The sequence below is a fragment of the Pipra filicauda genome, unplaced genomic scaffold (assembly GCF_003945595.2).
Source record: "Pipra filicauda isolate LSUMZ 115617 unplaced genomic scaffold, ASM394559v2 scaffold102_size2360937_pilon, whole genome shotgun sequence".
Classification (NCBI taxonomy): Eukaryota; Metazoa; Chordata; class Aves; order Passeriformes; family Pipridae; genus Pipra; species Pipra filicauda.
Genome location: NW_024103463.1, coordinates 2,199,394 through 2,338,479, shown reverse-complemented (window position 1 = coordinate 2,338,479; position 139,086 = coordinate 2,199,394). Strand labels below are relative to the sequence as shown.

At 47.3% G+C, this 139,086-nt stretch overlaps 8 protein-coding genes and 1 long non-coding RNA gene across 14 annotated transcripts in view; 2 read left to right on the top strand and 7 right to left on the bottom strand.

Annotated features, from left to right (window-relative positions):
- BICD2 (BICD cargo adaptor 2) overlaps positions 1 to 50,509 on the bottom strand; it is a 62,418-nt gene extending 11,909 nt beyond the window's left edge. The window contains exons 1-2 of the mRNA XM_039390732.1: positions 50,117 to 50,509; positions 12,395 to 12,607 (exon numbers count right to left, since the gene is read on the bottom strand). Of these exons, the coding sequence (XP_039246666.1) occupies positions 12,395 to 12,607; positions 50,117 to 50,356 (453 nt within the window). The 5' untranslated portion in view covers positions 50,357 to 50,509. The remainder of the gene's footprint in view (positions 1 to 12,394; positions 12,608 to 50,116) is intronic.
- Positions 50,510 to 58,063: 7,554 nt separating this feature from the next.
- On the top strand, positions 58,064 to 62,941 carry LOC120322640. The gene is made up of 2 exons (XR_005562452.1): positions 58,064 to 59,060; positions 59,426 to 62,941. It is a non-coding gene; the product is annotated as an uncharacterized LOC120322640 (long non-coding RNA).
- An 11,958-nt stretch (positions 62,942 to 74,899) lies between these two features.
- LOC113993310 (T-cell surface glycoprotein CD1b-3-like) lies at positions 74,900 to 78,279 on the bottom strand. 2 transcript variants are annotated; one of them, XM_027731313.2, is made up of 6 exons: positions 78,192 to 78,279; positions 76,756 to 77,016; positions 75,902 to 76,183; positions 75,520 to 75,804; positions 75,305 to 75,401; positions 74,900 to 75,172 (listed from the first exon to the last, which is right to left on the bottom strand). In XM_027731313.2, the coding sequence occupies exons 1-6, from the start codon at positions 78,256 to 78,258 to the stop codon at positions 75,127 to 75,129; spliced, it is 1,038 nt and encodes a 345-aa protein (XP_027587114.1). In that variant the 5' UTR covers positions 78,259 to 78,279; the 3' UTR covers positions 74,900 to 75,126. The 2 variants fall into 2 exon arrangements, with proteins under 2 accessions (XP_027587114.1, XP_027587116.1); XM_027731315.2 differs by having other exon boundaries at positions 75,123 to 75,172; positions 75,262 to 75,401.
- Positions 78,280 to 82,383: 4,104 nt separating this feature from the next.
- Positions 82,384 to 84,269, bottom strand: LOC113994204 (T-cell surface glycoprotein CD1b-3-like). The gene is made up of 6 exons (XM_039378481.1): positions 84,191 to 84,269; positions 83,634 to 83,884; positions 83,200 to 83,533; positions 82,818 to 83,102; positions 82,617 to 82,713; positions 82,384 to 82,444 (listed from the first exon to the last, which is right to left on the bottom strand). Exons 1-6 carry the CDS (start codon positions 84,267 to 84,269, stop codon positions 82,384 to 82,386), a joined length of 1,107 nt encoding a protein of 368 aa, XP_039234415.1.
- A 3,831-nt stretch (positions 84,270 to 88,100) lies between these two features.
- Positions 88,101 to 89,987, bottom strand: LOC113994205 (T-cell surface glycoprotein CD1b-3-like). Its single transcript, XM_027732956.2, has 6 exons — positions 89,909 to 89,987; positions 89,344 to 89,601; positions 88,917 to 89,198; positions 88,535 to 88,819; positions 88,334 to 88,430; positions 88,101 to 88,161 (listed from the first exon to the last, which is right to left on the bottom strand). Exons 1-6 carry the CDS (start codon positions 89,985 to 89,987, stop codon positions 88,101 to 88,103), a joined length of 1,062 nt encoding a protein of 353 aa, XP_027588757.2.
- Positions 89,988 to 94,593: 4,606 nt separating this feature from the next.
- On the bottom strand, positions 94,594 to 96,481 carry LOC113993311 (antigen-presenting glycoprotein CD1d-like). The gene is made up of 6 exons (XM_027731317.2): positions 96,403 to 96,481; positions 95,837 to 96,094; positions 95,410 to 95,691; positions 95,028 to 95,312; positions 94,827 to 94,923; positions 94,594 to 94,654 (listed from the first exon to the last, which is right to left on the bottom strand). The coding sequence occupies exons 1-6, from the start codon at positions 96,479 to 96,481 to the stop codon at positions 94,594 to 94,596; spliced, it is 1,062 nt and encodes a 353-aa protein (XP_027587118.1).
- Positions 96,482 to 96,870: 389 nt separating this feature from the next.
- Positions 96,871 to 123,069, top strand: MAJIN (membrane anchored junction protein). 5 transcript variants are annotated; one of them, XM_039378451.1, is made up of 13 exons: positions 96,871 to 96,955; positions 103,324 to 103,448; positions 108,887 to 109,011; positions 111,738 to 111,867; positions 113,513 to 113,558; positions 114,646 to 114,721; positions 116,228 to 116,353; positions 117,247 to 117,278; positions 117,917 to 118,026; positions 120,469 to 120,523; positions 121,840 to 121,894; positions 121,993 to 122,137; positions 122,717 to 123,069. In XM_039378451.1, the coding sequence occupies exons 3-13, from the start codon at positions 108,891 to 108,893 to the stop codon at positions 122,760 to 122,762; spliced, it is 942 nt and encodes a 313-aa protein (XP_039234385.1). In that variant the 5' UTR covers positions 96,871 to 96,955; positions 103,324 to 103,448; positions 108,887 to 108,890; the 3' UTR covers positions 122,763 to 123,069. The 5 variants fall into 5 exon arrangements, with proteins under 5 accessions (XP_039234385.1, XP_039234378.1, XP_039234389.1 ...); XM_039378444.1 differs by lacking the exon at positions 96,871 to 96,955 and adding an exon at positions 101,918 to 102,040; XM_039378455.1 differs by lacking the exons at positions 96,871 to 96,955; positions 103,324 to 103,448 and adding an exon at positions 107,574 to 107,604.
- On the bottom strand, positions 101,089 to 103,185 carry LOC113994203 (antigen-presenting glycoprotein CD1d-like). Its single transcript, XM_027732954.2, has 6 exons — positions 102,897 to 103,185; positions 102,332 to 102,589; positions 101,905 to 102,186; positions 101,523 to 101,807; positions 101,322 to 101,418; positions 101,089 to 101,149 (listed from the first exon to the last, which is right to left on the bottom strand). Exons 1-6 carry the CDS (start codon positions 102,973 to 102,975, stop codon positions 101,089 to 101,091), a joined length of 1,062 nt encoding a protein of 353 aa, XP_027588755.2. The 5' UTR covers positions 102,976 to 103,185.
- Positions 106,464 to 108,539, bottom strand: LOC113993309 (antigen-presenting glycoprotein CD1d-like). The gene is made up of 6 exons (XM_027731312.2): positions 108,461 to 108,539; positions 107,896 to 108,153; positions 107,469 to 107,750; positions 107,087 to 107,371; positions 106,886 to 106,982; positions 106,464 to 106,713 (listed from the first exon to the last, which is right to left on the bottom strand). Exons 1-6 carry the CDS (start codon positions 108,537 to 108,539, stop codon positions 106,653 to 106,655), a joined length of 1,062 nt encoding a protein of 353 aa, XP_027587113.2. The 3' UTR covers positions 106,464 to 106,652.
- Positions 123,070 to 139,086: the final 16,017 nt, after the last annotated feature.

Genomic DNA, 139,086 nt, shown 5'->3' with positions numbered 1-139,086 from the left:
TGTCACTGCCTCCTCTGTGGGCTTGTCTACAGCCCACACGCACAGGAAGAAAAGACACACCAAAGAGGTATTTCAATTAGTAGCTCTAAGTCACATTTAATTTTAAAAAAAGCATAGTTACATCAAACAGATTTATTTATACTTCAGATTGAGGCTGCTTATTAAAAAGTTAATAACCAGAATCATTCACCCCTGTGTCTGCACTTCTTAACAGCAAACAGCAACGAAACTCACCCCAGTGAAGTGGTGAGGCTCTGCCCAGGGAAGCCGTGGTGACTCAGAGGAGTTACAGAAAGAGAGATCACAAAGCAAACTTTGAACCAGTAATGTGCTGCAATTCATTTCAGACCCTTGAAAGCTCTTGGGGTTTCATTTCCTGAACCAAAATTAGATTCTTCTGATGCACTAGGTGTCCTACACATGCAGTCCACTGCGACACTTTGGTAGCGAACTCAGAACTGACCCACTTCCCTTTCTGGAAAATGGGTGAGCCTGGTGAAGGAGCAGCAGGGAATCAAATTCCAAAGGACCTGCCCTTGTCATCATAGCAGTCAATGTCCTGAACAGTCTCACTTTTTCCTAATCAAGCTAAACCTGGGCTAACATTATAGTGTTTCCATAAATCACTTGTCTAACAGACTGATAACTTCTCAGTGCTTCTCTCCCCACTCTTTTTGCTGCTACTTCTGCTTTGTTTTGTTTTTATTTTAACATCCTTCTGTTAATCTGTGAAAATTACTGTTCAAAAAACTCCCACTTCAGTGATTCTAGAGAACAACTGCTCCACACTGTGCTCCATGCCTCCTGCCTGCAGTCCAAAACCGCTGAAGAATTCAAGTCTGTTCTGTCCCCTGTCAAATCCCTGCTCAGCCTGCGTCATCAGAAACGTCCACAAACCACCTATTTTCAATAATCATAAATACAAGTTTGTCTTGTAAATTAAAGCCTGCCCTTCTCTGTTACAAGGGCTGTTGAAGGCTCCTTTATTTTATTACTCTAATATTAAAGGCCTATTTTAAAGCTTCCATTAACTGTTTCCAGTGGTGACAGTTTTTCTTGGCCAGACTTAACACTAGCTGCAAGTTCATGGGACTTCAGCACTAGATACCACAAAGCTGTCAGACTTAAAAGAATTTACAATTAAAATAATATTGACAAAAAGCCGAAATTAGTACAGCTATCAAAGATTAGAAGTCTCCTACTGACTTAATTTGGCCAGAACTAATTTACATATAAAAGCATGAGATGAAAGCTTTGGCTGGATTTATCTTCCCAGCATTAGTGTCCTATTTTCACAAGGTGCCACACCTCCAGAATGTGGAATGTGCCTATCTTACACTTCCCAATCCTACTGAGATACAATCACCTCAAAGCCACTGCCTTACAGTTCCACTACTACTTCAGATAATCTTAATGAACTGACTTCCAAAGGAGTTCTCTATCTAAATTAATGACACCTATGATACCACTTTATATGTAACAGAGGCTTATGAAACATTTTGCTTACATTTAGACTACGGAAGAGCTACTTCTTTCTAGAAAAATCCATGGAATAAAGGAAAATACTCTAATACTAAAGAGTATATGGAAGCTGGTTAAAAAAAAAAAAAAGGTATTTTCCCTGTACAGGCATAGCATTCCTGGTGGAGCACAGCAGGGGTGAAGAAGATGCCTGGCAGCTCCAAAGAATGAGAGGTACTTGGTACAAATCACAACGTGACACCCATCCCCAGTACAACTCACAGGAACAGCCACTTGGGTACAAATCACAACGGGACACCCATCCCCAGTACAACTCACAGGAACAGCCACTTGGGTACAAATCACAAAGGGACACCCATCCCCAGTACAACTCACAGGAACAGCCACTTGCCCTCTGCTGCCTGGGGCGCTCACAAACACCGAGCACTCATCATCTAAGAGAAACCACACAAGTGAGGGATGCAGTGAGCTCTGTCCTGTGATCCTGGATAAAAACCATCATCTTAACTCTCTGTCTGAGCAGGATCTGCTAATGGTACAGTTCTATCAGTCTCTGCTCACACCAACAGCCAACTTCAGCCAGGGTCATCTTCTGACTGGCTGAAGGACCAGCTACAAACACCACTGCTGTCAGGTTCATGCTGCCCAACTGGGACCACTCAGCATTCCTAATCCAAAATTGTGTTTTTCTAATCCAGCAGCAATGTTTTCTACTAACTCTTCACACACAACAACCCAACTTGCACACTGTTGGACTGTGCAAATTGCAATGTCTCTGGTGCAAACTATTTTAAAGCAGTTGCTGTGTATAACTTACACTGAGCTGGAGGCAGAACCCCCAGTGAGAGTAAAAGATCAAGTGAGAAGGGACAGAAAGGGAGATCAGTGTGGGTGTAACCCCAGCACTTCTGTTCCACAGCCTGCAGTTCTGTTCTCCAGCAGACAAACTGTAGGTTACAAAAGGAGCAGGACCTAGACTTTCTTTCAGCAGCCTTGTTTACCACTCAGCATGACAGACTGTAATAAAACTTTCTGATGACTTAATACAATTACTTCATATGTACTATGACTAAATGCTGGAAGCTCCTTCCCTTTTTGCAGCTGTACTTCAGCCAGGGTGTTACGTCCAGCCTGTATTCTACAGAAACAAGATGATGTGGGGACACAGCAATTGGATCTTCATCAAATAATGACTAAACATTGTTTCCAGAGATTTCCTTTGCCTCTCGACTGTTATCTTACAGCTACCAGAGGTTTCGAAAAGCCCAAACCACCCCAGGGTCAGTTGTGCTGAATATAATTAAGCCACAGCATCCCCTTCCTTGCAGGGAGCAGCCAAGCTCTGCATGCAGAATACAGCACAGTGAAGCTGCATACCAGGCATTAGTAAGATACTGGTTTGTCACTCACAAAGTGCCAGTCTGTGCCTGTTATGTGCCCCAAAACACACACACACACAAAAAGTCTTTGTCCATATAAGAGTAACACACTGCCCTCTTTCTTATAGAACGGATTATCTTCCTAAGAACTGTTTTGATTAATGACGTTGAAATTACACTGTATAAAAACCTGCATGTAGGCAAAACTGGCAGCAGCAGAAAGGGAAGAGTCCCTTTGCCATGAGAAAGGCCATGTTCACTGACCCCACACTGGCTTTTCCTGCCAGGAGAGCTTTTGCTCCTCTGAACTCAAATGCCTGGGACATTGTGAGCATCAAACAGCTCTTCTAGAATAACCACGGGAACATACACTGCCATCATTAAGACACAAAAAGGGCAAGTTCCAGATTTTATCACAACAGCAGAAGTGGTGGCATTCTGCTGTTGGAAGCAGTTGTGCTGACATGGCTACCTATATATTGCTAGTTAGCCATAAGTTGTCCCAACAAACATTGCTCCTGGAGCTGCTCACGATTTTCACACAGTGGCCACACAACTGTAACACCACGAACCTCCTCAGATAGTCTCAAACTCCAGATCGAAACGAGTTACTTATGAGGTTGCAATCAGTTGTCTTTTCAATCTCCACAACAATGGAGGGTCAGGATAATGCTGGTAAGAAAAACCAAGGTCATGTCTCTGGCTCCCTAACCTGAGTTACCCCACGCAGCAGTTTGGATCGCGTTATTCAGCTCAGCATTTCCCTTCAGTTCTGGCTACATTAGGAACAGCTCAGAGCAGAGTCAGGCTGACACACAGGTAGCTCTGGTCCACTCAGCACCAATTTCTCTGGGCTGCTCCCGTCTGCTCAACTTTAGAGCAGCAGACACCTCCCTCTGAGCAATCAAATGCTAACAAGTAGCAGGGGTTAATGAGGAGCTCCACTGACTAATGAAACAAAGGGAGATCATTCTAAGCAGTGCCAATTAAAAAATCTGGACCCCCTCCATCTGCAGGCATTTATGGGGAGCTATGGAGGGAGAGTTGATCTTGTTACCAACCCAAATTTATTTCACCTAAAAAGCAAACAAACAAAAAAGGCTAAAGAGTATTATCAAATCAAAACCAAACTTGAAAACCAAACCATAAGGTTAAAAAAAAAACGAATGGATTTTGATAGAGTCACAAGGGCAGCAACAGCAGAACATTGCTATTTGTGACACTATAGGCACGTCCCCGGGCTGGCTCTTTGTGCTTCTGCCCAAGAGGTGTTTTGTCACCAGCCACATTCTTAAAACCTTCCAAATGTTACCTGAAAATAAATCTTGGGGCAGCTCTGAACTAGTCCATCTGCACAGCACTACAAGATGAAACAAAGGACGGATTTTGCCGAGCACAGCACAGCTCTGAGGCACACTGTGGTACATGCTCTTTCCTATTTTCAAAAAATGCCAATCTGACCCAAACAAACCCTTCCTGGATGGATTGCCAAGGATCGCCTCCTTGAGTGGCAGCAGTGCCAAGCACAGGAGAAACAAAGCAACCTCCCGCTTCTGCATCCTAAAATCCCACTGCCAGCAGAGAGGAACTTTTCAGTCAGTGGGGGGGGGGAGAACCACACACACAACAAACACGACACAAACCTCTTTAATTAACACTTTGCACAGCGACTTTAAGCCATTGTTTCACTGATTAGCGTGTCTCCAGCTCCCCTCAACTGCGCAGATTGATTTTACATCTGTTAGAAGATTACAAGAGGCTTTCTCTCTCCACTGCTCATACTCTCAGAAACCCTGGGCAGACCAAAGGTCACCATGAAGGTCACCAGGAGCTGTGACTGAAGAGACAGACTCATCCTGCCATCACTGTGGCACCCACAGATGCCCAGTGACTTTGTTATAACACAGCTATGAAAAGCTCCCCCAGCAAGTGTGCTGCCAGGTCCATTCCCAAACAATGGAGAACTGGGAATCTTAACTGCTAATTGAAACTTGGAGGATCATATTTAGAGTGTTATAATGTCGGAAGAGCAAGAGTTTATTTTAATATTTCTTTAAAATCTGAAAATGCGCAGTGTTCAAATGGTGACTTTCAATGTCCCCGTTGTCAGCATTGGTTCATTTTGGACACTGAGTTTCCAGGCAGCAGCCACCACATCAAGGGAAACGCTGCTGTTAACATCTTTCCTTGGAATATATCACTGCACAACAACAATAGAGAAATCATGAACAGATGCCTCCTTCAGTACGTGCAGAGCACATCAACTCAGGTTTCTACGACAATTTGTCTTCTTCAGAATGGGTTTCTATTATGCTTCAAATGGCTACAAACTACATAGAGTACTGCCTTTTCATGGACATACTATGCTCTTGCTAAAGGAAAAAAAAAATTAAAAAATGAACCACTACCAAAAAGGAATAAAACCCAACTTCACTGCAAATAAAGGGAGTGAGAGAGCAGCAGCTGCCACCCGCAGCCATCACCAGTGTGCTGAGCCAGCACTCAGCTATCACACCATGAGCAACTGCCTTTGAACTTCTGGCACTGCACAGAGGGCAGGTTTTTGCAAAAAAGAAAAACCAAACCAAACCCCACCTATTCACACTGTGACCCTTCTATCTCAACACATCAGGGGACAAGAAATCCAACCCTGCACACTAACTGTGATGGGCTCAGCACCTTCAAGAACCAGGGTCATTGCTGTCCAGCTTTTAGAGACAGAACCACTTTTACATTTGGAGCACGTCCAGTAGCTGACTTCCAGCCATGCTGCTCAGTTCAGATATAACTTCCAGTGTATTTTAGCATTATTATTTTTATTATATGCTTCTGTACACGTAGTTAAAAATAACCAGCAATGAACTAAGAAATATCTTCCACACTGCTGTGCATTACATGTGGGCCCAGAAGGCCCAAAAGGTAACAAAAACCCCACAGGTAATCGGTTCTGCAAGAGCCTGTGTGCTCAGAGGCTTTTCCATTAGAAGATAAGGGCTGCCGTGGGATCCCTGAACAAGGAGAAATGGGGGAGAACCATTTTTATCCGCTGGGTGTTACACTGAAAGCTGTGTCACACTGCTGCTTTACTCTCAAATTCAGGGCTGCTAAATACATCGATTCCTGTGACATTTCAGGGCAAAAAGGACAATGTGTAAATGCACCTGCCTCCTGCAGCCTGTCCCCTCCAGCCCCAGGGACTGGCAGGAGACTCCCACAGCCAGCCAACATGACCTGGCAGTGTGACCCTCTTGGCATACTTTTTTTCTTTTAAACAAAATGCCCTTTTCTCCATGCCTCACCAGCCCACAACCTGGTTTATTTATAAAAGTTTATTTAAAGCAGTCAGCTCTCTTACAAGTTCATCTTGCTTGTATTTTTTCCCAACAACTTGATTCACCTGCCTCTACATCCAACCTCTCCCACTCTACTGCCTCCAGACTGCACCCGAGTCCCAGCCCTCAGGCAGCTTCCTCTGGTACCCCAGGTTGAAGCATAAAGCCACCCACAAAGTTCTGCTACAGGGGTGTTCTAGCAAAGCTCACCATATTCTGCAACAAAGACATTACTATTTTTGTTTTAGCTCCTTAGACAGGAGCTCCTTGCTCTTTGCCAACATCTCACCCCGACCCTCCACTTTCTTCTCGCCTCTTTCTCTAGGTCAACAACCCTGCTCCTGTTTCTTTGGTGACCATGATGAGTTTCTCTCACAACTCATTCTGCCTCCATGGGGATCCTACACCTCCAGAGACAAGGTTTCTAGAAAAGCTTTTATTCACACCTCCCTTCAGCACAATCAAAACTCTCACACTGCCAAAACTCCAAGCTCCATCACTCCACAGCAGCCAATTCTACCATCAACTTTCAGAGCTTTTCAGCCTCCTTCACTACTAATTCAAATATTACCACTAAAGTCATCTTTCTTCCCCTTACTCCAAGTCATATTCTCCGTGAAAAACATGTCTTTTCCTCACTTCATGCATCTGACACCATTTTAATGCCATTCACATCTCTGACCTCTTTTTCCAGTCTTCCCACTTCAGCTTCCAAAAGCTGCTCTGCTACTATCTTTTTTTTTTTGCTTGGAAGGAACATCTCCAGAGATCAAGTAATTTTTTCTTCCTTTCTTCTGTAAGATTCTTATCATGAACGACAATAAATCTTTCAACAGTTCCCTTTCTCTAAGCTATTCACCTTTATATGTAGCATTACAGATTAGACACTATTCAGAATGGGAACAGTGGTTTACTCCACACCATGTGAACGTGTACAGAAGTACTCTCCATGCATATTTCTGCTGGATGATTAACATTACCTCAAGTTTCTTTGACGTTTGCAATGTATCCAGAAATATCACAGAAATAACACTGAGAATTTAATATGATTTTTGTTCAATCGAAAATGTATCCTCCCTTTCCTCCATTTATTTAAAAAGGGAAGAGTCCTCCTAATTTGATACAGAACTACAGGTCAGACTTCCTGAACCAGAGGGCTTCAAATCTAGAATATACTAAACTATTTGAAAACACTTTTGGCCACTTACCTGTAGTGCACAGTGTGCAATTTACAGCACAATAAAGTGTTGCTTTCATATATTCTCTGCTGGAACAAACCCCATGCCTTCTTTAAGCATGGCTCCTGATAGCACTTTTAGGGAATGCAGAACACGGAGGCTTTTCCCAACTGGGTTGCAGGGGAGAGCTGCTGGGCGTGTTCCTGGATGGGTTATCAGTGTGTTCAAGGGGGAGGAACAGAAAGCAACACAAAGGACTATTCAGTATCTTAGCTATAAATCCTCGTGGGAGAGAGACCTGTAATCGTAACTTTAGGAACACTCTTCCTTCCCTGATGAAGTTGAGGAAACCTAGAGAACTTTAGCAATTGGGTTACCAGTTTATAGAAGAACTCTCAGCCCTCAGCACTCTGAGAAGGGTAGGTCTAACAAACAACTTAATGGCCTATCATGGAGAAAACACTGGCTCCAAAAAATAAATACTTGTTAGCAATTAAACAATCAGATATTGTGGACAGACTGTGTCCCAGGCCCCCCAGCAATACCCCTCCCACCTCTGTTTGCAGTATTTTAACTGCAAGGCCCAGAAAGCTGATACAAGGACCTGCAGATTCCATGTCCAAGGATGTGGAGAGATGACTACTAGCAATTATTGTGTGGAAGGCATGTGGAAGGCAGCCATGGTCCAGTGGCCTGACTTAAGACAGCACATCTCATGCTTCCAGTGACTGATGATCTGCTTCCACTTGAAACTTGTGTTCAGCTTGGGCTCCTCATGACAATAAAGACTTTGAGGAGCTGGAGTGTGTCCAGACAAGGGAAGGGAGGGTCTGGAGCACAGGTCTGATCAGGAGCGGCTGAGGGAGCTGGGGGGGCTCTGCCTGGCAAAAAGGAGGCTCGGGGGACCTCACTCTCTACAACTCCCTGACAGGAGGTCATAGCTGTGTAGGGGTCAGGCTCCTCTCCCAGATAACAAGCATCAGGACATGATGAAATGGTGTCAAGTTGTGCCAGGAGAGGTCTAGATTGGATACTGTGAAAATTTGCTTCATTGAAAGGCTGGTCAGACATTGGAACAGGCTGCCCAGGGCAGTGGTGAAATCACAGCCTCTGGAAGTGTTCAAAAAACATGTGGGTGTGGTGCTTAGAGACATGGTTTAGAGAATAGGATGGAGGGGTAAAACTGATAGATCTTTACAGAGGTCTGTGTGCCGGGTATCCATTTTTCTACAGTTAAAAACAAAGAAAGAACCCCCCATGATAAACAATTGTATGTCTGTGTTCAGAAAAAAAAAAGGGAGAGAGTCCCCTGCACACAGCAGGCCAGGTAACTGCATGGTGCCTGTTATCCTTCAGGTCTAGACTCTCTTGATAAAGCTTGTTAAATGTTAGTGAAGAACAAGAAAGTTTCTTTGGAACAAACCTCAGAAAAACAGCTTCCATCTTACAACTTTGGAGGGAGAAAATTGTGCATATGTGGCTGATAACTTGAGGGGGTTTAAAACGTGCCGTTTAATATTATATTGTACCATGTCACGTCAGCTATTTCTCTTGACATATATAAAAGCACACACATTAGAGTATATTTCCTTCCTTAGTTTACATAATCAGAGCACCTTTTCCTTTCCTGGTAAAGAATCCCTCCTTTATTTTTCAGCTTCTCTGTTTTGGCCACAGACACCTCACGACTTCACAGCCCGATCACCCTGTGACATCTGTTTTGGTGCCACTAAAACACAGTGGAGACAAAAGCAGGCTAAAAAGGAATAGCAATTAACAATTTCTCCTTCCAGCGACTCTTCTAGGACACAGGAGCTGCTGAGCTGGTTAATAACAGCACTGAAACTCGTCCTGGGTAACCACCCCGTGGGCCTGCCTTGACAGGCCACAGTTGGATAATTCAACAGAAGGCATCAAAATCACTTGTGTCTGCTACAGCAACCCCAGGTGTGCCAAATATCACTCTTCTCCTTCCAGAAACAACACCTTGCTTCTGTGCAAGTGTCCTGAGAGGTCACAAAAGGAATGATGTGCTTCAGTGTGCTTCCAACTGATGTAGGCCAACATCTTGTTTCAACCCACCACTGCTGCCAGGAGCATCTCAAGGGGAGCTGGTGAACTCAACCACCCTCCTTGTGCCACTGCTAAGGACTGAACAGATTCTTTCAAAAAAGTCCTAGCAACAGTAAAGCTATCCTGTCAGACAGCTACAAAACAGCAGATAAAAATGTTTGCAGCCAGCCCTGACAAGTAAATCTTCCTTGAAAATAAAGCGGAGATTCAGCCTCAATTGATTTCCTGTAGGGGATTTCCTGTGGGGTTCTGTTTTGCTTTCTTCTGAACTTCCTTCAGGTTTTGACAGGAAGAGCCCTCTGTCTGGTCAGAGGACACACAGACAAGCACTTTCCACATCCTCCCTCTTACTTGGATCAAATCCAGAACAGTTGCAATGGAAGTAAAGTCTCCTGTTCCCCCAGACATCCTGCAAGTCAGTGCTCTTGATAGGCACTAACACAGGGCTTCCAAAACACACACAATAAAGACTAGGTCTGTCCACAAACATTCTCTACAAGAAGATGGAGAAGAGCTACAGTAATTTTTCTTTCACCAGCAGTCAGAAAAAAATGAAGGAAGGAATTTCCACTCTGCAGTATAAAACAGCAGATCATATTCCACCTTCATCCCCAACACTTTCAGACTGCAGCAGCCTTTTTTCCAGCACAGTGTCTCCTTGGACTAGTATCAACATAAAACTTTCACCAGGAGACAGGCTGAAGCTAAGCATGGCACCAGGGACTGAGGAAAACCACACTGCTCTTCTTGCTAACTAGCTTATTACAGCCACATGTTCTCCTTGACTTCTCTCACACAAAGCTTTCCAATTAAATTCACTTTTTGGCCTATACATTATCACAAGAGGCCTGTGTATACCCTCCTGCTTCCACTTACAGGACAGCAATGGTGAAACAGTGACTGTTTGAACCACTTTCTGATGCACCATATGAGAAAAGCCAAGTCCCTCAAGTTGCTCCTGTTGGCTTGGCTGTTTTGTGGGCCATGAGGAGGCCAGTACAGGTTCTGTTCACATACCCTGCCTCACTGTTCCCTACCAGTAATTATAAAAGGCAAATCAAAACAGAATGCAACACTCAAATGGGGCATCTTCAGAGGAAAAGAATCCCAAACCACACACGGTCAACTGGTCCAGATGTTTTCATTTTAACTCTAAAGCTTTCATGCCACTCCTTTTTTCCTTCTCGCCCCTTTGCCCCACCCCAGTTTACTGGCAGGAGCAGAAACAGTGAGGCTAAAAAGGAGCATGAATACATGTAGCACCATGACACAACGCAACAGGCAGAGGAACCCCTAACTGCATGGTTCCAGTTGTTCATCACATTATATTTTGATTTTTATTTTTCTTTAACTGAGCTCAGTTTCCATTCAAAGTTTGGAATCAGTCACAGCCAGTTAAATTATCATCAGCCTTTATTTCTAGTCAAGTGACTAAATGCCTCTTCCCCCCTTCAACAGAGAGAAGCTTAAAAAAAAAATCAGAATCTTCTCAGGAAACCTGCCATCACCCACTTCTCCTCTTCCTGCACTCTTCCATCCTCACTGGGGTCTTTGTGCAAAAGGCTGTATGGGGGAGGTGGAAGGACAAAGCACAAGACAAAACCTACTTTAAAACCTTGCAAACAGCTCATCTCAGGGCTGCATAAAGCAAGATGTAGCACCCAGCAAAGGTGACTGGAATGTGGCAGTATCTGGAAGGAAACATCACCTCCAGCTGCAGTGACACTGGGAGCAGACTGGAACTCTGCTGCTCAGCACTCTGAGCAGGGTCTGGAATCCCTCAGAGACACCAGGCTGCCTCTGGGGGGGGGAAGGTTTTCTGTTAAGCTAGTCTTAAAGGTCAGGAAATATAGACAAGAGTTGTGTGTGTTTGCAGGAACTGGTTCCCTGTCTAATGACAAAGCCTGATTCCAGTTCTCTTATCCCACAGCCAGGACCCAGGAAGTTAAAGGAGAAGTTGACTGGCCTGTTTGATCACCTGTGACAGTTTGCACCAGGAATCTTCTCTGTCATACCCCAACAAGAGGTACTAGGGAACCACCACATCTCCACAGAAGTAGCCCACATTTCCTCTTTTGTTTTATCACCAAATATTATCCATGTATTTGTTACTATACAAAGAAGAAATTCCAGCTGTGCTCACGTGGAGTAAGTTGAGATTCAGGCTCTTGGATAACCTCCCCTCAGGGCAGGGGAGCCCAGTCAATTAGCTCAGGACTAGACCAGACTAGTCCCCAGTGCTTCAAAGGAAGGTGCAAGAAAGCTCAGGAGTAATAATTGCTGACTGTTTAATCCATCCATCTGTGGTTTACAGTCTCTGTAGCTTTTACCACTCTGAACTGAAGCAATGGTTTGAGCTCTCAAAACAATCTTTTCTGCACCAGTGTCACAGCAACTTGTGCTGAGCTACAGATTTTTTAAGTCATTAAATTTTATAAGTCAACTTCTTAGCGATTATTTCCCCTTAAAAATATGAGGTTTCAATAGGAAAACAAAAAAAAAGGTCAAAGCTACTTTGAGGTAGTAAGTTAAGCAACCTATGTAAAAGTAAAAGCTGTCACTTCATGAGAGAAAACACAAGACTATAAACTTTACTATCAGTCTCTTTATGCAATTCAGTGTTTTGCTATGATCCCACACTCTCAGAAGTTAGGGTGGAAAAACTGATATAAAGGGAAATTATGCCACAAATATTCTGCAGCAAGAAAATCTGCACTGGGAGTGAGGCAGAAAAAGTACCTCCAAGGATCCCTGTGCTTGGCCTAAACAGGTTCCTCTGCTTTTTAAGGCAGCAGTTGTGGGACTGAGGGAACTGATGTGCAGTATCCACAGTACCAGCATTGCTAAAACAAGCAGCCACGTGTCTGTCAAATCACCTTTCAGCTCAAGAATTTTCCTTTTTCTGTGTAACAATGCAAGCTGTGGTGCAGCCCTTCACACCTTCACTCACCTCCTTCAGCTCCTGCGAGACGGAATTAAGGCGTTCATTTTCAGACTGTGTGTTGGCAAGGACATTTCTGATCTGCTTCAGCTCTGTCTGCAACTCCATAACCTTCTTCATGTAGTATTCTTCTTTGGTAGCTGATTCCTGGATCAAGGTCTCCTCTCTGCTCTCTCCATCTGCTGCTACCTTCTTGTGGTTGGTATGGGCCTGTCCAAAAGCCTAGAGGACAGTCAGAGAGAACACATCTTTTATTAGTAAACCTAGAAGTTTGCATAAGTAACTTCAGTTTTTAATAGTTGAAAATATTTACCCTCATACATTTCTTTGATACAAAGGAATGTAACCTTTTCCTACACTCTCCTCTTCTGGGATCAGACCTCCAAATGCTATTAAGTGGCCAACACTGGGCTCGTGAAAATAAACCGCAGCACCTGAATTATCCGTTATCCAAAATCCAAGGTGTTTTGTGATGCACAGAATGCTCACATAGAACCTTTGTGGGAGGGAACAACGATGTACTGACTGTTAAAACAAGACTGGTTTTCAACCAGATGACTGCAAGATGACCAGACACTGCTGCACGCTCGTGTTCTCTATGGCAGGGTCAGACTCGCTTCTGCAAAACCGGAATCCCTGCGAACACATTCGGTATTAGCAGCCTGTCCCACGCTTGCTCGCCCTGACACAGCTCCCTGCAGCTGCTCATGGCTGAGGATTACAGCCCCCTCCCACCCGGGGTCAGCAGGGCTGCTGCAGAACCAGGCTAAGCCCGCGGGGTCACGCTGGCTGAAGTAGGTCAGCGGACGCTCCCGCAGCCGGCTGCACTCCCTGCTCCGAGATGTCATCCCCAGCAGCGTGCCAGCAAAGGCACTTAGAGGCAGGTCACAGATCCAACACCTTCAGCACAGTCTGGCTCTGCCTAGACCTGACATTGGCATTATTTTGCCTTCTCCTGGCTTCTTTTTTGGGGGGTTTATTTTGCTGGAAACACTTCCAGGTGACGGTCCCTGCAGCAGCCCACACGTGGGGAACCCTGCTGTGGGGACAGCCATGGGCGAGCTCCTTCCCGCAGCCCCTGGCAGATGGAGAGCAGAGCTGACCACTTTCAGCAGTTTTATTTGTAACACACTGCCTGGCAGATGGGCCAAAATCAATGAGATTACAAATGACATCTTTTAAGTGCTGCACATGCATTCGTCACAATCCAGCCCAAGGCCTATTTGGAGCTTTCAGGTGCCACGAGATCTTTTGGGATGCCACTGTCCATGTGGCAAGTTTTCATGGGCAACATTAATATCAGGCCAGGTCAAGGACAGAGCTGCATCTCAAACTCCTTGTCTAATCATGCATTTTCAATTGATCATCTTTTGACAGCTCTTCAGAAAAAATACTGTCAGTGCAGGAAAAAAAAATCTGCTTTGAAGAGAAACAGATTTCAGTATTTTATTACTTCTGTATATTAGAGCAGGCATATTAATAGCACAGAAACTACTGTCAATACCAAGGTTGAAACATGCTAGCTCTGTCTATGATTAAAGACACCCAGATATTGCTCCTATCAGACTAAATTTTATTTCAGATAAGCAAATGTCCATTGAAGAAATTCTAGCCAGATTCACCAAGATGACACAAGGGAAATAAAAAGCAACACATTTCCGACAGAAAGTAAAGCACCATCTGTGCAAGTCCTTGTCAAATGAGTTTCAACAAAGCAGCTTAAAAGCCTAATACCCAAGATCTCCACAAATGTTAAAGGGATAACAAAAATCATGCCAGCTTCTCAAATACACTATCTTTTTTTCCCCATAACAAACCAAGATCCACCCTTTACAGACCAGCATGTATGACAAATTGCTGGCACAGAGGAAGGGACTCTGGGCACCTCTTTGCCCAGTGCAGTGGCACCCTGTGCTTGGCTGCAGGATGCCAACAGGCACATGGAAGCCCAGCACACTCGAAGCCACAGCTGATCAGCCAGACCACAGGGTCCGGGCATGATTCCACCAAGGAGCTCAGGAACGCCACCAAGGGAAGGATTCTTGGGAATAATGACTCATTTGCTCTTAAAACTTCTGATGCAGAGGCTGGGCCTCAGGTTCCTTTAACAGCTGAAAAAGAGAGTGTCATCATTTTGCCCAAGTCACAATTGACAGGGAGTATTTTAACACAGAAACTGCCACAGCAGATGAGACTGGGCGCTTTTTTAAATCCAATATCCTGTCTCCTACACAGTCTAATGCCAGATGCTTCAGAGAAAGGTGCAAGAAACCACTTAATCTCCCAGAGTCGGGGATTGCCTTAAGCCTTGATGTGGAATGCTTAATGTAAATTTGGAAGAGTTATTAACATTGAGTTACCCATGTAAAATATCTCTTTATTTTTCACAGGTTTATGCATTTTTTGCCTCAACAAAATCCTACAACAATAAATTCTGTATTTAAAATCCTACCCTTACCTGATAGGTTTTTGTCAGTTTACAAGTTTTCATAAAAGAGAACATATTTTTGTTCAGAGGCTTGAAGGTATGTTGTTAATTCCACGGTCTGCTGTCAACCATTCACTGTTTTTGAGACTTCCATCACAACAGACTACGTAGAACAGGAAACTTTTACCAAAATTGTGCAAAATTACAGGGCAATGCAATTACTTGCCATGGCTACAGCTCAGACCTGTTTTAAATCAAGCTATTAAAAGGAAAACTGACTTTTTACTGCTATGCACGAAACTCCTAAACCTTCACACATCCCCAAGTCCAGCATCTACCCATCCACTTTTGCTTTAACATTACCTAAAAACACAGAAAGAGAAGTCAAAGTTACTCTGCTCTTCCTCTCTTCCCATACTCCATTTCCACCTGCTAGGGAAGCAAACTGTTCACAGTTACGTTGGAATGATATGCTTTAGAGGATCTCTTCCCAAAATAAAAGTTTCTGACCTGAGGGCTGCAAAGCACCACGTTCTGCTGAATAGCTGCCTCAAGGAAATTACAGCAGGACACCAATATCTAGGGACTATCAACGTTCTTATCTTCCAGATTTCCCAAGGTCAGGGCAAAAGCAGTATCAAGCTGCCATCCCCTACCAGCCACACCAGTCCATGGGGTCCTTGTCCTCTCCTCCCCAAAACCTCTAGGGAATGCTGCCCAAAAGCCAATTATAACATGGGAAATCTACCATAATGAGCTGATAAAGGTTTACCAAAACTGGTGTCATTCACCAAAATGCCATTAAATCAACTTTTGTGTTTGCACCATTTCTTACATCAGCAGACTCAAAGCATGTAGAAAACACTGTGCTATCACAGCTCAGAAAATCTCATTGCTAAAAAATCAAACAATTTCTACAATTTTAATCTTCAGTCAATGGGGTCTTAAAATAAATCTCAAGTTCTCTCCCTGACAGCTGCAGAAACAACAACTGACCATAACCCCCATTCCCTGTCTCCCTGCACCACTGGAAGGAGGAGGTAGAACTTGGAAGGAAGGAGGGGTGGGGGGAAGGTGTTTTTAAGATTATTTTACTTCTCAGTCTCCTGCTCTGATCCTGTTAGTAATAAATTTAATTAACATCCCCATTTTGAGGCTGTTTTGCCCGTGATGGTGATATAAAAATCACAAGTCCTTTGCAGATGTTTCTTGCTATTGATATTGAATTTTGAGAATGTTTCTCTGCTTATTCCACAAACGTGGTATGACAACAAAAAGCAAAGAGAGACTTAAAAAAAAAAAGTTTAAGATCAGTATGTCAATCCTGCCAGTTATCTGTAACTGAAAATGAATTGTGGACACTAGAACTATAACTGTAATGGAACAGAAATGTTAGCTTCAGGTGAATGTTTAACCACAAATCCTTCAACTGAAGAAGAGTCAAGATGTCAGTTATGGATTTGCAGTAAAGCAATTAACATTTTATATCCAGCTTGGAATTAAAGTTATGAACATTTCTGGAGCGACAACAAATTTGCTTTTCTCAAATGCCTAGCAGATTAAAAAAACAAAAAAAAAAAAGGAAGATACAAGTATTTCAATAAAAATATAAAGAATAAACCATAGTATATTGCTACAAGGAAGGCATTTTGGAAAAGTTAAAGTTCAGGCTGGTCTCTAGTCTGGAAGGATTGCTACCATGTGCTGGTAGCTTAATCCTGCACCTTCCCAATGCCTTTTTTCAGATACTGGTCACTGGTGGAAACTGCTGGACTGCAGAGATGACAGATCTGATTCAACATGGCAATTTATTCGTATTCCTTTACCGCCTTCCACACTCAGCAGCAACCTTGGCTTCTTCTGGCAGTGACCAGCTGCTCTTTAAATCTCATACCCAAATGACACGCAGGGAAAAAAATAGGCAGAAGAGAGCATGAGACAAGAAATGCTTTAACCAAGTGACCCATCCTACAGACAGGTCCACAGAGACAACAGAATCAGCTGCATGAGAAGTCTCCTGCTCAGCCCCCACCTCTGCTCAGCCTCCAGCCCCAATCCTCATTCCTCCTTCCCCTTCCCCTCCCTCATTTTGTGATTTGGGGGAGTTTAATCTGTACAGGACAGCAGTTTTACCTTTAGAAGTGCAGGCTGCAGCTTCTCTGAAGAGCTGTGTGAAACTTAATTTGCTACAGGAGTTTAAATATGCCTCCTAATTTTTTTGGAAAAGCATTCCTCATCGGGAGAGCTGGCCAGGTCACTGACAAGCTCCAAGTACCTTTGCAAGCAGTTTTCAGATGGCACCATGGAACACTGGGATTTTCCTGCCCCTATGTGAAAATTCCACGTTTTCATATTTTGTTCCTAGCAATTTCCTTTTAATTATCAATATCTCTCATCAACATTAAGCTAATCAGGATATGTTAATATGCATCAGAAGATTAATTAGCACTAAAAGTCAATCGCATTTTTGTTCATGTTTCTGCACTGTCAATCTGAATTTAATTACAAAGCTTTAGCACCAGTTCAGCTCCTAGTTCCTTCTGCTTATCTGATTCAAAATATGAGATGTTTTCCGTGGCTTCACCAAGCATTGCACATTTTCCAAAATAACAAATTCATCTCGACCAAAATGACCTAACAAAGTAATACCAACATGCACAAAAACGCTGCTCTGAAGAGACTGGCACATCTTTACAGGGAGCAAGGAATTTAATATAGGAAAGTATATTCCTCTTGTGCATTGCACTCATATATTTTCGTTTTAAATTGTCTTGTAAAGTGGCCGTTCTTGCATTCTTCAGTTAGCAGACCAGCGCTGTGACTAAACAGTTTCTCAGCAAAGTCCTTAAATGAACGCGCCAGGCTTGGATTGCAGTGAGACACAGGCATTTTCATGTGCTCCCCTAAACATCCTAATCCTTTGAGCATGACCTAACCTTCCTCTCCCACTGACTCAGTCCTCCTTGGCTCTCTCCTGGGTGCCAGGGCTGCTGACAGCATCAGTGGGGCGGGGGGTGGAGGGGCACGAACCAGGGCCAGCAGAGCTCATCCCTCCTTTCCTGACAGCTGAGACTGAAGTCCTGGACATCAGCAAGGCCTCTGAGCTCAGCCACACTGCTTCTAAATCACTCTCTCAACTTTCACTGAAGCACTGCTTCACCTCACACACCTCACTGCTGCCAAACTGTCCTCAGCAGCACTGGGGAAGCTGCAGCTAAAACACAACAGGCATTTTTGTGCCATTATAATGCTAGGACAAAGTGCTCATGCTTTGAAGAGACTGCCATTTGAGAGGAAAAAGAAAACAAAACCTCCCAAAGCCAAACAAGAGGTTTTTGATACCACAATACAAGGTTCAGATGACTTCAGAATCTTGTGTTGCTTGAATTAATGCCAGGCTCCTATGTGTTCTCAGAGATCCGAGGGCAGCCCAGCAGAGGAGAAATTGGCTGTAGAGTTCCCTTGTCCCAAGCCACCAGCCATAGCAAACCAGCAGGGATGCTCTGGCAGTGCTAGGAGGGACAGGATGGCAGCAGTGTGGTCTAGCTCTTGATGCTCCTTTCCTTCCATTCGAGCTAAGCCAGTGTGATCATCAGACTAACACGAGATTTAACAAGGTTTCAGGTTCAGCAGGAAGAAATGCAAATGCCTTATAAGATCACAATATCCTCCTCACAGATTAGAGAGACATTCCGCTGATGGCATTTTTAGATGGTAAAAACACACTGGAGCCTATATTTAGAATATATTGCTTCGGTGCACTGCCTCTGGGATAAAAAGATTTGATGATAAAAGTCTAATTTAGCCTGTCAGTTTAGTTAGACACTAGACACTTAAACTGCATTAACTTGCACTGGAGGGCTAAAAGCAATTGTGCCTCCATCAGTGGCTAAGCAGCAACTCCACATACTGTTACAAGAACTAGTGGCCAGATGTTGGCCATACCAGACACAGCTGGCAAGTGGCTGTAGCCCCTCTCCTCAGTCAGCATTCCTTTGATATGAGCCCTCAAAAAAAAAAAAAAGTTGAGGGATAAAACACAGTCAAAATCAAGACAGTGGAAATGGCTCAGAGCAATGCAGGAGACACTTCACTTAAAAACACCAGCACTTGACTTCTTTGTTTGCAGGCACAACTGCTCCATTTCCACTGCTTTTGTGATTTGGTATGTAGGGTCCTCTTATAGGCGTGACCCAAGGGATTACTGAAGCTGAGAGCTTGGCTTCAGGTGTGGAAATTGCTGAAGCAGCTAAGAAGCAGTTTGCTTCCAAAGTGAATTATGAGAAAAGGTGTTAACATGACAGCTCTTGAGTCTTAGAGGCACACACAAGACCCAGCATGAGGAGCAGCCACAGCATTAGTCTCTCCCTACACCTTCCCAGACCTGCCCTTGCAGGTCCCAGCTTGGGTGTGACAGAGCTACTCCTCTGCCCACTCTCTCCTGGACAAGGCGAGCAGCTCTGCTTCTTTGGCACTCCCTCACTAGTCTCAGACATTCAAACTGCTTTCAGAATCTCAAAGCTGTCATTATATGGACACCTGCCCATGGCAAAACCATCCTTTGGTTTCACAAAGGCCACTCAACAGGTATGAAGTAGCAATTATTTCTGGACACTCCTGAAATGTCTTAGGCTGAAATGTCTCAGGCTGTCCCAGCCCATCACCCCATTGTTGAGTTAAAATTTGAGGCAGCTCCTCCATGGTATACAGATAAAACATGCTAAGGAGGTGAAAAGGTTACTCTCTTTTCATTTAAAATATTGAACGTGTCCTCCCACAAAATGGCCCCACAGGCATCACAGAGAGCAACACTTTGCTCATGCAGAAGGAGAAGCACAGGTCTCAGCTATCTTAAACTACCCCTTGGTTCACCACATCCTGCTGAAACCGTACCTTCATACCAGCAGGGATGATGCAACCTGGAAAGGCCTCTGTCGTGCCCCACCATTCCCTTGAGGGGGACACAAAGGCAGGAGGTGAGGGAACCATGTGGAAGCACTCACTGTAATCCACAGGCAGAACACCTGGTAGGAATTTACTGCCATGCCCTGGAATGCTGCTGCTCTCAGAAGATGCTGGAGCAAGCGAAGTGACAAGCTGTTTACTGTGGCTTTGGAAGTTACCTGCAACATTTTCATGCTCTTTCTAATCCTGGAAATTCACCTCTCATAGAAAGGAGTTACAGCCCATGTTCCATGAAGGAACCAGAGACAGAAAGAGATTTAAGGCCTTACCCAAGATCAAACATCGACGTGAGAGAAGGAATAAAGCAAAAGCCTGCAGAGTTTCCTGACCTGGCAACCTTCAACTTCATTACTCTGCCTCTCTACAAGCAAATACCTCCATCAGGAACTGATTCTTGCTTCCACACTGTCCTGCACAGCAGGATCCAGCTATCCTGCCCATGCCTGGGCACCACAGCGCTGAAGAGACTGCGTGACACGCAGAAGAGGGGAGGAGAAAAGGCTGGTCAACAGTGTCACAACACCAACTTGCACAAAGCCAGATCACCAATTCACATCTAACCCCAAATTAGCACAGGTACAAAGATCTACACTAGAAAGGGAAAGAGTGGAACAAAACGAAGAGTGGGGAAAAAAGTCATCCTACACTGGTCATGCAGTCTTTTCTCAGCCAGGTCTGGTGCAGACACAGAGGAAACCCACAAGCTTCATCCATCCTGCCTGAAAAGATCAGAATTTTCCTGTTCTCATTCCAAATTCTTCCCTCCCAAAGATTAAAGAAAATATGCCGGGCACAGGGGGAACAAACAACAAACTAAACTACCCTTACTCATAAACTGCTTGCTAATATTAAATGTGGAATCTAATTTTTTGCAATTTCTTCCCTTCAGGCAGTCTCTGTTAAATAAGTTAAGTATTAGCAGCCATAAATCTCCAGAGGTTGGTTTTATTCCCAGCTCTCCAGTAAATTTCTTGTATGTCTGTTTGGAAAGCCATTCCATCACTTTCTGCTTCACTTTCCTGACCTACAGTAGGGACATGAGAGTCCCAATGTCCCGTGAAATACAGAACAGTAGGAAATCTAAAAAACCCCAAACAACTAGTCAGGAACACAATAAGCAAGTTTTGCTTTTATACTTCACCTTTTCCACTCTCCCATTATATGAAGAAGCAGGTGAAATCAACCTAAGCACTAGTCCAAAAATGTCCTTATCCTGAGCAGAGATTTATCCAGCCAATACAGGAGGAAGGACAAACTTCACAGCGACAACACTCCAGCACTTTTATGCTCTGCAGCAGTTTTCAAGGCAATCCCTGCATTAGTAAATTTTTCTTCATCTGACATTGTCATAAACCCAATTTGCCAGGAAGAACACTTACTTTTGGACTTCATAATGAACGTGAGAAGGTTGTGCACACTCCTGACCTGCACTCTGAGCCATGACTAGTATTTCCCACATATTTTCACACAATCACACCACCGGCAAGGGCTGTCTCTTCAGAAGTGTGATCAACAGAAGGAGCATGTTTACATCATTATATACCCAGAGTCAGAGGACTGAGTGAGAAGCACTTATACAAGGGAGTATTTTTTTCATTTCAATTGGATCTTCTGTCCTGCAAACAGCACCATAATGCTCATGGGAACCAACGCATATTCCCCAGCAGTAATTCCTCAGGCAATTACTTCAATAACCAATTTTCTGAGATTAAAAGGTAATCTTCAAAAGTATATGAGGGGGGTTGAAAAACCACAACGAAAACAGGATCAATCCAACACCATAAAGTATGTTGGCAGCAAACTCCACAAGTCCTGCCCAACCACAAATGCCTCAGAGTCAGAAGGGCTCATCCCAGCAGGCTCTAATTAAGCACTGTCACTGGGAAGTGAGAGGCAGGGCATCACTGGTGGATTGCCTGCAGCCTACACACCCAAGTGTGCATGTTTTTCTTCTTTAACCTTTCCATAAAGGAATCATGAGTGAAAATAGGACACCATTGTCCCTCATGCTCATTTCTTCTCCAGTGAAGCTCCCTTGCCTGTGAGTGTCCTCCAGCAGCATTAACCCAGCCAGGAACTGTGTTCCTCCCCATCCCCAGGCTGTGCATCCAGCCACACGTGATGCTGAAATGTCAAGCAGTGAGGGGCAGTCTTTAATAAATGCCATGCTGCCCTTTCCTCTGCAGTGAAACACTGCTATATGATGCTAATTGTACTCAGCAGATGAAGCAGCATGAGGCATTAACCCTTGCCTTCACTCACCCAGTGATGTTTAAGGGCTGCCTCAGCCCTTCTTGTTATCATAGTCACGGAATGTGCACAACATGTTCCTCCATGAGGCATGTTAGGAAAAAGAGGAATTAGTTTCAAACTTATTGACTAGAAAAGCTGGCATAAATACAGGAGAAAGGCAATATAGGAGAGCTTGTCTGAAAAGAATCCCTTGCCTTGCTCAATCAAGTCTGAAAAGCAGAGTGATGTCCATTGTTTCACCAGAGGAAACACACACAGAGGTGCCTGCTTATTCATTCCTGAAAATCAAGAATGATTTGCAGAAATTTCCCCATTTAGAAGGCTATCATTAGCTACTCTTGCAGCGAAAAAGTGGTTTATCCATCAAAAATTAAACAGAACCCAATGCCCCAATAAGAAAAGGTGTCATTAATCAAGATGTCCTTTTTTAAAAAAAGTAAGGATGAAAGTCATAAGACTAAGGCATTTTATTTCAGTTGTTCTTTACAACTCAAGAGAGATTCTAGCCTTTTTTCCCTTCACAAGGCTTTGTGCTGATTAGCAGAGATCAGCACACATCCTACCCTCCAGCTGCAGGCAGTACACACTCTCCCTTCGGTGTCACTGAGCAAAGCCAGCCCTGCCAGGACTCATTACTGTCCACCCTGACTTCCAACGGGAGGTTTTTGGAGAGCTTGGAGTTAAAAGCCAAAGGACATTAGTCACAAGGTATTTCATTCATCTGCCATGAAGATGTGAACCCTAGTTTTGTTTCACAGCTAGAGCTATAAATCAGCTAAATACACATCCTCCCAAAATGTGGTCACTGTCACTCACAACCATATGTGACTACTGATGTCAAGAATATGTTTGCTGACAGTGTGGAGCATTTCCTCACCCCCAGTGTCCTGTGCTGGAGACAGTGGGCAGGGTGGTGTCCCCATGGCCACCTCAGAACCTGCTGCTGCCTTCACCAGCCTGTCCTGGAGTTAGTGCTAACCAGCAGCTGCTCCAGCAGTTCTCAGTGACTGCAATGGGCACTCAGCCAAGGCTTGGGGTTTCTTTTTTTCTCTCTTTTTTTCTTTTCTTTTCTTTTTTTTTTTGGTAAGAAAAATGGCTGCAACTGCAGCAGGGAAGGAAAATTAAAAGGCCCCAGGTGCATTCTACTGAGCTTAAATTAGAGAGGAATGGGGGTTTTGGTGAGCATACATTTGTGCTTTCTTATAAATAAAGAAAAGGAGCATGTGGGGGCAGGAAGGTGAAAGGAAGCAACACAGAAGTCAACAGAAAGAAAGTACTCCTTTCAGGATAATTTCAGGTCTGATGGGTTAAGGAAAAACATAAACCAAGCTATCCTGAGGCATCTTTCTCTCCTGTACATCATAACAGATCAATGAACTAATGGTCCTGTGTGCTGCCAGCAAACACTCCGGACCAGGCCTCAAAAGAAAGATGGAGATGTGTGGGAGGAAGAGTTAATGCTGCTGAATATCAGCACTTTTTAGGAGCTTGACAGCAGAGGAGACAAGATACTTCTACTTCAAAGTGCAAAGAGTGCCCTTACCTGCCCACTGCAGCATGGAAGCACAGCTCAAACTCACTCTTTCCAGAAATCACACTACAGAAATTTTGATCATCGACTGCTGGTTTTTAAACCCTTCTGCTAAATTTGATGGAATGATTTATTTGTACAGGGCAGTACACAACATCAGTCTGACCCTGTTAAGCAGGTCACTGTTGTCTTCATCTTCCTCTGCACATGAATTAAGAAGTGACTGCAAACGGATTGTGAACGCTGGTGTCCCGTTGGACTGACTCCACTCTGCAGGCACTCGAGCTGAACAACTGCCAGGACGGGCATTACAAATGACAGTGCAGAAATCTGATGTATGTATTATCTACAAGGAAATAATTCTTAGAAACTGAAAACCAGGAGCAGTGATCTGTAAACATTACACCAGATCTCTGGCAGCTGGCCTCAAAGAGTAAGTCATTAAAGCCCACCAACAGTCCTGAGAAGGTATGTGATGAACCTTCAAACTCAACAAGATCACCCTGAAATTACACACTTCATAAAGGACAATGCAGAGTTATCTTAAGCACTTGCCTCACACAGCCTTGCTACAATAATTCATAGAAGAAAAAAAACTTTGATCTAGTGTTATTAATCACTGTTATTCAGCATGATCAATATATCACTGGAAAAAGAGCAAATGCATCATGGAGGTACCTCTGCTGACATCACTGCCTTCCTTCTTACCCTCACCTTCATCCTGTGCACATAACTGTTGGATTCCAAAATGTGGATATGAGAAAAAGAAAACTGCTAGGTTTAAACAAAAGCCTTGGGCTAACAGAGACTGGGGAAAAACCTCCACCTAGAGTCTGGACAAGGATCCATTGATGCCACAGGTTTGGAATGTCCTGCCCAAGCCCGGAGAAACCATGCCCTGATTTCATCAAGTCAGTGCAGAAGACTTATTGTGTTTTATCTCTCCCTTTGTGTTCCCTGGTTCCTGTGCATTCTGCAAGCCTGAATACCTCTTTCCCCCATGTAATCCCCCTAAAATAAGATGGGTTTTCCCCTACGATGATTTGTTAACCTGGGGTTTTCCCTTATGTCATCCCCCGAAACCCCCTTTGTAATAACTGTAATAGTGACAACCCCCTGTTGAATATGTAGATCCTAAACCCTTTAAATATGAACTTGTGAGTCCAATAAAGCATTCCAGTTTTCTGCCTCTGCTGGGATCGTGGTAGTTATTGACTCGCTACACAGAACTTGACAGTGAGGTAATTACTAATATTCAATAACACCAGCATTTCCCCTCCTGTGCAGGTGCTAATTTGCTGTTTTACTCTGAGCCTTGTGTAGGGTACCATGATGCTACTCCAGAGTCAGCTGGGCTTTTGTTACCACTAAAAGCTTCTGCAAGGGGATGAAAGAAAAATCAAATGAGATCTCGATCCTCTAAACACGTGTGTGACTGTATTTAAAGTTAGGAGGAGTTATACTTAAGGAAGACAACTTATAAACTTACAAAAAACAACTTATAAACTTATAAAAACCAACTTATACTTAACAAAGCTCCTCACCATCACAAAAGCTCTTACATTTCCACAAGTTTGGGAGCAGGCCCTTTCTCCCACACTCAAATATCCCCAAGGGCCAAATGCAATCCTTAGCTAAGCAGCAGGAGCAGATTCACAACCACCACAGCTCACAGTACATGTGATACCTTCAGAGAAATTGTGAGGCTTTTCAAAACATTACATCACTTCCTACCATGTCAGCCCACCCCATAAGGTCACCAAACCTCTTCCAAGAGGTGATGCAACAGTGAAGATTTGTGCCCGCTCCAGGAAAGAGTCCAGCCCTTGACCTGGTTTTGATTTTGTTAAAAATAATGGTTTACACTTTCTTTGGTGAAAGCCCAATTAACACACGACATAATTCTAGACTGCCTTTCTATAAAATGTGGTTTCAGTTGGAGATGAATTAGTCCTTCCAGAGCATCACTGCAGCACAACCCTACAGCAGAGCTCATTTATCCTTAGGTGCCTGTAAAGTAGCAGACTGCAAGGAAACAAAGTGACACTGCAGAAATCTGGAGTATCAGGCTGCCCATCTACTCCGGGAAAAGCTGAACATCGATCAAGGTTAGGCCTTAACTTCAGAACTGAGAGAAGTTGCTGCACTAGTATGGACTATAAAAAGTTTTTTCTACAAAATTAGCATAAAAATAAAGCACAAAATCTAACATCCTTGTTCCCACACAAGAAAGATTACTTATTAAATATGAACACAATCCACTTGTGCAACCAGTGTTTAATTGCAGGTTTCTAAGAGGTCGACCAAGAGTTTAAGCCGGCGCCAAGGGAACTGCTCCCTGGCTCAGCAGCCAGCCTCAAGAAATTGGTTTTAACCTCTCTGTCACCTCCTCTGCCCCAACCCAGCATTTGCAATTAGAGAACTGAGAAGATGATTGTTTTAACTGGGAGCAAGTTTGAGCATATAGGGATGAGAAGACACAGCTTCCACTCACTCTTTAATTATTGGTAACCAAAGGGCCACCCACGCACACGGAGCAGGGACAAAAGTCTCCTTCCACTCTCTTCATGCAAGGGTTTGCTTCCTAGCCAAGGGCCTTTTATCTGTGTGGCTGACAGTGAGCATGAAATCCTCCAGTGACACTCAAGTAAATGTTTTCCTTTTTCTTTTTTTTTTTTTTTTAATACAATAGCAAACAGGATTAGCACCTCATTGCATGAGGGATTCTCCTGACTAAGAACAACACTTGCCTGCTGTGTGGGCACACCCACTCCGGAAAAAAACGTAGGGAAGTAACTTGCATCCTGCAAAACATATTTAATGTAAAGCTCATTACCCTGCTTGTCGACCAGCACAGTGGCTTCCTCTGGTGTGGCAACAACAGAGGCTTTAATGAACAAACCCTGCTCTAGGAGGGGTCACAAATACGGCTGCGTAAACACAGCCCAATACATGTAAACACCTGTGTGTCGTTTGTACAGAATGAACCAAGACATGAGGCACTTTGGGGGGAAATAAAACAAATTTTAAAAAATCTCAGACTAATTAATTAAAAAACCTAAGCAGAGTTTTTATCACTGAAGGAGACAGAATGGTGAGGAATCGCTTCCTGCGTATGTCAGTCACCTGTGAGCTTGGCTGCTCGTGTGCCTTGTACACAAAGAGCTTTACAAAAACCAAACTTCTTAGTCAGCCTTTCTGGTCTTAGTGGTCTTCAGTCATTCTGAGACACACAGCTGCATAAGGCATATCATCGAAAGTCCCATCAGTACTTATTTCTGCACTGCTAAAGAAGACTTTTTCTTGTTATCTAATTGCCCGTCCAGTATGAACTCCTTACACCTGAATAGCAAATTTACTTTCCCCTTAGAGCCCAAGCAAAGGTCCAGAGAGTTTCATCCAACTACACCTGAGTAATCTTTCTTTTGTGTCCAGCTAACACAGTATTTACAATAAACTCCAGAGGGGTCTCTCAATTCCATTTCAGGTGTTCTGCTTGCAGCCTACACCCAGGCTTCACACTGAACTGCAGCATGGCCCCTTACCATCGCCTGCTATGGTTGTGTATTGCCTAAAAAAAATAAGCATTAGACATTGTAGGGCCTCTATTTTAAGGTTTGAGTTAAAAAGCAAGAGAGACAAAATCCAGCCTTCTCCTCGTAATCCAGTTTCTACAGACTGTAGAGAGCAAGTGCAGGGAGCTGCAGCAGCCACATGGGCAAGTCACTGGTGTGCCCCAGTTAATCTGGAGCACACAGCTCAACCCATGCTTGATGTGGCCACCAAGGTGCTGCCCATCCCCTCAGCTGTCTGGCTGCCAGCAGTGTGAGCGTCAGAAAAACTGCAAGGACAGGATTCTACCACCACTTAAAAAAGGGAAAACAAATGCGTTTCCATCTGCTCAACTCTATGAGACACTTTCTGGAGGAAAGGGGAGGGTTAGGGAAGAGAGAATTACAAAACACAGGAGGAAAGAAGCCCTGGTGCATGACTTGAATGCTGGCAAACAGGAAGTGAAGCCCCACCAGGACCAGGAGGAAGTCCCCAGATTATGACAGCACAACCACGCTGGCAGCTATTTTTACACAGCCCTGCCAGGATTACAGCAGTCACTATTTTGACAAGCATTCTGCTCCAAAATAAGCAGAGAAATAACAGGCACTGTCCTCGCTTGCTAAAATGGACAGCACAGCAGACAGACCTGCACACCATCACACACGTGCTGAGGGTGCTGCAGGTCCTGGGATGTGTTACTGCTCTGGGGCCATCCCAGGGGGCCTAAATCACCACGTTCTCATGACACTATCAGCTGCAAAGCAAGTGCCTCTTCTCTCCAAACATTCAAAACTTCTCATACTTCTCATGATTTAAGTTGCATTCAAATACTTCTCATACTTCTCGTGATCAAAGTTTGGTTTTGTTTTCCAGCTTATGAGCAAAGCCAGAGTCTCCAAAGCCCAGACCTGATGGTACCATGGGCTTCTTTAGCACCTCTTATGTAGATTCTTTTAGGTGCTATATTGTTTTAATAATTAAAGAATGTTAGCAATTATTATCATCAGAAAGATTCCTGCTTGCTTTTTATGCTCCTGGGCCATTCTTGAACTGGATAGAAAGTAAATTCTTATTCTATACTATAAATTAAAAAAAATTCTTATATCAGTTATACATGCATTTACTTCCATTTTATAGATCCGTGACCACTGTATTTCCAACTACCTGAGAAGTCATAATCAGGTACTCACCCACCTCATATCCAGACCTCTGACTTCATCACAGACTCCACTCAAATCAAAAATATGTCCACATTTGGCACCAAGCAACAAGGAGAAGCTGGTTTTCTGTTATCACTCAGGCAACCACAAACAATCCAACCTTCCAGCACTGGGCTTTGCTCATTAATATTGAGGAAACATTCAATTACGACAAACAAATGCAATTCTGTAGAACTTTAAAGAATTGTTTAGGAACACCATGATACTTTAACACAAGCCCCTTCTTTTATTTCCTTGACATCGAAGCTTCAGTGCCCCAACATGCAAAAAGGAGCCACAAAATTCCACGTGAAGCCAGAACAAAAGGCATACCTAACATTAACCACCTTGGCATTCCCAAACAAGGCCTGAGGTCTGTCTTTAAAGCATGGATAAGCTGCCTTCCTTCTTTGTGAACTCCTAAGGGCTGTCAGAGCTGTCATGAGGAGAGGGAAAGGCATTCCTTCTCAGTCTACTCAGTAACTCCACAGCCTCACAGGAGCAAAGAGCAGGAGCCTTGGAGTTAACTACTGACAAATACCATTTTTGCCATTTCCAGCCATATCTGCTGGCTCAAAAATGCAACTTTAGAACAAATTTTTTCCTGTTCCCACTATCTGCCCTAAATTTTACACCAAGGGCTCAAGTTCTTCTTTCATTTACAGGAATGTAAGTGGAAGATAGTCAAGATTTTGACTGATAAACACAAGTACAGAAAATGGACCATATCAGAACAGACACCTAAGCCATCACACGTGCTACAGTTAGATTCTGTTTGTATCACAGAAAAAAACCAAGCAATTAGTACATTTGAAATCTTTCCCAGATGTGCAAGTATGGCACCCTGATGGGGATTTCTTTACACTTTTTTCTACCATTGCTGCTTTTAGTAAAACAACTCAAACACAACAAAAAAACCCCACTCATTCAATACAGATACTAATTTTTTTTCCCCATGGTCAGTGCTAAAGAAAAAAAAAATTCAAAACAAAGTCTTCATTCTTCAGCTCTTAATGATTTTAATAAGCATCACGTGTTGTTCAGAATTACAAAAGGTTCCAGGCAGTGACTGCAAAGGTCCTGCTGCTATGAATTACAGATCCCCATTAAGAGCACTGATCCTTTAGTGCTTGCCCCTCTTGCACTGTGCCAAGGCCCTTGTGTTTAAAGGTCAAGCATTCCCTAAATTAGAACTCTCTGAACAACCAAAACCATGTTGTTTTATAGAATCTTGCAGCCCCTTTGGCCAGTTCATGTTTCTTCAGTCAGATCTATATTTAACCCAGAGCCTTATGAATTTCCAGTTTATCCATTACCCCAGGTGCAGAGCTCTCCCCACAAGGCTTTAGCCTAACTCACACACAAAAACTGCCATTGTTAACACAAGAGAATCTCCACCAGCACAGAGCTACTGCAAAAGCAAAGCTGGAGCAATGGGAAGTCCCCAGCTGCAGGCAATGTCCAGCCTGTGACAGGAGCCCACCCTGGCACACTGAGATCAGCAGCTAAACCCAGCCCAAAGGCAGTGCCCTCCTCCCTGACAACACAGCAGCACGGCATTGATCCCAGTGGACTGCACTAAGACATCAAAGCTCACGTTATTTTATGTATCCTGCCTGAAATGCAAGGGAATGAGGTTGCTGGAAAGACAAATAGGTCAGGGTAAGAAGACTACAGGTGAACAGCTGAGGAAGCTGCAAGCTGGAATGCAAACCAGACCAAACCCATGCAGCCAGGTGCAGGGTGCACTACAGAGGAAAAGAGCTCATCAGCAGTTCTAAATTTCTCGTTATGAAACGCAGCTACACCAGGAATAATCTTGTGTAACAGCCATCAGCTGGCAATCAAAGCACCACGCCCCTCAACATCAGTCTTAGGCCCCCATTAAGCAGAAAAATGGTGGCAAACAAGTGAGCATGGAAACAAGGAAAAGGTGAATTAAAAAATCAGCACACTCATAGTAATTCCATGACAAAGGCTGATTTCAGAGCTGCTCTTCTCTGTGTTTATGAAGGAGGACATGTCTTCCTGGAGTTCAGCCCCATAAATACAAACAGCAAGTAAGAGAAGTGACTTCTGCCACTTCAGCTGATCTGTGTGCAAACTGTATAAATACCATAATTAAAACTGATGAGAAAAAAAAAAAATCAGATGCCATTTCTCAAAAATGGCCAATTTCTTAGTCAAATACGAGTTAGAATGTGTCCTCATGAGCTGCATGGCAAAATTAATCCATTTAGATGCTTCCCCCTTCCACCAAGAGATGCCAGTGGAAATAAAACTCATCTTCTCAATGGCTTTCCAAATTCCTTTTATTTATTTATTTTTTTAAAATAAAAGACAGACCGGTCAGCATGGTCCATGCATTGAAAGTTGGAGTCCCAGAGTTTAGTCAGCACACGTTTATACAGATGGAAGTCCACTGATAACACCACACACTGCAGATTTGCTCTCAGGCAGGGAAAGGCCAAATCATATCTGTAATTATAGAACACCAGGTCAGAAGGGACCTCAAAGGATCATCTGGTTCAAGCACAGTCTAGACAAGGTTGTCCAGCACCCTGTCCAGCCAAATTTGGGAAACCCACAGCCAACACTGGGGAATCTATCACTTCCCCGGGGAGATTATTACAATGGCTGATTGTTCTCCTTGTGAACAATTTTCCCTTGTGTCCAATCCCAGAATTACTGTCAGGTCCAAGCAAATTGCTGAAGAACAGGATAAGGACTGAATGCTAAAACTGCCTTTATAACAAGTGAGGCTTGGTCTAAGCTGCTCTACCTGAGAGCAACTACAGCACTAAGAAAATTAAAGCCTGGTATGTATTTCAAGATTTTAAAAAAGAGCTGTGTAAAACCCAGACTTTTTTTCATACAGAAGCTTCTCAGATTTAAGCTTTGCCCAGGGGAAGAAGTGAATGAGTCTCATCACTGGGAAGACAGAGCTGCTGAGTGCAGTGGGAGACCTCACCTCAGCAAGGCCCAGTGTGCAAGACCAGGATAAACTCGGGAATTCTCCAAGTTGGATGTAATCTGAGAAACCCAAAGGTGGCTTATGAACACTAGCTTCTGAAAACTTTCACAGGAGCTATCCATTAAAAATAAAAAAATAAAAAAAAAAATCACACCGAACCCCCAAAATGGGTCTTCAGAAAACACACAAACAAACCCTCCAGTGTTCTGTAGCCTGTCCTTGCCAGCAATGCAGCAGCAAGCAAGCAACAGAAAACTGCCTTCAGACTGCATAACAGTCATACACAACCACTGGCTACTGAAAAGAGAGCAGAATTAGTTAAAAAATTAGTTAAAAAAAAAAAGACTGAATGACAACAGGACAAGAGCCTGATTATTTTTGGAAACGGCAAAGGGTGGGGTTTTTTTGTTCATTAAAAGACTGTGAAGAAAAGTCAAATTGATTTTTAAGTGATTGGCTGAACTGTAAAGCACCTCATCAGAGAAGGAAACCATTACAAAAAATAAATCTTGAAAGTTAAAAGATGCAGCGAAACCTGCAGGATTCAACACAGAAAAGATGGAATTACCAAACTCTTCAGAGAATTGCTTAGCAGACATTTAATACACGCAGAGTAGTTAACTACAGTTAGAAATTAACAAAAATACAGATCATTACAATGAGTTCCAGAAGAAAGTCTTGAAAAACCTCTGTCTTGGGAGTCCAAGGCCAAGATCTGCAACCTGAAATGATGACAGTGCTGATTCAGAGGAGCCAAAGAAGAGCAAGGAAGATGTTCAAGCAGCATGATGGACTCACACACAGTGACAAACCACCACAAACATTACAAAGCAAAGGACTGGCTCAAGCTCTAGCAATCTGTTCAAGATTGTCAAAGACAAGAACCTGAATGATCTGCATTGTTATTTTATTCCACAGCCTCAGACACTCAGAATTAAAAGGCAGCAAATCAAGTCCATGACTTTTGGAGACTTTGAAAACCGATCACAGTTAGAGCTCCTAAAACAGCTGGTGGAACACACCTCTCCAAAGCTAAGCCAGAACATCAATAAATCTTGTATTTCATTAAATAATTAATTTCCAACTAATACGATTGAGACTTTGTATGTATATCTAAAGTATTGCTCAAAAATAAAAAGGAAGTATTTTTCTTCCTCTGAATGGATCTACTTTTATTTTATTGTGCTCACAAGTTCATCACACCCCTGATTTCAGCAGGGCAGGAGACTGCAGCAAAGCAGAGCTGAGCAGCAGGAAGCAGGAGGAATGTTTACATTCCTCAGCAGTGCTTTCACTGACTTCCAGACCCACTGAAAAGAAACAAATGTCATTATCATCTTTAAAAAAATACGTACAGAAAAACTTCATGTGGGTTTTGGACACGTGAGGGAACGTGACTTTCAAACTGCTGCAAGGATTCATTCAAAGGCCACTTGTCACCAGCACAGCTGCTCAGCCAGCTCTTCTGTTTTGCCTCCGTTTGTGTTTTCCAAGACAGGGAATGTTTGTTACAGACTTGTACCATCAGACTATTCAGAAGCCATCTAGTCCTGAGCTTGGAGACAGATCAAGAAGGCCCAAACCAGGTCTGAGTTTTGTAGGAATGCTACAGACATTGCTGTGTCAGATCCTAAGTGACCAGGATGGGGAAAAAGTCTTACATAATAATAGAATATTTTATATAACAGTATATTTCAGATCCTACTGCTGGAATTATCCCACCAAAATTCCCCAAATTATTCCCCCTCCAAGGAACTTGTGTTACAACATGGAATCAAAACAAGCTTCTGAATATTTTTCACTGATGAGCTGGGCACAAACTAGTGTCCCCATTCCCGCCCCCTCCCTCTATACTACTTGACCGCATTTTCTCACTTAAGAACCTTTTAAAAAACAAATCCACATATTTATAAGCAAATAAACTTTTTGACTGCATCTTGCTCTATGGACACAGTATTTCCCCTAAGGAGAGGCATAAAAGCCTAGTGTTAACAAGGGGCTCAAAAGGAAGTCCCCCCCCCCCCCAAGGGTGAAGTTTGTTGCATATCATGTTTATTAATCTAGATAATCAATTCCAAGAGAGGTGAAAAGTTAAGCCCCTCCTCATTGATTTATGTTGTGACAGTAGCCTGATGTCAAACAACAATAATTTAAACTACAGTTTAAATTACAGTCACCTGGATTCAAACAAACCAAGCCATGCTGCCAGGACTGATGGCTCCAACACAGCCCTTGCACAGCACACATGGCCACAGGCAAAGCCATCTCCCCCACCACAGCAGCCAGGAGAAGGACTTCGGCAAGGGAAAACCTTCTCCCAAGTTTCACTCCAAAGGCAGTACAAGGAAGTGGTAATTACTTCTCCATAGGGGACTTCAGAGCTGGATCTACAGAGGCAGACCAATGAAAAAGTGTGAGTCCTCTCCACAAACCATCCAGACCATTGTTGTACGGGTCGGTTGGACAGTGGCCCGAACAATAAGCTGTTTTTAGAAAACCAGGGATTCATCCTCTTATGTGGCATGAGGGAGGGATTTAGCCTTAATTTAGCACCATTTAGAAAAGATTACCCTTTAATTGCAATAGGAGTTGGCAGACACTGGCAGCAGTGAAAAGCCTTTATCCTGCAAAGCTTCCAGGCGGTCAGTGACAGCTCCCAGGCCAGCAGCACAGAGCCAGCCCTTGCTGTCCCCAGCTGGCTGCTCCAGGCCACTGGACCACGGGGCCACCCGGCAGCTGCAGAGACAAACCCCTCATTCATGGGCACGAGGATCAGGGAGGGCGTGTGGGGCTGCCACAGGGCACCAGAGGAGAGGAGCCGCAGCCTTCACAAGGACTCAGCTGCCAGTACCACCCAGGGCTCGGGGCCCGGCTGGTTTGGGCAGAGATCTGGCATCAGGGAGATGCCCACTTCCTTCCTTTGGGGATCAATCTTTGGCTAGGTCAGCAGAGGCACAGCTCCCGTTCTCTGGTGGCAGGGTCAGGTGGCAGAGAGGTGTTATGCAGTACTTTAGAGCTCTGCTGAAGCAGAGTGCAGGGTTGCCAAATCCCTGCCAAGACCCAGTAGCTCATCGCCACCCAGTCTCATTGCCACCCGGTCACCTGTTAAAAATGTCATCTAATTTGGAGCAAACCCAAATGCTCTTCCAGATTGGGGTCCAGGAAAATGTCATCCTTCTTCAAACAGATTTTGCTGCAGCAGTAACACCTGTGCTATGTCTGTGCTGGAATAATCCCACTTTAGGCTGGCGTAGGACATCCCAGATCCTACTGCAGTTTAACTCAACCCAGCTTTATTTTTAAAAGTTCAAAGAAAAGTAATGATTTCTGTGCACAGATAAGGCCTTAAGCCAAGGTTTAACACTCTTTCCCTCCATGTCTTACGCATGGCCTTAGGCCTGAAAGATGAAGCCACTGCCCAGCTGCTGAGCCATCTGAACTTACCGGGAACCAGGGAGGGAAGAAATAATTCTCCAGCAAGGAGGCTGGGAGCTGGAGAAGAAAGCTGTCAGAGAAGGACTGATTAGATGAGAAGCCATGAGAAGGAATAGTGTCAAGGGAGGAGGCAAATCTTGGAAGGAGGAGGCAAAGAGCATGTGTCCAAGGGAAAAGAAGACACTCAAGACACGGCAGAGGGGAACAGTGGAAGGAGGGAGATCAGAAACTGCAATGGGGTTCAGCAGGAAACTGAGGAAGAGGAACAAAACCAAGTGCAGGAGGAAGTAGGAGTGAGAAGGAGAGGCATGAGCCTGTAGCTGCTCGACCATTTCAGATATGAGTGGGCAGCCAACTATCTAGTATCCCCTTTGTGCCCTAACTGCTTCCAGCCCCTTGGCCTAAGGCTGAAATTTGTCTCCCATCTGGTGTCCAAGGTAAAGATCACAAAGCATGGCCTCCCATAGAGCTGTGTAAGAGTCCTTAAAATTAATCACATATTAACCAAACTTAGCTAACCAGCAACTGTCAGAGACACGAGTCTACTCAGGACATTATTTCAGCCTAAGACTTTACAGGACAGAGAAACCATCCTGGCAGGGGCAAGGAACAGCACTGGTTTAACCTTAACAGCACGTGAGAACTACCCTCCATGTCAAGTTTTCACACATGGAAGCAGAAGGTCTTGATCCTCTTTCAGCTGCAGCAAAAGCTACAGAAGAGAAAGTGGAAGGGCAGACTTCAGGTTCAGCAAGGAAGCACACACTTGTTTGAAATACTGTGGGTTGGTGGAGGACAAAACCCAACCAGTAATTGCGTCGTTTGCTCAGGGCATTCTTTCCTAAACGTTTAAGTCCTGTTCAAGTAACCTTGCATTGCACTCAAAAATGCCTTGGAAGGATATTATTAGATACCCTTGAACAGTATTACACTTCTTTGTGTTCATTGCCACTGCTGCCCTTGCTGCTCATTCTCAAACATCTTTACAGGACTAATGTCTAAAGCACAATTAATTCAAAATCAAACTATGATCCCAGCACAGAACTGAGAGTCCCATCTTGCACTCAGTGACACACTGAAGCAGACAAGTTTTATTTTTTAAGACTACAAGGAAGAATTCTCTGTCTTTCCAGGAGCCCACTGCACATTCAGAGCTGGAATTTGAGCAAGTTGGTTTGTTGCATTACAAATGGACACTGTTCTCAGGCACATGAAGGCCACAAAGTTAAAGAAAAATGAAAGAAATAGAGTAAGAGGAACTCCAGCCATCCCCACAGATATTATCCAAATTCCTCAAACATAACTTTTCCATTATTACAGCAGTTTTCTGCACTCCAAGAAGAAAAAGGAAGAGAAATACAAAGTCCTGAAATTTCAAAACACTAGATCACTAATCCAACAGGACAACACTAACTACACTCTGCTGCAACACCAGTTCCAAAGGCAGCATTAAGATAGATCTTAAAACACAAGAAGAAGAGTTAAACAAACCAAGAGCTAAACAATCTGAGTCTGAGCACTGGAGAGCATTCATGTGCACGTAGACACCAAGTACTGGTCTGTTCTTGATAGCTCTTTTAGAAGTAAAATCTAGCTTTTAGAGCCTCGTTGAACCAAGGCAATGGAACAAAACTCAGATGTGCCTGAACTCCACATCTCGTGGAAGCTCTGTTCCCCCACTGAAGATTAAGGTCACATTCTTCATACAAAGCCTAATGTTATGTGCAGTAAGACAAAGCTAACACATGACCAGCACAGCATGGTACTGGGCAGCAAATGGAGCTCAGGGCAAGGAAATACTTCCATCAAATTAATCACTTTCTATGGAGATGACCTTGCCACAGAGAACAGTGATGATAAGACAGGAAAATACATTCCTTGTAAAGCACACACAGAAATATAGTGTCAACCTGAATGCTATTTCAGGCCTATTGTGAGCAAGTACAGGACAGGCCTGTTGTGGAAAAAAGGGCAAACACAGCCACAGTGATGGTGGACACGATAAATGTTCTTTGAGGCCAGTTCTCAAAATTCCCAGAGCCAAGAACCTTAAAAGTGAACAGATGCCTCACAGGGGCTTTGCCAGCCCCAAAAGCCTCCCTGGATGAGGCAGATTCAGAGACATTCCCCAGCTGCAGTTCCTCACGCTGAGGAGCATGAAAGGAATGAATGCCTTACTATGCTCCACAAAAAACCCTGACAATAGGGAGGTCAAAGGGAACATCAGACCAATTTTAACATTAACAAGCTTTGTGTCATGTTAAAAGGGTCCATTTGCTTCAGTCCCAATAACTCATTTATATTTTAGGGCACTTGGCCACACAGGCTAGATTAGAACAACCAGCTACAAACCAGTGGAGTAGCTATTATTATATATATGCATCTCCACATATATATATGTGAATATATGCCTATATATCCACACAGCTACAATTCTCTGCAGATACCAGCAGCTCCCTCCCACTGCATTCCTTACTGTATTCCTATTGTTTGGTTTCTACCTGTTTTCCAAGTGAAATGAGTAGGCATTTCTCTTCCTTGTATCCTTCCGTAGAGAGGAACACGAACAGTTCTAGCTACAGTTTCCCTCCAATTCACTGCTGTGCTTTCCTTCCCTGAGAACCCAGGAGGACAGGAAAGCATAACGGCTCACTTGAGTGAAAATTAATCCTGGAATACAGGATTTTTCCCATCCCAGAAGTCAAAGGTAACCACAATTCCTTCACACTGTTCTAGGAGTTATATTAGCAGTTCACAAGGACAGAGGGTGGAATGATGCAGAACACGTGCAGGGATGAGAGGAGGGCTTCAAAACTCCTGAACGTGGGGGTGATTAGTAGGATCACTGCAAAAGCCCACATGTAGGAATAAAACTATAATGCCCATGAAATGCCTGACAGTGACAAGAGACAACTCTTCCCTGCATTCCTTTCCTAAGATGTAATGCTGCAAGTGTCACAGGAGCCAGCATTCCTTCAGCCCTCCTGAAATCCAGATAAACAACTAACATATCTCACATGCTCCACTTGCTAAAATCTAGATTCAGCTACTCAACCCTTCAGTGAGTATTCACTGACTATATATAGCTGAGGGGTGAGCCACAAAAACCAGTTGGAACTTCAGAACTGCATCCTAAACTGTAGAGCATATTATGAAATGCAGTATGCAAAAAACACACACATGGAAGCAGCAGAATTGTTGAGACTGGTGACTGGAAGGGAGCTCTGGAGACCACCTACCCCAACCTGTCACCAACAGCAACCTGCTCAGGACATTGTCCAGTTGGGATTTGAATGTCTCCAAAGATATTCTTTGGCCCATAACCTATGGGCAAAGAATAGAAAATGAGAAAGTAAGTTCAACATGGCACAATGTGTCTGTGGTTATTTATGTATGTGCTATGGCTCAGTCTCTAGTTTTTATGGACTGTTCTGTAGCAACACAAATAACACTTGAGCTGGAGCTAAACAACTCCACAGCTGGATTTGTTCCAAGTGACTCCAATGTGCTCTTAAAATATTTCTATGATTACTGAATGATCTTAGAACAAGACTTCATTGTAACCAGTGGGGGTGGAGGGAAATGTTTTAAAACAACCCTATTCCCCAAACACTGCTCTAATTTAGCCAGTTCAGTGCAAGTGGTCTCATTTCCCAGGGATTAGTTTGGGTATTTTAGCCTCAGCCCACCTTTAAATTGGACTCAATTAGTAGAGAACATAGGTTGCAGTCATAAGAAAAAAAAAAAAAAAGAAAAAAGTATTAATTACCTCTAAAAGAAGAAAATTGCAAAAATAGCTGCCTTATAGTTTGCATTTTGTGTCTGAAATGCAGCCCCTGACAGAGCTGCAGGTGGAAGCCAGCAGAGGTTACACTCAGGCCCTCAAACTGCACCCAAGAGCCAGAAGACATAAGAGAAGATACACAAACCCCAAGCTGCTAACAGGCAGATCTGGTGTAAGACCACCATCAGCTGGAGTTTAGTGATTAGCATTTAGAGATAGTATTCAGAGTATTTAGTCACAAGAGCAGCCCTGTTGCCTGGACATTACTTGTCCTCGGGCAGAACAACATTCTTTCCTGCTAATTATGCTTTAGACAAAGTATCCTGGCCCAAAACTTATAATTTACTTTTAAAGCCAATTGTGCATATACTTCTACACCTGGTATTGCTATAACATTAATATAGTGAATATAGAAATTATCATGTAATGTTTATTATATAAATAAACTCATGCAAGACAAAACCTGGCATACATGCACAACTGAAAGCAATTCCATACAGTAATTGCTAACATTTTAAGAATGACAGGCTGGTAACAGGTCAGGAATGTTAAATTTCAAATAAAACTCCTAATATTTTTTTTACTTTTTAAATTTTTTTTTACAGAAGTGTTCGCTTCTGAAAACCTTTCGGAAAAACCCTTCCATGAATAGAAAAAGGAGAGACTTTATAAAGGTTATGGCAAGTCTCCTGCTCTCCAACTGCAGCAATTTCACAATCAGCAGTAGTCCCAAAACAACCCCAAAGCCCCAAGGGTTTACAGAGGAGCATCCAGCCGAAGGCAGGAAGGAGGCTGGAGTCTGATGGCTGAGGAATTAAGCAACTCCAGTTTCACCTTCCACTGGGGAGTGGGGAACTCAGACACACCTACCTGCTATACTCCAAGTTCTCAACCCTGTCTGGCTTAGGTTACCCCCCCAATCTCAGAGATTCCCTTTCAAATCCGTGAAGACTGTGGCTCTCAAGTGCACAATACATGTAGGGTTACAGGCAGAGGAGGCCCAGAGAAAACAGCATCCTCTGAGAAAAAAAAAACCTACAAAAAAAAAAAAATTTGTTGTCTTTTCCATGTGTTCCTTCCCTTTTATCTTCTGAGCGCAAAGCAATTTTAAGAGCAAACAGAATTCCCCAAAAATACATATTAAATTAGGAGACTGAATTTGGTTTCTGTAGTCAGAAGGGATCTGAACAAAAGGGCTAAACCTCCATGTAATGGCAAGCAGGGAATGACAAGGAGCCAAAAAAAGAGGCACCTCTACAACTACCCAGTGCACTTTTGGGAAATATGCCTTCAGAAATCCTTCCACAGATCCAATGGAATTCTCCAAGAAAGGTTATTTGGGAAGCAGACACATCAACCTCTTCAAAACTTTAGAAGGGCAAGGGGGCAGGGAGGCTGGGGGAGATGGGTGGGGAGTGAGACAGCAAAAGGCATCAGGAATGCTGCAACATCCTCCCCCAGCACAGCTCCAGGAAGGATGCTCCTTGGGCAGTCGGGAATGTTTTGACCATGCTCAGGGTACACAAGTTCTGTGCCCAGTCACCAGCTCTCCTCATCCCTTCCCACTGCTCAGCTGCCAGCTGCCAAGGTCTACATAAGAGAATGACCTCTCACTATAAAGAAGTGAACGACCAGAAGCATCTTTCAAAATCCATTCTTAAGAAGAGCAGCAGATTAAAGATGTTTTCTTCCTGTGTTTAGCTATCATATGCAAAAAAGAGACTCGAGCTTCTTCAGTCTTCTCATCATGCAAGAATTCACCAGACATATATGTAGGTACACATGAAAGGAATAAGAATACAAGTAGCTGCCTCCTGTTTCAAGACATTCCACATGTGTTTATGCTTTATTAGCTTCCAGTGAAATACAGAATTCTGCATTGTGTTCACTGTGTGCCATGGGGAAATCTGTGTTCACAATTAGGTTTGATGTGCTCAAAGAGATTTCTGAATGTGGTTCACCAAGGTCACATTAAAGCAGGCAAGTCCATCCATTCAGTATTTAATTGCCTGTACTGTAGCACAATTGGGAGAGACAGCACTGACTCATGGACTGTATTTAAGGAAGTTTCATCAAGAATTGCTTAAGTACATTAAACTTTACATGCCAATAGGTTTTTGGTATTTCAGGATGTATTTCCTTTCACCACAGGAGTAACAAGAATTAGAAATTCATACCCTAAACAGGATTGAAGAAGGAATGCACGTTAATTTAAGATTAAAGTCCAGTAGCAAAACATAAAATCTAAAATCCCTTTCCTTCAAGTTACTTTCTCACAAATTGAACTAGAGTAACATCCTTAATAGCCTCACTGACACAGTAAGGAAATTTGTGATGCTGTAAACTAAGGACACAAGACAACAGTTTTAAAAGTTTGCTGTTTCAAAAACCAAATGAGCTCTTCCAATTCCATGACAGTTTTGGCCATTTCCAAAAGGAGAGAGTTCAACACACTGCCACTGGCTTAAGTTTATTTAAAACAGCTGTGCTCACAGAACTGACATTCCCATTTTCTGCCCACAAAACATTCTCAACCCAGTTAAAATAAAGGAGGGAGAAAAACAAGACAAGAATCTGGTGCTGCTACTACTGCAGATCAAAATCCAAGTATTTCTGAGGGTGTCTCGCTGCAGTGCCTGCTCTCCTACCAAACCCTGGGGCACAGCTCCAAGGAAATGCTGGCACATCATTTCCCTGCTGATGGGGAAGAAAGTCACTGCAGTTCTGGTCATTACTTTTCAGGATCCAGCTGCATTCCCCTAAGATCTCCCAGTTTGTAAGCAGTTAAAGCACAGTGCAGACTATGCTTTTTCGCTGGTTTTAGAAAAGCTGCACCAGAGGCTCTTTGAACACACGAACCTTAACTCACATAAACCCCAAGGCAGCTGCAGAATTATGGGCTTGGTTTGGGGGTGCAGTTGTTTATACCAGGGGCTTAGGAGCACAAACATCTGTACCAGGGGAGATGCTTAGTTAATGCTTCACACGTCCAGATACAAAACTGTCCCATGAGTATCAGAGGTCTTAAATTATTCGGCGTTCAAAATGCAACTACTGGAGTCATGGAATTCCTCCTCTACAGGATAGGAGAAAGGGAAAATGCAGGGGCAGTTCAGGTACTTTCTAGCCTCTCTGGGCACACATAAGAAACAAGTCACCTGAACTTTCAATTCCTCCTTCCTCTATCCTCACTTCAAAAAAAACTCTAGGGGGTAATTTTTTTGTTTTTAAAGGCACAATCCCTGATATCTTCGCATTTAAGACTGGCAACACTGTCAATAAATAAGCAGTGCCCAAAGCCAAGATTTTGGCAATGAAAACCTGTATTTGAGGCTACAGGGGCAGATGTCTCACATTTGTCTCCCCTGAACAGATCTGCTGCACAAATAAGAGCACAGATCCCATGCAAGCCCAGCATATGGCACAAAATGATTTCTTAAGTCCCTCTCACTTCAATTAGTTTCTCTGGCAAGACCTTCATAACCCACCTATGAAATAAAGTCATACTGGGTCTCTGTTCCCACTGAATTCCCAGAGGATCTTGTCACAATTGAATAATCAGATGGTAGAGGGATCTTACTCGTGACTGTACAGAAAATCAGCAAACTTTGTATTTAAGTAAAATTCTTAATAAAGATACACAATGAAGGAAATGCACCCCTTGTAATGATTGAAATTGCAACCTACTGTACTGTACTCCTTCTCCTTCCCATCGGGAAAGAAACACCTCCCCAAACACAAAAGGAGTGTCTAGTAAACCTGCCATGGTAAGGGGATTTTTCAACTTAAAAGTGTTCTGGTTGTCAGGCACTTGAAGTTAACTAATTTCCACTGTTTAAATGCAGATTTCACGTAGCTATACAGTTTGCTACAGAACCCACTTTCACTTCAGCCTTACCTGCTGTGCACACATAAGACAGATTTTTAAAACATGACAGGATCTCATTCATCTCCAAAACCAACCAGCCATTCAAATTTAAAAGCAACCATCCACATTGTTATGAAAGACCACAAAGCCAGCCAACAAAAGCTAGAGCAGTTGGATTGATTTAAGATCACAAAGTTTATCATTCCACTAGAACAGGGAGAAAAGAAAATCAGCATATTTTTCTAGAGGACAAGGCCAGCACAAAGACTTCTTAAGGGTACTCAGAGAGTGCACAAAGGTTTGCATTTTCTTACTCGTTTTGTCACACTAAATATGGTGCTGTATTCCCAATGCAAATCCTTCTTTATAATCCTCTGCCTACCACCACTAAGAGATGTAGGAGAATATCCCAACACTGCTGAGAGACAGAGTGAAAACCATTACCAAGTGTGTAAACTGGACTTCTGGAGTGAGAAATGTCAGAGATGGAGGCCACAAAAGCTTGAAGAAAAAAAGAACCACGTGGAACAATAGATACTTACTGAAAGGAAAATAACATCTCGTTATAGGTCAAGCCTTGTCATTAGTGGCATTACAGGTATTAAATTATGGATATTTACACAAAATTCAAAAGGGACAGAAGACAGTTTGAGTTGGAAATAAACAGATCAATCCCTGTTCTCCACTTGAAATCATTTATGTGAGAAATGATTATTTATGTGAATCTCAGTTATAACAGGTGAGAATATTTGATTTTAACCAGTTCTTGGTTAAAACCAAACACTTTCTGAAAGCATCACCAAAAGGGAGCCGAGTGGAATTGCTCTGCACAGCTGCTGAACACAGTGAACCAAGACACAAGTCAGACAGAAGCTTTTGCTCACATGGATAAAAGTCTCAGAAAGCTACTGGATTAAACTATGCCAAAGAAAAATTTCAATCAGGACCACTGCTGGATGATTTCTGCTAAGTCAGAGACCAAAATTTATTTAGGGAAGTATGTTTAGGCAAAACAGCCTTTCTCCTTTTCATAGTGTGTACCAAAGCTGAGGGCACATGCTACATGACACTGCTTTTTTCTGTTCAATGCCTCTTGGGGACAGTCACACTCATCCAACAAGAGCCAATTTCTATTTCAAAGGCCAAGTGCCCCTTCCAAATGACATCAGAGAAGAACACTATATAATTATATACTGACTGCTTGCAAACACATTCTTTCCCTTTCCTTCCTGACATCACACTGTCAAAAAGTTTCATCCCCAGCTTCTGGCAGAGATGTTGTTTCAGGGGATCTTTGTATCTTTTCTTCGGGGCTCCTCTTACAACAGAATAAACCCCAAACGAATATCATCCTTGATTATCAAGAAACACACAAAGCATTCTGACCTTGCTAAGAAACTAAAATCAGATGTAACAAGCTCTTTGTGCACAGGAAGCAATGAGACTTGTTTGGTTTGGGCAGGTCAGACACCAGTGATGGCATCAGGTCAATACACGTCTCTGCCTTGGAACCAGAGCCAAAATACAGGTTCAGTTCTGTCCAGCACTGACAGACTGGACGTGCAGAGGGATTTCCTAATGAACTTACCAAATACTGTCTCCCTGTCTACAGCACAGCACTCTGCACCACACTGGGAGCTTGCCAAGTTCCACACTGCACGCTGGCAGCAACTGAGGGGTGAGAAGATTAAAGGACACCAAGAAACGCAGCCTCCCGCAGAGCCCAGGCCATCCAGCACAGCTCAGCACCCCACCAGACACACCACTCGCTTCAGTGAGAGCTGCACAAGTCCTCACATGGCACAGCAGCTTCCCAAACATGGCCACAGGACTGCAGGGAATCCCTGTCCATCCCCACAATGAGCTTCAGCTATGCTGGGGCCAAACATTCCCAGTCAGACCCATGCCCAGGCACACATCCAGAGCCAAGCCAGTCCTAGGAAAAGGTCTCTCTACACACCACGTGGGTCCCTGCATGCCCAGAGCTCCAGTGGCAAATCCATCTGTTTATGGGCAAGATGGACCACAGCTTTTAGCAGACTCTTCAGGTAAGTCCCATCTACCCACTCCAAAGAGGGGTAAACCTGAGGTGTAAAGGCAGACTCCACTGCCTGGTGGAAATTCCAGTCAGAGCAGGGAAAACAGCTGAGAAGAGAAGAGGAGGAGGAAAGTAGGAGGTGGAAAGAAGAAAGACAAGAGCTGGAAGAAGGGGGAACTAAGCAAAAAAGCCAGAGTCTGCAGCTATTACACTTAAAATTCTGCTCTTCTCTGAAATGGAGGCTCCTCCATTCATTTGCATGGCAAAGTTGATTTATGTCACTTCCCTCTGCTGAGGTTTTGCAGATCATATTTCAAACCCACATTATATTCCTCTGTTGCTGGGTTACCAGATCTGAACAAACAATTCTCTGCAGTCTGCCAAAAGCAGAGGAAGCAAGCAAACGAATGCCTGGAGGATGCATCACCCTCTGGAAATCATCTTATGGCCCCACGCTGCTACAGATTAGTCACAAGCTTACACAGCAGAGACTGAAAGAGGAAATGGTGAATCCATTAACTCTGAGGGCAGCACAGAGACCTGAGAACTGCTATTCCCACCTGCCTGCCCCCTCCCAGGGAAATGGGGCAATTTTCCAAATCATTAGAATTTTCTTGAAGATCAGAAGAAATACAGCCCTAAATTCAAAGGGGTAAATTGGGTATTAGCCCTGAAACCACCGAGCGCTTTCCCACAAATGCTGAAACAACAGCCAAGAATCAAGATTTGTAAGGAGCAAACCACAGCAGCCCATGTGACAGAACACCAGGGGCTGTGGGTTTGAGACTTTCAGGCAGGATGTCTGACACAGCGGGGGCTGCACACACCTCCCCTTAGGGCTGTGGGAACACACAGCTGTCCCCCACTGTGCTCAGCACCAAGAGCAGCTTAAGATGCTCCTCATCACCCCTTTGGTGCTGCTTTAACCTGCCCTTGGTGAGCTGGTACCTGCACAACCATGTACAGTGACCCAAACTGGGGAAGTGACCTAATTCAAAGGCAAAAACAAAAGGAAGAAAAATAATAAAGGAAATCTGGCTCGGTTCCACAGTGTAGTTTAACTGTATCCCCTCCACAGGACAGGAAACACCCAGCGCTGCCACACATCCGGGGGGGAAAAACAGGTAGCAAATTGCACTACTGTTTCCAAACTTGGGTTTCGTGAAACCTTGAGTTTATTCTAATGTAGAAAATTAGAAACAAATTATCTAATGTCTGCTGGAGGGTCAGGGCCAGCCCTTTGTTCTGGCCCAAGGCACCAAAAGCGAAACACGATGTTTCTCCCAGCCGAGACTGCAGCAGCTTAATGGAAAACCACTTCTCCAGAAATATGTTTCTAAACAAAAAAATAAAAAATTAATTCCACCTGGCAGTCTTTGCTATTCACCCAAATATTTATGGATGTCCCATTACATAAGGTATAGTGAACTTTATCACAGAAAGCCCAAGAAGAACACTCAGCAGTTTCATTAAGTAATCGGAAATCGTCACTTCAAGAATATTATTTCTTATTTTTAAGAAAGGGAGTTCAAGGAACACTGGTAAAGAAAATTAAGCCAGTAACATGAAGCCTTACAAGTTACTATTTCCAGTACAGCAGGAAAAATTGGAATGTTTAATTTTTCAGGCTTTACTTTTTTGCAAAAGAAGGATATGTGAGAAAAGCAGCTTTTCCAAAACACAGCACTAAGTGTCTATAACACTGTAGATATCAGATTAAACTTACAGGTGCCTCTATTCTTCATGCAAACCAACTATCAAAATATAAGAAGTTTATTTTACACAGGAATAATTTGCTCCTCCCACCTATAGTTTTCAATCTGATTTGACACTAGAGATAGCAGTTGTGTTCTCTTCTAACATTTAAGTGTGGCAGGTGTTGGAGTCCATTAAATCTCCAAGACAGGTTCACAGAAGTATAACCATTTTCTATTAGTATGTGCAAAACTGGTATCAGTCCCCTAACCCAATTTGCAGTTGCACTTTTTCTAGATTTACGTACGTATAACCAGAATTAAACTTCTCCCCAGATGGTCTATTTAAAGAAACATTTCCTTTATTTTATGCATTAAACCCTTTGATTTTAACTATGCTGCAAGGTCAGAAGTAACCTCAAATGTCATTAAGGTCCTTCTCTTTCAGCAGGAATCAATATTACAGCTGAATATTTATTAGGAGGCTGCAGAGGCATAGCTGAGGCCTTAGAGGTATTGCTACTGAACATCATTATTTACCATGATTAAACAGAAAGCCTTAGTCAATCCAGCACTGAACTATGAGCACAGAGGGTCTAATCCCAGTCTGTCACTGGCTTGTTAGGTAACTTTAGCTTAGCCATTTTAGCAGAGTGTTATTTGAATGTTTCTTTCAAAGACAGCTCCCAGGTTTACCCAGGAATCACCTACAGAGATGTCATGGCATGGCATAAAGTCAGTGCATGATCCTTAAAGGTGAAAAACAGAATCGAGAGCCACTGCTGGCCTAAAAAGAAATAAAGAGCCCAGTGCAGATCATTGCCAGTGTTCTTGTAAGCTTGTTCCTCTCTTAAAAACCACATGCAAACCATATATATCACACTGTGATGCACTGACACGTGCTTTTAGACTTTAAAAACAGACACAGTCTACTTGTGAACCTTTACATTATTACAGAAATAATCAATCCCAATGCCTGTGTTTTCCTAGGGATTTAAACACAATTCTACCACCACCAACCCAACATAACCAAGCAATCAGAAAGGAGCTTTGAACAGCAGCCAGTTTCATAGCTGAGCTAGTAGTTGGTCCTAAATCTGACTGACACCTCGAAGCAACTCCAAAGTACCAAGCAAAGCAGATAACCCCTTTTTCAAGCAAACCTTCCATGCTACATTCCCCCACAAATCATCAGGGAAATCATATGTATACAATGTGATGTGTAGCATTTCACTACAAAAAAAGCCAGTAGCTTATTTCTCTGAACTAGGGAAAACATTTATCATCATCTTCAATGAAGTATGAAATCAGTTCCCTTTTACAAAAGCAAAGGTGGTACTGAAGATGGGGAGACAGTTTGTATTTAAATTTTGCTCTCTCAAATGAAAATGATAGAAGAAACGCAGCCCAAATTACCATAAAAGATATGAGATCAAGTCAGCACACATACAAGTAAAAGTAATAACTTAGGGAAGATTCAATCCCAGTTAAAAACTGGTTGGTGTGGAGCCTCCGTGCCAGGACAGGACAGCTCTCCATTTTCACCAGGACAACTTGGATTGCAAACAATGGGTGTACACAGATGTCTTGGTACAGCTCTGAGGATTTTTTTGCTCTCAAAGGGATACAACAGTGTATCTGCCACAATCAGGGATGGGGGGCAGGGAGGAGAACCTGGCCAGAAAGACCTGATGACTGTAGCAGAGAAGCCTGTACTTTCAACAAACTGTGCTACAGAGTTCCCATGCTCAGAGCCCATCTACCCGCGGTATGAACAGGGCTATGACATGGGGGTGCTTCATAAGATGAAACAAAATAAAGCATATCCAAATCTACAACACCCAGCAGGACAGGAAAGTGCTGCGTGCCTGCCCTGCACCCTGCCTAACACGGCCTCGTGCTGCCGACGTCTCGCAACGTGGAGGAACAAAATAAGATCTCTAGAGACTAAAAGGGCTGTATTTTCAAAGGCTGCACGAAGTCACAGTTAAGAAGCAAGAGGTGGAAAGCACTCCTGTTCTAGGCTGACATGCCACCATCAATCCCCTGCGTTCCCCAAGAACAGGTGACCCAGGGGAGAGGCCCTTTTGGTTGGAGCTTGCCCTGTGGTAGCTCTGGTGTGCAGCACTCCCCCAGCCGTGCCGGGGGAAAACAAGAAGTTGCATAAACAGCAAAGATGATAAACTCCCCCTCTGAGAGCACGCTTCGTGCATCTGCTAAAGGTTTTACAAGATCAGATTCCCCCACAGCATCACGAGAGAGCTAGAGGAGCAGTGCTCCTTCCCTGTGTGGGATAACTAACAGTCTTCAAGCTGTTCCCAGAACTGTTTGCCTCCCAGGTTTTGATTTAATTACAATGGGACATGCACACGCAAAGCAAATCCTTCGGCATGTTAAAAGCAAAAAGTGAATCATTGCTGATCCTGCCATTTTTTTCTTTCTTTTTTTTTTTTTTTAATCTCTTTCACAAGCTTCTCAAGTGGTGGAGCCCTGAAAGGGTGAAAAGACGTTATCATCAAGCCTTTTTCCACCTGAGAGCCAAAACACATAATGCCCAAACATACACAGCACAATCCAGTGACTAAAGCACCACCTGTGACTGAGGCAACCTGGCTCCAACTGCCTTGCTGACTGAGGCTGGGGCAGCCCCTTCACCTCTCCATGCCATGTTTCCCATCCCATCCACCTAATGAGTTTACTTTTTGTTCCCTTGAGCTCAACTCTATAGCTCTTACCTTCTTTTCAAGACTGCCACTGCCCTTGGCTTCCACACCTCTACTCCTGTTATGCTGCTGTAACCCTGCTACCTCAAGTGGCTTTAGGAACAGCAGCACAATCAGTTCAGCTCCCATATTTAGCTAACAAGTTTATAGCCATGTAATTCAAAGTTATTAACCTCTTTGCTTATGCTGGTTTAACATAACAAAAGCAAAATAAAGCTTTATTTACAAAACGAAAAGACACGCAGGAGGCAGGAAGGGAGAGCGTTCACAGATTCAACTGAATTTGTACCAGTCCATTCCAAGTATTTACTTGCCCTTTGAAATAGCATATTTTGATTTTACTTGAAATCCATTTCCAGCTGAATGAGTTAAAGTAAAGCCCCACTGGATAAGGTTTGCAACGGGTCAAATAAATCCATGAAGGCTGCAATCAAGGCAAGGCCTAAATCAGCTGAAAAGCAGCCCAGGGTTTTCCTGCACAGCAAATCACCCGGACCAACCAAGGCTATAGGCAGTCAGACAACTTCCCAAGGGACACGGTAGGGAGTGGATTGGCAGGGGATCAGCTCACAAGGACAGCAAACCACCAGTCTGTGTACTGTGACTCTTCCCACGTTCTACACAAGAGAAATTTTATGTGCCAATTGACCAATACAGCGTTTCTCCTGACAAACCTTACTCCACTGTACAGATTAGATCTGGATTTTCCTTTATAAAAAAATAAAATAATAATAATAAAAAAAAACACGCCAACGACACGGAACTGCACCAAACCAAACATTATGCGAACTAAATAATAAATAATAAATAAAAATAATAAATAAATAATAAATAAATAATAAATAATAAACGTGCTGGTTTATTTTTGCAGTGGTCCCCAACTGAGGAAGTGATTTAACAGCGACACAAGATTCCTCTCTCCACACAAAAGCAGGGGCATGAGAGCACTACCACCTCCCCCTGGTCCCGGCCCCGGGCAGGGTGGGAGAGGCAGCCCCGGCCCGGCTCCTCGGCCTGACACAGCCACCAGAGCCCGAGGCCGGACGGGAAGAGAAAGAAAAGCGTCCAGTCCCCTCCCTCGCACATCCCCGGCACAGCGGCGGGGCTCGAGGCAGAAGGGCCTTTTCTTTTCCCCACCCCATCCCTTCCCTGTCCCGGCCGGCCCGCAGCCCGGCGCTGTCACTGCGGGGCAGCGCTCACACGCCGTGCCCGCACAAGGCCCGGGCTCCCGGCCGTCCCCCCGCACCCCCGGGCCCCGAAGCGGCCCCGCCGCCGCCGCCTCACCTCCTTGAGCTGCTCCATCTCGGTGCGGATGGTCTCGTACTCCAGCTCCAGCTCCTCGTACTGCTGCTTCAGCTGCTGCTTCTCCTCCAGCACGGCGAGCCCGTACTCCGCCGCCTGGATCTTCTCCCGGGTGGTCTCGCCCAGCTCCTGGAAGAGCCGCTTGATCTCGCTCCGCAGCCACTCGGGCTCCGACTCCATCACCAGCCGGGAATACTCCTCCTCCTCCATGGCCAGCGACATGTCGGCGGCGGGGGGGGCCGGTGGGCGAAGGGGCGAAGGCGCAGCCCAGCTGCCCGCTCCCTAACAGCGGCGGGGGCCGCGGGCGGCCACGGCAGGGCCCGCTGGGGCCGCCATCGACGGGCCGGGCGGGCGCTGCTCCCGCCGCGAATCCTCCCGGTCCCTCCCGCCGCGAGCGCCGAGCGCAGTGAAATCATTCAAAAGGCACGGCCGGGCCGGCGCCGCACGGCCCGCTGGGAAAGGAAGTCCCCGCCCGCCGCCCCAGCGCGCGCCGCGCCGCCCGCCGGGCCACAGCGGACTACAACTCCCGGCGTGCATCGCGCGGGGCGGTGGCGGCGGGCGGAGGCGGGGAGGAGAGCGGCCCCTGGCGGGAGGAGCGGGAAGCGCAGCGCGGGGAGCGGGGACGTGGGACACGGCGGGACCCGCGAGGTACCGAAACCGGGCACACACACACCGGGGACACACCGCGGGATACCCCCGGGGTACCCAAACCGGGCACACACACACCGGGGACACACCGCGGGATACCCCCGGGGTACCCAAACCGGGCACACACACACCCGGGACACACCGCGGGATACCCCCGGGGTACCCAAACCGGGCACACACACACCGGGGACACACCGCGGGATACCCCCGGGGTACCCAAACCGGGCACACACCGCGAGATACCCCCGGGGTACCCAAACCGGGCACACACACACCGGGGACACACCGCGGGACCCCCGGGTACCCAAACCGGGCACACACACACCGGGGACACACCGCGGGACACTCCCGGGGTACCCAAACCGGGCACACACACACCGGGGACACACCGCGGGATACTCCCGGGGTACCCAAACCGGGCACACACCCCAGGATGCCCCGGGGTACCCAAACCGGGCACACCGCGGTATCCTGGGATACCCCCGAGGTACCCAAACTGGGCACACACCGCGGGCACACAGCCCGGGATACCCCCGGGCACCCACCACGGGCACTGACCCCGGGTACACAGCCCGGGGTCCCCCCGGGCACAGACCCCGGGACACCCAGGAGAGGACAAAAGGTCCCAGGGGAAGGCTGGCACCAGCCCCACGCCATAGCCGGAGCTGCCAGCACCTCATTGTTCCCAGTGTTCTACATCTCCAGTGCAACCTCTGCTACCAGGCGTTCTCCGCCCACCCACGGGGACCAAACCGTGCCCCTCGCGTCACCCTGAGGATGAGCAGGGCCATGGGACAAGATGATCCCGCACCGCTGCCTGCTGCAAGGAGGGATAGGTGGCAGCGAGACCCGCTGCCGTGAACTGCTGTGTGACAGTGGCACTTTGGGCAGCTGTGCTGCGCTGTCTGGGAAGGATTTGCCAGCCTGTGGGGCTGGTGCCATCAGCCTGTGCTCCAGGTTACACCACTGGGCACATTTGGTGGCAAAGGCGCAGGGGTTGGGACACCACAGGTAGAGTCTCTAAATTAATTAATTTCTAAAGTGTAGGGAAGACTGAACAGAGACAAACCTCTCCTAGTTGGAGCATTGCAATTCCTAAGCAGCCCCATAAAGGTGGCATGGGTATGGCCCTGTGGGGTGGGGAGGTGGCAGCTTCACCCCCGTTGTCACCCTCCCTTCATGCAGCAAGTGCAGCTCGGACTTTCTTCCGGTGTCAAAAACAATCAGTAATGAACTGGTGAGCAAATGCCAAACATAATAAAAACAATTCCTTTGTTTGAGCACTCCACAAGGTCTCAAACATAAAGCAACGTATTTGCTTACAGTTGCAGGGGTTTTTCCAAGCTACTTTGAACTTCTGCTTGTGTTCATCACGCTCTGTCCTGGTGCACATATCCTTTAGCCCTTTAATAAGCTGTGTGATGGCTGAATGCTGCCTCTGAATCATGAAGCTGCCTCAGTCAATTTTTCTTCAGCACCCTGACACTGCCTGGAGTGCAGGGATGTGTTTGTCCCACGAGCACTGATGTGACACAGTCACCTGGGCCTAAGAAGTAGCAAATCAATGTCCTCAGCCTATGTGTGTATGTGAAATTTCTTTTGCTTTTTATTTTCAGAATTCCTCAGGAAAATCATTTTTGTCAATAACAAATATCTAGTTGGCCTAAGCTGGAAAATACTCACATACCTACTCAGTGATTAATATGTCAGCATTGGGACAGTGTCAGGTTTTTATGTTCCTGTGAAGCCATATCAGCTGCATGTGCCAAAGCTCGTTTCAAATCCACATCTGTTACATTTGGGCACTACCTTGGGCTGCCTGTGATCTTACATTGTTTTCAACAGGGGCAAAACACACCTTTGCCCTCGGCAGGTCAGGACAATGCAGGACTGTAAACCCCCAGGCAACCCCATTTCATGTGAAACCATGAAACCCCGTTTCTACCCAAAACCTAAGACTTCAGCTGGTTGGTTTTTTGTTTGTTTTTTTTCATCCAGGCAATATCCTGCTTTGGCAAATTCTAGTATTACAACCCAAAGGAATCATTAGGACAGAGTAAAGAGGCAGAGTGTCACTAAGTCACCTAAAGTCAGCAATAATTCCTTAGAGCTACTTTTAATCCCCCAAATCAGATGTCCCTGGGACTTAATGTGCCGTAGCCAACATATTAGAAAGGCAGAAAAATATATCATAAATGAGCTATAAATTAAATAGATCATATTCTTCCAACTCAAACTGTACTATAGCTCTGTGGTGGGAATCTTGCACCAGCTCAGAATACCTTGAAACCCAGCAGGGGGGTGAGTGATGCAGAGCCAGCCCTGGACCTGGCAGAGGACCTTTGCTGGACCTCACCTGCAAAATCCTGACCCAGGCACACTCAGCTGAGGTAACAGAGCCATGTCCTGCTCCTGGTCTGCTCAAGCTGTGGTGTTCTTTAAAACAGTGCTTCCTCCATGGATTTATCTAGACATGCCCACTCGGAGGTCCTTTCCAACCCAGCTGATTCTATGATTCTATGATTCTATGTTGTTCTGTTGTCTGCCCAAGTAGGTGGCATTGCTAATTCCCCCTCTCCCATTCACAACTGATTCATCAATAAGATATATTTAATCATAAATACTGGCTTATTTTCTTCCACTTCATACTTTCTAAGCCTTCATTGTGCTCAGGGTGTTCGCTGCAACTCCAAACTTGACCACAAATTAGCTACCCTTCAGTGCTCCTCCCTCTCCTAAACTGAAATCTGCAAGTAACAGCTTGCTCTCAGGACACGAAGCTTCAGTTCCCATCCTGAATATTTCTGGGATTACAAGTGAATGGTGAGACCTGACCAGTTTGGGGGGATTAATAGAGACAAGCTGATCAACTCGTCATAACACAAGGGACTTCACTGGGTAATTATTAGTTTTCTAGGTCATTCCTAGAACAAAAGCCTGTTCCTAGGTTTCACACTTTGTTATTTTGCTAAACTGCCTGAGATGCAAAGGCAAATATCCAGCAGCAATTATAAATATTGCAATAGCTATTTCAAAAGCTAAGGAGGACACTATTGGTCTTTTTTTTTTCCTGTTGAGATTTTAGAGTTAACCATTGAGGAGGACAAAGTGCTCGGGATACACAGGAACCATCCTGAATACTAAAATAAATTTGAGTAGCGTTTCTTCTTGTGGGAGTTAACCCACAGAAAAAAATTTCCCCAGTGGACAAGTCACAGGAATGGCAAAGCCCTGCAAGGTTAGTTTTATTTAACCTGAGTCACAACCCCAAAGCAGGTAGACACTCTAATCCAACGCTGCAAAACACTGAGGTATCTGAATGTGGAAAGCCCACCTGACCTGTGCTTAAAATTGGGGTCACTGCAGACATGAGAATCCTTAAAGATGCCTTTCTTTTCATAGCTCACTTTGAAATAGTTCAGATGTACAACAGTTAGGTGGTACAGCACGTCATAATTTCATTCTCCTTTTAGCCACTGCATTGTGTACAGCTCATATATAGCAAACATCAGAACAAAAAGGTCTTTAGATTGGCCCTAAAACAGCCATAAGAAACCCTGGTGAGCTGTTCCCAGTTCCTTCTCTTGTTTTCTATTTAAGAAAAAACAAATTACGAGTTAGAGCACTTTGGAATTGCTTAGATGTTTGGTAAAGGTGTGGTAATGACAATTCTTATACCAAACATACTTCAAAATAAGAACCTGAAAGTCTCAGGTACCCTGATAATATTTATTTGCAGGAGTTTGGTGAGTTCCTGGCAGAAAGCTGCTGGAGGTAACATATCCATGCAGGAAATGAGCAGAGGAATTGAGACATTTGCCATGAAACCAAATTCTTAAGATGTCTAAGCATCAGGAGAAAGAGGCAGCTAAACTTCAGACATTTGATGGAATGTCTGGGCTGGATTTGGGAGCATACAACAGCCACAAGGACTGCTCTTTGACCAGAACAGTTGGACATACTGATCTGGAGAGTGCTTGGCCCACTGCCAGGAGATATGAAGCAGGAATGGCTGGAGAATCCAACTAAGAGTGTGTCTGGCACACCATCTGCAAGGGAGGCGTAGCAGGGAATACATGTTCAGGATACTTCCTTACTCTGCCAGGAAGGAACAAGCCAGAGAGGAAGGGAGGATTTTTTTTCCCCTCTCAAACATCTCCCTGTTTTTCCCTCCTCCCCACTGCACTCCAAGCCCTGCGTGTCCCTCTGACTCACCTGCAGCTTCTGCAGACCATGCTGTGCCCTCTTGCTCTTCAGCCCTTTTTTCCCCTTGATCTTGTTCACCTGGAGAAGCCTCTCCTGTCCATCTGCAGGAAGGGCCAGGTCAGCCCAAGGAGTTGGCATCTTCTCAGTGGAACTGCAGTAAAGGATCATGCTTATGCTTCTTGCTGCTGAAAATCACAGAATCATAGAATAGAATAATACAGTAGGTTAGGTTGGAAGGGACCTTAAAGTCCATCTAATCCAGCCCCCAGGGACAGGGGACATCTTCAGCTACTAAGTCTTTCAAACAACCCTAAACTGCACCCACACCACCTCTGGTACCAGTCATCCAGGACTTTCCTCCTCACCATCAATGTTCCCTTTTAAATCATCTTTGCAAATTTGACTGATGAGCAATAAATGAGCTGCTGTTACTCTCTTTTGATGGAGTGAACACACATTTACTTGGATTTAAACCAAGCCTGTTTCATTTTAGATAAATCATTTAGGCATATGTTTAAACTGAAGCAGGCCATGAGTCTGCACATCAGGGTGTACCAATATAACCAAGTGGATCATTGCAATGCTATTTCTTTTTCTTCTTTTTTTTTTTTTATTTTCCCATTTTCATTTTCTTTTTAAAGCATGAAAGAGTCACAGGTGCCAAAGGTCACCTGCAGGGGACTAATACAGCTTATGTAGGCACACAGAAATGCAGTAGGGACTGATTTTGCTTTTCTCTGGAGAAGTAAGAATTACTCCTACTTACTTCCACCAGTGTGAGAAAAGTGGGTCTTCCCACTGCTAGAACATCCCTCTGGCAATGCCAGTTTTCCCAGTATAAAGCAAGCTCCTGGGAAGTGCATCAGATCTGCTTTAGATTCAAGACAAAGCTCATGTGAAGTCACTTTCAAAAGTTTTTCTCTCCTTCCAAGCAAACACACTTCTGTGGCACCTCCAGTCTGGGCCAGAATTTGATCTGTTTTTGAAGGTCTTAATGCCACTCTGTAGGTGATGGATAAATTTAAAACAGGACATTTTTTTTCCCCATCAGGGAAGCCAAGCTGTAAATGGCATCTTCTGCTGATGCATTCCTGTCCCAAGGCACTGCTCAGCAGCACAGCAAGGCTGTTAGTCTTTCTCTACTCCTTTTGCCCTTTCTAAACATTCCTCAGTGCCAACTTTCTACCTTAAATTAAGGAAAAAATGTGAAAAAAAAAAAAAAAGGCAAGAACCCCAAACCTAACTGTGGCATTAATTTAATTAATTTGAAAGCTGATCAGCTAAATACTTCACAGTAGGTCTCAGCTCACTGGTAATTTCCTCTGTTACATAAATACAAGGGCCCTACATGACAAGTCCATCAGGTTTAAATAAAGGAAAAGCAGAGGCCTGGAGAAGCTATGCAGGCTGGCAGCAAAGAAAAGTTACTGCAGTTTGGGAAGAGGTACTGGAGAACATTATTTCCACCTACACAGTTTGGGAATTCACAGATTTCACCAATATTTGCTAAAATTCCTGTATTATTTACTAATGATGCGAATTCCTATTAAATATCTGTTATTTGTTCCTATTAAAGTTTTTAAAGAAGCAAAATGTGTCACAGTGACCGATGTCAGCAGCTGGTCACTGAGGCAGGGCTCAACTTTAGCACTTGGAAATACTACTGTGGGGGTTTAAGATTGTGACAGTAGGTTTCTATTTTATGCACCTGGTTAGAAATAAATAGACTTCATCCTTATCCTGTGATGCCTGTCCCTCTGCTCTGATCCTCAGATAACACTGCCAGAACTTATTAAAAACACCTGCTATAAGAACCCAAACAAACCAAAGCAAAACTAACAAAAAAACCCCACCAACCAACCCCCCCCCCAAAAAAAAAGACAACACCAGACTAGAAAAACATCTGATGTATAAAAAGAGAGAACTCTAACACGTTCTAACAATGGGCAGCATTTTCACTGTTATAAAATCCACAATTAAAAGGTAATAAAACATAATAAAATGCCTCACTGCTCACTGCTCATTTCAATTTAACTGCCCCCTGTTAAATGCAGCCATTTAAGGAACTAGACCTTAATGGGGCACATTCAGTAGCTACTGCAGTTTTACATGTCTCCATATGATAATGGGGTGTCTGTGACACATAAAAAAAGAAAACTTAGCAAAAATATAAACAAAAAATAGAATTAGACTTCTGCTTTCTTCTTCTATCAGGAAAAACTGTAGACTGGCCAAAGCACGAGTTATATCTTTCATACCAGATCTAGAAAAAGATTTGGAGGGGAAGAAGCCAGAGAGAGCCTGATCCGAAGAACCACAACCCCGATCACCCTGTCAGGGAGAAAGCCTGGTAACTTCAACATGTAATACTGATATAAGAAGTGTTAATGGTCCTGTGCTTGACTGGGATACTTGCAATTCTTGTCGGGGGTAATGAATGCAAATTATGTGGTAATTACAGCACATTATTGCAATCAGAAGGTCTGCTGACACGGTGCCACCATAAATGAAAGCCCAGGTCATATATCATGCCAAGAACATAATGAGCATGTTTCCATCCAAGCACAGCTTCCATATATCCCATATATATCCCACATCTGTCACTCTTGAAAAAGATGCTCCACATATGCACCATGTCACCAAAACTGGCTGTATTTTTAATGCCATTGTGCCTATGGCTGTTGGTTTTTAAGAGTATAGCATTTCTCAGTATTTCACCCATTTGTTTTGTTCTGACAACCTCTGTTTCTTTCCTATCTTCCCGAGCTCTTCTCTCTTCCTGTCTTCCCCTGCTCACTAGTGAGCAGTAATGTCACATTGTTCCTGAAGGCATTTTTATGGAAAGAAGACTAAACCTAACATTTTACTTGACCAGCTGATTGTGTGCTGCTGTGTAACATCTTTAAAATGACAATGTATTCTGAGAATAGAATCATAGGATCATTTAGGTTGGAAAAGACCCTTAATATTATCGAGTCCAACCATTCCCCTAGAACTGCCAAGCCCACCAACTTCCACATCTACACATCTTAAATCCCTGCAGGGACAGTGACTCCACCACTGCCCTGGGCAGCCTGTGCCAGTGCTTGACAATATATTTCAGAGCAAAGAAATAAACATTAAGAAAAACTAAACAAACCAACTGGAATCATCAAGTTGAATACGTATCTAGGAATATTTCAGGCTAATTTCTGCAAACAGTTCTGTATTTGAATAACTTGAATAATCTTTTTGACATGGGTAAACTCCTGTCTGCATGATATACAGGAGCCAACATGGCTGGGGAAGTGCTTTATTTTGCTCCTTAATTATTGCAATTTCAGGAAGAGGGGAGTTACTGTCTTCTGGTTCCACATAACGAGATAAAAGCACATGAACTTGCAAGGTGTCACAACATTTCACTAAAAACTAAACCAGCCTAAAGGAAATTATGTAACTCAGTGTAGCTTCTTCTATTGCATCACACCCCCAAATGAGCTGTCACTGGAGGACTGGGGGTTTGTCACTGGGACACCAGCTCCTGTGCTCTTCACGACATGTCCTGCACATCCCACCTCCATACCTGTGCAGGGAAGGGGTTATTCTTCTTCAGAAGCACGAAAGAGCCCCTCTTATCACAGAGGAAATTTGTTTCTGAGGGTGGCTGGTAAGTACATTTTGTCTTTTGTGGAAAAGGTGAGTCATATCCTTGTCAGAAATACAAACTGCAGGTAAGAAAGCCCTGAACTGTGTGCTTGGCATTTGTGTAAAAGTCTCCAGATAACAAAACTACATAATGATTATTTGAATGTTTGATAGAGATAATTACTGTTTATATAGCTCGATATCTATATGGATAGCCATGTAACAGCTATGAAGTATAACCTCTTTCACACAGAAGTATATATTAATTTCTGGGAATGGTTCTGGATTCTGGGTGCTTTGTGTTTTGACAGAAGGAGGGTCTCTGGGGCACAGGCTGCCCTTACAGCCTCTCCTGTGGGCATCTGTGAGCAGCCTCCGTTAACAGAAGGCCAGCTGGGAGGAGCCCAGCATCCCAGTGGAAGGTCCAGTCTCCCATACCTTGGCTCAGGTACTCCCAGCCTCTCTGGGGAACACCTCCCACTTTGCTGCTTCCCCACAGTTAGGCAGAATCACCCACCTGTGATGATATCCCTGTTAAAGGCACCCTCAGGCAGCACTTTTAATTCTTTCCGCTTGCACTGTGTAGAAACCTGCTGCCCCCACCACCCCACACTGGCCCCCCAGATTGCCAAATCAGCCAGTCTGCCTCCGTGCACAGAGCTGAGCTCTGGCCACCAGCCAAGTGGCACCTTAGGCTGGGGACTCCCAGCTTGTTGGGCTTCAACAGCTCTTGCCAGCCAGCCTGTTCACCTAACAGGAAAGAGCATTATCCTGAGCCTGGCACACTTAATTCCTTTATCTTGTTCTGCACAGCTTCTTTCCAGCTGAGTCAAGCCAGGATATCCCCTAACTGAATTACTCACAGGCCTGTGGCTGTTACCCTGATGCTGCAGCACCAGTTGAACACAAAGAAAATACTGCGGTGGCAGTGTGGGAAGGAGAGAGGAGAGTGGATTGCCCACCCAAAGCTTGGAAGATGAAGCAAAGACAGGAGGATTTCTACCTTTAGAGGACTCATACACAAAAAGACAACGCAGAAAGAACTGTGTCCTCTCAATACCACCTAAAGAGTCTCCGCTGTGCCTTTTGCAACTGGACTTGTCTATCTCAAATTGGCCTTTTCAGCCACCAGTGTGCTTGTAACAAACGTGGGTAGAGCCCTCCCCAAATCCTCGTGGGCGAAGCCTGGCCATGATGATGATGATGATGATGATGACATGCTTAACAAACTAATATATACAGGAGCTGTAATTAATTAACTCGAGTTGTTCTGCTGGCTCGTAAGGTACTGATCAGAAGGTTGCAGTCTCTAGGATGGTGTATTTATTAGAAAAGAGCTGAGACTGGTTTTCATGCTGAAGATATTCCTGCTTCAACGTCGCTCTGAAGGAAATGTTGAAGGAGACAAAATGATTGAAAAAAATATAACCCCCATGTCTTTTATATGCAAGGTTAGGACAAAATACAAAAAATTGGAATGTGAGCTGTATTTATTACATGGGCTGAACACTTGCCACGTGCCAAAATTTTCCATGCAAATAGAACACTTGTGGGTTGAAATGAAGAGTAGTTTTTTACTGCTTCTGTAAGCACACAGATCCATTGTCAGCTCCAAGCTCCCTAGAGCTGTCTATGGACAGTTCTGCACAGTCCTGTTACAGGTTTGTCTATGCCTGTGATTCAGTGTGGACAGAACTGAAACTTCCACGTGTCCCCAGATGCTGGTAAAATAAACAGCAGGAGAAAGGGATGATTTTCTGCAGCTTTTCCACCTAGTTCTGCAGCAGGCTCTGATTACAGGGCAATTTTCCAGTAAGAACAACTGAGGTCAGAGTGAGAACTAAGAAAATCAATTAGAAAACAGATCTGTGAGGTACCCTTCAAGACATCTCAATGAGACTTCATAACATGGCCTCCTCATTCCCCTACTTCAAGAGTCTGTATTGAACTATTTACAGTCTATATAAACAAAGAATGAGTGAAACCAGAGTGTTTTGAGAACCAGATGAGGAGGTTGCCCTTTCCTCCTTCTCCACACCTGGCAGAGAGATGATGTTTCCAGTAAGATTGACCTGTACAGCTGTACTTGGGGATTGAATTTCTCTTCTATTCAATTTTTTTTCAATTTTCAATTTTTTTCAATTTTTTTTCCCTTGTGCTTCTTGCCTGTCCGGTAACACTTTAAAGGGCCCAACCCCACCTTTACATCCAAGACTCACTGCTGACCACAACCTCTTTCACTAGAGCTTTGTCATCCAAGCCCTCAGTTCAACTCCTGCCATAATTCTTTCTCTTACGTGTTTACATTCCTCATATTCCCACTTCAAACCCTTCACTGCATGACATCCTCTTTGTCACCACACCAGGCTATGTATAATATCTCAGGGAACACCTGTTTTCTGCAGGTTTTCTGTCTCCTTGTCACTGGATCAGCAGGAGTAGCTGGGCCAGCAAGGCAACTCGAGCCCGACGCGCTTTCCTGCAGAATCACCACGAGATTTTGGAATACACTGTCAGCACTTTGCTTGGGCAGCACAGGGGGAATTGCTGGTTGTGTTCTCTGCAGTCAGACCTTTTGGCCTTGAGCATGTGGTCTAAGCCGTGTTTTTAAAGCTTCTGCAGTGCTGGGAGCTGGATTGTCCCTCCGTGCGATGAGGCAGCCAGTTCTCACACTGCCTTCTGTCCCTTCCTCCTTGTGCTGATGGTACACCAGGAGAAAAGAGAGAGAGAGAGAAGACTGTGGATTGGGGGGGCCCAAGAACTTGGGCAGTAATTAGGAAATCTACAAAATGGAGTGACTGGTGGTGGGATCTCACCTATTTCCCTTGGTAACTGGGTACCTTAAACTTCTCCAGTTAAGCAGCACTGCTGGTAGATGGCTGATGGTGGTTTGGCAAGTTCTTTCACTGACTGCCTCGTTGCTCCAGGGTGGATCCCACTGGGACTCATAGACCCTAACTGGCATAGCAGGTCAGTAACCATCTCATGGGGGCTTCACTCAGCTCCCCATCCCCAACTTCTAGCCCTGGGGGCTGGGTATCCTGAGGACAACTAGTCTTGATATTAAAGAGTGAGGCAAAGAAGAAAGACTGAGGCAAAGAAGACTGTTGTTGATATCCTTGTTGCCAAACATCAGAGAGGACAAACCCTGGAGTTGGATGCTCAGGCACAGAAGGTGCAGCTGCCATCACAGAGGGAAAGCAGGTGAAGAGCCAGGGCTCAGCAGAGTGGGAGGACCTGACCAGTGAGCAACAGCTGCATTGAAGCAAAGAAGCCTCCACACCTACTTTGTTGAAATCCAGTAGGTCTTGCGTTACTGTAAATGGGTTTAATTGTATGTTCAGGTGACAAATCATTCCTCCAAGTATTTAGTCATTAAAAAAAATTCCCAGGAAAAAAAAGTCTGTGGGTGCCAGGTATTTTATGACAGCAGAGTCACTGAGGTGAATCCTCGCCAAGCGTGATGAGGACATGCTTTTTTCCCAACACACCAGGAGCCTTCCAAGTGTTTTGTTAAAACTTTTGACCTATGGCTTAATGCTCTTCTCTCAGATGGTTACATCTGTCCTGCCAATGACCAAGGGAATATTGACTGCCCCAGGTAGGCTGCCTTAGATCGATGATGGTGTCAGTTGTGTGTAGGTATTGCTCTTGACCCAATCGTTTTATCCCAAACATGGCACTTATATTTTATTGTTTCAAGCACAGTTTACAGTGTTCTTCTGTATTAAAGACTCTCATGTGGCAGCTTTCCACAAGCAGAGATTTTTATTTTTATTTTAGAATAAAAGCAAACAGAAGATTGTAAGGAATTTATCCAGTTTTGGACAAAAGCTTCATTTGAGAGTGATATTTTAAAGGCAAAAATGTCATACTATAAGTTTTTCTTCACCCTATAGCATCATTGATTCAATACACACTTGCCTGGCTTCTTAAGAACGTTATTAACTGTAATTTCTTCAGAGTAATGGGATTTAATCATGCATATTTCCACATACTCCCTAGCCTTGGGGCATTTCCAGCTGAAGGTGAGCATGATCAGACCTGAGACAAGAGCACAGGAAAGAGAGGGTGTGGAGGTCATTACGCAGGAGACAGTGGGATGAGAAATTACTCAAAGACCCAAAGCTTTCCTGGGAGGATTATCAAAAAGGAGAAGTCATTTCAGTATAAGAACATGGAGCAGGCAGGAGAGCAGTGGCAGGAGGAGCAAACGTGTGACTCCCAGAGGTGGCTGTAACAACCAAAACAATGTTTATACACTACTTGATCTTTTGAAAGACAAGGGAAAAAGAGGGCAGGAATAAAGAAAGAGACAGTTTTACCCCACCTTTGTCTGTTGCTTTCTTTTACTCTTTTCCTTCTCTTGTGGGTAACTTAAAACCAATGAACTGTGTTTTACTAAAGCTGGTATATGGATTGTTTTAGTGGGTGTTTCCTGTGGAATGGATCTTTGTGCTGAATGTTTCAGTGAAAGGCTTTTTTTTCTTGGTTGTATTTTACTCCTGTAAAAACCTTCTGCCAAAATATCTTATTTTTCTCACTAAATTAGAAAGAATTTCTCTTAGAGAAGAGTGTGCGACTTTTTCTCCAGACATTAATTAGAGGTTAATAACGAACCAAAAGGTTTTTAAAACGTCTTAAATAAAAAAATGCAACTGCTCTGGGCAGTTCAGAGCTTAACCCGGAGTGCAATATCTGTCCAGCTGGGAAGGGCAGGGATGAAGTGGCTGGGAGGACACCTGATGTCCAGCCACAGGCAACCCACCACACCATTTTATCAAGAGTTCCTCAGCTCACCTGGGAGAAAAGCTCTGCAGTTTCTCCCTGGATGTCCAAATTGCAGGAGTTTGATTTGCTAGTGTGGCTTGCTGTGGGGGTGATGCCTTGGAACGTGGGTATTTTGCCCTCAGGTAGGGTTCAGGTACAGCTGACAGACCTGAATAGGTCTGAACTTTAGCCAAATCATTTTCAAACCTGTTCTGCTGAAGCTCATACAAATAAGATGAACAAGTGGATCAGGGGAAATTCATGGCTAGGTGAAAATGAACTTAAAATCCTCCAGGCTATTCAGGATATGTAGCCTATGTTAGCAAAAAACCTATTCTATTTCAAAGTATTAAAACTCATTCTGGAGTGAAAAAGGAAGTGCATGATTACCTTGGAAATACCCAAAGGGGGTTTTAGGAGAAGTTTCTCCCTTCTCTTTAGCACAACAACCACAGTAAATTCTCAAGAAACCGTCTGTCAGCACCAACACACTTAATGTAGACAGCAATAACATGTTGAGTGTTCTTTCCCTGTCTATCACAGCTGTGAGGATTAGAATTTAACATACTATTGCTCAGTGATGTGTGTATTCCTCTTTGGTTGAAGCCTCTAAGCACAGATTGTCAAAAGAAATTAAAAAACCCCAAACAAGCAAATCAAAAAAAAATCAAAAATAAACCCCCACCTCATCAAAATACAAATAGCATTAAAGAAAACAAATCCTAGTCCCTAAAGGGAGCTGTTGTCTCCATTCTCAGCTTTTTATCAGAGGGAATCTGGCAGTTTACTTAAGGTGACCTCTATCATCTGCAACAAAATTTCCAAGCAAAAGTGTTGAATCAGCTGATGAATTAGCACAAATGCTCAGATCACTCTGGTTGGAGGGGGAGGGAAAAAAGGAGGAGGAAAACGAGAGAGAGAGATCTCTTCAGTTTTCAGCTTTGCTATTCAAGTCCATCTGTGTAGCAATTACAGTTGCTAGAGCTGCTATTTCCCTTGAACAGAATAAAACCCCAAACCAAAAAACAAAGAAAAAAACCCCAAACCACCAAAAAAAGGGCTGAGGTAAATAGTACTGGCAAAGGATTAATAGGATCCATGTGGATTCCTGACCCTTCTCTTTGTTATGTATCAAGATTGTCTTGAAAGTTGCTGTGGCCTTGAACACAGAGTTTAAGAGCTTCTTATTCTACCTACAAAATATGCCCAGAAAGCCCAAAAGGGCAATCAGGGATCAAGCTGGCCAGAACAACTTGTTGCATGTTTTTAGGACGTTTACCCCAAATTCTGTACTGGAGGGAGAAATAGGAACAGTGTATATTTAGACTCTATCTTCAGGAGAGAAATTGTCTCTTGGCCAATTTTGAGTTGATTGTTTAATTTTACAGCGTGACTGGAACAGTTCCTGCATCCTTTCCCAGCCACTCAGCTCCGGGGTCGTGCTGCAGGCAGCCCATGTGAGCAAGGAGCATCAGCCCTGCAGCTCTCAGAGAGATTTCAAGAGGACAAGAAATAATGAAATAGAGAAGGCAATAAAGAGAGGTGTAACTCAGCCAGGATGGATGAGCTTCCAAAATTCAGGCCAGAATTAATTAAGTTCAGGCTATTTGTAGGAAACAAGTGACAGAGAGACAGCTCTCCCTTCTTATCTAAATCTGTTTGCTCCAAGCAGTTTGTAGCTTGGAAATACACAATTTAGTTGGAGGGAAATGCACTTCCCACTCTGCTGAACAACTGTGGAAAGCACAGGAGGGAAGGTGATAACTTGTTTTTGCAGACCAGGAATAAGGTAGGCATTGCTGAAGAAGGAACTGCCTAAGACAGAAAAACTTAACAAGCAGGTCTGGAGGAGCTGGCATCAGCTTAACACCTCACTGCCAGAGGTGCAGGGGTTGTTTCCTCCATGTGAGGAGCAGTGGGAGGGTCACCTACATCCTACCAGATTATTTGACCTTGGCACGCAAAATGAGGGAGGATTAAAATCCCCCCTTTGCTTTAGCTCCTTCCCTCTTACAATGGGGCTCAAAATAGCCCTCCACGAGGCTGAATAAAGATGATGTGAAGCCTGTGCTGTGTGCCATAGCCAGAAGGATTTGGTAATTCCCAACAGTCATCATGGATGCAGGGGGTAAGACTTGAGTCACCTACTGCTGGTGACAAGAAAATAATTTTATGAACTACTTAGTCACAGTTGCTCTTTGCTGCTCTGATTGTTGGAGCTGAAGGAAATCCTGGGAAAGTGTATTTTGCAAGAAGTTTTCCCAGAGCTGACAGCCCTCCCCTGCATTGCAACTTCCACGGGAGCAGTGCTACAGGGATCTGGAATGCACACACAGTCCTGGGATCAGCAGGTTTTTAATGGCTAAGGAATTTTCTGCAGCTGCACAGAGTGTCATCTGACATATCTATACTCCACAGGGATCTTTTTCCCCAGTAATTGGGGTGTAATTGATAGGCTGCTGTGCCTCTTGGAAAGCGTGTGCCTTGACTGGGCAGTGTTGGAGTCTTCAGTGCATTCAAGGGGGAATAGAAAGCTTGTAGCTATGGCAGAGATGTTGCCATTATGGGGTTAATTAGGCATTAACAACTGAGACCAGTACACATTTTCTGGGGATTAATGACCATCTGGGAGAAAGCCATGGGCCTAGGAAACCCTGATTATTAGTATTTAGGCCTTGTCCTCTCTCAAGGTCATTAGTAGGGCTGCAGGGTATGGCTGGATCAGAGTCCAAATACCTGTTCAAAGGCTCACTCCAACCCCTGAGGAGTCTGTGCCTGGTTTGCAGCCAGCTGCTGATAAACTGATACTGCTGAGAAGGTTTCATGAGCAGTCAAGGATCATTGTTTGAATGAGGGATAAAAATTTCACAGATCAGGTAGGTTTTAATCTTTTCAGTTTGTGATATCCATCAGTTAATTTATTTTACAATAAAGGCTTTCCCCTGGAGCTCATTAGCAGCTGTTTTGCTGGTGTCAGTCCCCAAAGGTACCAGCACCTTGGTGTCTCAGATTTCTGCCTGTCACGCCCACCAGCAAGAGATGTTTCATGAAAGAAGTGGGAATTACAGGATAACCCACCCAAACAGGGAGATTCTATTAATTTGGTATGAAATTTGAGGGGTTAAGTGTTCAGTGTTTTTATACACACACTTTGTGTATGTACAGACAGGTATGTGCATACAGAGAGAGGAGGAGAGGAATGATGTGATGACAATGAGGTCTGGTCGTTCTGGACCTCACCAAATGGTTGGATTATTTCACCACGTCTCTCTGGCTGCCTCAGGCAGGTGGTGCAGCATGGCTCTGGGCTTTCAAACAGGCCTGACTATTCCAAACATCCCCCTATCTCCTTGCCTTCTCTTAAAATATGAAACAAGGAAAGCACAGTTCCACCACTTCCTCTCTGGGAGGCAGTACTACTTCTTAGTCCCTCTCATGCATGCACGTCGAAACTCAGCTATAAATCATTTTGCCTCTCCCTCTTGGGAGGTTTTGCAGGCATTTGGCAGGAGGAAACAAGAGGTTTCATGGGGCTAAGCCGAGGCCCAGGTCTTTTCCCATGTGCCTGTTGGCCCAGAAATGTGCGTGTCAGATTGTCCTCCCGACCTACACTAAGAACTACTGCCAGATGGAAGCACCTGCCATGAGATGCCCAGTTATCACAGCTCTGTGTCGCTTCCATTTTTAACTAATCTCAGAGTTTTCTGTCATTCTGTGTCTCCATCCTCAGCTGGTGCTCAGATCTCTGCTCTGGCATATGGATGCACAGCACAAAGCTGACACTTTCCCCCTGGTCCTGAGCCCCTCTGCTTCCTTAGGGCATCCCAGTAAAGTTCTGGGGGTGCTTATGGGGATAGATGAGTTCCCTCAGCTGCCCTTCCTGCTGGAGATTAGGCCTCTTGTTCCCCTCTCCATAATAGAATTAGCTGAAATTATCATGGTCTGGTCCAGCTGCCCCCGTTCATCATCTGCTGCATTAACCAAGACACTGAATTACTTCATACCAGCAGGAGTGGCCAGAGATTACCTGGAATTGCTTTTTACTTGACTACTTTATGTCCCTCAATAGCTTCTAGTTTAGGCAATTTCTCAAGTTTTCTTTGAAAATCAGAATATGGTTTGTTTTGATGGGGCTGTTATGGCAGTTTTAAGGGTTGGGGTTTGTTTTTGTTGTTGTTGTGTTTGCTTTTTTTTTTTTTTTGAGGGGTGTGTGTTGTTGTTTTTCATTTGGTTGTTTGGTTTGATTTTTTTTTTTAATTTCTTTGCCTTTTAGTTTGTAAATCAGAATTTTATTTTGGAGTATTTCCCCTTCCCCCCCCCCCCAAGCAGGGCCACTGTTGAGCACTGCCATCCACACTGCACAGAAGAGTCCTGAACCAGTAGAAGAAGTCTTGAACTGGGAGTAAGAAGCTTGTCCTTTGCCAAGAGGGCTGTCAGCAGTAAAACCCCATTATTCCTGTCTGCTGGCACCTGCCAAAAATTGCATGTGCAGATCAAACAAACCCACCTTCCATATCAGTAAAGAAAGTGTGACTGAGTAAATAAATAATAAGGCTTCTCAAAATTTTAAACTTGCTTTTGCTCAAGTTAGAAATATCTGGGCAGACATGTTTTGAGCTCATTTCTGCCTGATCAGAAGCAGTAGTGGCTTGAGAGATCATAATGGATCACTTCAAAAGCCAATTCCCTGAAACCTATATTTTTTTCCCAGCAGAAATGATCAATTGAGTTTTAAATAGCTCCAGACTTCAGCAAAGTGTGTATTTGTCCATATTTTGGCTTCACCCTCTATGTAGAGACAAGTCAGGGCTCAATCCCAAGTGATGCATTAATCAAGCCATGCTCAGAAGTATTTGCATCCCTCCTCCTCAGGGAAGTATCCTGGCCCCCATGGAATCTACATCAACAAAAACTCCCATTATTTCAAGCAGATATTTTTCAAACCTTAGTCCTTATGGGTTGAATTAGATTGCAATTATTCAACTAAGCAGAGGAAATTACTATGAGTTCAGACTCTTTTTGCTCTCTTTTATTTATTTATTTTTTTAAATCAAGGAATAGATTTTATTTAAGAACATAAACTAACATAGCTAAAAATATATTTGTCAGATTCTGGCAGGAAACAGGTTTTATACTTTATCTCTTTATATCTTGTCTACTATGTCAAGATCTTTGCCATCCTCTCCAGCCAAAGTGCTGTCCAGAGATCCCTGTTTGCCCATAACATCCTAAATTGCCCTGACATTACTGTTTAAAGCAATCAAATTAATTTGTGACAAATGCAATTGTTCCAAGTGAAAAAACCCTTCATGTTCCGGAGCTTATTTATTTCATTTCTTTACACGGAGCACATTCAAATAATAGTAAAATCTTTGTGTTACCATTACACCCATAAAAATAGTAAACACCATCTCTTTTTTTCAACCCATCCAATCCTTGTTCTCTGTTTATGGTCAAAGCATCTACCTGCAGGCACAGGGAACATACAGCAACTGGAACTTGCTGATGTGGATGGCTGGAGTAACTGGGAAAAGGGCTGGACTAACCCTGGTTATGGAGCTGCTGTGTTGGGGCACAGAATGCAGCAACCCAAGCCCTGATTTTAGGTTTATTCAATCAGTTATTCTGAAGTTGAGAAGACATAACTGAGATCTGTCTAAGCAGGAATATTCAAGATGGTAATTGCAGATGACCCACCAGTATTAACTCCATTCCCCTTAACCATCTCTTGGATTAACAAGGTCAGCCACAAGAGCTTGAATATAAATAATGTCAGATACTCCTCTTTTTAGGATACGCAAAGCTGATGTTTAGGCTGTTCCTTTGCATGGTTATTTGCAATTTTTACAGGGTCTGTGACTCACAAAGGGGAACAGAGCTTTATAATGCCTGCATGCCCTTTGACAAGCTTATTCTGTGGCTACTGTGTTTTTCTAATTAACTTTTGTTGAGATTCATAATGGTCAATGGGAAGTATTGGTGATTTAACTACATAGTGCAGAACATTATCTTATTAATTATGATGTGGCATGATTTCTTTATCTACCTCCGCCCCAGCTTCTGTTCACAGGCACGTGTGCACAAACAGAGAGAGCAAATAATCACCCCTTTTCTGGATCAGAAAAATGCCTATCCATTAAATTTCCTGAGGATGTGATATTTTAAGAGACAGATTCTTGTCAAGGACAGGTAAGCAAGGAACTGAAACATCCAGCAGATATGTCAGATATGTCTGATATCACCTATCTGACAAAAACCCAGTTTTGGCAAAAATTGGCTCCTGAGTCATATGGAGGTGAAGAAAAAGCTCTTTCTTTGCTGCAGATCTCCACTGCCTTTGCTCGCCTGTGATATTACTTTGAAGGTGAACTCTTGCATATGGTGATTTAGGTTTCTGCCTTTTGTATGAAAATACTGCAGAGGGAGAAGGCCAGAACCCAACAGTAGCACCAGGAGTGTCACTTATGCCCCTTAAAGCTCATGTTTCTCCTGACTCAGTTGAAATGTGATGACTTCGACCTTTTTCAGCCCTGAGATACAGTGATGCGCAAAAATGTAACTAGAAATCACAGGCACTTATGAAAACAGAACAAGGGACAAACTATTTGGGCTCCTCTTTTGGCCACACTGGTTTGCACTATAGCAGTTGAAAAAAGCCGGAAGTCTACAAAAATAACTGTCTATGATCCTCTTTTTATATAAATTATTTCAGCTCATTAGAGAAAGAGTCACAGCTGCGTGCAGTGCTCTGAAACACCAGCAGACCTGGGCTCCTTCTTCAGGTCTCCTCTAGCCCTGCTGACCACAGTGCTGTGCTGGAGGCTGCCTTACACCTCTCAGTCCTGCTGTGTGAAGAGAGTGGAAAACCATCACCCCTTATCCTATTGCTACAGGGACTGCTAAGATGTCCCCATCCTTCTTGTAAGCAGTATTTCTTAAGGCACTGGAAGGTGCTCTCAAGTTTCCCTGGAGCCTTCTCTTCTCCAGATGAACACCCCCAGCTCTCCCAGCCTGGCTCCAGAGCAGAGGAGCTCCAGCCCTCAGATCATCTTTGTGGCCTCCTCTGGACTGGCTCCAGAAGGTCAATGTCCATTGTAGGAGGCCCCTGGGTTGCACAGAAAGTAAGAGCCCACCGAAGATATTCCCTGTAACAGTTTTTTATCAAAGGTTTCTGTTTCTTCCTTTCCTGAGACAGGGAAAATCGACAGAGAAAGGAGAGCTTCATCAATTCTCCCTCTTCAGTACACCTAACCTACACATAGCTTGATTAATGCAGCACATCCCACTTTCTACTTAGGGATATAAAAAGATAAGAGGCTTGGCTTTATTTTTAACCAGTGACTCATTCTTACCTTGCATCTCTTTAGAAATATGGAAAGAGAAACAAACTGCTCAGATGGCTCTTTGGAGTTTTCAAAACCAGAAATAAATGACACTGAATCACCATCTCGGTTCACAATTGGTCTTTTAACTGGTTCATTTTTACCGAAATGGGTCTGATGGACTGCACCCCAAATACCCTGAGAGCACCTACATCCTTTGTCTTATTTTTTTTTCTATTTGACATATTAATTTCTCTGGAAATAACCCAATTCCCAGAGCACTGCTCTGCAACTCCTTCAGTGTGTTTTTGTTATCTGAGGGCTGTGCTGCTTCTCTCCCACCCCAGAAGGGTTGTGCTGGAGGAGAGGCTCCCACTTCACACCATCCCAGGAAATCAAAGTACAGTCAGTAAAGAGCAAAACTGAACTCCTAAAAGCCTCCCACGGATAAAACAAAACAGCAGGCATTTTACCACTTCAAGAATGTCCCATTCTTGGGTGAGTATAGCATTGGCAGCTCTGTTTTCACTGTACTTTTCCTAAAATGCTTCCTGACTTGTTGCAGAATCAATGCAAACACAAGGGCAAGGGGAGGCAGGGCCAAAGAGTTTTGGGTTTCTCTGCACCACGTTGGCCACTTCTCCTCTCTTCAGGGCTGTCGATTCAGTTGGAAAAAAAACACCTCTAACCTACCTGCATCTGTCTGCAACAGTATCTATATCTGCCAGAGTGGCTCCATCTGCAGCAGCAGCTGCCACTGGATCTACCTTCGTTTTGGCACCTGCATCTTGCAATAATCTTTATACCTGCACAGGCATCTGCAGTGCTGTGTGTGTCTGCTGTTGCACCTGTGAGGACATCAGCTTCTGCAGTGGCTTCTGCAATATGATCTCAAATAATTTTATCAGCCCCTCTGTGCTGGTTGGAAAAGGTGAGGAGGTGCAGCAGGAGCTCCATGGTAGGATGGTAGCAGGGGAGTTAAGGGGTGTGTTACTGATGATCTCCCGAAAGGTAACCTTGAATACCACAGGAGAAAGGATGGTTCCCAGGACAGCACAAGATTCCTGGAAAATATCGAGGGGGGACTTCAATGGCTGTTAAGACTGTGTGGAGACACGTTCAGCTGGCAGGAAGTGATACTGAAGTTGATACTCTCAACCCTGCTGGCAGGAGAGACATTTAGTTTTTGGGACAATTTAGCAATGCAGTTGCAAACCCCTTTGTGCTTAGCAATTTACCCTTTGGCGCTTCGAGGCACTGCACAACTCGTGTGTTTTTCTTGGAGGAAAAAGTCACCCATGAAGGGAACTTCATGAAACTGGATACTCAAACTTCTCCAGTTACAAAGGTTCTTCAAACATGCAGTTGCACACAGGTGTCCTCTCATATACTTTCCATCCTAGCTTACCTTAATCACAACCCTGCCAAAATGAAAGTCCCCATGGACACAAGTCAAAGGGGCAAAACATCCTGCAGAAGGACCCTCTGGGTCCTCTCCGTGACTACTTGGAGCCCTCTCCAACCAGGAATGGGAAGAATGTGGCTTCAACATATCCCATCTGTGGACTTCCCAAGATAAACACCAAGATCTCACCTGGACACGTGAGTAGTATTTCTCCAGCCCTTCATTCAGACAAAACAAACATGCTTTCTTTTTACTCTGCTTTGCTGGTTGCAAATCAGCTCACTGCTTGAAAGAGCTGTAGAAGTTCTCAGAAAGATGGCAGCTGTTAGCAACTGCTAAGGAGGGCCACCTCCTGGTGAAACTCACTCCTTGACTTGAGAAAAAGGCCAGAACTTAACTGTTTCTGTGCTGTTCTCTGCCTTAGGTGGTTATTCCACTGGGAAGTACAACAGACACATCTATAAACACCCACCTATGCAGTCCACGTTCTTCTGGCAGAGGGCTCTCAAAGCAGATGACCCTCTAGGTGAGTGAATACAGAAATTTGCATCTTGAGAGTCCTCTAATGACAATCTGGTGGTCTGTTTTTCTACCAGAACTAGTTCAAAGCCAATGCAGCAGGACACAATTTTTTTCCTGACAGACATCCTCTATAACCCAGGGGCGTTTCATAAGGTAAAACTATTTCTGGCTTTGCTTGGGAAGCAGGAGACACAAAACCCCTGTGTCACAGCTTGTCTTGGCAAGACCTGTGTGATGGTCACAGATGTGGCTGTCCCGGGCCAGGAGCTGTGCAAATCCCAGCAGAAAGCTCATTTCTAAGGCACTCCCAAACATAGGACAGGGACACTGATTTGCTTTAACCCTCACAAGAAGCTCAGCCCCACGCAGCTGCTTGTTCTCTCCCTCCCAGTGGGGTGGGGAGGAGGATCAGAAGGATAAAGGTGAAAAAACTCCTGGGTTGAAGTAAACACAGTTGAATAGGTAAAGCAAAAGCTCATTCCCCATCTCCTATGGGCAGGCAGGTTTTCAGCCATCCACAGGACAACAGGGCTGCTTTACACAGAATGGTGACTTGGGAAGCCACACACCAGTCATTCTGGACATTCTCCCTCCTTGGTCCTTCCTGTTAAGCAGAGGGTAGCTCATAAACTGAAGATCAGGGTTGGAACCCTTCTGTGCCTTCCATCAACATACACTCAACCTACATTGTTCATCCTGAGCTGTGGGAAAGGGCTGTGTGTGGATGAGGAAGACTTGGCTTTCTGCATTTAATTTTTATGTTGCAAAAACACTGCAAGAAAATAACCAGGTGAGAGCACTGAAATCAAAATGGTAAGCAGTGCAGACGGCTCTAACAGCACATTTTCACCTGATTGCCTTGAAAAAAGCATACTTGAGATCCTGACTGCTCACTTTTGCCCTGAGATAGTCCCATTCCTCATCTGGAAGCCACTGTGTGCCGGGCTGAGGACAGATACAACCCACATAGAGAGCAATCAGAGCTCAGCCTGCACCAGCAAGGCTGTCAGGTCCTTTGCTGCACACTCTCAGCAGCCAATAGAGCATCCTGGAGACAGAGACTTGCCTCCAAGGTCACAGCCCATCTCTCGGCCCCCATTTTGCACAGAAAAGGTTTGCTTCTCTCCATGCCCAGCCGGAATCACAGCTGCTTGGCATTATCTCTTGTAATGCATTGTGCTTAAATACCACAGGCAAGTCCGGCCGGGGGCTGGATCCGAGGACCTGGGGAGTCGGAGGCTGGATCCGAGGACCTGGGGAGTCGGAGGGAAGCCCTGGGCAGCTGCTTGGGAACAGGGAGCGGGGTTTGGATGGGGCCGGGGATCGGGGAAATGCGGCCCCGCCCCGCCCCTGTCGCCCCACAACCTGCCCAGCGACCGATGACGCAGAGAGGGGCGCGGATTCCATTGGCGCGGAATGAGCCGCGGCGTAGCCAATGGCAGCGCGGGGTGGGCCGGCCGGAGATCTACCTGGCACCAGGTGACGTCAGATGCAGGGCGGATCACCATTGGCGGGTGGCTTGGGTGCGGTCAGGCAGGGATCCTGGGTGGGGGACACGGGAACATCGGGGGGACGTGACAAGGGAACAGGTAGGGCTGGGCAGGGGGAAAAGGGGACAGGCAGTCTGAGATGAGGAAGGGGCCAGGGCTAGGGCTGAGGATGTGCGGGGAGAGGGAAGGATGTGGGAGTGGGAAAGGGGGAAGGAGATGGAGGAAGGACACAGTGGGAAGAGGGGTGAGGAGGCGTGCGAGGGCGGGTGAGGGGGAGCCCCTTGCTCATGGAGGTCACCTGAGGCTGGTGGCCAGACCCCGCTTCTCTACCCGCAGTGCAGACGGGTGTGCCGCCGGGCCATGGGCTGCATCCGCCATCCTGATCCGGGAATGGGGCTCCGGGGTATCCCCGTTGTGTCCCGTGCTCTCAGCCCGCAGCTCCCGCAGGAGAGCAGGGGTTGAGCGAGGCGGGACAAGGGCAGCTCCCACCTGCTGTGGCCTGGAGACGGCGGGACTGGTGTAGCAGGGTGAGGAGGAGACCTCCCCTGCCCCTGTAGGATGGCCCCAGGGAGGGGTGTGCAGCCGTGGTCAGCAGCACCGCGGTGGCCAGGCTGCCTTGGAGCTGCCTCGAGGAGAAAGGAGACAGAGGGGCTGTGGGTGTGCAGGAGGCCGTGGCTGGAGCTGCCATCAGAACATGACCCACCATCCCCCAGGCACCTGCATGGACTTCTCCTGACATGCCAGGGGAAGACCAACTCCAGGAAAAGGGAGAGTCTTCCTGGCTGCCATGGGGAGTCTCTGCAGTGTGCTGAGGGGTTTCCTGGGAAAAACTCTTGAGAGTAAAGGAGGGTGAGAGGCACAGGAGCCCCATGCATCAGGGGAAGTTTGTAGCTGTTTAATGCCGCGGTTTTCCAGAACAAAAGAGTGTCGGTGCTGATGGGTGAGAGGTGGGACATGAAATGAACAGGGAGAGTGGCCGGTTGTTTCTGAGTGAGCAACCAGGCCTCAGCTGATGAATTCCCGGGTCTCCCATGTAGCCTCATTACCTCTCCTGCAAGGGGGGACACCGTGAGCTGCACTGAGAGCCAGGGAGTTCACCCCTGTAGAGCTGTTGCTCCTGCAACCCCTGGCCCGACCCACCTGCCCGTAAATCTTAGAGCAGGCAATGGGAAGGAGAGTTCACCTGCGCTTCCACCACCAAAATCCCCCGGCAGAGGCTGTGGAACCCAGGAGCAGCACTGCGATGGTGATGCTGATGGTTGGAGCTGTGCTGAGATTCTCTGGGAGAGGGGGAGAAAAGGGTGACCGTGTAAGGGTGGCAGTGCCAGTCAAGAGCTGCCCCTCACAGGGCCAGGGGCTGCTGCCTGCACCCCTGCTGTCCCCCCGGGTGGCACCTACCCCAGGGGACGAGGAGGCTGCGGGTGCCCAGGCTGCGGTGGCGCACGCGGCAGGCGTAGCTGTGCCCGTCCTGGGGGGCCACGGCCAGGACGCTGGAGAGCTGGTAGGTGAGGTCAGCGTTGGGCAGGACGGGGCTGGTGTTGAGCTGCGGGCCCGGAGGCACCTCGTGGCCATCCCTCAGCCAGGCCACACTGATGGGCCGGGGGTAGAAGGCGGTGACGTGGCAAACCAGCAGCAGCTGGTGTGGGCTGGGCGTGCGGGCGAAGACCGTGGCCACGGGCAGCTCTGGGGGGTGGGAGCAAAGGGGTGGGGGAAGCCCTGGTTGGGCACGGCTTGGCCCCAGGGCTTTGGGGTGGCTGTGGCAGGGTCAGGGTGGTCTCACCTTGTCTCTCCAGAGTGGCCCTCCCGTACTTGTTCAGGGTGCGGATTTGGCTCTGGCAGATGAAGGACAGGAGGTACTCCAGGAGTACTTTGACGGACGTTGCACTGTTTAGGTCCGTGATGACCTGCTCTGCCAGCTGGGATGCCTGCTGCATCTCCCAGCGCTCTTCATCCACCTCAAAAGCTACAAGGTCTTTGCCACCCTCCCCGACACGCAGGAAGCCCCAGCTTGATGTGTTGGGGTGCAGCTCACAGCCCGCACGGATTTGGACCACCAGAGGGTCTGCCAAGGGCAAAGCCAGCGGAGAGGTCCCGTGAGTGTGTGGCACATGGGTGGCACGAGGCAGGACGTGACTGAGGGCACGTGGAAGGGTGTGATGGGCAGCAGGGTGCAATGGGCAGCAGGGTGCAATGGGTAGCAGGGCACGGGGCCATGCTTCAGGAAACCCCAGACACCTTGCAAACCCTCAGGCCCCTTGGAAGGATGGAGTGAATACCAGGCCAGTTAGTGTGGGGGTGCTTGTTTAAAAAGAATACTGTGCCCCAAAATATTTGCCCTCAATTTTCTCTTTCATGATCTTTGCTATGTGAGTCCTGTAGCCCCAGTAAATTTTGTGGCAACTCCCTGGTGTGCAGAGGGGTTCCCTGTGCCAGATGGCAGAAGCCCCAAGGGGTTTCAGGTCTGCTGCCTTCCCCAGTCCTGTGAGTCATATGCCCCAGCAGTTGCAGCATTACACTTTCAGGAGCTGTTGCACCCTATGAACCCCCCCCCAGATGCCACCCTGGTGGAGGAGGGCACAGCCTGAACCTGAGGAGAGGTGCCAGGGCTCTGGCTGGAGTTGTTCCCATACTCACAGTCCATTTCTGTCTGCTGGACTTTGTCGTGCACATATCGGACCATATTGCGCAGAGCCATTTGACTTTGGGACATCAGCTTCTCGGTGTCACCCTCGGCCGCAGCCTGGCTCACCCAGGGCCAGTGGAAGTGGATGCTCCAGTTGGCAGGATCCAGTGCAAAGATGGGCACATCCCCCAGGACTGCCGTCGCTGACACCTCAGCAGAGGCCATGTCAGCAAAGAGGCCGGTCAGGAGGTACTGGAGAACCTGTGGCTCTGCTGGAAAGGAGGATGGGGATGAGAAGGGGTGTAAGAAGGAGATGAGTGGAGGGGCTAGGGGAGAAACAAGGGATTCAGACTAGATACAAGGAAGAAATTTTTTACTGTGAGGCTGGTGAGACACTCACACAGATTGCCCAGAGATGGGATGGATGCCCCATCCCTGGGAACATTCAAGAGCAGGTTGGATGAAACTCAGAGCAACCTGATCTAATGGAAGATGTCCCTTCCCATGGCAGGTGGGGTTGGACTGGATGGTCTTTAAAGGCCCCTCCCACCCCAAACCATTCCATGGTTCTATGATTCTGTGCTCTTCAGCCTGCTCAGGGTAGCTTTCCTGGCTGAACTTCCTCTGCCTTTGCTGCTCCTTTTCCTTCTCTATTTTACTTGCAACGAATTGTTTCTGTCCTGCACAGGATTTCAGGCATTTTGTCCCCTCCCCTCCCTGCCTCCCTCCTGCCCAGCGCTGCTGTCTGACTGTGTAGAGCAGATGAGGGGGCACCTCACTGCTTGTTTGGGGTGATGCTCCCCCCAGAAGAACACCTGTGCCAGGACCTGTATTTGCCAGAGACCTGTACCTGGTGCAGAGGACATGGAGGATGGAAAAGAGCATTTTATCCAGGTTTGGGGGCTCCCTGACAGGAGAGCAGTGCAGCACATCTCAGAGATCAATCCTGCCTTCCCATGTGTGATGCTGCCCACCCCAGAAGCACAAGGTCTCACGGGGTTGTTTGTGGTAAAATGCTCGTACAACAGCAGTGCCTGAAACACCCTCTTGCAGGTGCAGCTCCACAAAAACGAGGGGCTGCTGGAAGGGGCCCACGGCAGCACGTGGGGCTGATTCCCCCTTGGCACTCATGGGCTCCCTGCAGGGGGAAGACGTCATGGGGGGAACCTCAACACCCAAAGCCTGGCTAGGGACCCTGGTCTCTCTTCTGCTTGTGTGCCCAAGGCCCTGTGTCAAGCCAGTGGGGTAGAAGTCCAGAGCTGTGGGCAAGAACAGAGAGGGTGGGCAGGGACAAAACGCCTTTGGGTCCTGCATTGTGGGGGGCAGCCCTTTGATGCTGGGGATCATCTCCCCCATGCAAGGGACAGTGGCCATTCTCTGAGGAACATGTAGGGTCCTCTGACAGCAGGGGTGAGAGTGGTTTGGGTGAGCCAGGGCTCCCACTTACCTTCTGGGTCTGCCCACATCCCTGGGAGGAGGAGGGGAAGAAAGGGGAAGAGGTGAGGGGGCTGCATGGTGCATGCAGGGGCTGAAGAAGCAGCAGCAGTGACTGTGGGAAGAGGAAGAACGTTGGGGTCCAACACTTCAGCCCAGCCCAGCAGTCACTGCGGCAGCTCTGCACCAATGGGAGCGCAGTGAATGTGCTGGGGTGAGGGCTGGGGACGTGTGGGAGGGATGAGAGCTGAAATAATGTCTCGAGCATGAAGTGCTATGACAGGCTGGGCCTGGAGAAAGCCCAGCCAGGAACAAAGAGAGTCCCAGGAAACATCGCTAGGAGAAAGCAGATGTTCAAGGGTCCCCCTGGCTCCCCCTCCCCACCAGTGGTACTTTGTCCTATCCCAGTTCTTGTGGGGTGCATCAGCTCCAGTGGAGGGAACGATGGCTTTTGGATTTCAGCCCTGACTGGTTGCTGTCCTCCCAGCCCCCACATGGCAAGAAGGGACACTTTGTGTCCCCCCCTCTGGCACCTCCGGCTCAGGCTGCTCCTGCACCACCTGCCTAACCCTGGGGATGAGGATCCCAGGGAGGAGGTGACAAACAGTTCCTGACTAACCCCAAGCTGTGGGATGTTGCTGGAGAGCCCCATCTCTGCCCTAAATGCCCCCAGGAGAGGGCCCAGGGGTGGGTCTGGCACTCCCCTTTCCTTTCTACCAACTTTGGTGCCCACGGGGACAGAGCAGGGGAATGGCTCCCACCGTTCCTGTTCCCACGCACAGGGGACTCTTGGGGAGGGGGACAGGATTCTGCACCAGTGTCCAGTGGTACAGTGGAGGCACAATGGTGAGCCAGCCTCACCCCCACAATGTCCCTGATCCACTGCTCCTCCCCAGCTCCTCCCCTCAACGCGTAGTTTCTCTTCCCCTTCCCACGCTGGGAGTGAAGGCAGAACTGAAACCACAGCTGAGGGGAAATGTGAGGGGTGCATCTCAGTATGTCCAAACACGATCCCTTCCATGGAACTGTCCCAGTGAGAAATAGGGATGCTGTGGTGGCCTGGTGTGCAAGTTCCGAGCTGGCTTCCCGCCACGTCTCCGAAACTTGACAACAAAGGCCTGCTTCCCAGAGAGGGAAGAAAAAAACCCAGCAGCCAAAGCTATAGCAAAAATATATATATTTTACATGTAAGACAGATATATACGATGAGAATATTATATACTATAACCCCAGAAACCCTAAATAGCTCCCTAAAAGGGAAGAGGGGGAGGGAGAAGGGAAAAGGACAAAATAGGACAAAAAGGGGCAAGAACCAAACAAGTCTACACAATCTAAAAACCCGGTAACCAGCAAACTGAAGAACTAGCAAAATCTCACCACTTCCCTTGAGAGAAGCAGGATGGCTGGACACGGCCCAGCACTGTCCCCTCACGCGTGGCAGATAACAGCAGTCACTGGAGGCCTCAGCTCCAGATAAGCCAGACCAAGACAGGGACCCACCGTTCTCGAACCTCACCAGAAAGTAAGAGGGCTTTATTTATACCTCAAATTAAGTAAAGGAATAGCATGGAATACTTCCGTGATCACCTTCCTAGTTCCTTCCTGGTTACAAGCTGGTCTCCAGGAAGCCCTAGAGTGAAACCATCACACCTGGTAGGCCCAGAAATGGCAACAACTTCCCCAGCAGCCTCACCCAGGGGATGTCCAGCTTTGTGGATGCCACCACAAAGTTCCTTTGGAGCCACCAGTGCTGGGCCCAGAGGGAGTGTTTGGCTGGTGGGATGGCAAAGTGCAGCCTTGGAGCAGTCAGGGAGGGAAGGGGCAGAGGCACTTTTGTCCACGCTGTCCTGTGAGGTGACCACTTTTCCCCATGATCCCCCCTAAGATGAGTGTTGGTCACTTCTTGCTGAGCAGCTGAGGGGCCGTTCTCAGCCCTCTGAGGGGCCGTTCTCAGCCCTCTGTCCTGTGCAGGTGCACATGACACTGCTGGTGCCTGGGTCACTGGTAGGACAGGAGCAGGCACCTGCTTTGTGCTGGTGGTCACAATGTGTTCAGGCCCCTCTGAATTTTCTCCTGATGTTTCCCACTGTCACAGGGGATCAGAAGTACTTCTTTAGCCATTCCTCTTCTCTATGGAATGTACTTCTCCTCGTGGTTTTGTTTTTGTTTGTTTGGTTTGTTGTTTTTTTCCCCCTTTCTTTCTTGCTCACAACTTCTTCGTCCTTCACATTGTCCCTTTGTCTGGTCAGAAAATAACCCAAGGGGACAGGGGGCTCTTGATCCACACTGACCATTGGTCCTCACTGTCCTCTCAGGTCACCATGGTCCTCAGAGTCACCCCCAGGTTACCACTGGTCCCCACAGTTCCCTCAGGTGGTATTGGTTCTTTACAGTCCTACTGGGTGATTACTGGTGCTCACTTTCCCCCTGCACCAGGTGACTGTAGGAGTTTGTTCCACCTGATGTGGCCCACAGGGGACACTGGTGTTTGCATCCCCTCAGGTGATTGTTGGTCCTTGCAGTGCCCCCTGTGCTGAAGGCTGTAAGCCCCGAGGCCAGGGCTGTGCCTGGGTGAGTCGTGCTGGGGTGGACAGGGCTGCAGTGCCCCTGGGTGCTGCACTGAGGTGGGCAGCAGCACTCGGTGGGCTGGGCTGAAGTGCCTGAAGAGCCCTCTCAAAATGCCTGGGTGGGGGCTGTTTGTTATAGGGTCTCTTGGGGGGCTGTGAGCACACGCTTGCAGACACCTCCTTGGTGCCAGGTGTTTGTGGCTGTGTAGGGTCTCTGTGTGAATGAACTCCCAAAACACCTTTCCCCAGCAGGTTTGCCCACCAGCTGCACCTGCTTTCCAGGTTCTGTGGGTGAGCTTCATCCTACCCCATCCCGTGAGTGCTGCAGGGTGTTCCACTCTGCCTGGGAGAGGAATTGCCCCATTTGCTCCCAGAGGGAGCCCTGCCCACACCCGAGGGTTCCATCTGTCTGTCCCCAGTCAGCAAGGGCTGGGAGAGGCTTGGTGTCACCCCTCATGCTGCAAGGTCCTTGAGCCCTGTGGTGCCAGCAGGTGACTCTGGCTGCCAGGAAAATGGAGTCCTGCCACCAGCATCATTGTTTCCAGGCTCTGGCCGAGGGGGAACAAAGCCCAGCAGAGCTGTGGTGGATACAGCCACAGGCCAGCTGGATTTTCTGGCTCCCCCATGGCTGCCAGACTTGTCTTGGGGAATTTTGCAGGGAAAGCAAAGCTTTTGAAGCTCTGTGTTTAAGTTGGTTGGGAGCATGAACTAAATGCCTTCCTGTGTCTGTCTGAACTCTGCTGTCTTCAGTGGGACATGGGCTTCCTATTCCTCCTTTATTAGAAGCCTTGGGGGCACTTTACCCCCATGTGCACAGTTACTTGTTTCCATGCAGTATGTGAGAACATGTACATATATACACAGGCACACGTGTACTTTTTTTTCCCCCTTGCCTTGGTGTTTCCTGCAATTAGTGCCAATAATTCAGTGGTGCTCTGACTTCCCTTTAGAATCATAGAGTCATAGAATAGATTAGGTTGGAAAAGACCTCCAAGATCATCAAGTCCAACCCCTTGATCCAACTCCAATTACTATATCATGGCACTAAGGGCCACGTCCAATGTATTTTTAAAAACCTCCAGGGATGGTGAATCTACCACCTCTCTGGGTAGGCTGTTCCAATGCCTGATAACCCTCTCTGTAAAGAATTTCTTCCTAACATCTAACCTAAACCTCCCCTGGCAGAGCTTGAACCCCTGTCCCCTTGTCCTTGCAGCTGATCAAAACCTCCCCCAAGGCCATACAACTCCTGAGGAAAGGCACATGATCTTAGTGAAACTATTGATTTTATTATACACATCTGCACATATTCTACACACCACCCACATATTATACCAGAGTTTCAGTGTTAGTCGGTGCTTTGTAAAGCCATTTGTGGCCAGGTTCTGTTAGTCTGCGTGCCCTAGAGCCTCAGTGGGTGCCTAAGGCAGTGGCACAAGAGGTGTAAAAAGGGAGGAGGTCTCAGACCCGTGTCTGTGTCTGCTTAGCAAATTCAAGTGAGTCAGAAGCCACCCAGGTTTCTCCCCTGCATCCCTGAGTCGAGTTAGTCTTGCAATCTTGAAGCAGAAAAAGGTAATTCTTGTCCCTGTTGGCTGACAGGTGCCAAGAGGGAACAGGGACAGTTGTCTCCCTTCTGGGCTAAGCTTCTTTGCTCAGGATGGAGTTCCTGGACTGTGATTCCTCTGTGCCCTGGTGCTTTCTGAAAGGAGAGGGGGACAGCTGACGGCTGCTGCACGGCAGAGACCTTGTAGGGGTGCAGAGAGGAGCTGGCAGGGCTGAAGCCGGAGCTCTGCTGCCCAGTGCAGAAATGCCCTGGGGCATCCCCTCCCCTTCTGTCCCTGTGCTGCTGTGTGGGGCAGGAGGAGACTCACCTGCGTCTCCAGAGGCAAAGCAGCAGCAGGGCAGCAAGAGCCACGGCTCCCAGCAGGCCGGCCACGAGCCCTGTGATGAGCAGCACCGGTGAGTTCCCTGGGCAATAGAAGGAGGGGCTGCCATGAACTTGCCGGGCTTTGCTCCATCCCATGGGGTGGGCGGCTGGGGCGCCCCTTGCCGTGCCCCCGGGTGGCACCTACCCCAGGGGACGAGGAGGCTGCGGGTGCCCAGGCTGCGGTGGCGCACGCGGCAGGCGTAGCTGTGCCCGTCCTGGGGGGCCACGGCCAGGACGCTGGAGAGCTGGTAGGTGAGGTCAGCGTTGGGCAGGACGGGGCTGGTGTTGAGCTGCGGGCCCGGAGGCACCTCGTGGCCATCCCTCAGCCAGGCCACACTGATGGGCCGGGGGTAGAAGGCGGTGACGTGGCAAACCAGCAGCAGCTGGTGTGGGCTGGGCGTGCGGGCAAAGACCGTGGCCACGGGCAGCTCTGGGGGGTGGGAGCAAAGGGGTGGGGGAAGCCCTGGTTGGGCACGGCTTGGCCCCAGGGCTTTGGGGTGGCTGTGGCAGGGTCAGGGTGGTCTCACCTTGTCTCTCCAGAGCTGCCCTCCCGTAACTCAGGAACATCTCCAGGGCATTGACACAGGTATCGTTCAAGAGGTCCTTCACCGCCTCAACGAGGGTTGTGTCGTTCTGGAGGACATCCCTGACGTACCGTGCCAGGTCGGTGTCCTGGGAGAGGGTCCAGGTGGCATTGTCTGTGTTGAAGCTTAGGAAGTCCTGCCCATTGTAGCCCACATAGGCGAATATCTGAGAGGTCCTGTTGGGGTAGAGCTTGCAGCCTGCCATGAACTGAAGCACAAAGGGGTCTGGAGGGGCCGAGAGGGGAGAGAGGTTGCCTGAGGGGCTGGGATTGCCTTCCTGCAGGCATGGTCAGTGCCAGCACTTGCCAGATCCTTCCCCGCTCCCCAGCTGCTGTTTAGAGAAGGGACGCAGTGAAGAGTGGATACTCACAGGGCACATCCTTCTGTATGGCGCCTTCATTCATGATGCGGATGAAAGTATACAAATAGATCTTGAAAATGTTATCAATGATGTCCCACTGACTGCGGGGCAGGGCTGGACGCACCCAGGGCTGGCAGAAGTGGATGTCCCAGGTGTGCTTATCAAGAGACCCAAGTTCGATGTCTTCCAGCAGGCCTATCCCCTCCGTGTCCACAAAGGAGGTGTTTTGGAAGGTAGAGGTTTGAAGCAGCCGGAAAGTGAAGGTCCCTACGTGAGACAGGGGTTGGCAGGGAGGAGAGGGACAGGGAAAGTGGAGGGGCTGAGGGACAGGTCCTTGAGGTTGCAGAGATCTGTGGGCCCCCCCAGGCCCCCTTCATCCTTGGCAGCCCCGGCTCCCAGCCCTGCACCCTCCTCAGGTGGCTGCATCCCTGCCGAGGAGGAGGTGTGGAGCCAGGGGACAAGGAGGGGTGAGGAAGCAAGAGCCAAAAGTGGGTGAGGAGCAGGAAGCCTCTTGCCCATGGAGTGCCACGGGGGCATGGGAGCAGCTGTGGGTGAGGCAAGGCTGCCACTTACCCTGCAGGGTTGCCCATGTCCCAGAGAGGAGGAAGAGGTAGAGAAGGACGAGGAGGAGGCAGCAGCGAGGGGGCTGCATGGTGCCAGCAGTGAGGCCCAGAGTGTGCAGCAGTGGGTGCAGCAGCAGGAGGAAGAGGCTGTGGGAGATGAGGCTGGAGATGTCTGAGGCTGGCTGTGCCTGGGCAGCTCTGCTGGTTGTAATGGCCCTGGCAGCCAATAGGGCTGGCCCTGAGGTTTAGGGGAGGGCTCCAAGGTTCCCACTTGGGGTAGGCTGGGGCATCCCGAGTGTGACTGTGAGTGTGGGGGGAATTTGCTTTGGAGCAAGGTCACCCCACCGCACCCAGGATTGATCCCTCATGGCCAAGGCAGCACCGTGACAATTAGGGTGATGGGGGTGAACTGACCCCTCTTTTCTCCCCCCCTTTCAGGTGGATGTGTCTCCTGCCCATGGGCTGCATGCACTGCCCTGAGGGGAATATCCTGTCCTGCCAGTTGTGCCTGGCGTGTCTCGCCCTGCACAGAACAGACCCCGCCATCCACTGTGCACTGCCAGGTGGGTTCACACCAACGGGGCTGCCTTTCCCAGAGGGCAGCAGAACCCTCTTCCCACCACATGGCTTTGTGCCTGGGCTCTCTGTGCCCCCAGGCTGTGTGCCCATCCCATGCCTCCTTGTCACCTCCCAGCCACACCACAGCCAGGCCACACTGATGGGCTGTGGGTATAGAAGCTGGTGAGGTGGCAAACCTGCAGGAGAAGAGCTGGGCCAGGCACGTGGGTCAAGCCCACGGCCCTGGACAGCTCTGGGGGATGAGAGTGATGGAGAAGAGCTGATGGGGACATTCCCTGGCCCCTTGGCACTGCTGGCCTGATTCAGTGGGCAAGGGACTCCCCAGGTTGAGGTGAGAGCAGTTCCAGTGTGGACCACAGCTGTGGGGTTAGGGATGGGTGCAGGCATTGCTGGAGGAAGCAGCTCCTCCAGGAGCTCCTTTTGGGGTGCCTAAGGTGAATGGGCTAGAGCAGCTGTAGTGTGTTGTTTCCAAGGGAAGTGATGGGCTGCAGGGCCTGGAAGGGACTGTTTCTTATTGACAGTCATCAGAATTCTGGAGCAGTGGTACTTGGCCAGTAGGCTGGGGATGGGAGCATATACCCCCACTCTGATGGCCATTCCAGGGAGTTTCAGTGGATGAGCAGCTTCCCCCTTTCCATGGAGCTCTATCCATGCTCTAGGAGCTGGGAGCTGCTTCTCTGCTTCCCTGCACCCCAGTGTTGGGGAGCCCCAACTCTGCCCTGAATGCTCCCAGGAGAGGGCCTGGGGATGGCCTGCAGGCTGACACTCCCCTTTCCTTCTCACCAGCTTTGGTAGGGCACCCTGTCCCCCTCCTGAGGAGTCCCCTGTGCATGGGAACAGGAACGGTGGGAGCCATTCCCCTGCTCTGTCCCCATTGGCACCAGTGTCCCAAGCTGGGGGTTAGCAGAGGCAGCCTCACCCCCCAGTGTCCCTGATCCACTGCTCCTCCCTTACCTGCAGTTTCTCTTCCCCTTTCCTGGAGGGAGCCCAAGCTGAGGGCGAAGGCAGAGCTGAAAGCACATGTGAGGGGAAGTGTGAGGGGGGTGCCCTGATAACACCCAAACACAACCAGGGCCGAGGGGTGTGACCCCCGTGCTGTGGGATCCCTCCAAGCACAACTGGATCCAGGTGTCGCTGCTCCATGTCTCCATTTTCGGTGTCTCCAGCTGTAGGGACATGGGGAAGGCCCACATGGAGCTGCTGCAGGCTGAGGTGCAGCCCCTCGTGACACGGAGTCAGTCCTGGGGACACAAGGACCCCAAACCCCTTCCCTTCCATGGAGCTGTCCCAGTGAGAAGTAGGGATGCTGTGGTGGCCTGGGAGGCCCAGAAATGGCACCAACTTCCCCAGCTATGGCACCACAAAGTCCACATCCCTTCCTTTGAAGGCACCAGTGCTGGGCCCAGAGGGGAGTGTTTGGCTGGTGGGATGGCAAAGCGCAGCCTTGGAGCAGTCAGGGAGGGAAGGGGCAGAGGCACTTCTGTCCACGCTGTCCTGTGAGGTGACCACTTGTCCCCACGATCCCCCCTAAGATGAGTGTTGGTCACTTCTTGCTGAGCAGCTGAGGGGCCGTTCTCAGCCCTCTGAGGGGCCGTTCTCAGCCCTCTGTCCTGTGCAGGTGCACATGACACTGCTGGTGCCTGGGTCACTGGTAGGACAGGAGCAGGCACCTGCTTTGTGCTGGTGGTCACAATGTGTTCAGCCCCCTCTGAATTTTCTCCAGATGTTTCCCACTGTCACAGGGGATCAGAAGTACTTCTTTAGCCATTCCTCTTCTCTATGGAATGTACTTCTCCTCGTGGTTTTGTTATTGTTTGTTTGGTTTGTTGTTTTTTTTCCTCTTTCTTGCTCCCAACTTCTTTGTCCTTCACATTGTCCCTTTGTCTGGTCAAAAAATAACCCAAGGGGACAGGGAGCCCTGCCCACAGCTGAGGGTTTCATCTGTCTGTCCCCAGTCAGCAAGGGCTGGGAGAGGCTTGGTGTCACCCCTCATGCTGCAAGGTCCTTGAGCCCTGTGGTGCCAGCAGGTGACTCTGGCTGCCAGGAAAATGGAGTCCTGCCACCAGCATCATTGTTTCCAGGGTCTGGCCGAGGGGGAACAAAGCCCAGCAGAGCTGTGGTGGATACAGCCACAGGCCAGCTGGATTTTCTGGCTCCCCCATGGCTGCCAGACTTGTCTTGGGGAATTTTGCAGGGAAAGCAAAGCTTTTGAAGCTCTGTGTTTAAGTTGGTTGGGAGCATGAACTAAATGCCTTCCTGTGTCTGTCTGAACTCTGCTGTCTTCAGTGGGACATGGGCTTCCTTTTCCTCCTTTCTTAGAAGCTTTGGGGGCACTTTACCCCTATGTGCACAGTTACTTGTTTCCATGCAGTATGTGAGAACATGTTCATATATGCACAGGCACACCTGTACTTTTTTTTCCCCCTTGCCTTGGTGTTTCCTGCAATTAGTGCCAATAATTCAGTGGTGCTCTGGCTTCCCTTTAGAATCATAGAGTCATAGAATAGATTAGGTTGGAAAAGACCTCCAAGATCATCAAGTCCAACCCCTTGATCCAACTCCAATTACTATATCATGGCACTAAGGGCCACGTCCAATCTATTTTTAAAAACCTCCAGGGATGGTGAATCTACCACCTCTCTGGGTAGGCTGTTCCAATGCCTGATAACCCCCTCTGTAAAGAATTTCTTCCTAACATCTAACCTAAACCTCCCCTGGCAGAGCTTGAACCCCTGTCCCCTTGTCCTTGCAGCTGATCAAAACCTCCCCTAAGGCCATACAACTCCTGAGGAAAGGCACATGATCTTAGTGAAACTATTGATTTTATTACACACATCTGCACATATTCTACACATCTCCCACATATTATACCAGAGTTTCAGTGTTAGTCGGTGCTTTGTAAAGCCATTTGTGGCCAGGTTCTGTTAGTCTGTGTGGAACAGTTCAGTCTCAGCACAAAGACTTCTGGAATATGGTTAATCAAGGCACTTTTTAGGAAAAAAAATTGGCTAGAAAATGGAAGTGGAAGGGTACAGCTTTCCACCTAGTGATCAAAGTGTTATTGTAGCAGAAGTGGGAGAAATTGCCTCTGGGCATTGAGGTGCCCTAGAGCCTCAGTGGGTGCCTAAGGCAGTGGCACAAGAGGTGTAAAAAGTGAGGAGGTCTCAGACCTGTGTCTGTGTCTGCTTAGCAAATTCAAGTGAGTCAGAAGCCACCCAGGTTTCTCCCCTGCATCCCTGAGTCGAGTTAGTCTTGCAATCTTGAAGCAGAAGAAGGTAATTCTTGTCCCTGTTGGCTGACAGGTGCCAAGAGGGACCAGGGACAGTGGGCTCCCTTCTGGGCTAAGCTTCTTTGCTCAGGATGGAGTTCCTGGACTGTGATTCCTCTGTGCCCTGGTGCTTTCTGAAAGGAGAGGGGGACAGCTGACAGCTGCTGCACGGCAGAGACCTTGTAGGGGTGCAGAGAGGAGCTGGCAGGGCTGAAGCCGGAGCTCTGCTGCCCAGTGCAGAAATGCCCTGGGGCATCCCCTCCCCTCCTGTCCCTGTGCTGCTGTGTGGGGCAGGAGGAGACTCACCTGCGTCTCCAGAGGCAAAGCAGCAGCAGGGCAGCAAGAGCCACGGCTCCCAGCAGGCCGGCCACGAGCCCTGTGATGAGCAGCACCGGTGAGTTCCCTGGGCAATAGAAGGAGGGGCTGCCATGAACTTGCCGGGCTTTGCTCCATCCCATGGGGTGGGCGGCTGGGGCGCCCCTTGCCGTGCCCCCGGGTGGCACCTACCCCAGGGGACGAGGAGGCTGCGGGTGCCCAGGCTGCGGTGGCGCACGCGGCAGGCGTAGCTGTGCCCGTCCTGGGGGGCCACGGCCAGGACGCTGGAGAGCTGGTAGGTGAGGTCAGCGTTGGGCAGGACGGGGCTGGTGTTGAGCTGCGGGCCCGGAGGCACCTCGTGGCCATCCCTCAGCCAGGCCACACTGATGGGCCGGGGGTAGAAGGCGGTGACGTGGCAAACCAGCAGCAGCTGGTGTGGGCTGGGCGTGCGGGCAAAGACCGTGGCCACGGGCAGCTCTGGGGGGTGGGAGCAAAGGGGTGGGGGAAGCCCTGGTTGGGCACGGCTTGGCCCCAGGGCTTTGGGGTGGCTGTGGCAGGGTCAGGGTGGTCTCACCTTGTCTCTCCAGAGCTGCCCTCCCGTAACTCTGGAACATCTCCAGGGCATTGACGCAGCTATCCTTGAAGATGCCCTCCACCACCTCAGCGAGGGTGGTTTCGTTCTGGAGGACATCCCTGACGTACCGTGCAAGGTCGGTGTCCTGGGAGAGGGTCCAGGTGGCATTGTCTGTGTCCAAGCTGAGGAAGTCCTGCCCATTGTAGCCCACATAGAGGAAGACCCGAGAGGTCCTGTTGGGGTAGAGCTTGCAGCCTGCGATGGTCTGAGCCACAAAGGGGTCTGGAGGGGCCGAGAGGGGAGAGAGGTTGCCTGAGGGGCTGGGATTGCCTTCCTGCAGGCATGGTCAGTGCCAGCACTTGCCAGATCCTTCCCCACTCCCCAGCTGCTATTTAGAGAGGGGACGCAGTGAAGAGTGGATACTCACAGGGCACATCCTCCTGTATGGCCCCTTCATTCATCAGGAGGATGAAATTATGCAAATAGGCCTTGATCATGTTGTCTATGGTGTCCCACTGACTGCGGGGCAGTGCTGGACGGACCCAGGGCTGGCAGAAGTGGATGTCCCAGGTGTGCTTATCAAGAGACCCAAGTTCGATGTCCTCCAGCAGGCCTATCCCCTCCGTGTCCACAAAGGAGGTGTTTTGGAAGGTAGAGGTTTGAAGCAGCCGGAAAGTGAAGGTCCCTATGTGAGACAGGGGTTGGCAAGGAGGAGAGGGACAGGGAAAGTGGAGGGGTTGAGGGACAGGTCCTTGAGGTTGCAGAGATCTGTGGGCCCCCCCCAGGCCCCCTTCATCCTTGGCAGCCCCGGCTCCCAGCCCTGCACCCTCCTCAGGTGGCTGCATCCCTGCCGAGGAGGAGGTATGGAGCCAGGGGACAAGGAGGCGTGAGGAAGCAAGAGCCAAAAGTGGGTGAAGAGCAGGAAGCCTCTTGCCCATGGAGTCCCACGGGGGCATGGGAGCAGCTGTGGCTGAGGCAAGGCTGCCGCTCACCCTGCAGGGTTGCCCATGTCCCAGAGAGGAGAAAGAGGTAGAGAAGGATGAGGAGGAGGCAGCAGCGAGGGGGCTGCATGGTGCCAGCAGTGAGGCCCAGAGTGTGCAGCAGTGGGTGCAGCAGCAGGAGGAAGAGGCTGTGGGAGATGAGGCTGGAGATGTCTGAGGCTGGCTGTGCCTGGGCAGCTCTGCTGGTTGTAATGGCCCTGGCAGCCAATGGGGCTGGCCCTGAGGTTTAGGGGAGGGCTCCAAGTTTCCACTTGGGGTAGGCTGGGTCATCCCGAGTGTGACTGTGAGTGTGGGGGGAATTTGCTTTTGAGCAAGGTCACCCCACCGCACCCAGGATTGATCCCTCATGGCCAAGGCAGCACCGTGACAATTAGGGTGATGGGGGTGAACTGACCCCTCTTTTCTCCCCCTCTTTCAGGTGGATGTGTCTCCTGCCCATGGGCTGCATGCACTGCCCTGAGGGGAATATCCTGTCCTGCCAGTTGTGCCTGGCGTGTCTCGCCCTGCACAGAACAGACCCCGCCATCCACTGTGCACTGCCAGGTGGGTTCACACCAACGGGGCTGCCTTTCCCAGAGGGCAGCAGAACCCTCTTCCCACCACATGGCTTTGTGCCTGGGCTCTCTGTGCCCCCAGGCTGTGTGCCCATCCCATGCCTCCTTGTCACCTCCCAGCCACACCACAGCCAGGCCACACTGATGGGCTGTGGGTATAGAAGCTGGTGAGGTGGCAAACCTGCAGGAGAAGCGCTGGGCCAAGCACGTGGGTCAAGCCCACGGCCCTGGACAGCTCTGGGGGATGAGTGTGATGGAGAAGAGCTGATGGGGACATTGCCTGGCCCCTTGGCACTGCTGGCCTGATTCAGTGGGCAAGGGACTCCCCAGGTTGAGGTGAGAGCAGTTCCAGTGTGGACCACAGCTGTGGGGTTAGGGATGGGTGCAGGCATTGCTGGAGGAAGCAGCTCCTCCAGGAGCTCCTTTTGGGGTGCCTAAGGTGAATGGGCTAGAGCAGCTGTAGTGTGTTGGTTCCAAGGGAAGTGATGGGCTGCAGGGCCTGGAAGGGACTGTTTCTTATTGACAGTCATCAGAATTCTGGAGCAGTGGTACTTGGCCAGTAGGATGGGGATGGGAGCATGTACCCCCACTCTGATGGCCATTGCAGGGAGTTTCAGTGGATGAGCAGCTTCCCCCTTTCCATGGAGCTCTATCCATGCTCTAGGAGCTGGGAGCTGCTTCTCTGCTTCCCTGCACCCCAGTGTTGGGGAGCCCCAACTCTGCCCTGAATGCTCCCAGGAGAGGGCCTGGGGATGGCCTGCAGGCTGACACTCCCCTTTCCTTCTCACCAGCTTTGGTAGGGCACCCTGTCCCCCTCCTGAGGAGTCCCCTGTGCGTGGGAACAGGAACGGTGGGAGCCATTCCCCTGCTCTGTCCCCATTGGCACCAGTGTCCCAAGCTGGGGGTTAGCAGAGGCAGCCTCACCCCCCAGTGTCCCTGATCCACTGCTCCTCCCTTACCTGCAGTTTCTCTTCCCCTTTCCTGGAGGGAGCCCAAGCTGAGGGCGAAGGCAGAGCTGAAAGCACATGTGAGGGGAAGTGTGAGGGGGGTGCCCTGATAACACCCAAACACAACCAGGGCCGAGGGGTGTGACCCCCGTGCTGTGGGATCCCTCCAAGCACAACTGGATCCAGGTGTCGCTGCTCCATGTCTCCATTTTCGGTGTCTCCAGCTGTAGGGACATGGGGAAGGCCCACATGGAGCTGCTGCAGGCTGAGGTGCAGCCCCTCGTGACACTGAGTCAGTCCTGGGGACACAAGGACCCCAAACCCCTTCCCTTCCATGGAGCTGTCCCAGTGAGAAGTAGGGATGCTGTGGTGGCCTGGGAGGCCCAGAAATGGCACCAACTTCCCCAGCTATGGCACCACAAAGTCCACATCCCTTCCTTTGAAGGCACCAGTGCTGGGCCCAGAGGGGAGTGTTTGGCTGGTGGGATGGCAAAGCACAGCCTTGGGGAGTCAGGTAGGGAAGGGGCAGAGGGACTTTTGTCCACACTGTCCTGTGAGGTGACCACTTGTCCCCACGATCCCCCCTAAGATGAGTGTTGGTCACTTCTTGCTGAGCAGCTGAGGGGCCGTTCTCAGCCCTCTGAGGGGCCGTTCTCAGCCCTCTGTCCTGTGCAGGTGCACATGACACTGCTGGTGCCTGGGTCACTGGTAGGACAGGAGCAGGCACCTGCTTTGTGCTGGTGGTCACAATGTGTTCAGCCCCCTCTGAATTTTCTCCAGATGTTTCCCACTGTCACAGGGGATCAGAAGTACTTCTTTAGCCATTCCTCTTCTCTATGGAATGTACTTCTCCTCGTGGTTTTGTTTTTGTTTGTATTGATGGAAGGGCATGAACAGATTGCTCACAGACCCTTAGGATCGGCAAAATGTCAGCTTCATTAGAAGAAAGACAAAATATATAGTGGTTATGACGCTTAATTCTTGTTCACACTACATTGGTTACCTAAGGAAAACATACTGTGCTTTCCACTGCTAATTGGATCACAACAGGTGGTCATAGGAGATGAGAAAACTTTATTCACCTGCCAAAACTCCTCCTTGACATCTGGCATGAATCCACCTTTGTTCTAACTTCAGGTCCTGTAGCCATCTTAATGGTGTAGTATTTTTTACTGTCTGCACCCAGCCTTGCCAAGGCAATACACAGAGAAATGCAAGGGAAATTGTTCACACAATTTCTATCCTGTGACATGTTTGGTTTGTTGTTTTTTTTTCCTCTTTCTTTCTTGCTCACAACTTCTTCGTCCTTCACGTTGTCCCTTTCTCTGGTCAGAAAATAACCCAAGGGGACAGGGGGCTCTTGATCCACACTGACCATTGGTCCTCACTGTCCTCTCAGGTGACCATGGTCTTCAGAGTCACCCCCAGGTTACCACTGGTCCCCACAGTTCCCTCAGGTTCTTTACAGTCCTACTGGGTGATTACTGGTGCTCACTTTCCCCCTGCACCAGGTGACTGTAGGAGTTTGTTCCACCTCATGTGACCCACAGGGGACACTGGTGTTTGCATCCCCTCAGGTGATTGTTGGTCCTTGCAGTGCCCCCTGTGCTGAAGGCTGTAAGCCCCGAGGCCAGGGCTGTGCCTGGGTGAGTCGTGCTGGGGTGGACAGGGCTGCAGTGCCCCTGGGTGCTGCACTGAGGTGGGCAGCAACACTCGGTGGGCTGGGCTGAAGTGCCTGAAGAGCCCTCTCAAAATGCCTGGGTGGGGGCTGTTTGTTATAGGGTCTCTTGGGGGGCTGTGAGCACACACTTGCAGACAGGTGCCAGGTGTTTTGGCTGTGTAGGGTCTCTGTGTGAATGACCTCCCAAAACACCTTTCCTCAACATGTTTGCCCACCAGCTGCACCTGCTTTCCAGGTTCTGTGGGTGAGCTTCATCCTGCCCCATCCCGTGAGTGCTGCAGGGTGTTCCACTCTGCCTGGGAGAGGAATTGCCCCATTTGCTCCCAGAGGGAGCCCTGCCCACACCCGAGGGTTCCATCTGTCTGTCCCAAGTCAGCAAGGGCTGGGAGAGGCTTGGTGTCACCCCTCATGCTGCGAGGTCCTTGAGCCCTGTGGTGCCAGCAGGTGACTCTGGCTGCCAGGAAAATGGAGTCCTGCCACCAGCATCATTGTTTCCAGGCTCTGGCCGAGGGGGAACAAAGCCCAGGAGAGCTGTGGTGGATACAGCCACAGGCCAGCTGGATTTTCTGGCTCCCCCATGGCTGCCAGACTTGTCTTGGGGAATTTTGCAGGGAAAGCAAAGCTTTTGAAGCTCTGTGTTTAAGTTGGTTGGGAGCATGAATTAAATGCCTTCCTGTGTCTGTCTGAACACTGCTGTCTTCAATGGGACATGGGCTTCCTTTTCCTCCTTTATTAGAAGCCTTGGGGGCACTTTACCCCTATGTGCACAGTTACTTGTTTCCATGCAGTATGTGAGAACATGTTCATATATGCACAGGCACACCTGTACTTTTTTTTTCCCCTTGCCTTGGTGTTTCCTGCAATTAGTGCCAATAATTCAGTGGTGCTCTGGCTTCTCTTTGCAGCTGATCAAAACCTCCCCCAAGGCCATACAACTCCTGAGGAAAGGCACATGATCTTAGTGAAAATATTGATTTTATTACACACATCTGCACATATTCTACACATCTCCCACATATTATACCAGAGTTTCAGTGTTACTCAGTGCTTTGTAAAGCCATTTGTGGCCAGGTTCTGTTAGTCTGTGTGGAACAGTTCAGTCTCAGCACAAAGACTTCTGGAATATGGTTAATCAAGGCACTTCTTAGGAAAAAAAATTGGCTAGAAAATGGAAGTGGAAGGGTACAGCTTTCCACCTATTCATCAAAGTGTTATTGTAGCAGAAGTGGGAGAAATTGCCTCTGGGCATTTAGGTGCCCTAGAGCCTCAGTGGGTGCCTAAGGCAGTGGCACAAGAGGTGTAAAAAGTGAGGAGGTCTCAGACCTGTGTCTGTGTCTGCTTAGCAAATTCAAGTGAGTCAGAAGCCACCCAGGTTTCTCCCCTGCATCCCTGAGTCGAGTTAGTCTTGCAATCTTGAAGCAGAAGAAGGTAATTCTTGTCCCTGTTGGCTGACAGGTGACAGGAGGGACCGGGGACAGTTGTCTCCCTTCTGGGCTAAGCTTCTTTGCTCAGGATGGAGTTCCTGGACTGTGATTCCTCTGTGCCCTGGTGCTTTCTGAAAGGAGAGGGGGACAGCTGACGGCTGCTGCACGGCAGAGACCTTGTAGGGGTGCAGAGAGGAGCTGGCAGGGCTGAAGCCGGAGCTCTGCTGCCCAGTGCAGAAATGCCCTGGGGCATCCCCTCCCCTCCTGTCCCTGTGCTGCTGTGTGGGGCAGGAGGAGACTCACCTGCGTCTCCAGAGGCAAAGCAGCAGCAGGGCAGCAAGAGCCACGGCTCCCAGCAGGCCGGCCACGAGCCCTGTGATGAGCAGCACCGGTGAGTTCCCTGGGCAATAGAAGGAGGGGCTGCCATGAACTTGCCGGGCTTTGCTCCATCCCATGGGGTGGGCGGCTGGGGCGCCCCTTGCCGTGCCCCCGGGTGGCACCTACCCCAGGGGACGAGGAGGCTGCGGGTGCCCAGGCTGCGGTGGCGCACGCGGCAGGCGTAGCTGTGCCCGTCCTGGGGGGCCACGGCCAGGACGCTGGAGAGCTGGTAGGTGAGGTCAGCGTTGGGCAGGACGGGGCTGGTGTTGAGCTGCGGGCCCGGAGGCACCTCGTGGCCATCCCTCAGCCAGGCCACACTGATGGGCCGGGGGTAGAAGGCGGTGACGTGGCAAACCAGCAGCAGCTGGTGTGGGCTGGGCGTGCGGGCAAAGACCGTGGCCACGGGCAGCTCTGGGGGGTGGGAGCAAAGGGGTGGGGGAAGCCCTGGTTGGGCACGGCTTGGCCCCAGGGCTTTGGGGTGGCTGTGGCAGGGTCAGGGTGTTCTTACCTTGTCTCTCCAGAGCTGCCCTCCCGTAACTCTGGAACATCTCCAGGGCATAGACGCACGTATCCTTTACAATGTCCTGCACCGCCTCAGCGATGTTGGTGTCGTCCTGGAGGACATCCCTGGCGTACCGTGCCAGTTTGGTGTCCTGGGAGAGGGTCCAGGTGGCATTGTCTGTGTCCAAGCTGAGGAAGTCCTGCCCATTGTAACCTATATAGACGAAGACCCGAGAGGTCCTGTTGGGGTAGAGCTTGCAGCCTGCCATGGACTGAGCCACAAAGGGGTCTGGAGGGGCCAAGAGGGGAGAGAGGTTGCCTGAGGGGCTGGGATTGCCTTCCTGCAGGCATGATCAGTGCCAGCACTTGGCAGATCCTTCCCCACTCCCCAGCTGCTGTTTAGAGAGGGGTTGCAGTGAAGAGTGGATACTCACAGGGCACATCCTCCTGTATGGCCCCTTCTTTCATGAGGCGGATGAACTTATGCATGTAGATCTTCAGCATATCGTCAATGGTGTCCCACTGACTGCGGGGCAGGGCTGGACGGACCCAGGGCTGGCAGAAGTGGATGTCCCAGGTGTGCTTATCAAGAGACCCAAGTTCGATGTCCTCCAGCAGGCCTATCCCCTCCGTTTCCACAAAGGAGGTGTTTTGGAAGGTAGAGGTTTGAAGCAGCCGGATAGTGAAGGTCCCTACGTGAGACAGGGGTTGACAGGGAGGAGAGGGACATGGAAAGTGGAGGGGCTGAGGGCCAGGTCCTTGAGGTTGCAGAGATCTGTGGGCCCCCCCCAGGCCCCCTTCATCCTTGGCAGCTTCGGCTCCCCCCTCCTGCACCCAGCTCAGGTGGCTGCATCCCTGCCGAGGAGGAGGTGTGGAGCCAGGGGACAAGGAGGGGTGAGGAAGCAAGAGCCAAAAGTGGGTGAGGAGCAGGAAGTCTCTTGCCCATGGAGTCCCATGGGGGCATTAGAGCAGCTGTGGGTGAAGCAAGGCTGCCACTTACCCTGCAGGGTTGCCCATGTCCCAGAGAGGAGGAAGAGGTAGAGAAGGACGAGGAGGAGGCAGCAGCGAGGGGGCTGCATGGTGCCAGCAGTGAGGCCCAGAGTGTGCAGCAGTGGGTGCAGCAGCAGGAGGAAGAGGCTGTGGGAGATGAGGCTGGAGATGTCTGAGGCTGGCTGTGCCTGGGCAGCTCTGCTGGTTGTAATGGCCCTGGCAGCCAATGGGGCTGGCCCTGAGGTTTAGGGGAGGGCTCCTAGGTTCCCACTTGGGGTAGGCTGGGGCCTCCCGAGTGTGACTGTGAGTGTTGGGGGAATTTACTTTTGAGCAAGGTCACCCCACCGCACCCAGGATTGATCCCTCATGGCCAAGGCAGCACCGTGACAATTAGGGTGATGGGGGTGAACTGACCCCTCTTTTCTCCCCCCCTTTCAGGTGGATGTGTCTCCTGCCCATGGGCTGCATGCACTGCCCTGAGGGGAATATCCTGTCCTGCCAGTTGTGCCTGGCGTGTCTCGCCCTGCACAGAACAGACCCCGCCATCCACTGTGCACTGCCAGGTGGGTTCACACCAACGGGGCTGCCTTTCCCAGAGGGCAGCAGAACCCTCTTCCCACCACATGGCTTTGTGCCTGGGCTCTCTGTGCCCCCAGGCTGTGTGCCCATCCCATGCCTCTTTATCACCTCCCAGCCACACCACAGCCAGGCCACACTGATGGGCTGTGGGTATAGAAGCTGGTGAGGTGGCAAACCTGCAGGAGAAGCGCTGGGCCAGGCACGTGGGTCAAGCCCATGGCCCTGGACAGCTCTGGGGGATGAGTGTGATGGAGAAGAGCTGATGGGGACATTCCCTGGCCCCTTGGCACTGCTGGCCTGATTCAGTGGGCAAGGGACTCCCCAGGTTGAGGTGATGAGCAGTTCCAGTGTGGACCACAGCTGTGGGGTCAGGGATGGGTGCAGGCAGAGCCAGAGAAAGCAGCTCCTCCAGGAGCTTCTTTTGGGGTGCCTAAGGTGAATGGGCTAGAGCAGCTGTAGTGTGTTGTTTCCAAGGGAAGTGATGGGCTGCAGGGCCTGGAAGGGACTGTTTCTTATTGACAGTCATCAGAATTCTGGAGCAGTGGTACTTGGCCAGTAGGTTTGGGATGGGAGCATGTACCCTACTCTGATGGCCATTGCAGGGAGTTTCAGTGGATGAGCAGCTTCCCCCTTTCCATGGAGCTCTATCCATGCTCTAGGAGCTGGGAGCTGCTTCTCTGCTTCCCTGCACCCCAGTGTTGGGGAGCCCCAACTCTGCCCTGAATGCTCCCAGGAGAGGGCCTGGGGATGGCCTGCAGGCTGACACTCCCCTTTCCTTCTCACCAGCTTTGGTAGGGCACCCTGTCCCCCTCCTGAGGAGTCCCCTGTGCGTGGGAACAGGAACGGTGGGAGCCATTCCCCTGCTCTGTCCCCATTGGCACCAGTGTCCCAAGCTGGGGGTTAGCAGAGGCAGCCTCACCCCCCAGTGTCCCTGATCCACTGCTCCTCCCTTACCTGCAGTTTCTCTTCCCCTTTCCTGGAGGGAGCCCAAGCTGAGGGCGAAGGCAGAGCTGAAAGCACATGTGAGGGGAAGTGTGAGGGGGGTGCCCTGATAACACCCAAACACAACCAGGGCCGAGGGGTGTGACCCCCGTGCTGTGGGATCCCTCCAAGCACAACTGGATCCAGGTGTCGCTGCTCCATGTCTCCATTTTCGGTGTCTCCAGCTGTAGGGACATGGGGAAGGCCCACATGGAGCTGCTGCAGGCTGAGGTGCAGCCCCTCGTGACACTGAGTCAGTCCTGGGGACACAAGGACCCCAAACCCCTTCCCTTCCATGGAGCTGTCCCAGTGAGAAGTAGGGATGCTGTGGTGGCCTGGGAGGCCCAGAAATGGCACCAACTTCCCCAGCTATGGCACCACAAAGTCCACATCCCTTCCTTTGAAGCCACCAGTGCTGGGCCCAGAGGGGAGTGTTTGGCTGGTGGGATGGCAAAGCGCAGCCTTGGGGAGTCAGGGAGGGAAGGGGCAGAGGGACTTCTGTCCACACTGTCCTGTGAGGTGACCACTTGTCCCCACGATCCCCCCTAAGATGAGTGTTGGTCACTTCTTGCTGAGCAGCTGAGGGGCCGTTCTCAGCCCTCTGAGGGGCCGTTCTCAGCCCTCTGTCCTGTGCAGGTGCACATGACACTGCTGGTGCCTGGGTCTCTGGTAGGACAGGAGCAGGCACCTGCTTTGTGCTGGTGGTCACAATGTGTTCAGCCCCCTCTGAATTTTCTCCAGATGTTTCCCACTGTCACAGGGGATCAGAAGTACTTCTTTAGCCATTCCTCTTCTCTATGGAATGTACTTCTCCTCGTGGTTTTGTTTTTGTTTGTATTGATGGAAGGGCATGAACAGATTGCTCACAGACCCTTAGGATCGGCAAAATGTCAGCTTCATTAGAAGAAAGACAAAATATATAGTGGTTATGACGCTTAATTCTTGTTCACACTACATTGGTTACCTAAGGAAAACATACTGTGCTTTCCACTGCTAATTGGATCACAACAGGTGGTCATAGGAGATGAGAAAACTTTATTCACCTGCCAAAACTCCTCCTTGACACCTGGCATGAATCCACCTTTGTTCTAACTTCAGGTCCTGTAGCCATCTTAATGGTGTAGTATTTTTTACTGTCTGCACCCAGCCTTGCCAAGGCAATACACAGAGAAATGCAAGGGAAATTGTTCACACAATTTCTATCCTGTGACATGTTTGGTTTGTTGTTTTTTTTTCCTCTTTCTTTCTTGCTCACAACTTCTTCGTCCTTCACGTTGTCCCTTTCTCTGGTCAGAAAATAACCCAAGGGGACAGGGGGCTCTTGATCCACACTGACCATTGGTCCTCACTGTCCTCTCAGGTGACCATGGTCTTCAGAGTCACCCCCAGGTTACCACTGGTCCCCACAGTTCCCTCAGGTTCTTTACAGTCCTACTGGGTGATTACTGGTGCTCACTTTCCCCCTGCACCAGGTGACTGTAGGAGTTTGTTCCACCTCATGTGACCCACAGGGGACACTGGTGTTTGCATCCCCTCAGGTGATTGTTGGTCCTTGCAGTGCCCCCTGTGCTGAAGGCTGTAAGCCCCGAGGCCAGGGCTGTGCCTGGGTGAGTCGTGCTGGGGTGGACAGGGCTGCAGTGCCCCTGGGTGCTGCACTGAGGTGGGCAGCAACACTCGGTGGGCTGGGCTGAAGTGCCTGAAGAGCCCTCTCAAAATGCCTGGGTGGGGGCTGTTTGTTATAGGGTCTCTTGGGGGGCTGTGAGCACACACTTGCAGACAGGTGCCAGGTGTTTTGGCTGTGTAGGGTCTCTGTGTGAATGACCTCCCAAAACACCTTTCCTCAACATGTTTGCCCACCAGCTGCACCTGCTTTCCAGGTTCTGTGGGTGAGCTTCATCCTGCCCCATCCCGTGAGTGCTGCAGGGTGTTCCACTCTGCCTGGGAGAGGAATTGCCCCATTTGCTCCCAGAGGGAGCCCTGCCCACACCCGAGGGTTCCATCTGTCTGTCCCAAGTCAGCAAGGGCTGGGAGAGGCTTGGTGTCACCCCTCATGCTGCAAGGTCCTTGAGCCCTGTGGTGCCAGCAGGTGACTCTGGCTGCCAGGAAAATGGAGTCCTGCCACCAGCATCATTGTTTCCAGGCTCTGGCCGAGGGGGAACAAAGCCCAGGAGAGCTGTGGTGGATACAGCCACAGGCCAGCTGGATTTTCTGGCTCCCCCATGGCTGCCAGACTTGTCTTGGGGAATTTTGCAGGGAAAGCAAAGCTTTTGAAGCTCTGTGTTTAAGTTGGTTGGGAGCATGAATTAAATGCCTTCCTGTGTCTGTCTGAACACTGCTGTCTTCAATGGGACATGGGCTTCCTTTTCCTCCTTTATTAGAAGCCTTGGGGGCACTTTACCCCTATGTGCACAGTTACTTGTTTCCATGCAGTATGTGAGAACATGTTCATATATGCACAGGCACACCTGTACTTTTTTTTTCCCCTTGCCTTGGTGTTTCCTGCAATTAGTGCCAATAATTCAGTGGTGCTCTGGCTTCTCTTTGCAGCTGATCAAAACCTCCCCCAAGGCCATACAACTCCTGAGGAAAGGCACATGATCTTAGTGAAAATATTGATTTTATTACACACATCTGCACATATTCTACACATCTCCCACATATTATACCAGAGTTTCAGTGTTACTCAGTGCTTTGTAAAGCCATTTGTGGCCAGGTTCTGTTAGTCTGTGTGGAACAGTTCAGTCTCAGCACAAAGACTTCTGGAATATGGTTAATCAAGGCACTTTTTAGGAAAAAAAATTACCTAGAAAATGGAAGTGGAAGGGTACAGCTTTCCACCTAGTGATCAAAGTGTTATTGTAGCAGAAGTGGGAGAAATTGCCTCTGGGCATTGAGGTGCCCTAGAGCCTCAGTGGGTGCCTAAGGCAGTGGCACAAGAGGTGTAAAAAGGGAGGAGGTCTGAGACCCGTGTCTGTGTCTGCTTAGCAAATTCAAGTGAGTCAGAAGCCACCCAGGTTTCTCCCCTGCATCCCTGAGTCGAGTTAGTCTTGCAATCTTGAAGCAGAAGAAGGTAATTCTTGTCCCTGTTGGCTGACAGGTGCCAAGAGGGACCAGGGACAGTTGTCTCCCTTCTGGGCTAAGCTTCTTTGCTCAGGATGGAGTTCCTGGACTGTGATTCCTCTGTGCCCTGGTGCTTTCTGAAAGGAGAGGGGGACAGCTGACAGCTGCTGCACGGCAGAGACCTTGTAGGGGTGCAGAGAGGAGCTGGCAGGGCTGAAGCCGGAGCTCTGCTGCCCAGTGCAGAAATGCCCTGGGGCATCCCCTCCCCTCCTGTCCCTGTGCTGCTGTGTGGGGCAGGAGGAGACTCACCTGCGTCTCCAGAGGCAAAGCAGCAGCAGGGCAGCAAGAGCCACGGCTCCCAGCAGCCCGGCCACGAGCCCTGTGATGAGCAGCACCGGTGAGTTCCCTGGGCAATAGAAGGAGGGGCTGCCATGAACTTGCCGGGCTTTGCTCCATCCCATGGGGTGGGCGGCTGGGGCGCCCCTTGCCGTGCCCCCGGGTGGCACCTACCCCAGGGGACGAGGAGGCTGCGGGTGCCCAGGCTGCGGTGGCGCACGCGGCAGGCGTAGCTGTGCCCGTCCTGGGGGGCCACGGCCAGGACGCTGGAGAGCTGGTAGGTGAGGTCAGCGTTGGGCAGGACGGGGCTGGTGTTGAGCTGCGGGCCCGGAGGCACCTCGTGGCCATCCCTCAGCCAGGCCACACTGATGGGCTGGGGGTAGAAGGCGGTGACGTGGCAAACCAGCAGCAGCTGGTGTGGGCTGGGCGTGCGGGCAAAGACCGTGGCCACGGGCAGCTCTGGGGGGTGGGAGCAAAGGGGTGGGGGAAGCCCTGGTTGGGCACGGCTTGGCCCCAGGGCTTTGGGGTGGCTGTGGCAGGGTCAGGGTGGTCTCACCTTGTCTCTCCAGAGCTGCCCTCCCGTAACTCAGGAACATCTCCAGGGCATTGACACAGGTATCGTTCAAGAGGTCCTTCACCGCCTCAACGAGGGTTGTGTCGTTCTGGAGGACATCCCTGACGTACCGTGCCAGGTCAGTGTCCTGGGAGAGGGTCCAGGTGGCATTGTCTGTGTTGAAGCTGAGGAAGTCCTGCCCATTGTAGCCCACATAGCTGAATATCTGAGAGGTCCTGTTGGGGTAGAGCTTGCAGCCTGCCATGACCTGAGCCACAAAGGGGTCTGGAGGGGCCGAGAGGGGAGAGAGGTGTCATGAGGGGCTGGGATTGCCTTCCTGCAGGCATGATCAGTGCCAGTACTTTCCAGATCCTTCCCCACTCCCCAACTGCTATTTAGAGAGGGGATGCAGTGAAGAGTGGATACTCACAGGGCACATCCTTCTGCATGGCCCCTTCATTGATCTGTCGGATGAACTGATGCAAATAGATCTTGATCATGTTGTCAATGGTGTCCCACTCACTGTGGGGCAGGGATGGACGGACCCAGGGCTGGCAGAAGTGGATGTCCCAGGTGTGCTTATCAAGAGACCCAAGTTCGATGTCCTCCAGCAGGCCTATCCCCTCCGTGTCCACAAAGGAGGTGTTTTGGAAGGTAGAGGTTTGAAGCAGCCGGAAAGTGAAGGTCCCTGTTTGAGACAGGGGTTGACAGGGAGGAGAGGGACATGGAAAGTGGAGGGGCTGAGGGCCAGGTCCTTGAGGTTGCAGAGATCTGTGGGCCCCCCCTAGGTCCCCTTCATCCTTGGCAGCCCCGGCTCCCACCCCTGCACCCTCCTCAGGTTGCTGCATCCCTACCGAGGAGGAGGTGTGGAGCCAGGGGACAAGGAGGGGTGAGGAAGCAAGAGCCAAAAGTGGGTGAAGAGCAGGAAGCCTCTTGCCCATGGAGTGCCACGGGGGCATGGGAGCAGCTGTGGGTGAGGCAAGGCTGCCACTTACCCTGCAGGGTTGCCCATGTCCCAGAGAGGAGGAAGAGGTAGAGAAGGATGAGGAGGAGGCAGCAGCGAGGGGGCTGCATGGTGCCAGCAGTGAGGCCCAGAGTGTGCAGCAGTGGGTGCAGCAGCAGGAGGAAGAGGCTGTGGGAGATGAGGCTGGAGATGTCTGAGGCTGGCTGTGCCTGGGCAGCTCTGCTGGTTGTAATGGCCCTGGCAGCCAATGGGGCTGGCCCTGAGGTTTAGGGGAGGGCTCCAAGTTTCCACTTGGGGTAGGCTGGGTCATCCCGAGTGTGACTGTGAGTGTGGGGGGAATTTGCTTTGGAGCAAGGTCACCCCACCGCACCCAGGATTGATCCCTCATGGCCAAGGCAGCACCGTGACAATTAGGGTGATGGGGGTGAACTGACCCCTCTTTTCTCCCCCCCTTTCAGGTGGATGTGTCTCCTGCCCATGGGCTGCATGCACTGCCCTGAGGGGAATATCCTGTCCTGCCAGTTGTGCCTGGCGTGTCTCGGCCTGCACAGAACAGACCCCGCCATCCACTGTGCACTGCCAGGTGGGTTCACACCAACGGGGCTGCCTTTCCCAGAGGGCAGCAGAACCCTCTTCCCACCACATGGCTTTGTGCCTGGGCTCTCTGTGCCCCCAGGCTGTGTGCCCATCCCATGCCTCCTTGTCACCTCCCAGCCACACCACAGCCAGGCCACACTGATGGCCTGTGGGTATAGAAGCTGGAGAGGTGGCAAACCTGCAGGAGAAGAGCTGGGCCAGGCACGTGGGTCAAGCCCACGGCCCTGGACAGCTCTGGGGGATGAGAGTGATGGAGAAGAGCTGATGGGGACATTCCCTGGCCCCTTGGCACTGCTGGCCTGATTCAGTGGGCAAGGGACTCCCCAGGTTGAGGTGAGAGCAGTTCCAGTGTGGACCACAGCTGTGGGGTCAGGGATGGGTGCAGGCATTGCTGGAGGAAGCAGCTCCTCCAGGAGCTCCTTTTGGGGTGCCTAAGGTGAATGGGCTAGAGCAGCTGTAGTGTGTTGTTTCCAAGGGAAGTGATGGGCTGCAGGGCCTGGAAGGGACTGTTTCTTATTGACAGTCATCAGAATTCTGGAGCAGTGGTACTTGGCGAGGCAGGATCCTCAAGCTAGGCTGGGGATGGGACCATGTACCCCCACTCTGATGGCCATTCCAGGGAGTTTCAGTGGATGAGCAGCTTCCCCCTTTCCATGGAGCTCTATCCATGCTCTAGGACCTGGGAGCTGCTTCTCTGCTTCCCTGCACCCCAGTGTTGGGGAGCCCCAACTCTGCCCTGAATGCTCCCAGGAGAGGGCCTGGGGATGGCCTGCAGGCTGACACTCCCCTGTCCTTCTCACCAGCTTTGGTAGGGCACCCTGTCCCCCTCCTGAGGAGTCCCCTGTGCATGGGAACAGGAACGGTGGGAGCCATTCCCCTGCTCTGTCCCCATTGGCACCAGTGTCCCAAGCTGGGGGTTAGCAGAGGCAGCCTCACCCCCCAGTGTCCCTGATCCACTGCTCCTCCCTTACCTGCAGTTTCTCTTCCCCTTTCCTGGAGGGAGCCCAAGCTGAGGGCGAAGGCAGAGCTGAAAGCACATGTGAGGGGAAGTGTGAGGGGGGTGCCCTGATAACACCCAAACACAACCAGGGCCGAGGGGTGTGACCCCCGTGCTGTGGGATCCCTCCAAGCACAGCTGGATCCAGGTGTCGCTGCTCCATGTCTCCATTTTCGGTGTCTCCAGCTGTAGGGACATGGGGAAGGCCCACATGGAGCTGCTGCAGGCTGAGGTGCAGCCCCTCGTGACACGGAGTCAGTCCTGGGGACACAAGGACACCAAACCCCTTCCCTTCCATGGAGCTGTCCCAGTGAGAAGTAGGGATGCTGTGGTGGCCTGGTAGGCCCAGAAATGGCACCAACTTCCCCAGCTATGCCACCACAAAGTCCACATCCCTTCCTTTGAAGGCACCAGTGCTGGGCCCAGAGGGGAGTGTTTGGCTGGTGGGATGGCAAAGCGCAGCCTTGGAGCAGTCAGGGAGGGAAGGGGCAGAGGGACTTTTGTCCACGCTGTCCTGTGAGGTGACCACTTGTCCCCATGATCCCCCCTAAGATGAGTGTTGGTCACTTCTTGCTGAGCAGCTGAGGGGCCGTTCTCAGCCCTCTGAGGGGCCGTTCTCAGCCCTCTGTCCTGTGCAGGTGCACATGACACTGCTGGTGCCTGGGTCTCTGGTAGGACAGGAGCAGGCACCTGCTTTGTGCTGGTGGTCACAATGTGTTCAGGCCCCTCTGAATTTTCTCCAGATGTTTCCCACTGTCACAGGGGATCAGAAGTACTTCTTTAGCCATTCCTCTTCTCTATGGAATGTACTTCTCCTCGTGGTTTTGTTATTGTTTGTTTGGTTTGTTGTTTTTTTTCCTCTTTCTTTCTTGCTCACAACTTCTTTGTCCTTCACATTGTCCCTTTGTCTGGTCAGAAAATAACCCAAGGGGACAGGGAGCCCTGCCCACACCCGAGGGTTTCATCTGTCTGTCCCCAGTCAGCAGGGGCTGGGAGAGGCTTGGTGTCACCCCTCATGCTGCAAGGTCCTTGAGCCCTGTGGTGCCAGCAGGTGACTCTGGCTGCCAGGAAAATGGAGTCCTGCCACCAGCATCATTGTTTCCAGGCTCTGGCCGAGGGGGAACAAAGCCCAGCAGAGCTGTGGTGGATACAGCCACAGGCCAGCCGGATTTTCTGGCTCCCCCATGGCTGCCAGACTTGGGAAATTTTGCAGGGAAAGCAAAGCTTTTGAATCTCTGTGTTTAAGTTGGTTGGGAGCATGAACTAAATGCCTTCCTGTGTCTGTCTGAACTCTGCTGTCTTCAGTGGGACATGGGCTTCCTTTTCCTCCTTTCTTAGAAGCTTTGGGGGCACTTTACCCCTATGTGCACAGTTACTTGTTTCCATGCAGTATGTGAGAACATGTTCATATATGCACAGGCACACCTGTACTTTTTTTTCCCCCTTGCCTTGGTGTTTCCTGCAATTAGTGCCAATAATTCAGTGGTGCTCTGGCTTCCCTTTAGAATCATAGAATCATAGAATAGATTAGGTTGGAAAAGACCTCCAAGATCATCAAGTCCAACCCCTTGATCCAACTCCAATTACTATATCATGGCACTAAGGGCCACGTCCAATCTATTTTTAAAAACCTCCAGGGATGGTGAATCTACCACCTCTCTGGGTAGGCTGTTCCAATGTCTGATAACCCTCTCTGTAAAGAATTTCTTCCTAACATCTAACCTAAACCTCCCCTGGCAGAGCTTGAACCCCTGTCCCCTTGTCCTTGCAGCTGATCAAAACCTCCCCCAAGGCCATACAACTCCTGAGGAAAGGCACATGATCTTAGTGAAACTATTGATTTTATTATACACATCTGCACATATTCTACACATCTCCCACATATTATACCAGAGTTTCAGTGTTAGTCAGTGCTTTGTAAAGCCATTTGTGGCCAGGTTCTGTTAGTCTGCATGCCCTAGAGCCTCAGTGGGTGCCTAAGGCAGTGGCACAAGAGGTGTAAAAATGGAGGAGGTCTGAGACCTGTGTCTGTGTCTGCTTAGCAAATTCAAGTGAGTCAGAAGCCACCCAGGTTTCTCCCCTGCATCTCTGAGTCGAGTTAGTCTTGCAATCTTGAAGCAGAAGAAGGTAATTCTTGTCCCTGTTGGCTGACAGGTGCCAAGAGGGAACAGGGACAGTTGTCTCCCTTCTGGGCTAAGCTTCTTTGCTCAGGATGGAGTTCCTGGACTGTGATTCCTCTGTGCCCTGGTGCTTTCTGAAAGGAGAGGGGGACAGCTGACGGCTGCTGCACGGCAGAGACCTTGTAGGGGTGCAGAGAGGAGCTGGCAGGGCTGAAGCCGGAGCTCTGCTGCCCAGTGCAGAAATGCCCTGGGGCATCCCCTCCCCTCCTGTCCCTGTGCTGCTGTGTGGGGCAGGAGGAGACTCACCTGCGTCTCCAGAGGCAAAGCAGCATCAGGGCAGCAAGAGCCACGGCTCCCAGCAGCCCGGCCACGAGCCCTGTGATGAGCAGCACCGGTGAGTTCCCTGGGCAATAGAAGGAGGGGCTGCCATGAACTTGCCGGGCTTTGCTCCATCCCATGGGGTGGGCGGCTGGGGCGCCCCTTGCCGTGCCCCCGGGTGGCACCTACCCCAGGGGACGAGGAGGCTGCGGGTGCCCAGGCTGCGGTGGCGCACGCGGCAGGCGTAGCTGTGCCCGTCCTGGGGGGCCACGGCCAGGACGCTGGAGAGCTGGTAGGTGAGGTCAGCGTTGGGCAGGACGGGGCTGGTGTTGAGCTGCGGGCCCGGAGGCACCTCGTGGCCATCCCTAAGCCAGGCCACACTGATGGGCCGGGGGTAGAAGGCGGTGACGTGGCAAACCAGCAGCAGCTGGTGTGGGCTGGGCGTGCGGGCAAAGACCGTGGCCACGGGCAGCTCTGGGGGGTGGGAGCAAAGGGGGGGGGGAAGCCCTGGTTGGGCACGGCTTGGCCCCAGGGCTTTGGGGTGGCTGTGGCAGGGTCAGGGTGTTCTCACCTTGTCTCTCCAGAGCTGCCCTGCCGTAACTCAGGAACATCTCCATGGCATTGATGCAGGTATTGTTGAAGATGCCATCCACTGCCTTAACGAGGGTTGTGTCGTTCTGGAGGACATCCCTGACGTACCGTGCCAGGTCGGTGTCCTGGGAGAGGGTCCAGGTGGCATTGTCGGTGTTGAAGCTGAGGAAGTCCTGCCCATTGTAGCCCACATAGGCGAACATCCGAGAGGTCCTGTTGGGGTAGAGCTTGCAGCCTGCCATGACCTGAGCCACAAAGGGGTCTGGAGGGGCCGAGAGGGGAGAGAGGTTGCCTGAGGGGCTGGAATTGCCTTACTGCAGGCATGATCAGTGCCAGCACATGCCAGCTCCTTCCCCACTCCCCAGCTGCTGTTTAGAGAGGGGACGCAGTGAAGAGTGGATACTCACAGGGCACATCATTCTGTATGGCCCCTTCATTGCTCAGGTGGATGAAATTATGTAAATAGATCTTGATCATGTTGTCAATGGTGTCCCACTCACTGTGGGGCAGGGCTGGACGGACCCAGGGCTGGCAGAAGTGGATGTCCCAGGTGTGCTTATCAAGAGACCCAAGTTCGATGTCTTCCAGCAGGCCTATCCCCTCCGTGTCCACAAAGGAGGTGTTTTGAAAGGTAGAGGTTTGAAGCAGCCGGATAGTGAAGGTCCCTACGTGAGACAGGGGTTGGCAGGGAGGAGAGGGACAGGGAAAGTGGAGGGGCTGAGGGACAGGTCCTTGAGGTTGCAGAGATCTGTGGGCCCCCCCTAGGCCCCCTTCATCCTTGGCAGCCCCGGCTCCCAGCCCTGCACCCACCTGAGGTGGCTGCATCCCTGCCGAGGAGGAGGTGTGGAGCCAGGGGACAAGGAGGGGTGAGGAAGCAAGAGCCAAAAGTGGGTGAAGAGCAGGAAGCCTCTTGCCCATGGAGTGCCACGGGGGCATGGGAGCAGCTGTGGGTGAGGCAAGGCTGCCACTTACCCTGCAGGGTTGCCCATGTCCCAGAGAGGAGGAAGAGGTAGAGAAGGACGAGGAGGAGGCAGCAGCGAGGGGGCTGCATGGTGCCAGCAGTGAGGCCCAGAGTGTGCAGCAGTGGGTGCAGCAGCAGGAGGAAGAGGCTGTGGGAGATGAGGCTGGAGATGTCTGAGGCTGGCTGTGCCTGGGCAGCTCTGCTGGTTGTAATGGCCCTGGCAGCCAATAGGGCTGGCCCTGAGGTTTAGGGGAGGGCTCCAAGGTTCCCACTTGGGGTAGGCTGGGGCATCCCAGTGTGACTGTGAGTGTGGGGGGAATTTGCTTTGGAGCAAGGTCACCCCACCGCACCCAGGATTGATCCCTCATGGCCAAGGCAGCACCGTGACAATTAGGGTGATGGGGGTGAACTGACCCCTCTTTTCTCCCCCCTTTCAGGTGGATGTGTCTCCTGCCCATGGGCTGCATGCACTGCCCTGAGGGGAATATCCTGTCCTGCCAGTTGTGCCTGGCGTGTCTCGGCCTGCACAGAACAGACCCCGCCATCCACTGTGCACTGCCAGGTGGGTTCACACCAACGGGGCTGCCTTTCCCAGAGGGCAGGAGAACCCTCTTCCCACCACATGGCTTTGTGCCTGGGCTCTCTGTGCCCCCAGGCTGTGTGCCCATCCCATGCCTCCTTGTCACCTCCCAGCCACACCACAGCCAGGCCACACTGATGGGCTGTGGGTATAGAAGCTGGAGAGGTGGCAAACCTGCAGGAGAAGAGCTGGGCCAGGCACGTGGGTCAAGCCCACGGCCCTGGACAGCTCTGGGGGATGAGAGTGATGGAGAAGAGCTGATGGGGACATTCCCTGGCCCCTTGGCACTGCTGGCCTGATTCAGTGGGCAAGGGACTCCCCAGGTTGAGGTGATGAGCAGTTCCAGTGTGGACCACAGCTGTGGGGTCAGGGATGGGTGCAGGCAGAGCCGGAGAAAGCAGCTCCTCCAGGAGCTCCTTTTGGGGTGCCTAAGGTGAATGGGCTAGAGCAGCTGTAGTGTGTTGTTTCCAAGGGAAGTGATGGGCTGCAGGGCCTGGAAGGGACTGTTTCTTATTGACAGTCATCAGAATTCTGGAGCAGTGGTACTTGGCGAGGCAGGATCCTCAAGCTAGGCTGGGGATGGGACCATGTACCCCCACTCTGATGGCCATTCCAGGGAGTTTCAGTGGATGAGCAGCTTCCCCCTTTCCATGGAGCTCTATCCATGCTCTAGGACCTGGCAGCTGCTTCTCTGCTTCCCTGCACCCCAGTGTTGGGGAGCCCCAACTCTGCCCTGAACGCTCCCAGGAGAGGGCCTGGGGATGGCCTGCAGGCTGACACTCCCCTGTCCTTCTCACCAGCTTTGGTAGGGCACCCTGTCCCCCTCCTGAGGAGTCCCCTGTGCATGGGAACAGGAACGGTGGGAGCCATTCCCCTGCTCTGTCCCCATTGGCACCAGTGTCCCAAGCTGGGGGTTAGCAGAGGCAGCCTCACCCCCCAGTGTCCCTGATCCACTGCTCCTCCCTTACCTGCAGTTTCTCTTCCCCTTTCCTGGAGGGAGCCCAAGCTGAGGGCGAAGGCAGAGCTGAAAGCACATGTGAGGGGAAGTGTGAGGGGGGTGCCCTGATAACACCCAAACACAACCAGGGCCGAGGGGTGTGACCCCCGTGCTGTGGGATCCCTCCAAGCACAACTGGATCCAGGTGTCGCTGCTCCATGTCTCCATTTTCGGTGTCTCCAGCTGTAGGGACATGGGGAAGGCCCACATGGAGCTGCTGCAGGCTGAGGTGCAGCCCCTCGTGACACGGAGTCAGTCCTGGGGACACAAGGACACCAAACCCCTTCCCTTCCATGGAGCTGTCCCAGTGAGAAGTAGGGATGCTGTGGTGGCCTGGGAGGCCCAGAAATGGCACCAACTTCCCAGCAGGCCTCCACCCAGTGGGCCGTTCCAGTACTGCACACAAAGTTCCACATCCTTCTTTGAAGCCACCAGTGCTGGGCCCAGAGGGGAGTGTTTGGCTGGTGGGATGGCAAAGCACAGCCTTGGGGAGTCAGGGAGGGAAGGGGCAGAGGGACTTTTGTCCACACTGTCCTGTGAGGTGACCACTTGTCCCCACGATCCCCCCTAAGATGAGTGTTGGTCACTTCTTGCTGAGCAGCTGAGGGGCCGTTCTCAGCCCTCTCAGGGGCCGTTCTCAGCCCTCTGTCCTGTGCAGGTGGGTTATGACCCAGCTCTGAAGGCAGGGTAACCAAAGTTCTTGTTAATAATAGGTCCCCTGAGGTGGATTAGAGTTCAATGACACTGAATGGCTGGTGTGTGTATATATATATACGAGGCATGTAGCCCTTTTAGTTATTATCTGTAGAAATATAACAGTGTAAAAGTATAAAGACCTCATTTAGGAAAATATATAAGGAAAAGAAAGAAAGAGAAAGAAAGGATAAGAGTAGATAGTGGAGTGACTACGTTTATTTTGCTTTTTTTTTTTTTAACCAAAGAATGGTGAAAATCCATTCACAATCGTTCAGCAGCTGCTGAGTTCTTTTCTGCTGCTGAGGTCTTTTCTGCATCACATCTTTACCAATGCTGGAAGATACAACAGCTGCATTCCAAGACAATCTCCTTTGTGACCGTGGGCCTGCTTGTCAACAACCTGGCGGGCTGTTACTTAGGCACCAGTTCTCAGCAGGCACCGCATATCCTGTCCGTGCTGCAAGAGCCTCACGACAGGCACCTACGGCACAAAATTAATGATCATATTGGGCTGCAGAGCCGGGGCACCCCGGGCGCTCTGAGCCATGTCCCCCCTCGGGCAGCCGGGCTCGGGTCGGTTCGGCTGCGCTCGGGTCGGTTCGGCTACGCTCGGCTCGGTTCGGCTGCGCTCGGCTCGGTTCGGCTGCGCTCGGCTCGGTTCGGCTGCGCTCGGCTCGGTTCGGCTGCGCTCACTCCGCTCCGCCCTCAGCCTCGGCCCCGTGTGAGGCGAGGGCGCGGCGGGGCCGGTGAAGGGGTGGGGTCGGTGTCCGAGAGGCGGTGCCTGTCCTCCATCCGAGCGGGGGGTGCCCGGTGGGCACCGGGGCTGTTCGGAGGCCCCTCAGGCCGCTCCCGGCGCTGGGGAGGCGGCGGAATCATCACCATCACCATCATCACCATCATCATCTCCCGTCTGGCAGCCCCGGCATTGCCCCAGCGTGTAATCTTTTCGTATGACAGAACGAGACGCGGTGAAAGGGTTTTAGGAATTAACCTTTGGCTGTCCTGCTTCCCGTAGCTTGGCATTCAGGGAAGGAGAGGGGGAGGATGTCGCTGAAGCCGTTCACCTACCCATTGCCCGAAACAAGGTTCCTTCACGCTGGCAGGCTCGTGTACAAATTTAAAATCCGCTATGGCAACTTTAGCAGGTAAGTATGTTAAAGATGAGAAGTCAAACTGCGGATCGTTGAGTTAATATGGGACCTTAAATTCAGATCTGGGGGGGCTCCTAATTTCCTGCCTTTTTTCCACTGGCCATTGAAAAGTTACTGCTGATTCACACGCTGAGAGAGTAATCCGAGCTGTAAAAAAACACTCCTGTTTCATTGCCCTGTGTGAATTTTTTGCTCCAGTGGAAAAGAGGCGGTTTGTACAGGCAATATTTAAGGATGTAACTGAGAAACTCCAGAGCCTTTGTGGTGGTTTAAGCCCAGCTGGCAACTGAGTGGAGTGAGGGCGAGAACTGGAAAGGTAGAAGTAAAACCGGTGGGTTAAAATAAAGGCAGTTGAATAAGTAAAGCAAAAGATACACATGCAAGCAAAGCAGAATAAAGTTCTGAGTTCATTCACTGCTTCCCATGGGCAGGCAGGTGTTTAATCTCCAGAAAAGCAGGTCTGTTGTAGCGCAAAATGGTTACTTGGGAATACATCTGCCTCGATGCCAAACGTCCCCCCCTGCCTTTTTCTGCCCTATATTTTGCTCCTGAGCGTGACATCCTCGGGTCTGGAATATCACTTGGGTCGGTCAGGGTTATCCCCCCCCATCCTTGTTCTCTCCCAACCTCTTGTGTACCCTCAGCCTGCTCACTGTGAGGAGCAGAAAAGCCCTGACACTGGGTAGGTACTGCTCAGTAGTAAGTAAAACATCTCTGTGTTAGCAACGCTGTTTTCAGCACAAATCCAAGCTGTCGAGAAAATTGACTTCTATCCCAGGCAAAACCAGCACAGCCTTGGAGCTCCATGCTCAGTGTATGTACTTACTTCCTGGGCTGTTTGCTGTTATCCGTGTGCCTTTCAGAAGAGGGAGGGGAGTTCTCATCTCTGACCGTGTTCTGGCTGGGGCCCCTCAGTGGGGAAGGTGTGATCATGGCTGCCTGCCAGACCATAAAATAAACCAGGGAATACCTGTGTACCTTGGACTCCTTGCCCACCTTGGATTCCTTGCGCTCCACTTTATTGGCTTATTTTTAAGTGACCTTTATGTGGTTTGTTTACTTTTTAATGAGTTCAGATTTTCTTTAAGACCAGCTCTTTTCCTGTGCATTAGATTGTTGGCCGATACCTGGCAGCAAACAGCTTCTGAGAGGGTGGCTTCCAGAAGCTGTGGTTAGTATTTGGGAACAGTTTGATGTAGGCAGCACACGACTCCCAGCATCCCAGGGCTAATGCTGGTGCTGTGGGTTTGCACAGAAGGGGATTAACAGACGTGTCCTACCAGTTCCTCCTTTTAGTCCCTTAAACAGAATGGCACCACGATAAAGACAGGGCGTGGTTTGAGGGCACTGTGTCAAAAATCCCCAATCCTGAGGGTTACTGGGGGTCAACTGTAAAGATCTGATCTCTCATCCATTGTATCCACAGATACACAACACACAAATGGGCAGAAAGTTCACGAGGAGCAATCTTTGTGCAATGGTGGATGTTTTTTAAGAATAATAGATTAAGAATTCATCTGCCTGCTCAGTGTTTTTTCCTATGCAGTGGGAATGATGTTTTGTTGCTGTTTAAACTCTTTATCAAGTGTTGCTCCATTGCTTTTTGACTGGGATGGTTCCAACTCTGCTTGTTTCACAGTGCTCCCGATCTCAGTCTTGCTGAAAGTGCTGCCAAGGAGTCAGAGGTAGGAGCTGAGGCAGGTCCACAGGACCTTGGGTGGGTGTTAAATTGAACAAGTCTTATGTTTGTTATGGGACAGGGAATATTTTGTCAAATGCAGCATCTCAAGGGTGAATAATAGGGAACTTCTCTGGAGAGTTCAGAGTTCAGATGTAAATTAAAAATGCCCTCAATAGGCAAACTTGGTGTAGAGGAGTCATACTTTTATTTCAAATATTGCAAAGAAGCTACTGACTGTTAAAACTGGACAAATGGAAACTCCTGATTGTCAAACTAGTTGCACCCTGTTCCTGTCTGATTCCTCTTCACAGTCATTCTTGCAGGAGCACTTTTAATGATGCCAATGCTTTGTGTCCAAGCACAAATTGATTGTCACAATTGGTGAATTGTGTTGTTGTCATCTGCTTCCTGGGACAGAAGAAAGCTCCTGCCATTCCTGAGAAAATGAGACAAATAAAGTGCCTTCTTAAAAATGCTCCCTCCTATTACTTAATTTTTTAAAATCTTCAGAGTATAGTAATAACATTAAAAATATTACTGGAGAAAATGTTCTGATTTTAATTGATATGAAGAATTATAATTTTTTTTTCATTTTTGAAAATATTGAAAGGTATTAATAGAAAATCTTTCCTGTTAGTACAGCAGGAGTTTTTTGGGGCTTAACTGCTGTTCCCTTGTAACTGATTTGGGTCAATATTTAGCAAAAGAGAAATATGTTGATTTTTGCACAAGTAAATGCTACATGTGTTTTGCTGGGAAAAAAGAAGGACACTTCTTAAATTTAAAACTTATTAAATTTGAAACCATATCTTCACTCTCCGTAGTAATTCTTCTATATTAATTTAAGATTAAGATATTCCTTCGATTTCTGTGAGTCTGTCAGTGCAGGGCACTCTAAGATGATCAGAGGGAGCAGAGAGAAGAAGGAGAGGAGGAAAAGCAGAGTATCTAGAACCTGTTTTTCCATGATTCATGCAAACAGTAAAGTTAATTTTTCTCAAGCCTTGAAACTGTGCTTGACACTGGAATTGTTGCGATGTTTTTAATATTCTTCCTTGTTTTGGTTTGGGGTTTTTTTGGGGCCTCCCCAGGAAGTGATTCGAGTAATCCTTGGAAATCTTGATGACTTACATCCATTTTCTACAGACCACTTCACTGTGTTTCCATGTATCCTTTTTTTGCTGTTTATAAAAGAAAAGGTTCAATGATCTGTGTGTGTTGGGCATTGCCTAATTCAACATTCATGTGTAGGACTGTGCAGATCTTTAGCTGGAGTAGGAATCCTTCAAGCTTTGCTGTTTGACATTGGCTGAAGATCCTTCTCAGATGTTGCCTTCACCAGAGAACTGATGTGAAAACAGTGTTTTGCAGCGTTTCCATCAGAACACCCCTGCATTCCAAATCAGATTTGGCCAGAGAAAATGAAGGCATGCCCAGAAGTCCACCCTCCTGCCACTGCAAGCACAGCCAGAGCGTTATTCCCAGAGGGTCATAAAATGTAAAGCTCTCCTTACAGGCTTAGCAGTGGTGACCTGTGGGTGCAGAAGCCTGCAGTGCTGTTTTTGTGTGGTTCCTTGAGGCTAAACCACACCCGTGAGCTTTTGGGGATGGAGGTGGGAGCAAGTGTGACTCTGTGCTCAGGTATCTGCAGAGATGGCTGAGAGAAGCAAAAAGCACCTCAGAGAGTGAGCTGTAGCAGGAGCAGTAGTTAAGCTGAGATAATTGGAAGTTCAGCCAGGCTTTTGAATACCTGAAGCCTGCAGGATTGTCATCTGGTTATCCTGGTCCCCCCTTCAGTGTCATCCACCCAGTATTCACCTTATTCTGCTCATCCCCCTTACTCCTGTGGGACCACTCAGCAGATCTTTTCCTTCTTCCCTGAAGTCTGCAGAGGCCTTTAGGTGCTGTCAGTCTGGCCTGCTGTACACGGGCAGTGCTGTAAAAGCTCTGTGCTCTTGCACAGCATAGACATATAGAAGCTGATACCCGAATATTGGCGTGCACAGGTTTTGCTGAGTGTGGTTTCCTGGGATTTATGTAGGTGCTGAGGCATTTGAGATGGAATTATTGTGGCCAGCAGCTGTACTACAGGCTCCTTCACCTTCTAGGTGTTTTTTCATCAGAGTGCACCAAGGGCACCAAAGGCTGGCCTTCATCTTTTTCTTCTGGCTTGTGCACCTGGACAGAATTTAGCCATGTCAGAGCTGCACCCAGGAGAAGGAATGCCTCTAACTTCAGTGGTTGCCATGTCAATTATCTTTTTCCCCCCCATTTTGAACTGAGAACTAAATTTAATCATGCCGCTCCTATGAGTCCTAGTCCTTTTCAGTTTTTAAATAAATTTTTAAAAGAATTACTTTTTAGTTAGGAAGGCTGCTGAGGTTTTATTCATAGGGTTGGAAGAGCCTGGCATGTTGGGTTTTTTGCAGAAGGGTGTCAGGAGGGCAGTACAGTTAAGGGAACAGAACACTCTTAGTACAGGTGACTGATGGGGCAGCATCACCTGGATGAGTGTTTCTTCATAAAGTGCTTTTTCATGAAGTTCATAGTGGCAGGTTGGGTTTGCTCCCTGGTGCACATGTGCAGCATGATGTGGTTTTTGAAGGCACTGTCAGGACTCCTGCTCCTTTGAAGTGTTAGTGCTGTGTTTTTAAGCCTTATCATTGTTCTCAGATTTGAGTAAATGGGAGAGAGTATCGAAGATGAAATTCAAACATGAGAATGTCCATCTTGTGCCTTATCCCTACATTTGCACATTGTATCTGGAATTGAACTCATTTCAGCAAAATACGTCTTGTGGTAAGTCACTGTGGTTATGTTTGGATAATTTCAGAAAATACCCATGATCTATGTCTTGCTTTCCCCTTTCCCTTCACCTGCTGTATCTTTGAATGAGAGAGAGCAAAACTGCATGTGGTGTGGTTTGAAATAGAGCATGATAGCGTGTTCTCTATTGTCCTGTGTTGCTTTTCTAAAATTTCCTGAATTTCTCTTTGCCTTTTCAGCCACTGCTGACTCTTCAGCAGGTATTTATTCTTATGAAGTGATGCCCAGTGGCTCCCAGCCTTCATTTTTTAATGTCAGTCACTGGGCTGGAGCCATTACGTGGAACCATGGAATACATGTTTTTCTTCTTTGTGCTTGACTGCATTTGCTGACAACACTCTCTTTGTTTCTAGTTTCCTAAAGAAAGAATGGATTTGTTTTTCTAAATAATGATAGTAATGATGGTAATAATGTCTTTTGTGTAATTAGCAAATGTTGTCACCTCAGTAGTGTCTCATTTTCCAGGTTTTCTGTGAATTCCCTGAACAGCCTCAGGCCCCAGCTGAGGCCTCTGTGGGACTCTGCATTTGAATTCCCCTGTTGGGAAAACTGAGTGTTCTTCCTATTTCCTGTTCTGATTATCAGGCCCTGAAAAAAAATGCTGTTTTTTCTTATGACTGCTTAGCAGGTAATCTGATCTCCTTTATAAAATGACCAAGTAGTCATTTCTTAGTCTCACCCATTTGTACTCCCTGTCAAACATCCCACGTTTGGATGTAAAAACCGACTGTGGAAAGGTCCAAACTGTTCTTGACAGTAGCTTATCTTGTTCCTGGAAGATGAGGTGCAATGCAAAAATGTACTTTTCAGTTGGTTACAGAGAGTCCAGTCTAAATAATCATCAAGTTTTATACCTCTGTTTACAGGTAAAGAAGTAAACAGAGGCAGTGATGAGCTTGTAAGTTGTGCCTTTGTTTTTGTTTAAATATAAATTAAACAACAAAACAAAGTATTCTGGAGAAACAGAATATATATATTTAGGCAGTGCTACAGTTCTTGTACTTCTCGGAGTTAGTCAGTGTAAACTGGCACTGAATCTCACCCAGAACCATCCAGCAGGAGAGAAATCTTCCTGTCAGTTCCAGTGGACTTGGAATGCAGTCCTGCCATAAACAGCAACGTTAAGCTAATTTGGTCATTTTTGTGTAATGAGAGCTCAGGGTAGGTTTGTTTTCAGTGTGGGTGAGTGTCTGAACATGGAGTGAATTCATGAAGATGTCCTGTCCAAATTCCCCCAAAGAACGTTTCTGTGTCTGCTTAGCATTCCATTCCTGCTACTTAAATTCCTAGCAGTCCTCTGAAGATGGAGCAAATAGGATGTCCTGGAATGCAGGATTTTGTTTAAAACTGTTGAGCATAATTCTCTGGATGGCCTCCCAGTTCTTATCTCAGTCCTGAACCCTTCTTTTGTTTTCATTCTGTAAATGAAATGATTTTGCGAAATACGAATGTACATTGTATTAACTCTGAATTTTGTTCCCAAGTAGAGAAGTCAAAATCACTTGTTATCAATACCAAGTTTGCAATGTTTTGAAGGTCAGGAGAAGAAATGACATATCAGAAAGTACTGCAGTGGAAGAAGCAGTGAAGAGGAGGAGAGTGGAAGTTGGAGCAGAGAATTCATGCCCACAATGGCATATGGACAGGTCAGTTGACTGACAAAATAAAAATATTGATATATATCCAGGGAGATTAATGTCTCTTTTATGTCGTTTTAATGGTTCTTGTGTCCTCATGTTTCATTTCTGTGCAGTCCTTTGCCCTGTTTTTCTTCTTCCTCCTCTTCCATAAGTAACAGAATCTCAGCAGCGTTGCTCATATTGGGGGGAAAAAGTTTTCCTGTGCTTCCCAGGTTCCCATGCCATGGACCAGGCCTCTGCCTGTTTAATTCCTCTGTGTTCACACAGTGGGGTAAGAGCTCAGCAGCCAGACAGATCACTCACTGCACTGGCTTGCACACTGAGCCAGGGACAGCAAGGACAGTTCTTCAACTGGGAAGAGCTTTCCAGCTGCCCCCCAGCCTGCCTCTCAGCTCGAGGCTGATGGCAAAACACGCTGGAGCTTGCTCTTTTCCAAGTGCTTTAAAGCCTCACCAAATTGCACGTGTTGTGGGTGCACATGAGTGTTCTCACACATCTTTCCCGTTGGTTTCTTCGGTAGCTAAACCTGTCATGGTGATTCCCAAGTAGGTCTCTGTCTCTGGATTTCACAGAATGACTGAGGTTGGATGGGTCCTTTGATATCCCTGAGTCCCCACCCCTCTTGCTCAAGCAGGGTCACCCAGAGCAAGTTGCCCAGGATGGATCCCCTCGGGTCATGAATGGACTCCAACTGTGGACAGCCTGTTGCAGTGCATGACCACAGTTCTAGTCAAAAAGGTTTCTCTGGTGTTCAGACTTAATTTCATGTTTTGCAATCTGTGCCTCTTGTCCTACCAGAAGGTGCTGTGGAGGAGGGCCTGGCTCCCTGTCCTTCATTCTCTCCCATCAGGTGTACATTGATAAGAGCCCACCCAAGCCTTCTCCAGGCTGAACAGTGCCATGTCTCATACAAAAGGTTCCCTCTTTGCATACAAAAGGTTCCCCAATCCCATCACCGTGTTTGTGGCCCTTTGCTGGGTTCACCTCAGTGAGTCCCAGTCACGTCCTGGGGACAGAGCCCACAGAGGGGCTCCAGCAGCCTTGAGTGGAGGGGAGGGGTTGCTGCTTGAGGGCAGTGATTTGGCAGAGCTCTGCCTAATTCAGCTCAGGGGGTTGTTGGCCACCTTTAGCACGAGGGGGCAGGCCTGGCTCGTGGCTAACTTCAGGCTTGGTTCTTGACTATCTCCCAGAGGCCCAACATCAGTTACAGGCCAGCAGGCTTCTTTCTTTATAACAGGGTGGAGCTTTTAAAAAGAGAAAATTTCAGTCTGTGCTGAATTGTCACAAGTGACAGAGTCCCTGAGCCGTCCCTGTGGTGGGATGTGTTTGTGCACACCTTTCCCCTCCCCTGCACAGGCTGTCTCCAGTCATCTCTCCTTGCCTTATATCCTACCCCATTCCCAAGTGTGTTCCATGCAGAGATTATAACAGGAGCAGTCTGAAAACAGTCCTTTTCCTGCTCATACAAATGTAGTCCTTTAATCCCACTCCCATTCCCCTGACCAGTCACAATGCAACAGCTGGAAATGAGGGAGGAATGAGCCCCTGATTCAGGATGCTTTCTGGTTTCTTTTAGCCAACACGTGAGCTGTAGATTAATAAAGTACAAGAACAAAAAGGGCTATTTCATGATCCAGTCTGGCAATTCTCTCTAGGTCATGTATCTTACCCCAGCAGTTATGATTAAAACAGTTCATAATTGTAATTTCTTGAATTCAAAATCAAATTGGTGAGCATCAGCTTCAAGCCTTCTGTCATTTTTTTCCAGTTATGTTGTTAGACTGAAGAGCTCATCCAGGCTGAGCATCCCCTCTGCCCCAGGAAGGAGTGTGTCTGCTGTAGTGATACCACCTCTTGGTCTTCTCATCTTTCTGGACAAGCTTTTTGGCCCCTGAGTTCTCATGGGGGATTTGGGTTTTCTTGGGGTGTTACTGAGTGCTGAGGAATCAGAACCTCCGGGTGACAGTCCCAGTGATACTGAGCACCTCACAATGTGTGAAGCCAGGATTGGGATTCTCCACATGCATCCCATTGCACCTCCCTGTACAGAGCTCCCTTTGCTGTTTTATTGCTCTGTGACCAAGTCCTGTAAGATCTTTCTGTGGTTCTTTGCTCCTTGCCCTTGTAACTTTGTAGGATTCACAGGCTTTCTCAGCTCACTGCTCATCCCCCTTTCCATGTCATGTAACACTTTTTTTTCCCCTTTTAACTGCTTGTTAGTTTTAGTAGAAGAGCAGAAAGCCTAATACTGGAACAAGTGCATATTTTAATTTTTTAAGGTAGACTTTGAAACATCAGTACAAATACAGATTAAAGGTATATATCTTGTTGGCTAGAGGTACTAAAGTCCTGCTTTCTAATGAAATACTTGGAGTAGCCATTTACAGGATTGCTTCCTTTTTGTGACATTTTGTAAACTCAGTTCTTACTTACTTGGCTTATTTTTAGAACTGGAGCTGATTGTGCTCATCAGATGAGTAAAGCAGAGCATGGATTTGAAAAGGTAAGTTACAGAATATTCAGAAAGAAGCAGCAGCAGCTGTTTAGTCCTTGTCCTTAACACCTGTGTCATCCTAGCTGTCACTCATCCTCCCAAATGTCCCTGGGCATTTTGTCCATTTTCTGGATACCCACTGTAAATTTAGTTCAAATCCCTGTCACACTATCACCTTCCTGGCTCTGTCCCACCCTCAAAATCTTTGAAGAGAGTCTTTTCCAAGGAATCACTCATTTCTCTCAGGATTGCCCACAAAAGGAGCCCAAAACTTTGTTTCAGAGCAGGATCTTTTGATAGATTTGTTAGATTTTCAAGATAGGAGGAAGACTGCATTCAATAAAGAATAATTTTTCTAAAACAAGCAGGCTTATTTGACTCTAAAATTTACGTCACTTTTTCTTCCCCCTCTGCTTACCTTGTCCCTGGAATTTGCACTAATCAGGGCACTGTTGCACTGAGAGGGATGTCCAGACAGAAACTGTTGTGTTGATGAATACCAGAGCAGGTGTAACAAGCACTGTGTGAAATCATGGGCACAAATCCTCTTCCTGGTGTGGGATTTTTAGAAAGTCAGACCCAAGTACTTCTGTGACATGCTTTCTGTTTGTTTGGGTGTTTTTTATTTGGGATGAGAAGATTAGGTTTAGGAAAAAAACATGTCAGTAGCTCCTGGACTTGATCTTGGAGTGCTTTTCCAACCTGAATGGTTGTGTGATTCTGTGTTTAGTGCAAGGGGAACAGCAGTGGGTCTGTTTTTCTGTTAGAGTTTACCCTCTCCTAAAGAAGCTGACCTGTTGGTTTTGTTGTTTGTGCTTTTACATGATGGTTTTGGGTTTTGTGGTCCTCTAGGTTGCTGATCACCCTCCTTATGGGTATTCCTGGCCCACCTCTTGCTTCTGGCAGTTTTCATTTCTGTCCTTTCTCAGTTAATCTGTGTACCAGGACTGTGTCTTAGCAGTGCTAATGTCTAGGGGCCTGTACTCTCCAGGGGTTGTTGTTTCCCACAGCTCCTCTGTTCATATTTTTTGAAATCTCTACTCATGCCATAGCTCCTGTTATTTCACTGTCTGATATGTTAAATTCTTCTAAATTAATTACAGCTTTATGTTAGGCCTGTGAATGTCCTGAGGAGGGAGGTGTAAAAATATCTTGAAGAAAGTCCTCACAGTAGCAGAAAAAAATCCCCAAAAAACAACAGAACAAGAAAGCAGACCTTGCCTTTTTGGTACTTTTAGTACTTGCTTAACAAGCAAGCAAACTAAAATTTCTGTACAGTAGAATTTTGCATTGTGTAACAGTTCTTGGGTTCCTTTTCCTTTCAGAACTCTTCCAAGGCAAACGAGTGCAAGTTTAGCCCAGCATCCCTTAGTAAAGACTGTGAGTAAGGAGTTCCTGGATCGTTCCATTCCGCTGGGTACGCAGGGAGTGTGGAGTGAGTGAGGTTGTGGTTTTGCTCTTGCTGCTGTTTCTTGCAGGGAAACGTGTGGAATCTGCCCCTGAACAAGGAACAGCAGCCAGTCAGGCTGAGGGTGCAGTGCAGCTGCTGCAGCAAATGGACCAAACAGGAAAGAAAGGAAATGGGAAGTCGGAAGGAAGAAGTCTCTCAACGTTCTGGAGAAGGTACTAATGGTGCAGCAGTGAGCAAGTGCAGTCCTGGCTCTGTCTAAGCCTGTGTCAAGGCTGATTCTGGCAGTTCAGGGGATTTTGCACGGTTCTGGAGGATGGAGACCTCTTTTCCGTGGCTAAACCAAAGTCCCCCAGGGCAAAGAAACATTCAGGAATATCCTTTTATCTCGTGGTAAGGTGCAGCATTCCCCCAAAATTTTCCTCTTCTGAACTGTCTTTGGGAAAGAACACACGAGAGGGTCACTGAATCTCTGTAACAGCCCTTACAAAATTAACTCACTAAAAACCAACCAATGTCCAACTGCTGCCGTCCACTCCCCAGCCAAGAACAGCCACTTTGTGTAAGAAATAAAACTTCTTGTTAATTGTGGTGTTTGCCATCCCCTTAATGACTGAGACCAGACCGTCAGGGCACAAATTATTCTTTGTTTCCTCTATTTTTCCAGTTTCCTTCCGTGTTGTTTTGTACTGTCATTGTGTCTTTCTGTTGGACAGAAATTGCCTTCTTCCCAGTTCTCAGAGAAGTATTTTAAGTCTAATGTGCTCTTTTTGTTGTTGTTGTTGTTTCCCCAGCATCATCTTTTCGCCACTACAGCACCTTTTTGGTGGAAAGAACTGACCTGGTAGTACTGATTGTTGTGGAAAGGTAAATTTGTAGCATGATTGTTGGGTTGTGTTGTTTCTTCTGTAATTCAGTTTTTCACGTTGCTTGTCTCAGCTGTTAAAATCTTTAAATTAAATTCTACTTCGTTTCCATTTTCATGGTAACATTCAGAAGATGCTGGGTTAGAATGTCTTTTTCTTCACAACTTAGAGCTTTTGGAAATAAAGTAGTAAAAAACTTTTGAGGTTTTGATCCTTAAGCGTCATAACTTGTGAATTTAACATTTTTGTGAGATTCTAATAAAGCAAGCATTGGCTTGGAACTGTGTGTTATTTTAATCAGACTTACCCAGGCAGGACACTTTCTCCCTTCAAGAAGCAGCAAAGGTTTCTAGTATTAGTTGGACTCCAGTGCTATGCTTCACAGCATTAAAAAGGTCAAAATTCTGGAAAATATTTCGGATTCAATTACCCAACACTACAACTTGGGTTATTATTTGTGCCTTCAATATGTAGTGGGATGAGGCTGGGAGTGAAGCCTTCAGGTGTGCCCTTTTCAGGGGGCTGAGCCAACAGCAGAAGGGAGACAGACCCCTCTGCAGGTCTTCCCACTTTATTCAAGTGTGTTACCTGCAACCACCATCAATAGTTTAGGGAATGACACTCCTTATTAATGTAAAATTGTGACAGGTCGAAGTTTGAAGGTTGCCAGTGACAGTGTCTGGCTGCAAAACATTTAAAGCAATATACAGATGAGTTTTATCCCCTTTAATAGTTCTCACCTAATAGACATCCCTATGGGAGAGAAGGCAGGTAAGACAGGTTTAGCCCATCAGCTGATCCCAGCAGTTATGATGTAGTCTTCCCTAACTTTCCTCCATTCTCAACTTACCTTTATACTATTTCTTTATGTTTAGGTGGAACTTGAGCGACTCGAGTAATAAATACCTTTGTTGCTCATTGCTGTAAAATTGGTCAAAAAATATAGAGTGCATGCCCAGAGGGGGGGTGACTGTACCTTGGAGGTGAGTAACTTTAGGATGGAGGTGTCTGTTAATATTACAGTTAGGCTTTAATGAATCAAGTTCATCTGAGGAGAACAATTTTGCCCAATTTTGCCACCACTGCTGGCTCAGCAGCAGGACATCTCCTCCTTGGTTTGCAGCTGATAAAACCACACAGCACCTGCCAAGTACCACCGAATTTCCACAGAGCCTGGCCGTGGTGTCTCCCCTCTGCTCCACCCTCTGCAGCTTTTTGGGCTGGTTGGAGCGGCGATGGTGGGGAAGGACCACGCGATGGCGCCGGACACTTGAAAAAGAGTGAATACATCGCTCTCTCCAACACACCAGACGTGAAGATCCGAAGTTGAGAGCGTCCTCCACGGCTCTCAAAGAAACTGTGTCAGCACAGAAGGATTTCACTGACCTTCTCTTCTATTTGCAAAACTGTACTCGCGCTGCGATCGTGTGGCGGCTCCTTTTCCTTGCAGTCTGAAAACTGCACACACAGCCAAAGGTGTGCTGTGCTTTCAGTCTCTGCTACGTGTAGTATCAGGTAGTTTTCAGTCTCACAGTCCAAAATTTCCACCTATTTCTCTCCCTCAAAAATGTGTCAGGACAGAAACAGTCCAGCAAGCTGTCGGAACACACCCAGTGCCATGCTCTTTGCTTCTCAGCTCTGTGTACTATCACGTTCTGTCCCCTTTGAAGTCTGAATTCCAGGAGCTCCCAAGGTCGCTCTCTGTACCTGCCCAGCTCTGCCAGATCCAATGGACTCTCCAGGTGTTTTATCTCCTGCTCCCATTAAAATTCCAGTCTTGTTAGGTGACTTTATATCCCCTCAAAAATCAAATTGAGTTCCCCTCAAAAATCGAGTTCCCCTCAAAAATGTGCCACAAAAACCAGTTTTTATCCTTTATTTCTCAAATTTCCCCTCCTGTTTATTTCTCTCACTGCAGGAGTGATGAACATCACAGAAGTAACAGCGGGAAAGGGGGATAAATAGGATGTGACTGAAAATGCTGTGTTTTGTTATTTAAGCAGGAGCTGGTCAGTGTTCAAAATGTCCAGGTAGGAACAATATGAACACAGCAACAGGAAGACCAAGGAACTGGTCAGTTCAGTTCAAATACTGAGCTTGGATTGTCAATATTTCAGTCCATGGGAGTTACAGGATAAGGGATTACTCACAGACTGAAACATTCTCATAAATACTGTTCAAGCCACCTGTGTCAGCTGCTCTGAGGGATTCACAGAGGAAGTGAAGCACTGTTCTCCTTGTGGAGTATCCAGAGTAGTTATAGCCGAGTCAGTCATCTCTGTTCTCCTTCCCTTTTATGTCCTAATAAATCCCCACCCAAGACCAGAGTGGTTCCTGGTGTTAGGCTGACTAGCTGCTGTTTAAATGGAAATATTATAGTTCTGTGTTTTTCTGTGTCTGAGTACAGGCTGGATTTTTTGAAATTTGAGCTAGAGACGATCATGTGGGTGCCAGATCTCTGCCCTGATAAAAAAATGAAGGGAAGGAGTTCTTTTTGGCCTTGGTGGACTTTGGCATCTTATGGCCATTGGGCCTTAAGAATCCTGCAAGCTGGAGTATTAAACTGCAGGAGGGCATCCTGCAATAGTAAGCTGTATAAATATGACTGTCAAACGTAGTTGGCTATTGCAAAAAGTATAATCATAGTATAAAACAGTCTTTATTTGTTCATTTCCTTTCTTGTCTTTGTTGTATTTATTACTCATCTTGTCATATCCCAAGATGATGCTTTTCCTGGGTAATGCTCATGTTTTTGCAATACTTTTTTCAGTGTAGTCTGTCAGACTGTTCAGTGACTTAGAGCTTCTTTTAAAAGATTGAAAGCTGCTGCTTTCAAGGGAAGTGATACACCCATCCCTTAAACATCACTGAGAAATAATTTAGATCCTTAAACCTAAAATGGGGGATAAGAATTAACCTTGTTGTTAGGGAGGCTCTGCAGAGCTGGACATCTTTCCCAGCCAAAGTGGTTTTTTAGAGCTTCCCCATCTGCAAAGATGCATAAAGCATTCTTGCCATGCTGTGGAGCTGAGAAAAGAAATCTCTTCCTCCTGAGGTGCAATATCTCAGCAATAAATATTATAGAAAAGCCTATAAATATTGCAGAAATTGATATGTTTGTTGAATGAGGTTCAGCTACATGCTTACTGCAATTTTCAAATTCCTTTTCTTTGAAATAAGCAAACAAACAAGTAGTTTACTCTAAATCCCACACTCCTCATTCTTCGTCAAAGGCTTTTGAGGAAATGTTTACCATTTCTGTTTAACTTCCAAATGTTACTGATTTCATTAGAACATGCCATTTCCACAAGTCTGGATTCCCTGCATTTTGGTGTTTATACAACTGTTGCCTGTGTTTTGTGAACAGAAAGGAAATAGTAGCCTCAGCTGGCACTTATTAGTCTTGTTATTTGGAGGTCATCTTCATATATTTTGATAAATTGCTGTCAAGCAAAGATTCCATGCTGTGGCTGAAGAGTAATAATGCAGGAGAATAAGTGTTACAGGTGGAATTCTGATTCATAACAACTTCTTTTTTTGTTTGTGAACTAAAATAATAACAAGGCAAAAATCACACTGTGCTAGGATATACAATGTGTATAGAGGTTTCATGAATAATGAAAATGATCAGCCAAAAAACTTACTGCTTAAACTGAACTATTTACTTCTCTTGGCTGTTTCTAAAAGTTTCCTTCTAAGGAATACCAACTATATTAGCAGTAAAATACCCCAGTAAATGTATTGTGTTATGGAAGGAATCTAATCTTATCCTACTTAAAAAAAATACGCCCTACATCTGTAGCAGCTCAGCACTTCTTTCATTATATGGAATTAATGAATAACTTTAATGACAATATAATGAATAATTTTAAAGATTCTAAACTGCATTCCAGTTTTTAAACAAGGTGTAAGCTAGGAAAATGAGGGAGTTTTGAGACTTAAATTATTGGACTGAAACAGTGGATCTTGCTACTCCTGACGATGCTCTGTAAAAAAAATAAACCAGAGTGAGAGACTTGATGTCTTTCTTGCCAAGCTGGGAAGTGAAAACATGTCTGAGAATGTTTCTGATTGTGGTGCTGGGATTAGGAGCCCTGTTGTGAGAGATTAGATGCAAATTCTGTCCCTGTGATCTTTTCTTAACAGTGATAATGAGCATAATTAGAGGACTCTGATAAAAGGTCAACAACTCTTGCAGAACCTCTGGGAATTTTGATTAGAAACTGGGAGAAAAAAAATCCATAAGCTTTAAAAGTCTCATCTCCTGAATATTTTCTGGAAAATGTACCAACAAACATGACTCTCTATACTAAGGAGAATGTATATTCTGGCTTAGCTTTTTTCCCCCTATTTTTTTTAAAAAAGGAGCTGTTTTGAATCCCTTCAATTAGTGCCTGGTGAAAGGGAAGACTTCCTCTAGGGAAAAAGCTGAAATAGAGTTGTTATTATGACCACAAGGTGGGCTGAGAAGTAGCTGAACTCTAGAACCTGATCCAGAAGAAATAAATCTACAGGTTATAGGGTGGGGAATGTGGGCTGGCATGGTGCTAAAAAGCCCATCCCACAAGGGTTGTGTGACCAGAGCTGATCATGGCTCATTATCAAGGCCTGAACAAGCTGTTTCCTGTAGTCCCTGGTTTTCTCAGGCCATGAATAGCAGGAAAAGGCCAGTCCCAGAGGCAAGGAGAGGGTTAATGTGCTTGGCAGAGGGTTCAGAAGTGGATATAATTGTAAATGTTTCAGAGCAGCTGAAACGTCAGGGCTTGTGCTTTCCAAGCCTTCAGGTTGAGGCTGATCTGTCCTGGGGAGAGCTGTGGATACCTGAGGAGGATTTCTCAGTCTGCTTTACATGGTCAAGGGTTCATTTCATAATTCCAGCCTGGAGTGGAAGCTGGGACAGACTCTAAGCTACCTTAAGTGTCAGGCTAGTACCAGAAAAGTACCAGCTGAGCTTAAATGCCAAGGAAAATTTTTAAAATGCTTTTCAGCTCTCAGCATTTGCTCTGATGAGTTTTTAGCCAGGAGCTTTCAGCCAGGAGCTTTCATACCTGCATAATCTTTCTGCTGTCTCGTGTAAAATTAGAAGTGCACGTGGTAGCAGGAAACAAAATTAAGTACTTAATTTGCCTATGTCATTCTGAGGCCAGATGGTACTGGAAAAATAACGTGTTAGTTGGCAATGACACCCCTGTTCTTCCTGCCACTGGATGGCAATGTTTGATTAAAAAAACGCACCTAACTATGTAGGAGGAAATAAAACTAATCCCCTCTTTTCTTGGCAGAGGAGCCACACAACTTCCTTTGGGCATGTGGCTTTCTGAAGTCTGAAGAGGAGGAAAATATTAAATTTCATTACTGCGACTAAATTTCTTTGCTCCATTTGTTATTATTATTCCAGTAGTGCTTAGAAACCTCTTGGGCTTTGAATTTCAGTGTTAGATGTTGTAGAAAACTTACACTTTACGTAAGTGTTGGTTGCAGACAGTTCTCTGTGAGCTCAGCAACATGAAAAGCACAAATCTCGGTGCCCCCTTTGCTACACTTGACTCAGACTATAAAAAGCAATTCAATAATTAGTGTATATGAATTTTTCTGCAATGAATACGTATACTTGAAATCCTACAGGTGCACTAAATCCTGAAACACTCTATTATGTCATGCAAGGTTAGCAGTATTGTTTGTCAGACAAGATTAATTTGAGTGAAACAAACGTGTTAATAGAACTATTCCTGCTTATATTTTGAATGTATAATTTATGACTGGCACTTAGAAAATATTTAATTGGTTGAGTTAAAGGGACTCTTTAATAGTCCCTTTATATATAATTTCATATAACTTTATATATAATTTATATATAATTTAATATATATATAGCAATATATATAACTTAAGACTTATATATATAAAACAACACTACAACTTCAACAGAGGCCAGTGACAGATGACAAGGCAAGAATGTAAGAGTTAGGTAAACAAGATACAGATGTCTTCTCTTTTGAAAGATGTCTTCCATAAATTTGTTGGGGTTTTTTTTGGGTTTTTTTGTTGGTTTTGTTTGTTGCTTTTTAAATTGAACCTCTAGAGAGGAGTTCAACAGCTCTGTTACATTTTGTGTAAACATCTAATTTCTTTTAGTTTTCAGACTTACTGCTCTGTATAAAAAGCACGTCAGTCAGAAAAATCTCGTTCTTTGTAGTCCTGCTCTGCCAGCAGCCCAAATTTATACGCATTTTTATTAGGCTTTGTGCCAACTCAGTAGTTGCTTGGGAAATCATTTTGTTTGATTTATTTGAAAATGGTCAGTGAGGACAGAAAAAGTGAGTTAGAGGTGGAGACACAATGAAACAATTTGTTATTTTGTCTGGACTAGTGCATGGTAAACTTGAGGACACTGGACATGAAGGAAGAGGTAGGAGTGAAGAGAGCATTTAACAACCTTGGTGACCAGATTTAGAGGTTAATTCATAGTTCACCAGGCCAATTTTCTGATGAAAGCATTTCTTTTTTACCAATGCTCTAAGTAAACACCTACTGATTAGACCTGGTAATCAGATATATTTACTTCTGTCAAATAATCTAGAATGGAATAGGGAGAAAGATGTGCCTTTCCCCCCCCTCCTTTTTTCCCTGCTGTCGTATAACAGATCACTTCAGATTCTGACTGTAGTCACTAAAGAATTGAAATTATCTCTGTGAGAATAGGGATAATTAAAAAGAAGAAAGAAGCCACAGAGATTACAAACTGGAATTTAGGCAGTAATAAGTACGTGATTCATACACTTTATGAATTTTAAAGTATAATATACTTGATTGCCATAGAGAAAAAGAGATGCAAAATATCTATGAAAATCATTCTGCAGCCATTGTTTTTTTCAAAGGTGTCCAGACAGCAAAACTTGAGAGGTTTTTTTTCAAAACTGTCTGGAATGACTCTGGATGTGCAAAATAACCAGTTACAGACATTAAAAAAAAAAAATATTAAAATTAAAAATCCAGTGTATCTCTCCTGGAGGCCAAAATACAATTTGGAAATGAACACTGGGCTCTTTCTTTACTTCATGCTTTGAATCTTATGGCATTTTATTCCTGACTTTTACTGCAAATTTAATGTTAATTTTCACATATGTTTGTCTCTGAAGGTTTTCAGGTCTGGAGAGCTGGCAGAGCCCTCATCCCCTACCCAGTATTTGATTGTGCAGGGCAGACTTGATATTTGGCAACCCTCTGCTTCCTGTCCTGTTTCTGGGTGGTCAAGCTCACTCTATGGCAGCATCCAAACACTTGTCTAATGTTTTTGGGACTTAAAAGTATCTTTAGTTGAATAAATTCTCACTCGAGTGCTCTTTTCAGGGCAGTAGAACCCAGAACATTTACTGGCTCGGAGCAGGGACTGATGTACATGGCACTGGAGCCATTGTCCTTTCTTTCTGCAAATTGCTTTTCTGATATTCTGTTTTCCTCAGTCCTGATAGGAAGATAGATATTTAGTAACACACAACCTGATGGAATCTGGTGGAGACATCCAGTGGAGTGTTTGCTTCAGAGTTAGACTTTTTTTCTCCCTCTAAAATGGGCTCTTTCGTCCAAAGAAAGAGCAGATTCACCCCAGCCCTGAGCGTAGTAGAGTGTTGGAGACTGCTTTAATAGAGAAAAGAAGTTTTTTGTCATTAAACCTGAAGATGAAAGAAAGCAAGCTGCCAAGAGTGGCTGTGATCCCTGAGCCAGCAGTGAACCTCTAGAGAAGTGACAGCACAAGCACAGAAACAGCTGTGGGGGCAGTGCCACAGCAAATTGGTTCAAGTTGGTGGTGGAAATGCAGAGGATTGAAACAAAGTGCTAAATAAAGCAGATCAAGGTGTTACCTGGCTGCTGGAAGTCAGGCACTGTAGAAAATGCTCTGTACACTTTAGATAGTTTGACGTTTTCCGTGGCAAGGCGTTTGCCTGGAGTTTGGTGGGGAAAAACTTTTGAGGTTGCAATGTCCTGTACAAATATGGATTCAGGTAAAAGAGGGTAATCAACCCATAGACAAGTCTGACTTCCACTGAGGGAGTTGTCTACAAACAGTGATTGCACAATGTTCTCACAGAGAGGTTACTGCACCTTAGTGTTTAGTGAACTTGTGGTTCCTTTAGAATGCTGCCTCAATGCCAGGGCCTTTTCCCCCCCTTGCAATAATCTGCTCAAAAATGGCTGAGTATGAGATCCAGGGAGATTTGGACACTTAAAGTATCTTTTAAATCCACCTGGGCTGAACACGATCCGCTGTAGGTATGTCACAGTGCTACAATTTTCATTTACTCTCTGCCATAATACTATAGAAACGTTTGTGTTTGAAATCAGAGGTATTTGGAACACCAAAAGGACAGAAAAAGAAAAGGTATAGCATGAAGGATAATGACACTGAATTTGTGTTTTGCCTTTTATTTAAGAAGTGTTTTAAGTGACTGACAGATACCATGCTTGGAAACCTTCTCATATTAATCCACACACATCTCCACCTGTATCTTTTGCAGCTCAAATGTACTTGGTAAACCATCATCAGTCTACAGGGGGTTTTTTTTGTTTACTTTGTGGGAAATCAGGTCCCTTTATATTTCCCTATAAAGTTTGCTTGGATTCACACAGCAAAGAGAAACTTGTGAAGATGTTTCAGTAGGATGTGCAAAGACTACTGTAATTATGGAGCAAGGAACAGAAGATCCTTCTGCAGTTCTAATTATGTGGAGATAAGAGGAGTGTTATTCCTTTGGATTTGTTCTAACCTGTTTCTATTTGTGCCTGTCCAGCAGTGCTGATTTTCTAGAGCAATATAGCAGTCCTAGGTCACTTCACCAAAAGTGAGAAACTTTTTAAGGCCATTTATCTTTCAAGCCACTAAAAACATGCAAGTCTGCCATGGGTTCTGTTAAATATCCACTTCCTACCTTTGTGCAGTTGTGATTTAGAGGCAAATTGCTGATTTCTTTCTTTCTTTTCTTTTTTTTTTTTTTTCTTTAAGGGAGAGGATTTACTTATTCTGAACTCTGTTCCCAAAGAGAAAAAAACCTAAAACACTTGCAAAAAATGCCTTCCTAAGGAAAGGCTAAATTTGCTTAATTTCAGTCAACAAAAAGTAGAATGAAAAATCCCCCAACAGCCAACTGAATGTTTAGAATGTCAATATTTAACTAGGAAATCACTGTAGGTGTTGTTACTTGCCATTCCCACAGTGTTTACCTCACAACTCCATGAGTCAGGATTTGCTAATGTTAAAAATAATCTGAAACTAGTGATCTGTAAATACCAAATACTGGTGTGAATGTAGGAATGTATTGCAAAAAGCTCTCTGTTAAGTGCACTATGAACATAATAATAGTGTGCTTTAAAAAGTGAAACCATAGCAATGCAAAAAGCTGTCTCATGGAAAGTTTTGCCACCCTAAAAATAGATTCTTTGACTTTAAAAGTGGTTGCAACTCATCCTATTTCATTTGTTCATTATGAAATATTATTGGTTGCATTGTTCATACCACACCAGCTGTTTATTTCTGATATATATATATATATTTGTGAACTTATTCTACTATGTGAACTTATTCTGTGGAGATGGGAGAATTCATCTTGGGAACAGCTAAATGAAGCAAATTCCCAAGAGCAACCAAGGCATTGTGTCTAATAATGAGCCTGACACAGAAAAAAACTGGCAATGTAATTTGACTATCAATCACTGTCATCTCTGGAGCATGTGAAGCTTATGGCAGCTGCAGGAACAGCTGTAACCCAGGTCTATTGTCCTTGTGACCATCCCATGTATTTCTGAAGCCTGTTAATGGCATTTTTAGGGCTTGAAAACTGGATGGTAGCAATATAGATCTGAATATTCTAAATGACACTGGCTCATTAGGCAGTGCTTTCTACAATAATATCTAATTTTTGAGAGTTCACTTGGCAAAAGAAAAGACATTTGAAATGGTACAAGTGTTAGAGCTTTACAAATGCAAGCAGCGTTTTCCCATCGAGCACAAAGAGGGAGGAAAACACTCAACAGATGTATCTAATTGCTCCTTCTACCCCATGTACTTTATTTCTTCCAAATTCCTGAGGGAAGACTTAACCTTCATGTGAGGGTAAGGCAAACAGAATATTGGGATCCTGTGGGAATGCAAATTTTGTTGTTAAAATGATGTTTGTTTTCTAATTGCTTCAGCAAGTGAAAGGATTCCTTGACGATTCATGTGAGGATCCATACAAGATTCCAGGTGAATCACCAAACCTTGTTATACTGAGAAAACTCTGTTTTTTTAAAACATAAGCGGGTGAAAAGAATTTGAAGGAATTTGTTGTATGAACCTCAGTGGTCATTCTGAGTCGATACATCAAAGCATTGATAAGCTGAAGAAACTTAAAGCTCAGCTCAAAGAAGATAATGAGCAAGGCTTGGACAGCTTGTTTGGCTGGCTTGATATGTTTAGTACAGGACCCTGGTTAAAGAAAGCCTTTATAGTAATATTAATGGGCCTGTTTGTATTCCTTTGTGTTATGCTTTGTATTCCCTGTTTATTACCTCGTGTACAACATGTGATTAATTGTAGTTTTGTGCAAGCCTCGATTTTGCAGCTAGAAAACAAAAAAGGGGGAGATGTGGGAATGCAAATTCTTCATGACACTGCAGAGATAAGAAGAGACCTTAGTTCTTCCTTGCTTTTGTTTCAATCCCAAGGCTTCTTACTGTTTGCACTCGCTCCCTGAAACTCTTGCATTATCTGTGATGAGCAGGCAGACTTGTGAACCCTGGGATAAATCTCTTTATGGACTGGCTTTGCCCCATCAATCGTTGTAACTGTGATGAAGAACTGCTTGCTCTCCTGTTTGATGAAAAACACCTCTCTGTGTATCCCTGACCCCTAATCCCAGCTAGAAACAGGATGGAAAAGTCCTGGCGTGCCTGCCCCTGCCCCAAGCCCTGTGCATACCAAGGGTTGTAATCCAGAAACGATTCAGTTTGTCCACACGACCTGAGTCCGTGAAAACAATGGCTGCAGGATCCAGGTCCAAATGGACCAATATATTCCATAGGAAGATAAGGAAAGGGAAGGATTTTGTCTCCTTACTCGATTCCAGTAAGAGGACTATATGATTAATGAGGACTATATGATTAATGAGGACTATATGATTAATGAGATCCCTTTTTTACGTTATCTTGCACTTCTGGAATTCCTGGATTTAGGCTCCACCTTCTTCTCGGCTGAGTTTTTCTGTTCACTAATTTAACAGTTTTTTTACCTTGTTGTCACTGGTTTGAAAAGAGATGTTGGAATTTTTTTCCCCAGTGTCCAGTTCCCCCTCCCTGCACCCCATCTGTTTCTTCCAGGATGGAGGAAGTTTTTTTCCCCATGGAACACCTCGTGGAGAACAACTGAGAGAGAGAGACCAGCTCATCTCAGGGCGAGGTATTGTTTGGTTTCTTCTGAAAGTTTTTGATTGCATCATTTGTTGTTTATTCAGATTTTGTTAATAAAAAGCTGTCTTTTTTCCTTTTCCATGCTTCCACCTGAAGTTTCTTAATTTCTAAATTGTAATCTTGTGGATTTTGAAGTCTTCAGAAAAAGGATTGGATTTCTCCAAGGAAACTAGGCTAGTGGCTATGTTCCATGTGGGATTTTTGCTTAATTAAAAAGAAAAAAAAAGATATTGGAGACTTTTGAAAATGAAGAATTTTTGGAGGGGAAGAAAGAATGGATTTCAGCTCCTGGGTTACTAATTACTCCAATATAAGCTTCACAGTCTCAGGAGCCTTAACCCTAGTTTTCCTCCTTGCTCTTGATTCAGTGAATTGAAGATATTTAATATATTTTAACACTTCTTTCTTCATGGATAAGCATCTGCTAAACTTTCTGTAGGTTTCTTTTTGCCCTGCACATCAAACAAAACTTTGGAGCCACTGTTCATTTTCCAAAGTTCTAGTCAATTTAAGGCAGTATTTTGGCTGAAAATTTCTTGTGGGTTTGATGACTGTACTTTGCTTGGCAGTTGTAGGAGCCATATGGAGCCCTGCTGAAAGCTGAGACAAGCTCAAGACTTGTAGTGATGTTTAAAAAAATAATAAAAAAAGTAAAATCCAACACAGCTTCTGTTTCTACTGGGCAATTGGAGGGAGTCCTCTAACTGGTTTCTTACATGCAACTGAGCCTCAGTAGTGGAGGAGAATTATATTTAAACTATATATATAAATTTAAACTATGTATAAATATATGTGTTACCTGTTCTGATCAAAGGTTGCTCCAACTCTCACATCCCATATTGCAATTGCATTCAACTTTCACTCTTTTACTTCAAGCAATTTATTATTTGCTTCAGATAATTGTTCAGTGTGGAGAGCATTGGTTAACACTGCTTTTTATTTATTTACAGTAAATTTGTTTTCTTTCCTTTCCTTTTTTTTTTTTTTTTTTTAAGCATTTCTTGCTCAAACGATATTTGAGAACATACTGAATATTAAAGGCTCTGTTCTAGCATGCAGCTCATTTTATGTTTGTCTGTTCCACCCCACTATTCTCTGTGGAAACACAATGCTCTGTTACACAGTAATGTTCCGTCTGGGCTGAGAGCAAAACTTTGCGAATATTATAAACATTAAAGAAGTTCCAAAATGCGGTAGTTGGAACTGAGGTACAGAAAAAGAAATTAGGGCTGCCTTGGGATTTCCTGTTTGGGGCTCCTGCACCACCATTTTCTTGAAAGAATCTTTCTGAACAGTGGGCCGACTTGAATGGTGTATCTGACTGACGTACAGCATCAAATTAAAGTGAGATAAATACAGTTACTTAGTACTTTCAGCTGCTGAAAGACACTAGAAACCCAGTCCGATTGAGGTAAACTCACCCCTATTTATAAGATTGTGTGCGGACATCTGCCCGCCGTCACACGGCATCATTCTGTTGCATGAGGTTTATATGTTACACCCGACCAAGAAACAATTGTTTTGTGTCCACTGAGGTTTTGGAGTTAGATGTCGGGTGGTCGGCATTGACTCTAGTCGGTGAAATAATTACAGAGGATTCAGCATTACGGATCAGTACCTAATCGCCAAATTTAGTCTTTAAGAATTGTCAGCAGAGAAATGAAAGTTAAGCTTGCAAAACCAAGAGGTGGAACTGCACGTGACAGCAGTCAATGAACTCCAGTAATGCGCTAATAGCACCTGAAAAGAAGACACTGGAGTCAATAGAGCAAAGTAGAGGGCACACGATCCATCTCAGCTGAGCAGCCACTCTGGGCAAAGGGAATCAGGAGGATGACAGGTGGCAGCTATGAGTGATTTTGGCACGCCAGAGTGGGGTTAGTCCGCGGAGGCATGGGAGGTGGATCAGTTGAGACGTACGTATCAGAGATTGGGAAAAATGCTTCATGAAAAAAGGGCGGCAAGCATTGGAATGGGCTGCCCAGGCCAGTGGGGGAGTCAAAATCCCGGGAAGGGTCCAAAACACGGGGAGGGAGCGCTGGGGGACGTGGTTGAGTGGTGAACATGGTGGTGTTGGCGGGTTGATGGATGGGCTTGGGGATGGAGGTCGTTTTGAAACTGAAGGATTCCAGCCTTCTGCAGTCACTGGTGTTTGAACAGAAGTGTAAATAGAAGAATGACTAATATTGTGTAAGTACTTCCACCTATCATAGAACTTGTGGGAAGAGAATTCATGAGGCAATACATAAAAGGCTATAAGGTTGTTTCAGACCTGGAAGAGCCATCTGTGAGTCCCAGCAAATCTCCAGCTTGCGGGAGGGAAGCATAGACACACAAAGAGGAGCTAATTTTAACATAATATGTATGTTTTTTATGTTTGGACATATTGAGGCTTAAGTACTAGGGAACTGCAAATGTCACTCGTAAAACACATGTGAACGGGATGGCATATCTCAGCATGTACATGTGCACACTGGGTGCACAATTCTGCTGATGAAGGTGTGTCTGTGATGTTTGCCTTACTGAGTTGTATATTTTACACATATATGATATTTCTATTTTCATCTCTGCTGGAATGCTTGTCTCCGTTTTCCCATGTAGATACAAAAGAAAGGATATTTGGGTGACTTGTGGGCTGCTTGAACACGACACCTGAAGAAGGACATAGAGCCGATCTTTCCTTCCCTCTCACTTGCCTTGTGTCATATAGGGTGGTTTTTTTCCCTGCTACTTGGAGCTCTCTTTCTGCCCTTTTTCTCACCACTAAAACCTTCCATTATTTTTTTTTTCTTCTCTTGTTTTCGTACAATGGAATGTGTGGAAAGGATTCCATACGTTCTGCAGTGTACAAGAGCGTATAGTAGTGTGCTCTTTTTGTACCTGTTCAGCTGTGAGTTTTTTAACTGGTCTCCATTCACATTTGGTATTGTAAAAATGAGCAGTTTGAGGGTCCCCTAAATGGAGGCAGGAACTGGGAGGCCCTCCCTATAGCAGGTGTGTGTATTGACCAGAATGCCTAAACAATAACGCTTTCATGTTGCAAACACCCACTGGAGCCCGGACCCTGAAATGAGGGAGTTTTGGACCTGGTGTGTAGTCCAGTTGAGTCTGTCAACTGCCTTTCCGTTTAATTCAACCTGGGTCCTTAGAATAACAGAGGATACACATTAATGATACACAGTAAAAAGTACTGTGTAGTACTTTAATTAGTTAAGTGATCATAAGGGGAATCAGAAAAATATATAGTGTATATATATATATAACCAGCAGCTTTACCTAGAATAAAGCCTAAAAAACCTCCATAATTTTATGCTGAAAGAACACCCAATGAAAATTAATCTCATTGCACGAAAATTTACTTCCTAAGCCACTGCTATGGCTTAATTGTCAGATTCAGTCCTTGGTCACTTAGTTCTTCTTGCTGAAAATATATCCTGATTAATGTTGAACTGAAAGGCTTTGACTGTTCAAGAACTGACATCACAATGAGTTTTTCCAACTTGCAGAATTGCCTGGAGGAGAGCTGTTCCTTCAGATTTGTATTTCCCCTCCACCCCCAGCCCGGGGTAACTTGATTAGAATATCCAAAAGCTCACACCTCTCCTCATGCACATGCTGTCTTGCTCAATTGAAAAAAAAAAATTTAAAAATCAGAGATAGTATTCGTCAAGGTGCACAAAACAGAAATATTTGCGTTTTCTGCAAGGTCATGGAAAACGGCCATTCTCCTTCTATGACTAAAGAATTCTGTGGCTCTGGCCCTGCCAGAAGCCGTGGACCTTAGTTTACAAACTCAGCTTTGCCTGGTGAAGCAGGCAGGATCACCTGGAGTGCATACACTTGAAGGACAAATGTTGGAATAACAAACCCAAAGCCTCTGCATTTGGGTGCTAAGCCCACAATTTGCTGTCATATAAAACACGGTTCAGCAGGGAATTTGTTTACAATGGTGTCGAGGAGACAATATTAAGACTCTTTACTGAAGAAATGTGTAAGGAAATATATAGAAACTGAGTCCAGATGAGCATAAAATAGAGATCAGTTAGGAAATTTCTTGGGATTTAACTGGTTGGTGGGTAAAGTCTCTGCTACACTGGAGGTCAGGCAGGTTCTAAACAGCGGGTGTCTTTCATAGAAGAAAGGAATAAATGATGTATATTTACCAGGAGATTTGTGGGAAGGTTTCTCTTGGCAATCATGCTGTGTTGTAAACCAATATGTTCAAATATCTGGTGTGTCTTTCTGCGTAGGGACAGGGTTTTAAATTCACTTGGCTGGTAGCTTTCTTGAAAAAGAGGCATTTATGCCAATATCACAAGAGGATTATTAAGAAATATTAGATTTTTAACATTTCTAATTATTGAACGTTACTGGATGAATAAAGCAGCGTGAGTTTATGTTCTAATAATTGGCTTTCAGCAGTTATGCATTGAAGCTTAATGCGCTGGTCCTCTGCCTGACCATGCTCCATTTTGCTTTAGATTAGAATAACGTTGAACTGAAACTGGATTCCATCAGCCATTCTGCCTCCTCCTGATCCTTTTAGGAGGCATTTGTCTTTGAAACATCAGCATGGTAGTTAAATATAAAGGTAAAGATTGCCAGGTGTTGTGTTCTAGCAAAGCTCCAAGACGTCCAGGAAGTTACGTTGTTTTATCCAAAATACCTTCCCCGAATACTTTCAGTGTTTATCTGAACAAGATAAACACTGATTGCCATTACAAAACAAATTACTGAGTTAGCTGCCTGGGGCTTTTTGTTTTTTTTGTCTTTTTTTGCAGTGGTGTTGTTGTTGTTTTTTTGTGCGGTTTGTTTTTAAAGATCACGTAACTCACCTGTCTGATCATTTCCCCAGC

Bases quoted from the DNA above. Each gene is read 5' to 3' on its own strand.
- LOC113993310 (XM_027731313.2), bottom strand. From the start codon at position 78,258: ATGCAGCCCCCTCACCTCTTCCCCTTTCTTCCCCTCCTCCTCCCAGGG. The intron at 77,017-78,191 runs GTAAGTGGGAGC...CCTCCTTTCCAG, and splicing joins GATGTGGGCAGACCCAGAAG to CAGAGCCACAGGTTCTCCAG. The intron at 76,184-76,755 runs GTGAGTATGGGA...TGCCCTTGGCAG, and splicing joins CCAGCAGACAGAAATGGACT to ACCCTCTGGTGGTCCAAATC.
- LOC113994204 (XM_039378481.1), bottom strand. From the start codon at position 84,269: ATGCAGCCCCCTCGCTGCTGCCTCCTCCTCGTCCTTCTCTACCTCTTC. The intron at 83,103-83,199 runs GTGAGACCACCC...CCCACCCCCCAG, and splicing joins GGCAGCTCTGGAGAGACAAG to AGCTGCCCGTGGCCACGGTC. The intron at 82,714-82,817 runs GTAGGTGCCACC...TCTATTGCCCAG, and splicing joins CAGCCTCCTCGTCCCCTGGG to GGAACTCACCGGTGCTGCTC.
- LOC113994205 (XM_027732956.2), bottom strand. From the start codon at position 89,987: ATGCAGCCCCCTCGCTGCTGCCTCCTCCTCATCCTTCTCTACCTCTTT. The intron at 88,820-88,916 runs GTGAGACCACCC...CCCACCCCCCAG, and splicing joins GGCAGCTCTGGAGAGACAAG to AGCTGCCCGTGGCCACGGTC. The intron at 88,431-88,534 runs GTAGGTGCCACC...TCTATTGCCCAG, and splicing joins CAGCCTCCTCGTCCCCTGGG to GGAACTCACCGGTGCTGCTC.
- LOC113993311 (XM_027731317.2), bottom strand. From the start codon at position 96,481: ATGCAGCCCCCTCGCTGCTGCCTCCTCCTCGTCCTTCTCTACCTCTTC. The intron at 96,095-96,402 runs GTAAGTGGCAGC...TGTCTCACGTAG, and splicing joins GACATGGGCAACCCTGCAGG to GGACCTTCACTATCCGGCTG. The intron at 95,692-95,836 runs GTGAGTATCCAC...TGGCCCCTCCAG, and splicing joins CATACAGGAGGATGTGCCCT to ACCCCTTTGTGGCTCAGTCC.
- LOC113994203 (XM_027732954.2), bottom strand. From the start codon at position 102,975: ATGCAGCCCCCTCGCTGCTGCCTCCTCCTCATCCTTCTCTACCTCTTC. The intron at 101,808-101,904 runs GTGAGACCACCC...CCCACCCCCCAG, and splicing joins GGCAGCTCTGGAGAGACAAG to AGCTGCCCGTGGCCACGGTC. The intron at 101,419-101,522 runs GTAGGTGCCACC...TCTATTGCCCAG, and splicing joins CAGCCTCCTCGTCCCCTGGG to GGAACTCACCGGTGCTGCTC.
- LOC113993309 (XM_027731312.2), bottom strand. From the start codon at position 108,539: ATGCAGCCCCCTCGCTGCTGCCTCCTCCTCGTCCTTCTCTACCTCTTC. The intron at 108,154-108,460 runs GTAAGTGGCAGC...TGTCTCACGTAG, and splicing joins GACATGGGCAACCCTGCAGG to GGACCTTCACTATCCGGCTG. The intron at 107,751-107,895 runs GTGAGTATCCAC...CGGCCCCTCCAG, and splicing joins CATACAGAATGATGTGCCCT to ACCCCTTTGTGGCTCAGGTC.
- MAJIN (XM_039378451.1), top strand. From the start codon at position 108,891: ATGTGTCTCCTGCCCATGGGCTGCATGCACTGCCCTGAGGGGAATATC. The intron at 117,279-117,916 runs GTAAGTTGTGCC...AATGTTTTGAAG, and splicing joins ACAGAGGCAGTGATGAGCTT to GTCAGGAGAAGAAATGACAT. The intron at 118,027-120,468 runs GTCAGTTGACTG...GCTTATTTTTAG, and splicing joins CCACAATGGCATATGGACAG to AACTGGAGCTGATTGTGCTC.